Source organism: Kogia breviceps, chromosome 10, assembly GCF_026419965.1.
Source record: "Kogia breviceps isolate mKogBre1 chromosome 10, mKogBre1 haplotype 1, whole genome shotgun sequence".
NCBI lineage: Eukaryota > Metazoa > Chordata > Mammalia > Artiodactyla > Physeteridae > Kogia > Kogia breviceps.
The window spans coordinates 31,144,971-31,273,478 of NC_081319.1; the positions used below are offsets into that span (position 1 = coordinate 31,144,971).

At 47.7% G+C, this 128,508-nt stretch overlaps 2 protein-coding genes across 4 annotated transcripts; both read left to right on the top strand.

The window, feature by feature from the left end:
• Window positions 1-4,060: 4,060 nt before the first annotated feature.
• Window positions 4,061-27,015, top strand: FAM3D (FAM3 metabolism regulating signaling molecule D). The gene is made up of 9 exons (XM_059076256.2): window positions 4,061-4,109; window positions 6,283-6,378; window positions 14,241-14,364; window positions 15,743-15,801; window positions 18,800-18,850; window positions 22,515-22,599; window positions 23,340-23,466; window positions 26,564-26,645; window positions 26,954-27,015. Exons 1-9 carry the CDS (start codon window positions 4,097-4,099, stop codon window positions 27,013-27,015), a joined length of 699 nt encoding a protein of 232 aa, XP_058932239.1. The 5' UTR covers window positions 4,061-4,096.
• A 7,167-nt stretch (window positions 27,016-34,182) lies between these two features.
• Window positions 34,183-116,913, top strand: FAM107A (family with sequence similarity 107 member A). 3 transcript variants are annotated; one of them, XM_059076258.2, is made up of 5 exons: window positions 34,183-34,802; window positions 76,294-76,357; window positions 111,796-111,970; window positions 113,821-113,977; window positions 114,470-116,913. In XM_059076258.2, the coding sequence occupies exons 1-5, from the start codon at window positions 34,779-34,781 to the stop codon at window positions 114,575-114,577; spliced, it is 528 nt and encodes a 175-aa protein (XP_058932241.1). In that variant the 5' UTR covers window positions 34,183-34,778; the 3' UTR covers window positions 114,578-116,913. The 3 variants fall into 3 exon arrangements, with proteins under 3 accessions (XP_058932241.1, XP_066899886.1, XP_058932243.1); XM_067043785.1 differs by having other exon boundaries at window positions 34,369-34,529; XM_059076260.2 differs by lacking the exons at window positions 34,183-34,802; window positions 76,294-76,357 and adding an exon at window positions 96,811-96,979.
• The last annotated feature ends 11,595 nt before the right edge of the window (window positions 116,914-128,508 follow it).

Genomic DNA, 128,508 nt, shown 5'->3' on the forward strand with positions numbered 1-128,508 from the left:
CTGATTCTGAAATGCCTATTGGCCAAGCCTGGATCCCTATGATGGGCTAGGAAACAGCTTCTGAATTCTGTCTTTCCAACAACAAAGGGCTGCTGGGTAAGGACCTGAGGACTGGGACAAGGCAGGGAAGGCAGTCCAGGTAGACAGAACAACGTGTGTGAAGCTGGAAGGGGAGAGAACCTCACTCAGGGCAGTTGGGGGGTTAGAGCAGAGTGTGAAGTGGGGACAGTACCTGATGAGGTTGGCAAGGTCACCGTCATGTCAGGCCTCAGATCATTCAAGGCCATATAAGCCACGTGAAATACTTCGGCATTTATCCTGAGCTCAACAGGGACCATAGACCATTTAATCAGGGGAAATACCCACTTAGTTCTCCATCAGGTGCGTTCCTCAACCTTCCCAGCCTGGAGAGAAAGTAACCCTTTCTTCATCTATCTGTACTCTGGGACAGGTCAAGGTTGAGCTGAAAGGCTCAGGGAACAGGAAACAGGCTCCAGGAAACAGGAAGATGCTGACATCCCAGCTCCTGTAGGGTCATTAAGAAATATCACAAACAAGCTGGCAGAAAGATGCTGTGATGGGATTTTGGTTCCACAGAAACAGCAAACATCCGTAAAGGAATCCTGCCATGGGGGTACGCTAGCAGGAAGCAGCAGGGCGAATGGGGCCTGCCCACAGGGAGGAGACGGAGCGGATGCTGTCAGAGCAGCAAACTCCTTCTAGACAAGTGGCCTCCCTGCCTGGCAACTTTTTCAGGACAGGTAGATAACATCGCCCACATTTTATAAAGGAGGAAGCCAAGGCCCAGAGGCATGTGCCCAAAAACACACAACTGGTAAGTGACAAACCCAGGCCTGTCTAATCCCCAAATCTATCCTCTTTCCGGGCTTCACATGCTTTTTGCTGCCTGACTCTTTTAAGACCAAGACCCACATGCACTGTCCCTGCTGCTCAGCCCTTGCGTTTGCATCTTCCTGTGGGACTTGTCTATAACAGGAGGTGATGTGTTGCAGTGGCTCAGAAATGGACTTCAGTAGCCCCAGAATTACAGACATTGAGCTTAGCATCATCAAGGAGAAAAGCGCCTCCCTCTCCCCAGTTCCCATAGATCCATCCCAGGAAAAACTCTGATTGGCCTTGCTTGGGTCACCTGCTCCCTCCTGAACCAATCACAAGGAATCACAGTGCTCTGATTGGTCAGTCCCTTTTGACAGGTTGGGGTACCATGAAGGGTATTCTCCCATTCAAGACCACAGGTACATGTTTAATCTTGATTTGGAGGGTCAGGGAAAACTTCCCAGAGGAAGTGACTTCTACACTGAGACCTGAAGGGTGAGTAGGAGTGTTCCAGCCAAAGAGGCAGAGGAGCAGTGTTCACACAGAGGCACTAGCAATACCAAAGGCCCAGGGATACTCCACGGCACATCTTGCTCACAGCCATATCTCCGTTCCTAGAGCACGCACAGCCTGCTTTCCAACGAGTGCTCAGAGAATGCTTCAGGAATACAATCCACAATTGGTGTGTGACCTTAGACAAGTCACTTGCCCTCTCTGAACTTCAGCTTCCTTCTCTACCTGGTGGTTTCATCTTCCTAACCTTCCAGGACTACTCAGGAATCCAATTCATTCAGTCCTCAAATATCTACCAAGCACCTCCTCAGTGCTCAGCGCTGTACCAAGCCTGCAGAAGACAAGGCCTGCTGTGGAAAAGCAAAGCGTGCCTGGGGCTAATGCACAGGGCCAGACCTGAAGCCAGAAATCAGAAGTGGTCCAGGGGGAAGGACAGGAAAAATGGAGAGGCTCATGGACAGTGAGAGTGGACCATGGGCTCTTGGTCAGGTCGAAGTGGGGCAGTTTTCAGCCATTCGTGCCTTCCACTTTCTACCTCCCCACCTCCATCTCCTGCTTCCCGCCCTCCCCGCTCCCCGCTCCACCTACCTGTGACCCAGTTCTGCCCTGGGACCACCGAATCTGTGCCCGGGCCAGTCAAGCCAGCAGGGGGGGGCTGCAGGATGTTTCTTCCTGTGCCTTTGCCTCACGATTTCATAACCTGAATAACAGGTTGAAGTAACCCCAGAAACAAGGAGGAAGGAAACTGTATGGGGTTTGGGTAGCTGCAGAGAGAATTGTTGCCCCACCTGCATACCTGTCCCAGGTGCCTTTCTCCCTCCTGCCCCACCTTCAGATCCAGCTCCAGAGCCCCCGCTGGCTGCCAGGGTGAGCGGGCTGGGGACTCAGTAGCCCAGCAAGCTCTGCAAGGGCTGAGGGGGTCACCAGGACTTGGCCAGAAGGGATGTCAGGCCAGAAGAGCCCTCACCACCCCCAACCCTAAAGCCAGGAGTCCTGATTGGCCTGGGCACCATGCGAGAGGCTAGCCCCCTGCCCGGGTATGTGCCCCCATCCTGCCTCTCTCCTCCCTCTCTCTGAAGCCAGGTGTAAGCCTGTTATGAGGACTTGTTCTCTGTCCCTCTCATCCTCTGTTGCTGTCTCTCTGCTCTGTCTTCTTTCTCTCTTTCTGTCTCTGTACCTCTGCCATGTGCCTCTCCCCCTTGTCCTTGTTTTTGTCTCTCTAGTCTCTGTCTCCATGACACTCTCTCCATGAATATCCATGTCTGTCCGTTCATCTGTCACACCCTGTGCCTGTCTTTCCATCCTGTTCAGCCCCCGGGTCTCCTGGCTCGTCCTCACATGGGGGACCCCACAGGATGTCCTTTAAGCCTCATCCAGAGACCTGGGCTCCCGGACTACTGTAGGTCACATCCTGAGAACATTCAGGAGCACAGTATATTTTTGTATGTAAAAAAAGGTTGGTAATACGAATTTCAGAAATTTAAAGTTCTACAAAATCCCTGTGGGTGGGGCCAGGTGAAAGCTCAGCTTCCTCCCCTGGAAGGTCCTAGAGGGGTCAGGCCAGGGTGCATGGGAGGATTTTCATCCTTCTCAGAAGGAGACGTGGGTTTCCCTTTGCTGTTGCTGTTGTCGAAATACCAAGGACTGGCCCAGCCCGACTGCCTCGGTGCCAGGTGTTGTGCAGGTCTTTTGTCTCCTGTCTGGATCCTTGGCAGTCGGGCTTTGGACACAATGTCTGTTGAGATGGATTCTTAGCATAAAGAGGATTCTGGGGTGGAGGTTCAGGAAGAGTGGTGGAAGCAAGTCACTGCAGTCAGAGACCCTCCAGATGGCTAGGGGGTGGTCTGAGACCCGGGACAGTGACCACCAGCCCCGCCCTCCCCTCTTCTTAGACTCCAGAGACCTCCGGAGGGTTTTCAGCGCTGCCAAGTCACTAGTACCTGGGGGTGGCACAGCGGAGCAGTGGGACTGAGGCTGACCCTACCCCGGCCCAGGACTCAGGAAGGGAGGAAACTTCGGTTTCAACTCTCCTCTGAGACAAAAGACACTGGCAGTGCTTCCCTGTGGGGATTGGGCAGCCAAGACTTGCATCCAAAGTCTGCCCCTGACCCTTACAAGCTGTGGGCCTAACAATGGTGAGTCTTAGCTTACTTACCCCTAAAGTGGGGAGCTATGAGGATTAAAGGTGATAGTGCATATATGGCACCTGGCGCAAGCTCACCTGTGCTATGTGGGTCCCTATTACTCTTAATTTGGGTCCATCAGCAAAGATCACTTGATCTTCTGCTCCCTAATGGTTTCACTGGGGCTGGCCCGCTCAATGTCTCTCAGCTGGCTGGAGGACAGAACGATGGATAGATGCATGGGTGGATGGATGGATGGATGGATGGATGGATGGGATGGACGGACAAGTGGATGGATGGATAGATGAATGGATGAGTGAATAAATCAATCCTCCAGGGACAGTGGCTGGTAGACTGCATCTTCCTCTGCTTCCTAATCTCTGCATTCAAAAAAGGTATGTTGAATTTAATACAGGGGCAAAAGTGAAGAAGAGGTGGAGACAGAGAAGGAACAGATGGCAGATGATGAGGAACAAAACTGAAAGGACTGTGATCCCCTCAGTTTTAGGTACCCTTTCCTCATCTTCAGTCTTGTTCACTTTCAGACCCTAGATACCAGTTTCAATTTTATTTTCTTCTCTCCACAGGAACACTGATCCCAAGCCACTCTTCACCTGGACAGAATGAGACTGTCAGGTAGGGCCAGGCTCTGAGGATTCTAAGCCTCAAGGTTGAGGTCTGAAACTGGTTTTGGAAAACATTTTCTGCCAGCAGTGTCTGCCCATCCTGGACTCAGAGGTTACTTGGCTTTATTTGTTCTCGACTGGTCAGACCAGAATTCCAGGAGGAAACCAATATAGGGAGAGCTTGAAAGAGTATGAGGTGACTTCCTGCCTCAAGGCTGAAGGGCTACAGAAACTTCGGCACCATGGCCCCACCTGGCTGGGATCATGGAGATTCACCCTATCTTGGAAATACTTCACTGTGGTTGGCAATTACAGACAAAATATGTGCCTCAAGGAGGGCTATTCTAGAATCATCAAACCACAGGGCTGGGCACAAGGAGAGGCCTTTGCCTTCTGGTCTACACCCTCATACTGTACCCTCTTTGTACAGGTAGGGAAACTGAGGCACCAGATAGGAAACTGACACAATTCATTTATATTTTCAAACACCAGGAGAAAGATGAGAGCGAGTTTTATTTTTTTATTTTTATTGAAGTAGAGTTGATTTACAATGTTGTGTCAATTTCTGCTGTACAGCAACATGATTCAGTTATACATATATACATTCTTTTTTATATTCTTTTCCATTATGGTTTAGCACAGGATATTAAATATAGTTCCCTGAAGAGCATGAGGTGTTTTTTTTTTTAAGATGTATTTATTTGGTTGCACTGGGCCTTAGTTACAGCTTGCGGGCTCCTTAGTTGAGGCTCACCGGCTCCTTAGTTGCAGCATGCGTGTGGGATCTAGTACCCAGACCAGGGATCGAACCGGGGCCCCCTGCATTGGGAGTGTGGAGTCTTATCCACTGCACCACCAGGGAAGTCCCAAGCGCGAGTTTTAGAATCAGCTTACTTCCCCTGGTTCAGGTCCCCTCTGTCACTTACTAGCCTAGTGACCAGCTCTCCCAGCTGCAGTTTCCTCATCTGTACAAGGCGGGTAATCAATAACGTACAACACAGAGGGTTACTGCCAGGATGAACTGAAATAATGTGTGTAAATGCCGTTCGCCCAGTACCCGACACGAAATGAGTGCCATATAATGTGAGCCGATGCCCTAGAAGACGAGGACCCCACAGGCCTGACCCCACCCCATGGGATCCAGGGGGGCCTTTTCCCCCACCACAGTAGCGTGAGGCCAGCAGGAGGCCACAGCTGAATTCAGGGCTGAGGAGCAGGGTGGTGCAGAGAGGGAGGTCACACGAGATCGGGCGTGTTTAGGGTGGTATGGCCATAGATGGAGAGGGTGGTCAGGCAAGGAGCAAGGGAACTTGGCCTGATGGTTACACTTGACTCCCAAGGCTGTAGGATCACCAGAGTCCTTGAGGTGGGAGGTGTGGTGCAGCCTTCCCAGAAGAGTGAGGAAAGGGAGAGCGGCCGGGGGCGCTGGTGGTCCATCGTGTGTGGAGTTGCTCCTCCGTGATGCATGTGGGGATGGGGAGCAATATGGCCGTGGGGCAGGGGAGGCCGCATCGGCTAGGCCGGTACGCGTTCCTACAGACAGCACCGTGTGCTATTTGTAGCGGCTTTCAGGGGCAGTGGATGGAAAATACAGGAGACCAACCCCGCCCTCCAAGCCACCCTGGAGGCTGCCTAGTGGTGACAACTGTAACATCCTTCCCAACAAGCCATGGGCTCAGCAGCAAGGGCATCACCCTGTCTACTCTGTGACTGAGGAGCTCCAGCTCAGAGGTGCTGAGTCCCTGCCCGAGGTCACACAGTGGCAGGTGGCCTCCCTGAGCCTTCCTGCCTCCCATGCCGGGGCTCACCTGCCTCCTGCTCTCTTGCCGCAGTTCTCAGGCCTCCCCTCAGCGTGCTGATTCCCAGGCCTCACCCCAGAGATGCTCTCTGGAGCACTAAGTGGAGCCCAGGAAGGTGCATTTCTAACCCTCCCTCCCAGCGGCCCTACTTTGGGGAACACTGCCATGTAACCTTGCAGCATGATCTCACTGTTTGGTCATCACGTAGACTCACACTGGCCCCGCCATGCAGGCCGTGGACTGGTCCAGTGTGGGCAGGGTCCGGACCTACAGGATGTGGTCTCACTGAGGGGATTTGGGAAGGACCCACATGTAGCCTTGCTGCCTGGCCTTGCAATGTGGTCTGGTGCTGTGGTCACATGACAGCATCTCCTTGCTCTGCAGGTCTGCTTCACCTCCTGGCCCTCATTTTTGGCCTGGTCACCACATGGGTCTTCGTCCGCAGCTATATCAACTTCAACATGAAAACCATCCTCCTGGGTGAGTGGAGCTTGCTACTGGGGCAAGGCCTATGGACCAGGGCTAGGGGCCAAGGATCTAGTCCATCCCTGGGTGACCCAGAAGGTGGCCAGCCATGGCAAGGTGAGGACTGCCCTTGGGACCCGGGGGCAGTCAGGGTGGGAGAAGAGGAGCCCCCAGGCTGTCAGGAAGGCTGGGAGCCCATGGGGGCCAGAGAAGTGTCCCAAGGCCCTGGCCAGAACATGTGCCTGCATCAAGGGCCATGTTGGAAATGTGACCCAAGAAGGAAGGATAGAGGGAAGAAGAAAAGAAGGGAGGGAGAAAATTGCCCGGGCCTCGAGTGCCTTTCACCTGTACTTGCTGTTCCTCAGCCTGGAACCCTCTTCACTCAGACCTCCCTGTGGCCAGCCCCTCTCAGCCTTCAAGCCTCTGCTCAAATGTTAACACCTCAGAGAAGCCTTCCGTTACCACCCCAGCTATACTTGCACACGCTTTTCTTAGTTTAGAGTCTTTCAGGCTATTCCCTTCAGAACATCATTATCATCCATCATTAGGTTGTTTATTTATTTGTTTACTTGGTTGTTGCCTATCCCCATCCCATAGAATGTAAGCTTCCTGAAGGCCAGAATTTTGCCTTGTGTACATCCATCTCTCTAGCACCTCAGAGCACATACTCAGGAAACATTTGATAAGTGAAAGAAAGAGGGATGGATTGGTGGATGGATGGATGGATGATGGGTGGATGGATGGATGATGGGTGGATGGATGGATGATGGATGGATGGATGATGGATGGATAGATGGATGATGGATGGATAGATGGATGATGGGTGGATAGATGGATGATGGATGGATGGATGGATGATGGGTGGATGGATGGATGATGGATGGATGGATGGATGATGGATGGATAGATGGATGATGGGTGGATAGATGGATGATGGATGGATGGATGGATGATGGGTGGATGGATGGATGATGGATGGATAGATGGATGATGGATGGATGGATGGATGATGGGTGGATGGATGATGGATGGTTGATGGATGCTAGCTGCTCTACATGCATGGTCTCATTTAATCTGCACAAATGCCCTAGGGGGTGATTCATGGTATGTTTGTGGAGTGGACTCATGCATGACCTCATGTTGTGGTTTTATGTGTGGTCCGAGACGAAGAGAACCTCAGAGAAATTAAGAAACTTGCCCAAATGTCCCTTGTAGATGTCAGAACAGGAATGAGAACACAGGTCTCCCAGATCCAAATCCTTTCAAAGGAAGGAGAGAAAGGGAAGGAATTTCTACCTCTGGATTCATCCTCCTTAAAGACCAAGAACCACCTCCATTGACATAATCAAACATAATAACCTCTAGTGGTCCAGACCAGCTCATGGCTTCACAGCAGTGAGAAGCCAATCACCCTGCCTTTAACACAAACTCCCCACATGGAGTCTCAGAGGGCCCTTACCTCATGTGCTTCTTGTCGAGCATGGCCTGCACCCAGGTCAGGATGATTTATATGGATACATATCTTGGGCCCTACTTTTACAGACTAGAGATTGACTTGGCTGTGCTGCTGGACTTGGAGATGTGCCAGATAAGCACAGGAGGCTCAGAGCAGGAGGGGAGCTCAGGAGTAAACTCTAGAGAAGAGAGCCTCAGCTTGGGGTGGGAGAGGGGAGTAATTGAAAGGAGACCCCAGATATTGTTTCCTTCTCAAAACTCAACCACCTGGGGTTTGACAAATCAACACTCACCTCAACGATCATCAAGCAACTGTTCTGTGTTAGGTCCCAAAGACCCCAGAATGAGGAACACGTGGCCCCAGCTCCAGTCACGTGAGTTAGTTCACATGTCTGGCATACATTGTCACATGCAGCTTGCCCTCCATCTCCTATTGCTGATGATCCTTCAGCTCTACCATCTCCCACCTCCTCCCCCTCCTCCAGTTAGTAACTCTTCTTGCCTGTTCACTCGATGCCAGCCTCTGGATGCCAGCTGTTGTACTGTACTACCGTACTTTTCAAGGTACTGTACTGTAAGACTAAAAATGTTTTCTTTATTTTTTGTGTTTGTTTTTTATGTATTATTTGAGTGAAAAGCATTATAAACCTATTACAGTACAGTACTATATAGCCGATTGTGTTGGGTACCTGGGCTAAATTTGTTGGACGTACGAACAAATTGGACTTAGGAATGTGCTCTTGGAATGGGACTCATTCATATGTAGGGGACTTACTGTATAGAATACACAAAAATGGAAGTGCATTAACATGACCTGAGTCTTGCAAAATGCTTACAGTGGCAGGAAATGTAACCAGTGGGAAAAGCAGCCATCCAGACCCACTAGTGTGCTCAGGCACGGAAGGGGAGCCTTCATTTACTTTGAACATTCCTGACCTGGTTGCATGCACCCCACCTGATGATTTAATGCATTAATATGGAAGCACATATATTACTATAGCACAAAATTTTCTAATGTTTTTATTATTATCTTGATACATAGTTGGTTTCCTTTTTAATCCAATCTATTTTATTTTATGCATTTAATAACTTGCCGTCTGGTAGAGTAGGAAGAGCTGAGTGTCTCAAGAGAAGTGGGAATAAATTTACTCTAAGGGGAGTTCATAGGCTTTTCCAAATCACCAAAGGGGTCCATGGCACAGAAATCAGGTGATTAAGGAATTTCTGATTTACCTAATAAATTGGGCAGGGTTCTTTCAGATGGGAGTGACAAACCCAACTGTAAGAGGTTTAAACAAAATGGGATGTCTTTTGACTCAGGTCATTGGGAAGCCCATGGCATCAGACTTTAGGTGTGGCTGGATCTAGGGGCCCCGACAAAGGCCCCAGAGTCTATCTCTGTGTGCCTGGGCTCTGCTCCTTGCTATTTAACTTCATTCCATGCGCAGCTTTCTCTCCCAGGCAGGCATGGTGGCTACCAGCTCTCTGGATGTTCACCTTGCAGCTCAGCTGAAAAATGCTTCTCTCTCCCCCAGGGCCACATATCAGCCCCTAGAAGGGCTCCGTCTCCAGACAAATGTAACACTGTAAGTGGCCCAGCCTGGGACACGTGATACCCCTCGGGCCTTGAAGGCAAGGGTAGGACAGCTTCTCAAGGAACAAACGGAAAATGTGTCAGTGTGGGTGTCCCCCAAAAAGGAGAGTTCCCCCGCTCCCCGCCGGCATTTCTGTGTCCCCTGGGGGCCCTGTCCTCTAGGACCTAGCACTCAGCTGGTGGGAGACCAGTAGAACCGCAGAAATAAGCGGGACGCGGCACAGCTAAGATGTAAAGCCTGTTCAGATGTTCAGAGCTGCGGGAGTCGGGAAGGGATGCTCCGGGCCTGAAAAGTGACAGCCACACCATCCTGTCCTTCCCGGGGGCCAGGGCTCTTGACGCCTCTCACTGGCTCTTCTCCACAGCCGGCGAGAGTGGGTGTGATGGCCCCCAATGCGCAGACGAGGAAGCCGAGCCCCAGAGGAGAAAACTCACACGTGGTCACACACAGTCAGGCTCCAAGCCCAGTGGGCCTCACAACAGAGGTCTGCTTCTTTTTAACCATGAGAGAGTCCTCTGTGTGCATGTGTGTCTATGCATGTGTGTAAGTGTATGTGCATATGTCTGTGTGCATGTGTGTATGTGCGTGTGTGTGTGTGTTTGCGCATGAGAGAGAGAAGTGGTGACAGTGGCAAATTAGGGAGGACTTCCAGACCAGATGGGACTTTCAACTCATTTCAACCCCTGCCACAGGACAGGGACTGTGCATGGCCAGGCCAACACCTCTCTGAACTCCCTTCTTCCCTCTCCCCAGCCTCCACCCTGTGCAGGGGCCCAAAGCACTTTCTAACCAGATTCTGTCCTGTCTCCAATAGGTTCAGTCTACAAGGAGAACCGTGAGTGTAGACTCAGCCCCGTTTCCCTTAGGGTGAGGTGTTCTAGGGTTTCTAGTCCCAGCCCTGAAGGTTCTAGAAAAACTTTGGTTCCCAGAGTCTGCCCGGCTCATTCTTTCCATGGCCTGATGGTACCTTCCAAAGCCCCCAGCCCTGTGGCCACTTCTCAGCCATTCGGACTCATAGTGGGGGCTCAACTGTCTCCCTTCCCCAGCATCCGCTGCCTGCAGTCTGGACTGCACCCACCCTGCCCCCCTCTCTCATCCCCTGACCCGGCTGGGAGCCCCAAGGATGCAGGCTGTGCTTATTATCATCATTGCAATGACCCCAGAATTGGCTTATGTTTCCTGCTCCAAAGTACCAGGGCCATGTTGAGCACCGCAGAGGCCCCCAGAGGCAAACAGAAGGGAGTACTGATAGTCTAAGGGGGCAGAAGGGCCATATGTGCCAAGAGAGGTGGGGCGACATGCCCTGGGCTCCAGGAGGGCCACCTGCTTCCAATGGGAAGGGGTCAGGGAAAGCTTCAGGGAGTAGGCGGCTATTTAGCTGTACCTTGTGGAGGAGAGACTGGCCTGTTTAAAGGCCTAGGGGCAGGAATGCTGGGGCTCCAGTGGAGAACTTGGCTGCTGAGTCAGGGATGCAAGCGTGGGGAGTGCAGAGAGGACTGGGAGGGCAGGAGTGCTGAGACATCTAAACAGTGCAGAGAAGAGCAGAGAAGGTGGAAGGAAGGGACAATTATGGTGATGATAACAGTGACAGTGATTGAGTGCCTACTGTGTGCCAGACACTGTATTCAGAACTTTACAGGCATCTCATGCAATCCTCACCAGAACCCTATGTGGATGCTATAAGTATCCCCATTTTGTAGATGAGGAAACTGAGACTCAGAGAGTCTGAAATCTCTTGGCCAAGTGGCAGGGAGGGAGTCAACCTCCCCATCTAATCCAGAGCCCACCCTCTCAACACCTCCTTACAAGAGACAGCACCTCTGAGTCCCCCTTTCCACACCAACACAGTGATGACTGAAGGGGGATGCACCTCGGGGAGTAGGACTTTCCCTGACTGAAAAAGGCATAGAGGGGACTTCCCTGGTTGTCCAGTGGTTAAGACTCTGTGTTCCCAGTACAGGGGGCACTGGTTCAATCCCTGGTCAGGGAACTAGATCCCACATGCCACAACTAAAAAAGAGCCCACGTGCTGCAACTAAGACCCAGTGCACCCAAATAAATATTAAAAAAGAAAAGGGCATGGGAGCCCCTGTGCACTGTGGAATTACAGAGAGCAAAGACTATACACCAACACAAACCATTCACCCCACACCCTGAACCCTGTCTCACTGAAGCCTCCTGAGTCACACTGTGAAGTAGACACTGTCACACAGCATCTTGGTGCTGAACAAACACTCAGACGTCACCTGCTGGGGGGAAGGCAAATCCAAACACACGTGCTGCCTCTCATCTTCCCCGGTTCCCACAGCAGACATCACCAATCAATCCCAGCACTCTTTCCCTCCAAGCCCACAGGTAGCCTCAAGGCTTTATCATTAAGCCTTTAATAGTAGATCCGTTAACATTGAAGAGGAAACCTCTTTGACAACCGTGATCTAAACCAACTCCCTCATTTTACAGTTGGCACTTTTAAGCGAAAGGGAGTGATTTCTGGCAAGTCACACAGCAGATTATGGAAGTCGGCCTGAGCTCCCTGACTGCAACTCCCCTCCAGTGCTCAGTACCATGTCCTGAGCACTAGCTTCTCAGGTGCCCAGAGGGTTGGGCAGCTTAGGAAACCCCTGAAACCCAAACCCACAGGGCAAATCACCTGCCTCCCAGTGACTGAGACCCCTGGGCCTCCTCCCCCTCATCCGGTAGCTTGACCGTGAAGGCTGGATAGTCAGAAAATCAATTTGGGAAAAGCTTGCTAAGCCGGCCTGTTGACATGGGGTTTATCCGACTCAGCTGCTGTTGATTAGGTTCTGGACAAACTCCAGAGTGGTCCCCGAAGCCTGGCCCAGCCCCTCTGGCAAGGTGAAAACCTCTGGATTCGAAAGTAAACTGGGCTCTCTGGGGGGGCAGGGGGGTGGAGGTGGAGCCCCAAGGCTCATAGGAGAGGAGGACCCCTCCCAGCCTCACCCTCAACTAGCCACTCTGGGGGGTTTCTGTCCAGAGGGAGGGGTAGGGGCGTTGGGTCCACATCTGCAGCCATCCCTCCCCTGAGCCAGTTGGGGGTGTCTCCAGTCCCGGCCCTCACTCTCTGGTGATAGTGTCCCAATTGGAGCTCTGGTTACGCCCACCAGGCCTGTATGCTGGCACTCGGGGTGGGGAACGAGAGCCTAGGATGGGCTTTCTGCAAAGATCATCAGATCATCAGGGGAGCCCTGGTGCAGGCTGCATTCGCTCCTAAGAAGGGGCACCATCACCCACTCTGAGGCACCACAGCCTTGCCGAGCTTGGCACTAGTGGGCTGTGTCCCCCCAGAGGGACGCTTTTTCCTGATTCCCATTAAGGCTCCCTCTAGGCCCTGGAGACCCTAATCACCCTCCCAGCTTGGGCTCAGACCCGCCTAAATGCTCTAGGTGTTCATTCAGTGAAGATGTATCAAGTGCCTCCTATATGGCAGGCACGGGAGTATGGGGATGATTTAACAAGACAGTAAAGATAAAGGGCTTGCCTGGCAGGCAGCAAGGCCCTGGCGTGCGCCAGCGTCTATTGAGAAGCCTGTGGGTTTGCTCCAAGCACTCACTGGCACGGCTCAGCCAGACGCCTGGCGCAGGGGCTGAAGGAGAGGCTGCCTGATCACTGCTCTCCCTTTGCAGGTGAACTTTCTCTAATTCCCTCTTTACGCAGTCCTCCCTCCTGGCACCTTCTGAACTGTCAGGTGGTGTTAAAACAACATGCATGGGGCTTCCCTGGTGGCGCAGTGGTTGAGAGTCCACCTGCCGATGCAGGGGACAGGGGTTCGTGCCCCGGTCTGGGACGATCCCACATGCTGCGGAGCGGCTGGGCCCGTGAGCCATGGCCGCTGAGCCTGTGCATCCGGAGCCTGTGCTCCGCAACGGGAGAGGCCACAACAGTGAGAGGCCCGCGTACCGCAAAAAAAAAAAAAAAAAAAAAAAAAATGCATGAATGTAAGTTAGAAACTGCCAGGCGGAAAGTGCGGATGACATCTCAGCGGCTGTGTTTGGGGGCGCATCTGCCTCTTCCGCCTTTCACAGGCCTCCAGAGTTTGCCCTGGGAGGGCTACGTGGAGAGGATGCAGGTCTTAATAGCAGCCACAATAATCAGAGGTCCCACATATTGAGTCCTCAGTGGGTTCCAGGGACCATGCTAAGCTCCGGGAGGGAAGTTCCACAACCACCTGCCTGGTCCCTTTGAATCTCAGGGTCTGGCCCAAAGTAAGTGCTCCGGAGATGAGTAATAAGAATAGCCAATAAGCCCTGAGCATTAACCTGAGTTCATTAATCCCGCACAAGAACCCAGTGGAGAGGTACCATCATTAGCCCATTTCACAGATGAAGGAGCAGATTTGCAAGGAGGTTGAAGACTTGCTCACGGGAAACTGGCTAGTGAGAAGCGCTCCCACCCACTATGCTGGGCCCCCAGGAGCTTGTCAACGGGGGCCTCTGTGAGCTCAAAAGGCTGCCATGTCTCAAGAGAAAGTTCTCAAGAGAATCCCTTAATCACGGTGACTCAGGTCATTAACCACCACTCACTGTTCTGCACACAGTTACCGAAGGCCTGCGGGCAGCCAGCAGCTGTGCCAGGGCTGGGGCTGTGATGGGAAAGCCGGAAATGAACGCTGGGTGGCCAGACACGCAGCATCCCGTGTCTTTGATGGGGTTGTTGGAAGCACTGTGGGAGCACAGAAAGGGGCAAATCCACAGACCTAGATGGTCAGGGAAGGCATCTCTGGGAGGAGGCCCCCTGTCCTTGCCCCTCTCCTCCTCCTGGGCCCCTTCCTTAGCCGCCGCCACCAAAGCTATTCTGTTCCCTCCCCAGCTTCACACTTGGTGAAGACCAAGTGTGGCCTCAGCAAATCCTGCCCGGACAACTTCTTTGTGTTTAAAATCAGCAGCGGGGCCGCCAACGTCATGGGCCCCTCCATGTGCTTTGAAGGCCAAACGTAAGTTTCTGGCATTTCTTTTCTTTTCTTTCATTATTTCACTCATTAGCAAGTTCAGAGGCCTCGAGGGCAGGCCCTAGAGACCAGACCACACCTTCGACACGCTTCCTTTTACTCTGGGTGGGTGGGTCACACGTGATAATAATCCTAACATCTTGCAAATCTGCCAGCACCTTGCTAGACGCCTTACAGCATCGTCTCCCTCAATCCCCCAGCATTCCTGGAGGTGGGGCGATAATCCTCCCCTTTGTAAAAATGAGGAAACTGAGGCTCAGACAGTGTGACCCAGCTAACCCTTGGGAGAGCCAGGATTTGAACTCAGGTCTGTCTGGCCAAGCTGCTGGGCTTCCTATGATGGGGGATGCCTAAGGGCAGTGTTCAAGATCAAGGTCCAGGCATCAAAGCCCAGATGCAGCGGGTGCCAGGGCTTCTACCCAGGTGCAGGAGAAAGACTATATACCAGGCTCTCTAGGTAGTAAAGTCCCTGAGACAGCAAGTTCATCCTACAAAAGAAGCCAGAGACAGGTGTTTTAGTACGGATTCTGAACCTAGATCCAAATCATTTAGGCTATACAAGGAAACCTACTGGTTCACGTACCCAAAAGGCCAGAGGCAGTGGGCACCAGCAGCAGCTGAATCCAGGGGTTCAAACCAAGCCTTCAGGGCTCCCTCTCACACTACCTTCAGCTCTGCTTTCCTCTGTCATTAGATTCAGTTTTCTCTACTGAAAATGGACTTCTTCATGTGGTGAAGGAGGGAGGCCACCAGCTGGGTTGACATAATAGCCCTGTCTAGCACCCCACTGGGAAGAGCTTTCCCATCTGAATTAACCCTGCAGAAGTCCCAGGGCTGGGGCTCATTGGCTGGCCTGGGTCACATGACCACACCGGCCCAATCACTGTGACCAGGGGCACAGGATACTGGCTTGTCCAGGCCTGGGAGAGAGGTCAGTGCTGAGAACCTCCTGGCCTGAGACGGAGAAGTACATTTTTCCCAGGGATACCAGAGGACGGGGTATGGATGCTGGGCCGCAGGAACACAGCTGGACTCCACTTGGGGACCCCAGACATGGCAGGACGGGAGCAACTTTCCGGGCTCTGCCTTCCACCTAGCCTGGGGGCATGGGCTGACCCTGCCTCCAGCATCTCCAAGCTCCAGGCAGGGACCTTCCCTCTTCCCTGGGCAGAGTGTTCTGGTCCAAACGTGCCATGAGAGACTCAGAGAGTCCAGCCCACCGCTCGTTTCCAGGAGCAAACAGATGGCCCAAATAATTCCGTGTGTTTCCTGATGCTTCGGCATCACACCATGTGGGCCCTCGCAGTGTTCACTCCACACTCGGGACCAACTGTGGTATTTCGTTTTTCTTCTTGCTCTTCAGGATCATGAGTCCTGTGAAAAACAACGTGGGCAGAGGCCTGAACATCGCCCTGGTGAACGGTGAGTCGCCGATCCACCCCCTGCCGGCCCCCACCATGCTCTGAAGCCTGGCTGGCCTGTGGGAACAGGTCTAAAAGAGCTGGTCTGCCCTGCAGTCATGGCCAGGTCCCTGCCAGGTGCACCTATCTCAGGAGGATACACTGCTCCTATGAAACGTGACCCCGTCTGGGCTTAAACCAGCACACGTGAAACCATAGGGGGCAATGTGAGATTACAAACTGAGTACACGCCTTCATTCACTCATTCGGCAAAGAGCAACAGCAGCTACTGTGGGCCACGCTCCGTACGGAGTTCTGGGGGGTCAGCTGTAAACTAAGGAGGACGGACCCTGGCTTGACAAACCCCTGTGGGCGCCCATGAAGTTCACAAAAAAATCAGAAGGTGGTGAGCACACATGAAGGAAAAGGAAACACAGCTCCGGGATGGGGACACAGAGCTGGCAGCGGAGGTAGTCGGGGGAGGAGGCTTCCAGACGGAGGTGCTGGTCAGCTGAGGCCTGAGGGATGCTAGGGGTTGACCAGGAGAAAAGAGGGAGGCTCCTTCCAGGCAGCGGCAGCACTGTGCAGGGTGCACGGAAGGGAGGAGGAGAGGGGCTTGGGGGTCCACACAGGCTCTCTCTGGCTATAACACAGAAGCAGGGTGTTGAGAGGTGAGGTTGGGGAACCAGCAGGGCCAGAGGATGAGGGGCGAAGTGTCCTGCTAAGAAGTGTGGAGCTGAAGTAGAGCAGAATAGGAAGGCTTGGAAAGGCTATGAGCAGGGCCTGAGGGCCCAGCCCTGCCTTCCTGAAACCTCCTCCTAGCTTGGAATAGGGAGGCTAGAGGCAGGGAGACCCAGGGAGGCCCACAGTCTCAGTAACCCTGCATCTCCAGCAGGTGATGAACAGGAAGCCAACTGCAGGCCAAGCCAGGAACAGGGACATGTTTCAGGAGGGGGTAGGTTACAGGGGCCGAGAAGGACCAGGTGGTGTGGCCCCAGCCGAGCCCCTCCTGTCTGCCTTCAGCTCTTACATGATCTGGGGAACAGGGGCTATTTGCCTGGATCTAAGAGCTATTCCTGGGACAAAGGTCAGGGCAGATGGAAAAAGGGCAAAATGGACACTCAGGAGAAAAAGGGTTCAAGCTTGTGTGCAGTGTGACCACACTTAGGAAGTGACAGGGTACGGTTGGAACCCTGGCCCTTTGCTCCTAGAGGACCCATTTCCCGTCTGCCAAGAAAGCCTGCTGCGTCAGGGGAGAGGTCAAAGCCTGGAACAAAGGAGGAGCGTTGCCAGACAGGGGTCAGAGGACAGCCCTGGCCAACTTCCTGGGAGTCCAGGAGGGGCAGGAAGCTGAGGGGGGCCGTTCCGCCTCCAGAGTCTTGAGAAGGAGAGGGAGGCCTGATTCCGCCTGCTGCTGGCCCCTTCCAGACGGTCTCAGAGCACCCCCAGCACGCAGAGCCCAGGAAACTCTAGCAGCCTCACTTACATCAACTGTCCCACCCAGTCTCCACTCACCCCACAGTGGGGAGGGCAGGGAAGGGCTCCAGCTGCAGCCGACCTGGCTGAAACCTGCTGGGCTTCTCTTCCCCCAAATGGACCACCGTGGGAGAAAGCGCCTGAATATTCTCCCAGGAGATGGGCTCAGACGGAGGCCTCCTTCCCCCTCCCTCTCAAAGCCCAAAGATAAAAAACAACCACTGATAACACTGAGAGCTAACATTTATCAAGCACTTACTGTGTGCTAGCTATTTCAGTGATCCTCATCACGATGCTAGAAGGCAGCTGTGCTCAGTTTCCCTGTTCTCCGGGTAAAAACTGGGGGCTCAGAGAGGCTGGGCAACTTGCCCAGGTTACACAGCCAATAGAATCATGTAGATTTGAACCTGGCTCTGGCTGACTCCAGGTCTTAATCACTCAGCGAAACTACCCGCTGGACTAGAAATGTGTCCAAGCACATGCGCAGCGCCTACTGCATGCCAGCTGTGGAAAGTCTAACAAACCACTCTCAGGGCCTCAGGGTCCTCATCTACATAACGAGCCAGAACAACAAAAGGACTGCAACTTCTCAGCCTTTTAGATGGCAGGGATTCCTTTGAGAAACTGTTCAAACTACACCTCCTCCCGCCGGTTCCAGAAAAATCCGCAAAAGCACAAGATCACAAAGGTAGTTTCACCGGCTTCATAGATTCCTTCCCAAGAGCCCCAGGTGAAGTGTCTGGAGGGGCTTGGACACTAGTGGCTCCAAGAATTCAGGGGGGACTGCAATGAGAGCCTGCTCCCACCCGGCAGCAGAGCTGCCACTACCCAGGCCCCTGTCGCCACCCTCTTATCAAATCTACCAACTGAATTAGGGGGAGGGGGCAGTGAAGGTGAAACTAGAGCTGCCATCCCCTCTGCAACACCCCCATCCAGTGGCCAAAGGTAAGAATTGCAATTTTCCTCCAGAATACCTGATTCCCTGTAGGATTTGTACCCTTGGCAAAGCCCACCAGGGCAATCCAGATTTCTGGACTCAGGACACTGAGTACACTTCAGCCCACTGCAAATCCCTTTGCCTTCAAGGGTTGGAGCGCTCAAATTGCAGAGTTCCTATTTAGGTGAGAATAGTAATGATGGTTGTAGTTTTTTTAGTTACTATTTTATAGGTATGATTTCTCTCACATGCATATATTTTAAATACATCTCATTTAGTCCCCTCAGCCCATGGTACAGATGCAAAAATTGAGGTCAAATGTTAAGTCGTGCATTAGGAAGTGGCAGGGCAGAACACAAACCCAGACTGGTTGGATTCCATTCAGTTCCAGAGAGGCTGCACCGTTATGTGCTTGTACCTCTCAGATCAGCCCAATGGTTACTGGGCACCTAATTTAGTCCTGCATGCTTTCTACAGGACCTAATTTTGTTCCACTATTATTCTATCCTATTTTTAGACCTTAGACGACAGAGTAGCCACTCTCCACAAAATGAAAGACAGAATGACATGCTACGGCAAATAATAGTTCTGCTCTCTTATCCCTTAGGAACCACGGGAAAGGTGATGACACAGAAATATTTCGACATGTACTCTGGAGGTAGGCACCACTGTTGGCCCTGAAGTCAAGGGCGGGCTGAGCTCCTTCCTGTGGCAAGACGCTACCTGGGTGCCAGGGAGTTTGGCTCTTGTTTCCAGGGACCCAATCAGAAAGCAGCACAGTGGGGAGAGCCGTCCTGCTGCCTTTGAAACTCCTTTCTACTGTCTTACTGCGCACTCCCTGATGCAGATCCTGAGGCAAGGATTCAAGTGCGGTGTTTATTTGGGAGGAGGTGATCTCAGGGAATGTCAGTAGGGAGGTGGGTAGTGAGCCAGGGAAAGGAAGGCAGCCAGTGCAGAGCGTTACGGAGCCATGGATCACTGAGGGGAGCCAGTGTAGAACATGTGCCCCTGAGACACCCCGAGGGGCAAGGGAGCCGGGGTGCTCCTACCCCTAATCCTTGGCACTTCCCACGCTCCTGCCCTGCCCCAGGGTACAAAGGAGGATGTGGAGGCCGGAGAAGACCTTCAGGCAAAGAAATGCTGCTGCTGGCAATGGGAAGCCAGGCACATGTGCACTGAAATGCTGAGGTCGAGAGAATGTGGCCCAGTTTGCTCTGCTAGGTAGAAGGTAGTTTTTTAAAGCCACGGGGTCGCTATTGAGCCCAAGGACAGGACAAGGCCTCCCGAGGCCCAGAAAGGACAGCTCTGAGGCTCCAAGCTCTCTGCATCTTTCTGCAGATGTCTTTTCTTCTCTTTACATAGACATGCTTTCTGAGCTTCTCTGTACCCAGGGACACCCCTTACTCGGGAAGTCACTTCCTCCTTGTCCTTAGCACAGCCCAGCAACGGGACACCGACTCACCTGGGCTGGAGGCCAGGATACCTAAGTCCCCCCCAGCAGCCTGCTCCCCGACAGGCCACCCGGCAAAGCTGTGGAGGCGGGACTCTCACGCAGGCTTGAGACATCTTCCAAAATGTGGTGGAATCAGTCCCGGGGCCAATATGCCACTTGCTGCCCAGCTGGCAACCCAGCCCCCCACCAACCCAGGAGCCTCAGCAGGAGTGAAAAAGCAGCAGGGTGGCCCCTCGCAGACAGCAGAGGTCTGGGCCCTGCAAGGACTGGCTTCCGCCAGGATAGATGAACTGAGTTCAGCCTCCTTCTCGGCGCCCAGCTCGACCCAGTGTCCCTCTGTGTCCCCGCAATCACAGGGCCAGCTCTGGGCTCGGGCATCAAGGGCACTGAGCATGGGACCCCTCACCCCAGAAGCTCCTCGCAGAACGGAAGGGCCCTGCTGCTGCCAATCAGCTGATTTCTTCTATCCTCAATCTCCCACCTTGGCCTCCGTCTCCAGGGAAAACCTACTTCACTGCACCCACCTAAATATGTGAGCCCAGAAGGGGAGAAATCACCAAGCAGCAGAGAGCAGGAAGCCCTCTTGGCTTTACAAACAAAGGAGGGGCTGAAATGTGGGAAATGGAAGTCTGCGGCCCAGGAGTCACAGCGGGGGAAGGTGTTCAGAAGGTGACCTGCGACAGCAGCCTTAGAGGCAGGAGCCAGGACTGCGTCTTGGGCTCAGGGCTTCCCACGATGGCCGTCTTCCAGCCGAGTCCCACCTCACAGATAGGGTCTGCAGGGCCGGAGGACGTGCCCACCTGGAGCCTGCATCAGGGCCCGTGCAGACCTCTTCCAGGTGTGCCCCCCACGCTACAGACACACCCATAGGACTGAGGGGTGGCCGGGGGATGGCTGCTGCTGGAGGAGAGGGTGGCAATGACAGAGCTTGGACAGGCAGGGTGGGTGTCCGCATGCAGGCATGCAAAGCCCCTCCTGGTACAGGACAGAGCTGGAGACGGGTGAGGAGAGAGAGGGACAGGCCATGGGCCGAGGGCGGGGACCTTCATTTGTTCTCTGTCCAGGGTGGCCTGGGACCAGGTTATGGAAAAGGTCATCTCTGGAGTCAGAGATTTCAGGTTGGGTGACCTGAGGCAGGTGACATCTCTTGAACCTCAGTTTTGTCATCTATAAAATAGAGGTAGAGGTAGCCATAGGCCTCCACTTCATAAGCTGGATGTGAGAATTAAATGATATAACCTGTAATATTCAGGGGAAGGGACCCAGCCTGGTGGGGGGAGGAGCCCGGGGAAGCTTCATCTCCCTTTCCCGCTTCCCTCACTCCATCCATGTGATTCGGAAACGAGGAGGTCATCTGTCAAAATGAAAAGGGAAAAAAATAAAAAGATAAACCAAGTTTTATAACGCCTTATCATAAACTTGGATGTAACCATGGCTGATGGGGAACAAGAAACAAGCCTTTTGAGAACAAGTCGCCCCTTCCCACAGAAGAAAAGAAAAAGATGACTTTTAGAAGGGAGGAGATAGTTATCAGAAGGCACACTTCATTTTTTCCAAACATCCACTGTCCATTCCAGACAAGAGCCAGCTCTTGATATCTGCTGACGGCTCCAATGAATTAATGGTACTTTCAGAGCTCCCACCTTTTGTCTCAAGAGTTGAAGGGCTGCTGTGGTCGTTGACTGGAGGGCTCCATGTTAGAGAGCAAGTTGGTGGCTGGCCTTGCTTGGGCGACTTGATTTTTCCTCTGAATTCAAGGGATACCCACAGAATAGTAAGAATCAGGGCAGCTTCATGGACATGCAGGCTGTGAGCAGGAAAGCCATACAGGGCCCCTTGCTTAGAAGAAACTTGATTCGATGCTCTGCCTTCACCATCTTGAAATTATTAACAGTTTTTCAACAAAAGGCCCACATTTTCATTTTGCACTGGACCCTGAAAATTATGTAGCCAATCCTGCTAATAATTGTAATTCTGTTATAACGCACTTACTGCAAGCCCAGAGTCATCGTCACATTTGAGCTTTACAGAAATGCTCTGAGCAGGGCTATTAATTATTCTCCTTTGACAGATGTAGCCCCTGCTTTGCCCACCAGGCCAATCTTGCCCATACTTCGTGCACTGTTCAAGAGCCCTCTGTATAAGTTATGCCTTATCCAGAGTACTATTTGCACTGTTCGTGTGTTCCTTTAAATCAGTTCATTCACTTTTTTTTAACCTAAATAAATATATCTTAAAAGGAAATTATATCACTGCCCTAGGTAGAAAGGCATCATCTTTTTTTATGCATGCAAGGTGACCATAAAAATGAGCACAACAGAAAAAAACTCAGTGTCGTTGAGGCAAGCTGCATGCTGATGCCTCCCCAGGTGCTGTCCCCAGATCTGCTCTGTGTTCAATCCAGAGATCTCTCAAGTGCAGGCAGGCATTAGAGATGCGAACGGAGCCTTGCTCCTTGACATAAGCTGGAGAGTTGGGGAAGCCCCATGTTCTCTCTCAGTGGCTCGAGTTGCCCAGTGGGTGTTCCCCCTAAAGTCAGCACAGACAGGCTGGGTGCATCTTAAACAGTGTAGAAGGGGCAGCGGAGCTCCTGAGAGGTGACTGTGCTCGGTCCCCTTGGGGGTAGACCTCCAAGGGCCCTCACACCATGGTTCTTACCCCAGCTGCAGAGCAAAATCGCCTGGGAAACTTTCAAATTCTAGAACCACCCCCAGACCAGCTGAATGAGGATGCCCTCACTCTGTGCAGATGGAGCTCAGTGTCAGGCTGCCCGGGCATTCCTGGATCGTTAGGGCCATAGGAGAGGATGAGAATGACCAGCCGTCTTTCTCCTAAATGACCAGCATGTCGTTTTCCCTTCCTCCCACAGATGCTAACCTCCTGGTGAAATTCCTTAAAGGAATTCCAGAGGGCACGCTGGTGCTGGTGGCCTCCTACGATGACCCAGGGACCAAGTAAGTGGGAACTTCCGCCTGCCAGGCCACGGGGAGAAGCGAATCAAAGACCTCCAAACTACAAGTCCTTTTCCTACTATCCTGCTGGCTCCAGCTTCTGACACCTCCTCCTAAGGAACCAAGCAGACAAGCGCACAAAGAGATGTTCTGGGGGGTTCATCACAGCCGTGGTCACAAGAGTGAAAAACTGGACACACTCTCCCTGTCCAGTGATAGCGAACTCGTGACAAAAATCACGATATATGGCGATATAAGACGTATTATTATATATACATAAAAGAGGATATACTGCATCAAAAATGATGACGTAGAAAATATTTAAGGACACGGAGGAATGTTCACCCTTTAGTACTAAGTTAAAAAAAAAAAAAAAAGTTTACAAAAGAATTGGTATAATCCCACAGTGCACGAGGGGAAAAAGACATGAAGGAAATATACTAAAATTTTACAATGATTATGTCAAGGGGGGTGAAACTAAGTAATTTTTAGTTACTTTGTAAAGTTCCATATTTTCCAAGTGAACGTGTATTATATTTGCAAAAAGAAGCAAAACTGTTGTAACTCTTCGCCAGCCCCTCGGATTGGCTTTCGGAGAAGCAGCCTGGCCACTCTGCCCTGTTTCCCCTGAGCTCCAGAGAGGCTGCGGCCCTCGCTGGAGGAGGGGTGGGGGGTGAGCCAAGGGCCTGAGACGCTCCCCTTTCTCCCATCCCGAGCTCACCGTCCTCTCTGGTCCCCTGCAGGATGAATGATGAAATTAGGAAGCTCTTCTCCAACTTGGGCAGCACCTACGCAAAGCAGCTGGGCTTCCGGGACAGCTGGGTCTTCTTAGGAGCCAGAGACATCAACGGTAAAAGCCCCTTTGAGGAGGTGAGTTCCCGGCAGCCTCCCTGTCCCAGTGAAGGAGGGGATGGGAGTTGCGGGAGACAATGCCGGGAATGGACAGACAAGGGCTGGGGTGGCTTGGAAAGGACACATGGGGCAATGTGAGGAGGACTACCCAGCGGTCGTCCACCCCGGAGATCAGGGCGGCCCGATTGGCTAATCCCCCAGCAGGAAGCAGCCTTGACCAGGTGGGTCATATATAAATACATAGAGACATAGGTAGGTACCAAAAAGGAGAAGGAAAAGGAGGGGGAAAAAAAAAAAGGATGAAAGAAAATTAAGGCTTGGAGGAAAGGGAAAGGAATGTAGAGGTGAAGCTCGCCTGATGGGGCAGGGAGAGAGTCCAGAGCAGGGAGTGGGCCGCCCAGCTTCTGGTCCCCTCTGCAATCCCCTCCTCCCCCCCGCCTCAGTGTCCCCACCTGTAAAGGGGCAGGTTTGCGCCAGGGGAGCCCCAAGTTCCCTTCTAAGTTCCCTTGGAAAGGGTGAACTTGCACCAAGAAGGGGACACAGGAGGGCGCCCCTGAGTATGCGGAGGGAGTTAGGAGGTGTCCATGATTTGGGCTACACAGTCACCACCCAGGGGTGGCCCGAGCAGAGTGCACCCGGGAGGCATCCAGAGGTGGGGTTTGAGGAGCACTCACGGGAGGAGGGGGGAGTCAGTGACGGTTGGGGGCCCCAAGGAAATGCTGCACCTTCTCCTCCGCACCCCGTGCAGAACAATCGCCATCTGTTCATCCCCAGTTCAGAGCAATTCCAAAACCTGGGAGAACTGGCCAGGCTTCCCCAGCATGAAGTTGGCCAGTCAAGATGGGAAGCTAAGGGTCAATGATTCAGACATATATAGGACCAGTGAGGAAAGGGAACTCTGTCCTGGAGGCAATGGGGAGCCATGGTAGGCTTAAGCGGGAGAGTGACCAGATCAGATTTGTAACAAGGAAGACTAGTATTCAGCGAGTGCTTGCTCTGTGCAGGCACGGCTGAGCAAGTGACCTGCAGGATCTTATTTAAGCCACAACGAGCTAGGTACAATGAGCACCCATCCCATCTCAGAGACAAGGATCCAGGGCCTTGGAGAAGTTTTAACCAGCTTGCTCAGTGATAGGGATGCGTTTTTCATCCAGGTCTGCAGCTTCCCCAAGGATTTCCTGTCCTCATACTTTTAGAATGGCCTCCCTGCCTGTGCATGGGGATCACTGTGAAAGGGGCACAAGTCAGAAGGCAGGGAGGAAGCCAATGCAATAATCAGACAAGAGACCCAGCAGCCTGGAGGGGGAGGGGCTGTGGGAGGCAGAAAAGGGACAGTCAAGAAGCCTCGTGCTGAGCTCCAGGGAGGTGGGGGTGAGGCTAGAGTGGGCTGCAAGGGGTTTTGCCTTGTCTGGAAAATGCTGGCCTGGTTTGTATGTGTGTGTTTCCAAGAGAATATATTCAGGTAATTAGAAATTTCTTTTAAAAAGTAAGGAACAGGCCTTCCCTGGTAGCACACTGGTTGAGAATCTGCCTGCCAATGCAGGGGACACGGGTTCGAACCCTGGTCTGGGAAGATGCCACAGAGCAGCTAAGCCCGTGCACCACAACTACCGAGCCTGTACTCTAGAGCCCGCGAGCCACAACTACTGAGCCCACATGCCACAACTACTGAAGCCCACGTGCCTAGAGCCCATGCTCTGCAACAAGAGAAGTCACTGCAATAAGAAGCCCGCGCACTGCAACAAAGAGTAGCCCCCGCTCACCACAACTAGAGAAAGCCCACATGCAGCAATGAAGACCCAACGCAGCCAAAAATAAATAATTTCTTTTTAAAGCAAGGAATAGTGCAAAGTAGCTTGTGCTAAAGGAGAAAAGGAGAGGACCCTCTGTTTATACCCTGTGGGTGAAGGACACAGGGGGCAGGGGCCTGGGGCTCCAGAATGTCCCTTTGGAAGGTGTCAGGGGCAGGACTCTCTAGGAAGAGGCAGGGCGGGCGCTGTTCTTCCTTAAAGCGCAGCTTCCAGACCCAACAAAACTGGGCCAATTACAGCAGAGAGGAAGCAGGTAAGTAGAGAAGAGTCAGCACCACATTTTGCCTGACGTCTATGATCAGCTGACTGCAACCCATCACCCAAAAATGAACCAAAGACCCCGACGTGATTAAAACCATTCTGTCTTTTGTTCTCCCACATGGGAATCAGGGTTTCAGAGAAGCAGCATCTAGAATTTATTTTTCCTTCCTAAGGGTTAGCCACAATTATCCCACCTGTAGATTTTATCATTTACATTCTTTTTTCCATAAATTAAGCCTGAGCATTTTCAACACAGTTTTAACTGATTTTATTCTCCTTATACATTTATTATTAATATTACACAGTGGTTCCACGACTTACCACCTGGGTGCCATAGGCAGTTACTTTGGTTCTCTGTGCCTCTGTTTCCCCATCTGTAAGGTGAGATGATAACAGCAAGCACTTCTTAGGGCTATTGTGAGGATTAATTACAGACGATGCTTTGTGCCTGGCATAGAGCAAGCATTCATGAATTGCTAGAATGCTTCCTTTTTTTATTGAAGTACAGTTGATTTACAATGTTGTGTTAACTTCTGCTGTACAGCAAAGTGATTCAGTTATACATATACATTCTATACATTCTTTTTAAAATTATTCTTTACCATTATGGTTTATCACAGAATATTGAATATAGTTCCCTGTGCTACACAGTAGGACCTTGCTGTTTATCCATTCTACATATAATAGTTTGCAGCTAGGATGCTTCTTTTTCTTCTTCTTCTTATTATTATTATTATCATTTGGGATGTCCTAGAGGGGCTAAAGCTCTTCAAGCACCACTCCCCACATGCTTGGTACCAGCCCCCCCAGTCCAGGGCATGACAGGCGGTGACTAGGCTCTGATCTCATCTCTGAAACCTTGGGTAAGTTGCCCTCCCCAGCCTCAGTTTACCCATTTGTGAAATGGGCTGGAAATATCCAACTCTCCCATGCCCTTCATGGGGCAGTGGCGAGGATGAAGTGAAGCCATTTAGGTTTTAAAGCACAACGCACATGCAGGCGTGAGTCCTAACATCGTCAGTGTCTCTCTTCTGTCTCTCTAGTTCTTAAAGAACAACCCAGACACGAACAAATACGACGGCTGGCCGGAGCTGCTGGAGCTGGAGGGCTGTGTGCCCCAGAAGGTACATTAGGGCGGCTGTGGCTCTTTCTGGGCCAGGGCCTGAGGATGCTCCTGCCTGACTTAGGAGTCAGAGCCCAGGCTCACTGCGAGCCGGACTGGCCGGGGCTGGAGGCCAGCGGAGGAGGAGAAGGAAGAGGGAACGGAAGTGTGGAAAGCGCTGAGGGTCCTCCAGTACCCTGCACGCTTCCCCCTTTGGAAACAAAGGCCCCCTGGGTGGAGGCGTCCTACCTGGAGGTGGCCAGCCTCAGAGGGTCCTTCCGGAGCCGGCTGTCTGTGGAGAGAACAGGTGTGCTTTGCTTCGGGGACTTCTGACTGTCGACTGTCACTCCCAAGGAAGGACAGGACGGACTGCCTGCACCTGAGCACAATTAAATTTTATTTTTGGTGATTTTGAGCAAACTTTCCCACCCCTTGATGTGCAGCATTTCCCCTAGGGTGGAAGTGGTCTACAGACTGAGTCTGTCGGCCACAAGTTCCAGCAGGTTGGTGACGGCTTCAAGCACCTGGTTAAGCAGCTAGAAAGGAGGTCGGCTTCATAGGGATTACTTTGAGGTGTGAAAGAATCCTTGGTTCCCAGTGTGAGGTGTAAGATCCACAGGAACAGAGACAGCCAGAGGACCAGACGCAGAGAACACTGTCTTCACCTGCTGTTTGAATGAGGGCTGGAGAAAAGCCAGATCTGGAGAGGGGGAGGAAGCAAGGAGATCTGAGAAAGGCTGGAAGGAAGAGCCAGACTGAAAGACTTCGGGGAAAACATCCTGGCTGTCTCTGTGTGGGTTCCCTTGGGAGCAGCCCCAAGATAAGGATTCGAGTGCGGGTTGTTTATTTGGGAAGTGACTCTAGAAAACACCCATAGCAGATGGGAAAGTAAGACAGGAAAGAGGAGGCAGCCAAGAAGGGGTGTGTTGTCGACTCAACTACTGCTGTGGGTGAGTGGAACTTAATCCCACGGGGAACCCCTAGAAATGGGTGTAGGACACACACCTGAGGGATCTCAGTCAGAGGTGAGGGAGCTGGGGTACTTATACACCAACTCCCATTGGCCATCGTTGGAGGGCTGCTGGTGTTGGGACTGATGTGAATTCCTGGGCCCTTCTGGTCTGACCTATGTGGGAAAGAGCGGCCTTCTTGCCTTTGCAGAGAGTCCTTGGCCGAGAGATATCAATACCAGCAGCTGGAGGCCACTGAAGTGGTGAGGCCCAAGGGATATGGTGGTAAGACACAGCCTGGGGTCTCTGAGAACGGTGGGGGGCAGGGGGCAGACCAAATCCTGGGTGGGGGCGTGGGAGCAGAAAACACTGGTACTCGGGCTCCTGGAGTGTGTACCAGGGAGACTGCAAGGCTCGTGGAGGAGATGCCCAGGCCCCAAGTGCAAACGCAGAAGCTGAAGTCCTGTGCACTCCGCCGGCATGGGGCTCACAGTTATCACGCTCTGGGGACAGGCAGGGCTTCAAATGGGCCAAGAGGGCCTGGGGTAGAGAAGGACAGAGTGTGGGAACCTGTGACAGGGGCCATGGCAGGCTGGGACAGGGGCTGCAGTCGCCTGGGGTCAAGATCCATGATCAGGGCCGGCTAAGAGGGCTTTGAGCAGGCTTGACTGCGGAAGTCAGCAGAAGGCGGCCAGCCAGCCACCCTGCCGGTTCCATAACCCCCTCCTCCCCCAAGCACAGTAGCTCGCTCTCAGGGGAGAGCTTGCTAGCAGCCCCCCCGACCACTTACACAGACACCCACATCCATGTAACGCTTGACAGTGCTAGGAGCAAATGGATGTGCTCCGTTCCTCCCTTTTTGTTCCAAGTGGCAGGACCCTCCTCCCACACCTGACGTGTTGACAAAAGGGCTGACCCTGAACCCCAGTGCCCTTCCTTCCTGACCCCCAAGACCAATTGGTCAATCCTGGGGCGGGGGGAGGGTGCTTCTGAAGGCCCTGGACCCTGAGCAAGCCCCTCAGTTTCTCTTAGCTGACTCACTTCCATTCTAATGGGTAGTTACACGTCACAGGCAGCATGGCTGGACAGAAAGGCTGGCCCGGTTCTGAGCACTGGCCCTGCTACCCGCTAGCTGGATGCGAGCAGGTCACGTCACCTCTCTGAGCCACAGTTCTCCTTTGAGAAATGGGGGGAGGGTATCAGTCTCTCAGGGGCTTGTGGACATTAAATAAGATAAAATAGCCACATCACCAGAAGTCAAAGAAGAAAATACATATATAAGATGTTTGGGAAAACATCTGGCCAGGTACCCTCTCTGGGGATGAAGGTGCAGGCAGTTTCCATGACTAACATACACGTCTGTATTTTGGATTTTTTTTCTTGAAAACAAGCAAAAATACCTTATAAAATTAAAAGAGAACCAAAAAGACTGCTAAAGTGAGCTCATAGCCAGGAACAGGGCTACGCAGAGCTCTCAGCAGGGGCCACTCTTTAAAAAGGACCACCTGGTTGTGGTACTTTTTTAGAAGCTGCATTGCACAACACTTCAAAGAAGGAAGAAAATGTCAGTGGCGGGGGAGGGAGCGTCTTCCTTGGTGGCGCAGGGGTTAAGACTCTGCACTCCCAAAGCAGGGGACCCAGGTTCGATCCCTGGTCAGGGAACTAAATCCCACCTGCATGCCACAACTAAGAGTTCGCATGCCACAACTAAGAAGCCAGCGAGTTGCAACTGAGAGTCCTCATGCAGCAACTAAAAAAGATCCAGCGTGCCGCAACTGAGGAACCCACGTGCCACAACTAAGGAGCCCACCAGCCGCAACTAAGATGCAAGCAACCAATAAATAAATAAAATAAATATTAAAAGAAAAGAAAACGTCAACAGGATGAATCAGGGAATTGGGGAAGGGTCTCCTGGAGATGGGGAGCTCAGAAGGGCAGCACAGCGAGAAGGTTGGTGCCCCACCCATGTCCTCTCTCCCAGCTTGTGCTGAGACTGGTCAGTCTGTGCTCTTCTTGGGAGAACTGCCCTTGGGCTCCTTGAAACTTCTTTGCTCCCAGGTGCAAAGAAGAGAGGCCAGGGGGCTTCCCTGGCGGCACAGTGGTTGAGAATCCACCTGCCAATGCAGGGCACATGGGCTCGATCCCTGGTCCGGGAAGATCCCACATGCCGTGGAGTAACTAAGCCCATGCTCCTCAACTACTGAGCCTGTGCTCTAGAGCCTGTGAGCCACAACTACTGAGTCCGCGTGCCACAACAACTGAAGCCCACACGCCTAGAGCCTGTGTTCCGCAACAAGAGAAGCCACCACAATGAGAAGCTCGCCCACTGCAACGAAGAGTAGCCCCTGCTCGCCACAACTAGAGAAAAGCTTGCAGCAAGGAAGACCAACACAGCCAAAAATAAATCAATTAATTTAAAAAAAAAAAAAAAAAAAGAAGAAGAAGAAGAGAGGCTAGGAAGTGCCAGAGTTCACATCAGCCCGGGATGGTCCATAGCTAATGACTGCCTGGCTGGGAATGTGAAAGCCCAGCTTCTGGTCTAGGGGCAGGACAACGATGAGGCATAATTCATTCTCCAGAGTTCCCCGTGGACTCAAATTGAAGCTGGGACTTTGTCTGGAAGCGTCCCTTTGCTCAGTTGCTTCCACTTCCCCATCCTGCTCCCCCACTCCCTTACCTGTGTCCCCCCAGGGTCAGTCCTTAATAAATCACCTGCATGAGATCCTCATCCCAAAGTCAGCTTCTGGGGGACCCATCCTAGGAGAGGCAGTGGGCATGGCCAGCTGGATGGGACTGAGCACAGGCCTGGACTGAGAGGCAAGACCACCCTCCCTGCAGGAAATGTCCTTAAACGTCACTTCTCGAGGCCACCCTGGGCCTCGCTGGGGTGGGCATCACAAAGTGGCAAACACCCATCAGACTCTCAACGTCATCTTCAGGGCACTGTGGCCACTGTAGGGACCCCCAGGTCAGTTTGAGATTGGGGCAGGACAGAGAGTCCAAAAAAAAACAGCTGTAGAGAGTTGAGTCTGTAATGCTGAGTCTATTACCCACTCAGAGTCAGCTTCCTCGCTCAGCAAAAAGTTATTGCTCACCTGCTATGTGTCAGAAACTGGGTACTTACTGGGGATACCTTGGTGAAGAAAACCAGGCACAGCTCCTGCTCGTAGCCTAGGAGGCACACAGATCAAGAGGCAATGTGGCTTGATAAGGACTATGTTGGGGGGAAGATTGCAGGAGCAGGGAAGGCACCCTGGAGGAGGCAGCAACCACGGTGAGGCTTGGGGTGTGTCAGAGTTCACCAGGCAGGGGGGAGGGAGGGGTGTGCCAGGTGAAGCAAGAGCATGAACCAGGCCTGCAAGGGGCAGAGAGTGGGACCCAAGGGCTGAGCGGCAGGGCTGAGAGCCCAAAGGGCCCGTGGGCTTGGCCAAAGGGTCTCAGACTTTGCCCAGGAGCCCTGGGGACACAGTGAGAGATTTAAGCTGGGGTCGACATGATCAGATTTGCAGTGTTTAAGAAATTCCTCCTGGCTGATGTATGGAGAAGGGAGTGGAGGCAGGAAGGCCAGTGAGGAAGCTGCTGCATCCTCCAGGGAGAGAGGGTGGTGGCTTGGCCAGGAGACAGGATGGAAAAAGGGGACCAGTCTCAGAGATATTCTGGAAGTAAAAGGGACAAGACTTGGGGACTGACTTTCTCATCATCGGGGTGGACAAGCCTTCAGGAATCTCTGCAAGGTACTCATGACCTGGGAATCTGGGTCTTATATTTCCATACACCGTGCCCACCAACACGCCACTGCTCTCCCGCCGGAGTGAGGATGGGGCCGTGAGGAGAGGGGGTGTATCTGTTCCCTAAGCCACAGAGAGGTCTTTCCAGTAGCTGTAATTCTGATCCCCGCCAGTAGGTGGCAGCCCAAGATAGAAAGGGAAGGGTGGTACGGTTTCCCTGCGGTCACCCAGTTTCTGGGAAAGGTGTGCTTCGTGGACTGGTTACCTGGGACTTACCAATGGGCAGTGGACTTAACACCACTATCATTAGCAGCGTCATAATAGTAGTACCTGACTTCTATGGAGAATTGCTGTTGTCCAAATAATGCTCTGCACAGAACTTTACATGAATTATCTCATTTCATCCTCACAGCCCCTTGGGGTGGGGATCCTTGTTATTCCTTCTACACATGAGGAAAATGAGGCTCAGAGAGGTCAAGTGACTTGTCCAAAGTCACACAGCCAAGGAGCCTCAGAATAAAGATTGGAATTCCAGTCTATCTCTATCACTATAGGAAACAGACTCCACTTCAGAAACACTTGCCCTAAAACTACTCTGAGGTAAACAGTGTTTCCTGTCCCCCTGTACCCTTCCCCCTTTTACTCTCCCTCCTCTTCCTCCTCCTCCTGCATGCCTCTGAAGATATTTGAAAACTGCTCAGAACGTCTGAGTTAAGGGTCTCACCGTCTACCATCATTCTTTGGGAATGATGGAGAGGGGTGGGTTTGAGAGATGTGGAACTCCTCTTTTCAAAACGCTCCCACATTTTGCAGTTCTTGCTTGTCTCCACAAGGTTGTGCGTCAGGAAGGAGCAGAACTTTATCCCCGTTTTGCAGATGAAGAAAGAGAAGCTAAGAGCTGTGCGCAGGCCACACAGTGAGACCAGGCAAAGCTGGATCTGGAACAGCTAGTCTTGACCCTTCACCACCAACCGTCATTCCATAAATCATGTGTGTCTGTATTCCAAGCATCTCCCCGGTGTCAGGCTCTGAGCTGGGCTCTGGGGCCACAACCCTCATTCCTCCTACTCATGGCACAGGGTCCAAAGGTTGCATTTCAGACCCACATCCTTCCAGGAGCCAGGCTTCAGACCTTCAGCCAATCAAGGCCTCCAGTCAGGCAGGCTTTCAGTGTGGCTCGTAAGCCGTATTTCAGCAGGACTCCAAGCAGATGGGGAAAAATTAATAAATGTATAAAATTCTTTTTCCCTCTTCCCATCCCACCAAGAACCAAGCCAGTAGATAATTATGGGATGGCTGACAAAGGAGTTTGATCTTCAGGGTTGACTTATGGCATTTTTACTGCTTTGGCTGACTGCTAATTTAGTCACTGCTCTTTCCAGTTTTGTGGATACTCTCCTTACTGCAGAATATCAGAAACTGTACCCAGCCATAATTGGAATAGGGACAAAAGGAACGGGGAGCAACTGAGGCAGGGGTTAGACCAGGAGAAGCAGGGGAGGAAGAAACCACGTTTTTGCTTGGCTGGAGGGGGCAAAGCTGTTGGGGGAGATACAGCAACAACAATAACAGTATTGATAATTGCCATACAGGGAGCACTTGTGGTGAGTCAGGGCTGTGTTAAGCATTCTACATACTTAGACTATTTCATCTAATCCTCCATCATTTATTTATCTGCTCCACCAGTATTTACTGAGTGACTGCAACATGCCAAGCTCTATTCTAGACCCAGGGGGTAAACTGATGAACAAGACAGACCAGGTCCCAGCCTTTGTGGAGCTGCCATTCAGGTAGGGAAAACAAACAATAAACACAGAAATAGGATCATTTCAGTTTCTGACAAGTGCTATAATAAATAATAAACAGAGAGCCCAGGAATTTACTTTGTAATAGGGAATCAGGGAAGGCTTCTCGGAGGAGGTGATAATTGAGCCTGAAGGATAAAAGAGGAAAGAATCATGCAAAGATCAAAAAGTGGAATCAGGGAGAGAGATGGGAAGTATTTCAGGCAGAAAGAGCAGCAAGTGCAAATGTCCTGAGGTGAAGGGGAAAGTGGTAAGACCAGGAACTGTCAGGGAGATAGGGGTGTGGGAAATGAAGTCCAAGAAGCAAGCAACACTTGATAAATCAGACCTCATGGACCAGGGGGGATTCCATTCTCTGGGCAAAGTTGGATCTAGAATACCTAATCCTTGACTCTTCACCACCAACTGCCATTTCATAAATCATCTGTGTCATAAATCATCACTGCACCAGGCACTGTGCTGGAGGAAAGGGAATGGTGCCAGGGTTTCCTCACCTACCCAGCTCCTGGGAAAGGGTTTTGTGCTTAATCAGACTGGTTACCCGGGACTTGGCGGTGGGCAGTGGGTTAATCACTGGAATTATTAACAGCATAATAACAGCAGCATCTAAAGTCTATGGAGAATTGTTGTCGTTTGAATCCTCTGCTCAGAGCTTTACGTGAATTACCTCATTTCACCCTCACAGCCCCACCGGGTGGGACCACTGTCATTCCGCTTTGGTCAAGAGGAAGATTTATAAAGCAGGGAATGACGGGATCTGATTTAAGCTGTAACAAGACGATGGCTTCAGCTGCACCCACCTTCCCTTTTAGCTCTCAGAGCAGCCCTGTATGCTGTGGTTATCTGACCCCACGCACGCAGGTGAACCTGTGGCTCAGAGGTCAAATCACGTGAGGAACAGAGCTGCGACTCCAGGCCAAGGTGACTCCAGCCTGAATCTTGCTCCAGGCTGGCAACAAGCAGAGGGAAAAGGCGGGGAAGTGAGGAGGAGGGTGACTGCGGGGGGACGCTGAGAGCTTGGCTCCCAGCCCGGAAGCCGGCCTCCAGATATTTTCCTGGCCCGAGCCCAGACCAGCCGCCCTGCCTGGACGGCCGTGCCGGTGAATGAAGTGTTCTGCTCGCGGCGTCTCTGCTCGGGGAGAACCCCGGCCCCGAGTGTCTTCTGAGATCTATTGTTAATGGCGCTGAGCAGCCTGAAGGTCACATCCCCACACAAGCCCTCCCGATCCCCCGCCCCGACCGCCCCAGGCAGCCTACACCGTCTGGGCCTGTCTGCTGGCGAGAAGGTCAAGGCCTGCCCGCCAGGCCGCCAGAGGTCACCCGCCGGGCCGAGCTGCCGGCTACAGAGGGCAGAGGACCGCTCAGCTTCTCCCCAACCCCGGCTGCCTCAGTGTCCGCTCCTGAGAGGGGCAGGGGTGCAGGAGGTGAGAAGTCACAGGGACCCCAGGAGGGCATGTGGCCGCCCGGGGACACCGGGCCCCTCGGTCAGGATCAATCACCCTAAGCCTGTCTGAGGAGCTGCCGGCTTAGGAGCAGCTGTGAAAGCCGCCTTTGTGCCTGAGGAGAATGAGCCGCCGGAGGACGGGGGGCGCTGGCCCAGGGAACCCCTCGGGCCCTGGCTCCTGAGACAGCACCGCAGGGAGGACCCCCAGGCCTGGCGCCCACTTCATGCCATGGGAGCTGCCCAGGGGAAGAAGGTAGGAGCCCCTGAGGGTCCTGCTGGGGCCCTGGACACGGGAAGGGGGGCTGCATCAGCCAGGTGGGAGCCCTCACCCACCGCCCGCCGGCTCCCTGGAGCCTCAGCCGGGCACTGCCCGCCGGCCTCCCTCCCTGAGCTCACAGCTAAGATTTGCATCTAGAAACCGGGCTGAGGCTCAGGGCAAGGCTGGAGTCTGATCTCTCCATCTCTGAAACAGACCTGGGCTGCCCAGCCTCTCAGGCTCCCTGGTCTTCTACGCACACGCCTCTTTACTGCCCTGCATACAGGCTCCCTGACACCCCCTCCCCGAGCGCCAGGGGAGCCTGGCCCAGGTGGGTGCAGGAGCAAGAGGAAACATAATGATCATTGTAATTAAGTTGGCTAACCAATTGCTACCAGATGTAGGGCCTTAGGCAAGTTATTGACGATTTCTGTAACTCAGCTCCTCATCTGTGAAGTGAGGACAATAGTAGTCACGACCTCAGAGGCTTGTCGTGAGAATTAAAAGAATCATGTAAGGTGTTTGAAAGAGTGCCTAGCACATAGTGGGCTATATACAAGCTCTAATCTGTTGTTAATAGAATTCTCTTCATATTATTATCCATCACCTTCTAAGTCTGGGATCTCCATTGGGAAGGGGGTGGTTATAGATAGCACAGCCAGTGCGGCATTTCTGAAAATAAGGTCTGTAGACCTCCTGCCTCAGCGTTAAAGATGGGGTGGGGGGGGGGGGGGCTTGTTTACCAGTCATCTTCTCAGGGCACACCCAGACCTCCCAGGTCCGAGCCTGTGGGGAGGGAGTGGGAATCTGTGTTTATACACCAGCTCCCGGGGGATTCTGGTACACGCTCACAGCCTACACTGGCCGGGACTGCGATCCCAGATCCCAGCTCCTCCTTCTACTTACTGCAGTGAGGACCTAAGCCCCTCTGGATCCCAGCTTCTCACCTGTAAAGTGGGGCTGGTACCCATCTCATGGGAGGTTCCATGAGATAATGCCAGTAAAGTACTTATCATGCTGCCTGATACCCAGACGGCCCGATACACAGAGGCTCTAATCCTCAGCCAAACTGTGATGACCTATTACATTAAACGCAGGGAACTAAGGCTCAGAGGCAAGATGTGATTTCTTAGCCAGGGTCATGCAGCTAGTGGGGAAAAGGGCAGGATTTTAATTCCCTTCTGCTTGACTCCAAACTTTCTGCCAAGCCAGCCCATCCCACATTTTTTAAATTTGAAGAAAAACACATCATGGACGTCATGGAGAAAGTACTCTGGACCTCAGTTTCTCCATTTGCAAAATGGGAGTGTTGGGCTAGATAACCCCTAGGGACCTCCTAGTGCTGGCCTCTGCTTCCCACCTCCCTTTGTTTCACATGCAGAGTCGGGCCTGGAATCTCTTGGCTTCCCTCAGCATTCCCAACAGCCTTACCCTAAAAGCTTGATATTCTGGGGCCTTCGCTCCCCCCTGCAATGCTCACTCCTGCCTGCAGCAGTCACTGTGGGTCACCTGCCTTCAGGGCGGGTCGATGATCTGACACAGCCATTGGGAGTCCCAGAGCTGCCTTCCCAGCCAAGCCTTGAGCCCTGGCCCCAACCAATCCCCTCTTTCAGGAACACTCTTCCTCTCCCAGAGGAGAATGAGCTCAGCCTCTAGATCCTATCTGTGCTGAATATGAAGGCAGGGAGTCATCTTGGAAGCCAGCTTCCCAGGCCTAGGAAAGACCCTAACAAGGTCTAGCCCAGGAATGGAAAAGTATAGCTCATGTACTACTCCCTATTTCTTCATCCGTGGCAGACATCACAATCAATCCCTGCACACTTTCCCACTAAGTCTAGACAGCTTCAGAGTCCTTCTCAACACAGCATCCCACTCCCATACCGGTCAGTCAGAACTCGTCCCAGGTGGAAAGCCAAACCTATTCCTGGGTCAAGCCCTTCTCCTGCCCAGGGAAAGCCCTCCCAGGGAGAAGGCAGCAGGGTACAGTGACTGGGAACATGATCTGTAGAGTCAGACACGCCTGAGTCAGTCCCCCCACATCCTCTGTAACCTTGAACAAGTCACCACACCTCTCTGAGTCTCAGATTCTTCCTTAGTAAACAGAAGATAATAATCCTCCTCAGATTATCATAAAACCTAAATGATGTCATGCCTGGGACAAAACAGGCACTCAGTCCATGTTGTGTCTCCCTGAATTGGATCCTCTCATACCTGCGTCCTCTTCTGAGCCTCACAACCCTTCCTTTGAGCCAATGAGGGCATCAATATCACACTCAATGGCAGATGTAAAAGCTGAAACCCAGCAAACGTGCTTCCCCCAGCTAGTCATTGGTGAGCCAGCCTGGAGCAAAGGCTGTGAGCAAACCCAGGCCAGGCCCCCTCTGGAGAGTAATCCATCTGTGGACCAACCCCACCCAACCCCCAACGTGCACACCTCTCTCTCCCTTTCTGGAGGCAATAGCCCCACTGGTCTTTGTGTGATGTGTAACAGACCTGCTATGTGGAATATAATCCTCATCACCCATGCATTTATTCTCCCACTGGCTTGTCCCATAAAGTTCACCCTAGTATCCTCAGGAGATCCCCAGACGCCCTCCCATAGTTATGGCTTAATCATAGTCATAAAATAACAGCTCTGGAAAACTCTTGGTGATGTGGCCCAATCCCCTCCCCATTGAACAGCTGGGAAGACTGAGGCCAGAGAGAGGAAGGACTTGCACAGGGCCATGCAGCCAGGACCAGGGCATTTCTGCAATGCCTGGCAGCTCCAGGCATACAGAGAGCCATGGAGCTCCTTCCCCAGCACCCTGAAGAGGGGACGGAGCTGCACCTTGGAGATGACTCCTACCCACTAAATGCACTCTCTCCTGGTACCTAACTCCATCCACTGCATCTTCATTTTCTCCAGCCCCAGCCTTCCCGCAGTAGACTATTAAGTGGGTACCTGCTGCCCTGTGCTGGGAACTGAGCCAGGGATGGAAAGGGATGGTCCCTGCTCTCACAGCCTTCTCTGTTAGTTGGGGAGACTGACAGACAGGCAAATAATGATAGGTGGGAACAGCCCATGTGACAGTAGAGATGGGGCTGACTGGTCAGGACCATCTCTAGTTACAGCATGGGAACTAGATGTGAGGACTCCAGGTTGGAGATGGCTGCTGAAATCCCCGTAACTTGGATTTCACTTACAATGCTGTCTGCTGCAAGGAGTGGAAAACCCAACCCCACCTGGTCAAAACAATAAGGAAATGTATTGGATTCCCTAAGTGGAAATCCAATGGCTCAGGAATGTCTCCAGGACTTTTTCTAGAAACCCACAGCCAAGGTTTTCTTGAATTTCATTGGCTCAAATTGTCACATGCCCATTCCTAAAGCAGCCCTTTTCCCCTGGGGAATGCCAAGGGCATTGGCTTCACCTGGAATCCTAAACCTGCTGCTGGCAAAGGATGGAAGTGGGACCATATGATTGGTTGAGGCCAACCAGAGACCCCTTGGGGCTGGAGATCAATCCCCCAATGTCATCCCCCCAAAACTCAATGGGAGAGGGGAAGATGGATGCTGGGCATTTGATCATAATGCCCCACCCAGAGGGAGAGGTGATGGTGGTGTCTCTGACCATGGTGTAAACAGAGAGAATGGGAAGAAATTGAGAAGTTTGAGGGTGAGGCAGAAAGAGTGCTGGACCAAGAGTCAAAACACAGACGTTGCTGCTTCTATTCATCCTGGGCAAGTTATGAACTTCCCTTGAACTCAGCATTTTTTTAATCTACAAAGTAGGTACCCAAGCCACACTCAGGATTTTTGCAAGGATCAAATGAAGGCATTTTCAATACATGGAAGCCATGTATCTAAGTGTTTGGAACATTCCAGAAGCTGCAAACATTGGCCAATTGGGCATGCGTTGATTCTAGAGAGATGAGTGCAGGCAACGTGTCCTGGATGGAGCCTTGTTTTAAGTCCTTGAGACAGTGAGATGGCAGCTCCTTGGGCAGCAAGGGGTCCAGGAAAAGCAACTCCCACAGGCCTCAGACACCCCTTGAGGGCTTGGACACTTAGCACTCTCTGAAATATTTCTCCAAACTCAGCACCACCCAGGCTTTTCACTTCCCTGAATGACTCTGTTGATGTTTGCCAAGATGCTCAGTGCTTTGCATTCATCTTCATTAGAAGAAAGCTTCCTTGGCTGAAACAAAAGCGAAAAAATATGGGAGAGATGGCTAAATTTGATAAATGGCCCGGAAGGGAGTGTTCTTTCTTATAGAGCCCAAAAGGCACACATCTGGCAGGGCTCCACTGGCTCCCCAAACAATTATCCCCACCAGTGATGGAGGGATCCCCCCAGCCCTGGCCCCAGGGAGGGTTCCTGCTCACCAGCCCCCAGCTGAGCAGGGCAGGAGGACCGTGTTAGGAGGTCCTTGCCATCCACACTAACCCATCGCCCCCTCTCTGCCCACCGCCTCACACTGCTTCTCTGAGTGGGAAGGAGGCCAAGCGCCCCACCCCTCGGCACCATGGGGAGTTAATTCTCGTCTGCCCCTGGCTTCCCCAAGCTGGGTTCAAGAATTGCCTGAACAGATGCACAGGTTGGGCACTGCACAAAAGCAATGAGTGTATGTGTTCGTAGGGATGGAAATCCAACTCCCCCTCTGCCAGTGGAGGCTTGTGCACAGGCCCTGGTTAGGTCTGCCTAGAGGCAGGAGTGTTGTAATTATACAGTGCCATCACTTAAAGCCCTTCAATCACCTTTTCCAAGACTGACACTTTCCCTGTGTATCTTTACGGCTGGAAGTACAGCTTGGGAGGGGAAGACATTGAAGGAGAAAGAAAGAAAGATGCCAGCTCAGGTGACACTTCTTCTAGGAAACCTTCCCTGCATGGACCTCAAATGTGCACACAGGACAAGGGGCTCAGATAAGCAGGGAAAGGGGCAAGCTTGTCTCAGAGCTGCGTTTGTATAACTAGGTCCGCATGTTTTACTAAACCTGGAGGATTAGCAGGGGCAGCTGGGAAGGGGCCAGGGAGATCAGAAGAGAATAAAGCTCCTGCGAGGACCCCATTGTACCACCGCTCTCCTATAGTCTAGGACAAACCTTTAGGCTCTCAAAGCTCTCTCTACTGTGCTGACCACTGTTGCAATTTCATACTTAGTTCTATGATTTATTCCTGAGGGAAGGGAGATTGAGTGTAATGTTTGACTCCCCACTGTGTCCCCAGTACCTAGCACATAGTAGATGCTCAACAAACTGAGGAAGAAAGGGCAGGAGAGAGGGAGTCTGGGTCCTCATGGAAGTGACTTGAGGGTGGGATTGAGGGCCAAGCTCACGGAGGATCCACAGAGAACCTCGGGCTAGTGGGAAGGACATGGCCTGGGGCCCTCCACTCTTCCCACACGTCCCCTCCTTTCCTTCCAATGGTTTTAAGGCTCTGACCCAAATTCCCGGATTCCCCACCCCACTTCCACCTCCCCACACATACACACACACACGCACGCACACAGAGACTTTCCACCTGCACAGTTTCCTGGCCAAATGCAAAATCCCTTGTTGGTTGTTCATCATTCACTCAACAAATGTTAACTGGGCACCTACTGGGTCCCAGGGTCCCAGTCACCAGAGACAGACCAGTGAACAGGACTCAGGCCCTGCCCTAGGGGTGCACAACCCAGCAGGAGAGAAATGAGTCACCAGCAATGACAGGGCCAGTGCTGGGTGCTCTGATGAGGGGAACACAGAGGACCCAGGGCACAGGAGGGGGGCCACAGAGAGAGGGGAGCAGTCAGGGAAGCGCCTGGCTGGCCTTTAGATTCCTCCCACATGCACCAAAGCTAAGGGCTTGCGAAAACTTCACACAGCACAGCTGGACCTTGGTCTACGCCTGCAAGAGGGACTGAACCCACCCCAAATGGTTCAGAAGCCTAAGGAGTCCCAATTCATCTCAGGCCTCCAAACTTCTCATCTGTAAAATAGGCACTTCCTGGAGAAAAATAAGAAATCTTTCCAATAACTGAACTCCCACAGAATCCTCACAACAGAGGTATGGATGCCCTTATTTCACCAAGGCAAAAATCCAGATACACAGAGGGTGAATTCACTGCTCAAGTTCACACAGCCAGCAAGCTCCAGAGCTGGGACTTGAACCCAGATCCTCTGGCTCTTCGGCCCGCGTTTTCACTGACTTGTTTTTTTGCGCGTCAGGGTGAAACCGCACCTCCAACCAGAATAAATCCTCACCCTGCGGGTAGAGTTACTAGCCGGTCGTGGCTCCAGTCCCACTGGGAGCGCGACAGAAGGGCCTTAAAGTTCAGAAGAGTTTAATTTCCATCGTGAAAGGGCTCGGAGGTGGGGCAGGAGGGACCAAATCAAAAGGCAGCTTTTGAGAAGGCAGAAGCCCCTAAGCAGCTCCCTCGCTGGGGCCCAGGGATCTGCTTTCAGAACACTGTGTCTCCTAAGCTGACATGAACGAGGGGCTTTGTTTAAGCGAGAGATCAGATCTCAGGCCTGGGACAGAGGGAAAGGGCAAGGAGCTGGAGCTTTTCTTCTTCATCTAAAATCCGAGGGGAGCCAAAAACAATCAGCGAGGCTGCCCCAGGGAAGCCAAGAGAGGCTGGCTTGGTCTTGGTGACATCCTGCTCCCAAGGAAACTCAGGACGGGGCTGGGGGCATCCCACAAGGGATGTCATACCCAGAACCTGTGGACCTCAGCCAGAAACCAGGAGGTGACTGCTGTTTTGCGGGATCACCCCTCAGGTTTTCCTTATGCTCTTGAGCTCTCGGGAACACTTTAGGGGCGTTTTGGGGTGTACAATGGGGCAAACGTTCATGGGGAGTCCTGCCATCAGGTCAGCATTTGTGAGGGTCCCATGGAGACTCTAACCACAACCAGGCACTGGGAAGTGACATACTGGTTTCCTAGGGCTGAGTGGCTGAAAACAACAGAAATGTATTCTCTCACAGTCCTGGAGGCTGGAAGCCTGAAATCAAGGTGTCGGCAGAGCCGTGCTTCCTCTGAAGGCTCTGGAGGAGACTGTTCTCTGCCTTTTGGCCTCGGGTGTGGCCGGCAATACCTGTCATTCCTTGGCTTGTAGATGCATCACTCCAGAGTCTGCTGCCGTTGTCACATGGCGTTCTCCTTGTGTGTCTGTCTGTGTCTCTTCTCCTCTTCCTGAAAGGACACTAGTTGTATCAGCTCAGGGCCCACCCTCATTTTAACTTGATTACATTTTCAAAGACCCTGTTTCCAAATAAGATGACATGCACAGGTACAGGAGCTAGGGTTTCAACATATCTTTTGGGGGGGACACAATTCAACCCATAACTGTGACCCTCACCTCACTGGACCCCTGGACCTCTTCTTAGCCACCTGAAGTTACCATGTCACTCTAGCTGGAGCCTGTTCTCTCTCTCCAGGCTGCTCTTCCAGGGACTGCAGTTCATTTTAGAACCCATTCATTGCAGTGGCTTCCCACGTGGGAGACCCAGAGCCATCTATTTTGATTCAGAATCTGATCCTCTGTTCTCCTGAGCAAAACTCTTCAAGAGCAGTTACAAGGAAACCCACAACCACTGGCCCTCTGTGGCCTCACTCCGGCCTGGCCTCCTGAGACGCTCTCACTCACTCCGCTTCAGCCACACTACACTGCACGTCTCTCCAACCATCCAAGCTCTTCCCCACCTCAGAGCCTCTGTCTCTGCTGTTCCCTCCACCTCCTTCAGGTTTCATCTCACAGAGGCTGTCCCTGACCCCTCCAACTAAACTACCCCTATCGTGGTCCCCAGTCCTACACTTGCTTCACAGAACTTACTTGGCTATTTCTTTAACTGTTTCATATCAGGCTTTCCCAAGCAGCATGTCAGCTCCATGAGGGCAGGAACCTTCCGTCACTCCTTCTGGATGCCAGGTGACATACACTAGGCATGAGTGAATGAATGAATGAATCCATAGCTACCATCCAGGGAACTCACGAGTATTTCCTGAGTATCTACTCTGAGCTAGAGGCTGCCTCAGGCCCGGGGTATGGAGGAGAACCCAGCCCAATCCCAGGGCCACGGTCGGCCCAGGGAGACAGAGAATACAGGCCGCACTGAATGGTTGACCCACAAGAATTAGAAAAAAGGAGCCCTTCACACAGGCCTTCACCATCCACTGCCAGAAAATCGAAAATTCAAATTGTACCGTCTACCATACTACGGTTGGATGTCAACATGGAGATGGCCCCAGGGACCACTGCCTCCTCCTGATGTCTTAGCACCCCTCTCCCACCACCATAAGCCTTCTACCTCTAAGAGTCCTGGAGCAGAGGGAGAAAGAGCAGGACCTCAAAACGGTGGAGATGTAGTTGCTGCCACCCAGCGGGTTTGGGACTTGCATGGGTGCTCAGACTCCATGAGAGGATCAAGAAGAAACTCTCAGGCTTGCAGGGAGGAGTGTCCTGGGAGCGGGAGCTCCCAGGAACATCGCTGACAAGAGCAAGTCTGGCACATGGCCTTGCTCATCTCAGCGCCTCACATCAGTTGGCCCGGCCAGGCCTGACCTGGGAGCCGCAGCCTTCCTCTGTTTAGAATCCCGTTTGGGGACCCATACCCATATACTGTAAATCCTTAGGCCTGGGAGTTCTTTCAAGCAGGACCTTCCCGAGAACACCCAGCCTCAGCCCTTGCCCTCAGGAGTCCCCACGTGAGGTCACACCTGAGGTTAGTTCTTTTCTTTCTTCCAGAATCCCTCTTGGGTCCTTTTATATAACTGGATTCGGTCTTTCCCGGGAAGGTAGTATGGAATGAACTGGTCCTTGCATAATATCTGTAACATTCTTCCTCAAAGATGATTTTTGGATAGGTAAACAAATTTTTAAATTATAATTGTTAAGTTTTTTAAATTATTTTGATTAAATATTAAGTAACAGCAAAAGATTATTTGGGAAACGTGCATATATGAGGTATAACAAAGTATGACCCACAAACACTCGTGTATCTAACCACTAGATAAAGAAAAAAGCGGCCAGCCATTACCTGGGAAGACCCTGGACCTCTGCCCATGTTTCCCCCACTTTCCCCTCTCAGAGGACACCTCTTTCCCTCCCAGACATCATCACAGAATCCCTAAGTTCTAGACTGTTGAGATTCCAGCTTTGCGTAAATGGGATGGGCGTATTTGTCTGTAATCTGTTTTTTTCATTTACTGTATGTTCCTGAGATTGATGCACTTTGCTGTGTGCATCTGTAAGGTATTTGCCAGGTTGCATAGTGTGCCATTGTTTAAATATGCCGCAATCATCTATCCACACTGCTGTTGGTGGACACTTGGCTTGTTCCCAGAACATCTGCCATTACAAAAAATGTTCCTGTGAACTTTCTTGCAGATCTCAGTGTGCCCATATGTCTCTCAGGTGTGGATCTAGAAGTAGGGCCACTGAATCTGAGGGCACATACATTCTCACCTGCCAAAATTTTACCTCTACGCTTAGGGTCTCTGCTGGGCCTGAGAATTAAATCAACCCAAAAAATAATAACAGGACAAAAGTGTAAGAATTTTACACGTACATGGGAGTACCCATAGGAAAATGAAAACTCCAGAAGTGGATAGGTCCAAGTGCTTATACACCTGGCTGAACAAAGAATAGCAATTGTGGAAAAGTAACTGAAATAAATGGGGGAGGGGTGGCACTAAAGGAAAATAAGAGTTATTTTAACAAGATCTGCTTGTACAGATTTCTCTTGCCCTCAATTCCCTGTCTCTGGTGATAAGAATGTTTCTTTCCTCCTGGTATAAGAAAGGCATCTTTCACAAGGGAGTTTTATCTCCTGCTTTCGGGAAGAAAAGGAGAGGTCAGAGGGCCCTTCTCACATCTGCTGTTTTTCAAGTGTCTTTAGCTCAAAATAATCCTTATGCCAAGGTAGCATATTTTGGGGGCATATTCTGCTATGCTTCGCATGTTTACAAAATAAAGCCAAGCTGGTTATAGCAAATTACACTCCTACCAGCAGTATATAAGTGTTTAGTTACCCCCCAATATTTTCTATTTTTCAAGCTTTTAATTTTTTTTTTTTTTTTTTGTGGTACGCGGGCCTCTCACTGTTGTGGCCTCTCCCGTTGCGGAGCACAGGCTCCAGATGCGCAGGCTCAGCGGCCATGGCTCACGGGCCCAGCCGCTCCACAGCACATGGTATCCTCCCGGACCGGGGCACGAACCTGTGCCCCCCGCATCAGCAGGTGGACCCTCAACCACTGCGCCACCAGGGAAGCCCTCAAGCTTTTTAATTTTTGTGAACCTGGTGGGTGTATACTGGTATCTCATGATTGCTTTATTTTTAAAAAACAGCAAGTTTGATTTAAAAGATATATTTAGAAAGCTATAAATTTTTTTCAAGCACTCATGAGCATTTACAAACATTGACCACATTCTAGATTACCAAAAATATCCAGATACCAAAGAATCATACACATCAGAATATACATCTACAACATCTTTAGACCTGAACAATAATGAAAATACTATATATCAAAATGTGTGGGATGCAGGTAAAATAGAATTGAAGGAGAAGTTTATAGTTTTAAGTGCAGACAGAAAAGAAGCCTGATACTTAATGAGCTAAATGTCAAAGTTAAGAAGTTGGTAAAATAACAACAGAACCAATCCAGAGAACATAGAAGTAATGAGAAAATAAAAATAAGAGCAGAAACTAAAGAAGTGGAAAACAAATATATGATAATGAAGATCAATACGGCTAAAAGCTGGTTCTTTAAAAAAGACAGTAAAGAATGATATGGCTGATTTATGCCCGTACATTTTTAAACTTTCTAGAAACATCTAAAAAATATTGTTGAACAAAATTGGCTTAAGGAGAAATAAAAAACCTGAATAGTTAATTACACTTAAAGAAATTAAATCATGAGTTAATCTTCCACAAAGACACCATCAGCCCATCAGTTTTATAGGGGAGTTCTATTAAACTTTAAAGCTATTCATCAGTTTGGTTTTATACAAAGTTATCTAGACAATAGCAAATCAGGGAGGGAGATGGTGGCCATGGCCTGCCCACCTGCCGAACACGGTGGGGCATCGCTCCAGGGCCTTTTGCTTGAGACGTGTAAGATCCCCTACCCAAGAAGCCTTTGCTATCTCTGTCACTGTCTCTGGGCTGTTTCTTCGGTCTCAAGGCTGGGCAACTACAAGGCAATTGAAGGCCTGAGAGGTGCAGTCCAAAAATTGGTGAGCCAGCCAGGGAGCCGAGGCAATTCCCGTGAGCACCCGAGATGTGGGGAAATAAAGACAGGGTACGGGAAGTTGCGGGGGGTGATCCCGAGGAGGCTGTCCACTAGCCTGTAGGGCCCTGTGGCAGCCGACCACCATGGGAGATGTCTTTCTCTTCCATCATAGTGATGATCTATTAACCTCAGAGTGTCTTTCCAGTTTAAAAGTAGCAGCCCCATACTCGTGGCTCATCTGTCTGCACGAGGGATGGCTGGTGCATACAGACAAACCCAAGGACCTGGATTATCTATCAGATATTTGGGTGTTATTTGTCTGGGTAAGACAAGCACACTCCCAACCCACCACCCCTAAACAACTACAGTCACAAGCTTTAGGGATATTAACTCAGGGATAGGCTTGTGAATTGGACGTGGCCAGTTACCCTGAAGGGGTTGGTTGGGGCTTGTGACAATGGCAAAATAATAAGAGTACCGTTGGGCTCCTGGTCCAAGCTGTGGAAGGGGGCAGAGCAATGATACAGGATAATGGAACAACAGCTATACGCCGTCTGTGATGTGTTACGACAGGTGGAAGACGTTACGAAAGGTCTACCCAAGTGGTTGAGCGATGCCAGAAACCACCATTGGGGGTCTAGGACAGCTGTGCTCAATATAAAGGACCCCCATGGATATTGATAGTGACCAAGAAACCCTCTTTACCATCCATGAAGTTCAGGCACGGGCCAATAAAAGTGACATACGCTGGCATTTCCACCTACCCTACAGCCCCACTGCTGCTGGGCTAATTGAAAGGATGAATGGACTGCTTAAACAACAGCTGAGATGGGAAACCCACTCTCTCCACATGTGGACACATCCCAGGAGCAATCGTCCTAGTACCTGCCCTTGCTGCAGGATCTACCCCCAGGAGAATACATAAAATGGCCCTGGGATGGGCAGGTAAACCCCTGATGGTTTGGGTTTGCTGCCCCATGGGGAGTAAGATTAGAAAGGGACTTACAGGTTTCACCTGTCTTCTACCCTGGCCACACCTAAGACTACTAAGGTAATTCATCTGCCCCCTACGGGAGAAAGGCACCATTATATTAACCCCGTGGTCAGTCGTTTTACCACCGATTCGGTATCTGGCACCGGCTATGGGACCTGAGGGTGGAAAGGCGATAATGGAACTGTAGGCCAGGACAAAACCACTGGCAGGGTTCGTATTATCTCAGAATGCTGCTACTGCTTGTATTTTGCTTAATGGTCTTGATCTTCGCTGTCTTGTGCCTCTTAAACATCTTACATTTTGTCCCTAGTCTGAGCAACTGGGTGACAATGGTGGCCTCACTGCTATGATTGCTGGGTCTACAGAGAGAGGCTGCTGTCATCCTCCTTTGGACTTGCATGAAAAATTGACTCAGTAAGCGCTTGGCTCCAAAGTCTGCCCACCCCTTGGACTCTGTATTGCATTTGTTTTGTATTTGTATTGTATTTGGCCGCACTGCACCTCTACATACCCGACCCCAGGGATTGTAGGAGGAAGGCCAAGGTGGTAAGGGTCGTGCAGGGTATGTAGGGGTGGAGTGTACGGTCAGACCACTCAAGATGGCTGTTCTCTTGCTCTGTGCATCCCCTGCTCGACCAGTCCCGGCTTCACCTACACCTGCTCACGTGAACGTGCTTGCCCCCGCCTTAACTCGTGATTGATCTCATCCTCAGGCCAGAACGGCTCCTCCTGCTAGCTTATTAAAGAGAAACATATGCGCCCGTGATGCTCGTTAACCCGAGGGGCTGTGCGGGATATGTCCCAGCTGCTGGTTTCCCTGGTAACTGATGAACTAACCTGACCGTCAATTCCCCTATAAATGTGAGCCGCCTTCTTCCCTGAATAACAAAGATGGTTGCCGCGGCCTGCCTGCGTGCATTACAGGCTGCAGTGTCGCTCCAGGACCTTTTGCTTCAGACATGTAAGACCCCCTACACAATAAGCCTTTGATGTCTCTGTCACTGTCTCCAGGCTCTTTCTTTGCTCTCGAGGCTGGCCAACTACAAGGCTTGCAGGCCTGCAGGGTGTAGCCCAGCGTCCCCCCTCCTTCCCTCTCCCCGCTGGTAATCACTAGTTGGTTTTCTGCATCTGTGAGTCTGTTTCTGTTTTGCTGTATACATTTATTTTTTGGATTCCACATATAAGTGACATTATCGTGTTTGTCTTTTAAAAAAAATTTTTTTTTGGCTGTGTTGGGTCTTCATTGCTGAACGCGGGCTTTTCTCTGGTTGTGGAGAGCTGGGGCTACTCTTCGTTGTGGTGCGCAGGCTTCTCATTGCGGTGGCTTCTCTTGTTGCGGAGCACGGGCTCTAGGCACACGGGCTTCAGTAGTTGTGGCTCGCGGGCTCTAGAGCGCAGGCTCAATAGTCGTGGTGCACGGGCTTAGTTGCTCCAGCGGCATGTGGGATCTTCCCGGACCAGGGTTTGAACCCATGTCTCTTGCACTGGCAGGAGGATTCTTAACGTCTGCGCCACCAGGGAAGCCCAAAGTGTTTGTCTTTTTTCGTCTGACTTATTTCACTAAGCATGGTGCTCTCCAGGTCCATCCACGTTGCTGCAAATAGCTGAATTTCATTCTTTTTTACAGCTGAGAAATATTCCATTGTGTATATATACCCCACACCGTAATCCATGTGTCTGTTAATGAGCACTTGGGTTGCTCCCATCTACTGGCTATTGTAAATGGTGCTGCTATGAACATTGGGGTGCATTTACCTTTTCAAATTAGTGTCTTCATTTTTTCCAGATATACACCCAGGAGCGGGGTTGCTCAGTCGTACAGTAGTTATATTTTTAGTTTTGAGGAACCTCCATACTGTCTTCCATAATGGCTGAACCAATTTACATTTCTACCAACAGTGTATGAGGGTTCGCTTTTTTCCACATCCTTGCCAACATTTGTTACTTGTTGACTTTTTGATGATGGCCATTCTGGCAGGTGTGGGGTGTTATCTCATTGTGGTTTTGATTTGCATTTCTCTGATGATTAGTGATGTTGAGAGTCTCTTCATGTGCCCATTGGCCAGCTGTATATTGTCTCTGGAAAAAAATGTTGAGGTCTTCTGTTCATTTTTTGACTGGGCTGTTTGCTTTTTTGTTGTTGGGTTGTATGAACTGTTGTACGTTTTAGATGCTGACCCCTTGTTGGTCATGTCGTTTGTGGGTATTTTCTCCCATTCAGTGGGTTGTGTTCGTTTTGTTGATGATTTCCTTTGCTGTGCAGGGGCTTTTGAGTTTGACTCGGTGTAACTGGTTTGTTTTTGCTTTTGTCTCTTTTGCCTTGGGAGACCAGGGGAATATTGCTGTGGTCGTGTCAGGTGGTGGTCTACCTGTGTTCTCTTCTGGGAGTTTTGTGGTTTAAGGTCTTGCTTTTGGGTCTCTAGTTCATTTTGAGTTTATTTGTGTTTGTGGTATGAGGGAATATTCTGGTCTCATTGTTCTGCATGTGGCTGTCCAGTTTTCCCAGCACTGCTTAGTAAGGCGGCTGTCTTGCTCGTGTCCATTGTATATTCTTGCCTCCTTCAGTTTTTCTTCTTTAAAAATACGTCTTTGATAAATAATGATCGTTTCAAAATCTACAACGTTTTCCTTGTCTGAAAAGCCTTTAAGTATGTTTGAGCTTTTGAAATGTCTTATAGTGTAAAAAAACCAAGAAAAAAACCACGAGGGAACACACCACACTTCGTTTTACGGTAAAATAATTTTGATATCAAAGTTCAATAAGGACAGTAAAAGAAAAGTAAATCGCAGGCCAATCCACTCATACATTGATGCAAAAAAAAAATCCTAAGCAGGGCTCCAAAATGCCACAGCTAGGGCCTGGTGACACTGGAATTATTTTGAGCCCATGTGCTACAGACATCTCCTCTCTGTGGGTCTAGTCTGGGCCCGATCATATAAGGGACTCGGGCCTGAAATGACCACGGGCTCCCTCTCTGAATCCTGCCGTTCCAGAGCCAGGCCGGAGTCAGTGGAAAGTTCCAGTGGCAGTTTTTCCAGAGATGCCTCACCCAGGTGAACATTGGAGAGAGAGAGAGAAATGTCTCAGGGTGACCTTGCTGGCCCAGCCCTGCCCGCTGGCACTGTGGCCTTCGGGCACTCCTCTGCCCCTGGCCCACTCTGCACACAGCCAGGAGCCTCCCGGCTGCAGAGCCCAGGCCTGCATCCCAGGGGCAGCAGACACCTGCAGGAGCTGAGCCAGAAGGCTGTCTGGGTCAGATGTGACATACAGACCTTGGACTGGCCATAAGGGCTGAAGCTTCCTGCCTTCTGCCCTGCAAAGGCTCCACCGTCCCAGGGCAAGGACGTGGCAGCCATGGGAGGCCAAGCTCCTTGGGAGGGCAGTGTAAGCACAGTCTCCTGCAGAGAGCAGGGCTCCTCCAAGTTCACCCCCTCACAGGGAGGGAATGGCCTGAGGGTACCCAACCCTGGGGGTTGGGGCAAGGGCATCAGGGAAGGCTTCCCAGAGAAGGTGCTATCTAAACAGAGCCCTGGAGGAGTGAGCCGGGCCAAGGGGAGGGTGACAAGGTTCCAGGTGAAGAGACAGAGGCAGAAGCTGGGTAGGGCCAGGGCAGGGGGTGAGTGCTGTAAGAGCGAGGATGGTGGAGGCCACGGGGAGACAGGCCAAGGAGCTGGGCGTGGAAGTCTGAGGTTAGCCTGGTGGAGACAGTATTAGCGCCGCATTAGGGGCCTGGGCCATGGAGTCGGGAGAACCTCGGCTGATTCCTGGCTGCCCTGCTCACTAGCTCTGTGATCCTGGCTACCTCCATGACCTCAGCTCTCCCACATGTGAAACGGGTTCATGACAGAACCCGTGGAACACAGCACTTGGCTTACTGTAAAGGCTCAACAAAGGGCTACTATTTCTGTTTTGTTATTTTATCTGATCAGAGTTGGTCGGCTCCCCCGGGGTTGGCGATGTAGAGCCGCCACCATCAGCAGTATGTGTCCTCCGAAGAGATGATAACTGAAGCCCAGGGGTGGAGGCGGTGATGGGGGGAGGGGGGAGAGCAACAGAAACGGACCCCTGTGCTCCACGGATGGCCGAGGAGTCAGAGGAGGGTCAAGCAGATGTGCTTCCTATGGGGGAACAGACAGCACACAGCCGCTAGTGCACTCAGGTAAACCTGACTCCCAGCAGTGCATAAAGATGGATGATAGTAAGCATGAAGAGAAGGAAATGCTTGAATTGGGGTTTTTATTCCTCTTTATGTTCCAAACTTTCCACAACACTCCATCTTTATCACTTTAAAAAGTGGACTTTGCTCCTCTAATTTAAATTTTTTCTTATTTATTACTCAAATACTGTATTACAGAAAAACCATAAAGTACAGAAAAGACAAAGAAATAAAATCACCCATTATTCTTCTGTCCAGTATACCTACTGCTGACACGTGGTGCGGATCCTTTCAGACTCTGCAGCCCACGCTGTCACCTGTGCTATAAAAGCAAGATCTGTTAGGACTTGCCGTCCACACTGCATGATAGATCACGCCTGTCCTTTCCCGTCAGTTCCTTTCTCATGGGTTCATCGTGTTCTGCTAATAGCGACCTGCCGCAATGTGCCTGACCAATCCTTGATTTGGGGGTGTTTAGTTTATTTTTTGTACTACCACATCCTATTAGATGTATTTTGGTGTACACCGTTTGTCCTTTCCTTGGGATAAATTCCACTTTTAGGCTCATGGGTGGGTTTCTGTGAAGTAGGGTACAAAATGCTATGTGTACATGAGGATGTGCAGACTCTCTAAGAAGAGGGAGCGTGGCCATGTCAGGTCCTTAAGGGAGCGCATTTCCCAGAGACAAGAATCTCAGCTGCAGAAAATATAATCTGCAGAATGTGACTTGTCTCATTCTTCATTCTCATACAGAGCAGTTTGGCAACTGAGACCCATAGGGCTTTAGACAACTTCATGGAAATAATATCCCAGTTAATTAGTAATTATTATGTGCCAGGTACCATCTCATAACAGCCCCGTGAAATCAGCATTACTGTTATCCCCATTTTACAGATGGGAAACTGAGCTCAGAGAGGTTAGGTGCCCGGCTCAAGGACACACAGCAGGTCAGCAGTGAACCCAGGAATCAGACCCGGGCAGGTGGCCGTCTCAAAGCCTACTCTCTGAGCCATGGACTTGCCCCAGCATCACTGCCCAGTGTGGCGATGCTTCCCAGAGCCAGGAAGTAAGCCCTGAAGCAGCAGTTCCCTCGCTTCTCTAGATCAACCTGTCATGGCTCTCTGGGCTGAGTTTCTACCAGGTACCCACCCATAAAGAGAGGTTGCAGAAAGTTAAGATCTGCCTGGTTGAAGAGTATCTGCCTGATCCAGGTGGGTAAATGTCATCATGGCCTGGCTGGTCTTGTTGAAACCACACTAGCTACTCCTCTACCTGCTCAGAACAGCACCCTCTTTGGGAGTACAAGGTTGGCTGTCAAAATTCTGCTGATCTCAGACCAGGAGGGGGCAGTAGAGTGGATGGAGCAGATGTTGGGGGTCTTTGGGCAGAACCACATGCTGTTCAGCCACCTCTTTTCACGTTGGGGCTCATGTATGCAGCAGCCCAGACTGAGGACAGCATTATCTGGCACAAAGCAGCCAACCCCAAATGCTGGGCAAGGGCCCAAGTTTCCTTGAGCTAAACGAGCCACAGTTCTGCCTGCCACTCAGGGGCCCTTGGAATTTCAGTAAGTTCTCTGGGAACAATATCAGTGATAACTTATTAGCAGTTGGATTTACTGAGCACTTACTATGCCCCACACCTAAACGGGTGACAGAGCTTGGAGATGTCAGAGTAGGGATTTACACAAAGGCAGCCTAAATCCAGAGCCCACAGCTTTCTCCCCCGAACCCTCAGCAAACTCAAGGAACTTGAAAGTTCCAAACTGGGGCTTCTGCCACCAGGTGGGGAGCTCCCGGGGGCAGGGACCAGGCCCTCCTCACCCCAACAGACTGAGCCTCCTGGATGAGGGATCCTGCATTGGACAAAGCTGGGATAAAGTCCCTGTTTGCCACCTGCCAGCTGTGTGGCCTTGGGAGAGTTACTTAACACCTCTGAGCCTTAGTCTCCTCATCTGTGAATGGGGACTAGAGATAACCATTTAGTGTGGTGTCTGTAGGCAGCAAGTGAGATGATTCCGCAGAGCATCAGGCCTCCAGTGCTGTGCCCGATAAAAGGAGGTGGCTGTCATTAGTGCTGTCGTGACTTCCATCCTGCAAGTAATTCAGCTGCTGTTTCCTCAAGTTCAGTACAAATCAGTCTCCACAAGGGAATAGCCTCAGGCTGTCTAGCTCCCAACTAGGAATCATAACGATGTAATAGTCATAGAGGCAGCTAAGATATATTGACCACCCACTGCGTGTCAGGTGCCATTTCTCAGCGCTTCACATATTAACTAGTCAAGACACAGCCCCGGGAGAGGGCAGCAGCTTCCCACACTGACCCTCCAGGGAGGAGAGTCAGGGGTCAACGAGCCAGGCCCAGGCCAGCCTGTCTGTGCATCAGGCTTGGGGGATGTCCTGCCAGGAGACTCCAGGCCTCACATCTGTGTCTGAGTCCTGCAAAATGGCTTTCCCTCCCACCAGCCCCTCAGGTGGCTCGGGGTTGGGGGTTGTCTGCAGAGGGCTGGAGAACAGAACGTCGGTGGGTGTTGAGGTAACCTGCTTCTGAGCCACCCCATGGCCTGGGGCAGTGCTCGATAAATACTGGTTGACTAATATTTGTTGACTGCAAGTGAGGGTTCCATTTCTAGAGCACAGGGGCTCAGGTATTGGGCTCTACCTGTCATTTTTTTAACATATGCATAGAAAGGAAGACTGGAAGGATGTATACCAAATGTTAACCCTGATTATCTTAATTAGGGGTGATGGGGGGATATAATGGTCATTGTGTGTGGTGGTTTGTTTTGGGGTTTTTTTTTTTTGGCACTTTCTACATTGTTGACAATGAGCAAGTGTTAATTTTATGCTCAGAAGAAAGTAAAACATTTCTGTAAGTTTAGGACTCACCCCATCTAACAGAAGAAATGAAGTCCCAGAGGGGCTAAGCCATTTGCCCAAGGTCACACAGCAAGAAGCAAGAAGGACATGGTGGTCTCTCCTTTTCCCATGACCGTGCCCTGAAAACACCCCAGTCCTGCCAGTTCCCCCAGCTCAGCAGAGAGTCCCCTGAGAGAGCTAGGGAACCCTGCAGAGCTCAGGAACGTGGACAGTGGAAAAAATGCATGTAAACCCCCATTCCAGCTCCACAGACTCGCTGCTTATTCATAAATAAAAGAAAGCCCAGGCTATTCTGGGCACCTGTAATTTTCTACTTGAATAACCAGGGAAGTGGCTGCCTGCCCGCTTCTCTGCCCTGCTCATGGCGCCAGATCGGGGGAAACGCGATCTCCCCTGGCGTAATGGGATCTGGGGCCAGGCTTTGCTGCTGATTTCCTTGTCCTTGCCCCGTTCCAGAAAGCCCCGTTGTCCCCCCAGACCCCCCCATGGGGGTCTGGGGAGAATCCAAGCCAGGTTTGGATGCCGTGGACTGGGTGGTTCCTTGCAGGTGTGGGAGGCAAATCCCAGCTCTGCCACTTGGCAGCTGTGGGACGTTGGGCAAGTGACTCAACCTCTCTGAGCCCTAGTTTCTTCATCTGTAAAATGGGGATAATGACAACACCTTGCACGTTTGGTACAGGTGAGGTGCCTGGCTCTTCGGGTAGTTGTTGTTGGGCTGCTGCTGTTGTTACTCCAGGTATGAGGAAGGGGATGTTTGGGAAAGAGACCCGCATGGGATTCTTGGGTGGTCATCTTGCTCTACTGTTGACCAGCTCTGGGTTCTTAGATAAGTAAATCCCCTTAATTATTTGAAGCAAAATTATCTTTTCTACATTTCAAAGTAATCATGATAAGTACTAAAAGTTTAGAAAAATGAATGAAGAAAATTAAGCATAACTTTTAACTGCTATTTATTGAGCATCTACTCTGTTCCAGGCCGGCCCCGTGCTGGGTGCTTTGCATGCATTAGCTCTAATTCTCCCAAGTCTGCACCTGTTCATAAAGGAAAAAGCTAGGGGCTTGGAGCAGTGATGTGACTCATGTTAAGGTCACACTGCTGGCAAGTGAGGCAGAAATAAAACTCGGATCTCTCTCCAAATTCCATTGTACTGATTTTCTATTGTCGTGTAACAAATTACCACAAAATCAGCAGCTTCAGACAGCACACATTTATCACAGTTTCCACGGGCTGGAGTCGTGGCCTCCCGTAGCTCCATCCTCTGCTCAGAGACTCACAAGGGGTTGGTCAGGCTGGGCTTTCATCTGGAGGCTTGAATGGGGAAGGATCTGCTTCTGAGCTCATTCAGGTTGTTAGCAGAATTCATTTCCTGTGGTTGTAGCGCAGAGGGCCCCAGAGGTTTGCTGGTTGTTGATTGGAGGCTCTCCTCAGGTCCTTGAGGCCACCCACAGTTCTAGGGGCTGCCAGCAGTTCTGGCCACGTGGGCATCTCAACATGTCTGCTCATGAGTCAGCAAGGAGAACCTCTTTGTCAGTGCATGCTAGCAAGACACACACACACACATACAGAGTACCATAATTATGAGAATGACACGCCATCACCTTTGCCACCATCTATTGTTAGAATCAAGTCACAGGTCCCACCCACGCTTGGAGGGAGGGGATTACACCAAGATGTGAACACAGGAGGTGGGATATCTCATGTTTGAATTTTCCCCACCCATTTCCTCAACCCCACCCTCCAGGAGAAAACTCAGAGCTGGCAACTGTGAAGTTACTTTCACACTGCCAACATCTAGTCATATGCTGGACCAAGAAAAGTGGCCTTTGTGGGACAATGGCTCATGACGTTTAAGAAACATCTGAACCCCAACCCTTAGTACCAGGGTCCCGAGGCAGAGCAGAAACGGACAGGACGTAGTGCTCAATCTCGGAAAACTTATCAGACGGTTGGAAAAATATACCAGCCAAGTGCTCTTTTGCTTGCAGGAGCCCTGCGTTAAGAGGGAAGAAGAGAGAATTTATCAGCTCTTATAGCAGAAAGTCCAGGAGTAATGGCTTCAGGCAAGGCTGGATCCAGGGTTTTAAATTAAGTCTTCAAAACCTAGTTCCTCTTTCCATTCTCCTTTGGTTGATCCCATTTCGGGGCCAGTCCCCCCTCATAGAAAGTCGGAGCTGCAGGCTTATATCATTCTTATAACTAGAAGGGATACACAGGTATGGGGGAGAGCGTGGCTTGTGACAAGAAGTTGTGGGAAATGAAATTGAGAGAAGAGGTTGAAATGTAGAAGGACGGAAAGGCAGACAGAAAGACTAGCCTTGACTCTGTGTGGTCCAACATTCTCCAGCGTGTTCCACAAGATTTTAGTAGGGATTCGATGAGCTAAGGGTTCGAGGGCCAGCACCCTGGGTTAAGTCTGGTTAAACAAGTTTCTTTCCTGCAGTGCCCCGACATGTTCACACTTCCAGCTGTGGATCTTCAAGAGCAGAGCTGTGGGCTACAGCATTCCCTAAGGTGCAGTTCTTAATCCTGCATTTTGAGAAGTGCCACTGTGGGTCACAGGGAGCCACTGAAGGCAGTAGAGCAAGAAAGTAAGTCAGCAAAAGTGTTCTGGGAAGGAAACAGTGGAAGCCCCCTTGGAGATGGCTGTAATCATGCATGTGAAGGATGATGATCACCCAGACCAGGGGGTCAGTGGCAGAGACAGGAATAAGGTACACGGTGAGAAATGGGACATAGGAAAATATATAAATGGGCTCAGAAAACGCTGTTCTTGTGATGGTGACAGGAAATTTAGTGTTTTTTTGTTTTTTGAAATTTAGTTTTGACTTTAGCTTTCCCACTGAAAGCGGGGGTAGTACTGGGACAAAACATGGGCTGTGAAGTCCAGAAAACTAGTTTTTGGCTCTACCGCTCTGCCATTTGGGAAAGTTACTGCACGCATCTGAACCGTGGTTTCCTCACTTGTTAAATGAGGATGTCAAGTCCTTTTTCTCAGGGTCCTTATGAGCATTCCAAGATAAATATAGGGAGACAGTGTTCAGCTGTGAGTTGGACTTCTACTTCTGGTCGTGACGGAGAACCTGGTACCAGACCAACACAAAGTATTGTAACACTTGACAAAATAAAAGGCAACTGTTCTCAGGCAGTGGACCGTAGGCACTGTGCTTCTGAGGGAAGGGAAACTCAAAGGGGAGTCCCTCATCCCATGGACTTTCATTCTGGGGCAGCTTCCCAAGCATGGCACAGCGCAAGGGAACCCACACAGAGCACAGCTGTCCCTCTGAGCGCAGGAGGCATTGATCAGAGTTTGGGGCCACTGGGGCAACAAAAGAAGGAATGTGCAGGACAAGACACTGGAGAGGAGGGAGCTGCATAGCCAGGGGACCCCAGAAGTCTTTAAGGGTCTCCCAGGACCCACAAGTCCTTGCCCAAAGGCTGGGCTATGCGTGCATGGAGTGGGACTATCCAGGGCTTACCAGAGGGCAGCTGGTAGGGGGTTGAGACCACACTGAGATACTACAGGTCAAGCAGTGCTGGGGGACATTGGACAGACCTTAATCCCAGGCATCAAGCTGAGACATGAGAAAGGCCAAGCCCTAGAAGTAAGGATCATACTCTAGTATAAAAGCTGCTCTAAACCAGCCCGAACAGAGCCTAAAGCCAAATCTTTCAAGATCCTCAGAGGAGGGAGTTTGGAGGCAAGTCCCTTCAAGTTAGGGAGGCTTGGGAAATAGCTCGGGCTTTGCTCCTCCCTAACAGTGTAAAACCACACCCACGGGACTTCAAAAGGTTCAACCAGTGATTGAGCTGCCTGCTAAAACAAATTTTAGCACTCTTCAGAAGAAGAAAACAAAACCCAGAGTCCCTACAACACATCACACATGCATGTACACAACGTCCAGTAAGTGATCAAAGTTTTCTAGACATGCAAAAGAAAAAACAACCTGTAGACACTGATCCTAAGATAGTCCGGAAGTCAGATTTAGCAGATGAAGACCCTGAAGCACCTATTCCAGGGTTTGGCACATAGCAGATGCCCAGCAAATGCAGCTGCTCTTCTCCACTTGAGCAAAGTAATCATTTGGCCCCCAGAAGGCTTTGAAACCCAAGGGTTAATAAAGGGAAATGTACCAAGTCTTCATATACTGAGTTCCCTCTGTATCACCATACAGGGCTTGGGGTGGGAGGGCTGCCTCATGCAGTAATGAGAGAGATGAGTTGTGACCCTGCCACGAACTCATTGTGTGAGTCCCTCAATGCTCTGTGCCTCGGTTTCCCCATTCGTATAATGGGCAGGGCAGGCAGGTCATCTCAAAGGGCCCTTTCTCTCCAGGATTCTGAGTTGTCTGGCACAGGAACTGTTTTCAGTCAGGATACACTCTGAGCTAGGACCTGGAAGAACTCGGTGGAGAAGGAACTGGATATATTCCTAATACCTTGGGGGAAACACGTGCTGGGATATCTCTCCCAGGTGCAATAACTTGGGGCTGTGGGCAGAGCCTGGGCACATTTTCCAAAGACATTTCTTGAGAAACATCTCCTAGCAAACAGCTCCACTGATACTACACAATCTTCAGGGACCTCAGCAGGAACACAAAAGCTTTTTGTGGCTCCCTTATTCAAAAGCCCAGGTTAGGACTGCTTATCGGCCAAGATACTAATGTGAAGCACAGGGAATCGATGGTGGGGGCACTTGGTGGGGCAGGGGATATGGGGAGGGTACCCACCCACAGCCTCAATCCCCTTTCTCTCTATGAAATTACCAGCAGTCTAGTTTTAAGGCTCAGAGCTAGGACTTCAGATCTGAGTTCAAAACCTGCTTTCATCTCTTACTAGCTGGGTAACCTTGAACAAGTTACTTAACCTCTCTGAGCCACAGTTTCCCCATCTGTAAAATGGGGATGATAATAATAATATGTAGGAGGTTAGTGATCACCCACATCCCCTTTACTGGCCCAGCATACCCATCCCCCAGCTGCTGTGAACATTGGCTGCTGACAGCTGCACTCTTCTCAAAACAGTTGCCCTTGGCTGATGGGAGGTGCCTCACCCAGAGATACTTGGGAGGTTGACCCCATCTCCCTGGTTATCCTTGCCCATCGGCCTCAGCCAATGACAAACTGATATGGGGGGATAAGAGCCCAGTGTCCTTGTCTCAAAGTGGGACAATGCTGTGGTATCATGTATAGTCCAGAACTCTCCATGGGATCAGGCTGAGACTAGACTTGAGCTGAACCAACATATTTGCTTAACTTCTCCTGCCCCATCCTACTTCCCTCCCTTATTCTTTTACAGACTTCTCATGAGAGCTCTCCCTCAACAAATCACTTACACAAAGTCCCCATTTCAGGCTCTCCTGGGAAATCCAAAGACATGAGAGTACCTATGTCTTAGGCCACTGTGAGGATCCAGTGAGAGAATGTGTGTGAAGTACCAGCCAGTGTCTGGCATGCAGTATGTGCTCAATAAATGGACATCATCATTCTCCTCCTCTTATGTTTATTATTGTAATTAAAGACAGTCCTGGGATCATTGGGGGTTTCTAATGTGGACAAGAGCTGGGGACCATCTTGGTATGAGGGGATAATTGCATTTAGATCGGCTAATACACTTAGAGCAGAGTTATTAGCTTTCTTTGTTTCCTAAGTTAATATTAACAATTTATTTGTTCTATTATAAAAACAACACAAGTTGATAGCAGAAACGAACAAAACCCTCAAGGAAGCACAGAGAATTACAAAAACAAATTAATGAGTAAATAAAATTCCCTACCAGTTGAGTTTAATCACTGAGGACATATTCATTCATATCCTTCCAAACATTTTCCACATAAATTCACATAATATACATATATAGATACACACATACAAATATCTAAACATGCAAACATATACTGATATGTGCATACATATATAACACTAAACCTATAACATAACAGTGCATATGTAATAATATACACTTAACCAATTTTGTTATTAAAAAATGGTAATCACAAATACTATTCTACAACCTGGTTTTTTTCCACTTGATTTTCACATACAGGTAGTGGGTATCTTCCATGTTAGTAAACACAGATCTACAGCATCATTTTTAGCCACAGATTGTTACATTTTATGGGGATAACACAGCTTATTTAACCAGTCCCCTATCTAGACATTTACCTTATTGCCAATTTTTATTTTTTTACTGGTACAAACAGTGCTGGTAAATGCAAATCCTTGACTGTGTTTCTTTGCACATGTGTTCAGTTATTTTAAAAATTCCTAGGAATGGAATGGTATAGCTGTTAGGAAGCACGTGTCTCCCTGCAGAAGTGTACCAGCACGGCCATCTCCCCACGTTAGGTATCCAGCACTCTCCAACGCTAGGTATCATTTTGTTTTAATTTTTGCCAATCTGATAGGTGAAAAACAATACTCCATTGTTGCTTGAGTGTGCATTTCTTGGGTTTCTGGAGAGGCCAAGTATCTTTTCTTACGTCTGTGGGCCATTTGGATTTCACTGGCTGACATGTGCCATTGTCCAGTCCTTGGTGAGGCCCTTGTGGGTGTCTCCTCTCTCTCCCCTTCCCCACCCTGAGCCACAGGCTCAGTGGCTCCCCTGGAGTGTGATTTCGTAAGCAGCAAAGCCCTGCTTCCTACAGGACTGGCCTCCCAGGGAAGTTGAGCCCTCATCCTCAGATCCCCCAGCCAGCCAGAGCTGGGATTAGTGGGGTCCAGTTCCTTGAGCTCCAGGTGCCCCCTCACAAAGTCCCCTCTCTTGGCCCTGTCCACATCCCTGTGCCAAGGAGATTTTAGAAACCAGATCTGCTTAAAGAAAAAATCTTTTCTCAAATTCCAAACCCACCCAGCAAATACATTCCAGGGGTGATTATTAGCATGACTTGAGGAGTCTTTTCAGAACATTCCTTTAGAGTCCAGTGCTCCTGGGAGGTTTAAAATGAGATTGCACATGTGCCAAGATCTATCACCATTGAAAATACCCCAACTGTTGACCTAGGGATTCTGCTGGTAAAAATGCTCACATGTGTAAAATGCTCACAACAGCAAAATAAGCGGTAACATCCTAAATGTGCACCAGTAAGGACCTGCAAAAAGAGTTACAAATGACATTTACCAGGAAACATCGTGCAAACAGTAAAATAATGCAGTGAAACTGAATGTGCTTGTGTGGAAAGATGCCCTCAAGACGTGGTAAAGTGAGAAAAGCAAGTTACGGAAGAGTGTGTTTCATGTTTGCATTTTTTGAAAGGAGAGATCAGAATTGTTGTAGATGTTTATGGAAGTGGAGACGATTCCTGGGTGGGTGGGTAGGAAACTACTTACAACAGTTTCCATTTGGGAGGGAGATTTGGTATTAAAATATTTGGAGATTTTTAGGTCACACTTTATACCCATCTGCACTGTTTAAATTATTAGCATGCATATGCTTTACCTTTCTATAATGAAAAAACTTAAGTTTAAAAGTGAGCCTATGATCAATAATAATAGTTGTGACAATAGTACGACTGTTAAATAGCTTATTGAACGCCAGTTATGTGCCAGGTACTGTGTATTCTCTCATTCACTCTTAAAACCCATCTTATATTATTTTTTTGTGGTACGCGGGCCTCTCACTGTTGTGAGGCCACAATGGCCTCTCCCATTGTGGAACACAGGCTCCGGACGCTCAGACTCAGTGGCCATGGCTCACGGGCCCAGCCGATCCGTGGCACGTGGGATCTTCCCGGACCGGGGCACGAACCCGTGTCCCCTGCATCGGCACGTGGACTCCCAACCACTGCACCACCAGGGAAGCCCCCAAACCAGCCCTATTTTGATACCCATTTTATACATGAGGAAACTGAGTCCTAGGTTAAGAGGCTTGTTAAGGCTACATCTGATTACAAAGCCCTGGCTCTTTCCTCAGGGTGTGGTTCTTGTGCCCTCACCCAGACCTCGTTGTGTGTGGGCTTCGTCAGGACCTCTGCAAGTGGGTCCCTCCTGGTGGGCTGGATGGTTTCCCATAGGGGTAGCTGCCCTGTCATCTATGCCTGTGCTCTGCAGCTCTTCTCCTTCCCCCACCTCACTCCTAGAGTCGGACTGTCTAATGTAGGGTACCTAAATTAATGAAAATAAGACTAAAACTTCATTTCCACAATGGCACTAGTCACATTTCACGTGGTGAACAGCCACGTTTAACTAGTGGCTACCATACTATCAGCACAGATATGGAACATTTCCATCACTGTACAAGATTGTACTGGATAGCACTGTCTTATCACAGGTTTAGAGCCAGGTAGACCTGGGCTCAGCCCTGCTCCTCCAATTACTAACAGAGTAAGCTGAGCAAGTTATTTAACCTTTCTGAGCCTCAGTGTTCTCATCTGTAAAATCGGATAGCAATACAGCTACCTCACTGGGCTGTTGCAGGGATTGAGCTCATGCCTGTTGCATGGTTAGCCCAAGCCCTGTCACATGAGCAGCTTAAAGGTATTGAGGGAGGCAGAACTCTGCTGTCAGACAATTTCATGACCTTGGGCAGATCACCTTGCTGCTCTGAGCCCCTGCCTCCTTGCCTATAAAACAGGGTGGATGGCACCTATCCTGAAAGGCTGTTGTGAGCATTAGGACATATAGTCAGTGCCCAGGGAAAGTCAAGGCCCTTCTCCCCTTTCTGAAAAGGGGTTTCTTCTGTCAGGTAAAGCATTCTCATGAGACCTGGAAATAAAATATTCCAGAAGAAGGAATCCAGAAGGCCAATGTACCAACAAAGGAAGGTTCAACCTTCAAAATAAAATGATCATGGGATGTTGTTTTGTCACCTATCAGATTAGGGAAGGGAGGAAATAGTTTGAACTTTTTATTGAAAAATACATAGAGAAACTGCACTATCATAAGTATACCACTCAATGAACTTTGAGAAACTGAAAATATCTGTGTAACCACTACTCAGATCAAGAAACAGAATGTCAACAGCACCCCAAAAGCCCCCTCGTGCCCCTCCCAACCACTGTCACCTCCCGTAAAGGTAACCAGGATCCTAACTTCTAATACCATAGGTTAGTTTTCAGTACACAAACTTAGAGTCGTAACACCTAGAGTTAGTGTGGGTGAGACCATCCAGTAATCTCAGACACTGATGACGGGCGTTTGAAATGGTACAGACATTCTGGAGGTGGTACCAAACCAACATTTGGGTCCACTTGCCAGCTCGCGCAGTAAAGCCAATCTACTGACACTGGGTTGTGGTAAAGGAAAGTGCAGTGTTTATTGTAAGGTGCCATACGAGGAATCTGGAACAGCTGACACTCAGAAAGCCCAAACCCTCTGATGGGTTTCACTGAAGGATCTTTAAAGGCAAAGTGGGGCGGGGGGTGGGGTGGGGGCGGTCCCAGAGTATGTGATCAGCTTGTGCCCAATTCTCTGACTGCTTGATGATGAGGTAACAAGGAGGTGTCACAGGAGTCAACATTACCAATCCTTCGGCTCTGTAGGTCTGGGGGCTATGTGCTCATTGTCATTAGCTAGTTAATTTCTTTGATTTGGTGGGGGGTTTTAGCATCCGTAAACAACTCAGGAAATGTGCATCAGAGACCATCATCTAGGAACTTCGGAGAGGAGCTAAAGCTGAGGATATGGGGGGGTGGGGAGTCTATCTCAGGAAGGCCCCACAGGGGCTTGCTTGATTACAATTCCCCCCTTTTCTTTGATACTCCTCAATCCTGAGGAGGGGAATGGGGTGATGACTGCTATGTCTACTTCCTGCTGAACAGGGGTGAAGTCAATTTTTCAGGATTAGAGAAGAGAAAGTCATTGACTTCCATTTCAACGCATTCTAGAGTCCCAAGCTTAGCATCAATATTTTATTTTGAAAACATTATCTCTGTTTTTGATGGTTTTGTCATAGCACCCAGACATTTGAAAATTAGTAGACATATCACAATTAGGGTAATGATCAAAATGCACCCTTGTAGTATTTCCCAAAGGAGTCTTTGTGTTCCATATGGCAACCAGGACAATAAGTTATGGAGTGCATCCTCTCTACAAATATCTTGTAACCAAGCAGGCTTTTGAATTATTCTGTTTATTTGGGTTTCAGTTTTTCCAGGGGTATTAATATATACCTAAAGAATCTAGTGCCTTCTGCTGGGAATCTATAGCTTGAGCTCTCTTGTCACTACTATGCTCAAAGTTAAGGGAAAAGTTTCATGGTTATATGAGGAGACCTTCAGACAATAAGGTTGCAGTTGGCAGCAGCGAGCAGATACTGTTCTGAGAATGACTGGTGGTGTCCTTAAATCCCATACAGTTTAGAAAATTCAAGTTCTCAGCAATACACAAACATGTCTGAAATCACGTCCACAATGACCACCTAGCTTTATCTTGGATGTCGGAACCAAAGTTATTCTATTTTGACTTTTAAATGCATTCTCCTCCTCAATGGCCAAACCAGATGTACAATGTATGTTTAATAAGCCACAAAATAGGCTACTCCAGTCAGTAAAGTTTAAGTTAAACCATGTATAAGCAAGAATGACATCCCCATACCTCAATATGTGAAGATTTTTCCATCATTTCCCCTTTTGATTGCAAATCTTTTTTTTCTTTTTTTAAATTTGAAGCAAGTTTTATTTATTTTTTAAAATTAATTTTTATTGGAATATAGTTGCTTGACAATGTTCTGTTAGTTTCTAATGCACAGCAAAGTGAATCAGCTATATGTATACATATATCCCCTCTTTTTTGGATTTCCTTCCCATTTAGGTCACCACACAGCATTGAGTAGAGTTCCCTGAGCTATACAGTAGGTTCTCATTAGTTATCTATTTTATACATAGTATCAATAGTGTATATATGTCAATCCCAATCTCCCAATTCATCCCACCACCACCCCTTCCCCCTTGGTATCCATACGTTTGTTCTCTACGTCTGTGTCTCTGTTTCTGCTTTGCAAATAAGATCATCTATACCATTTTTCTAGATTCCACATATATGTGTTAATATATATTTGTTTTTCTCTTTCTGACTTCATTCTGTATGACACTCTTCTCTTTCTGACTTACTTCGCTCTGTATGACAGTCTCTAGATCCATCTGTGTATCTACAAATGACCCAATTTCGTTCCTTTTTATGGCTGAGTAATATTCCATTGTATATACATACCACATCTTCTTTATCCATTCCTCTGTTGATGGACATTTAGGTTGCTTCCATGTCCTGGCTATTGTAAGTAGTGCTGCAATGAACACTGGGGTGCATGTGTGTTTTTGAATTATGTTTTTCTCTGGGTATATGTTCAGGAGTGGGATTGCTAGATCATATGGTAGTTCTATTTTTAGTTTTTTAAGGAACCTCCATACTGTCCTTCATAGTGGCTGTATCAATTCCCACTAACAGTGCAAGAGGGTTCCCTTTTCTCCACACCCTCTCCAGCATTTATTGTTTGTAAATTTTTTGAGGAACGCCATTCTGATCGGTGTGAGGTGGTACCTCATTGTAGTTTTGATTTGCATTTCTCTAATAATTAGCGATGTTCAGCATCTTTTCATGAGTTTGTTGGCCATTGGACTGCAAATCTTTTGATAGACCAAAGTATTTGGCCCCTGATGCCATGGTGGCCCACACCTGCCCTGGGTCCATCATGTCCCTCAGTGCTAGGACTTGCTAGGCCTACTTTTTGTTTACATATATTTGCCCAGTTATCCACGTTGGGGGGGAAACTAATCAGACATAGTAAATAGCTCAGAGGTATGTTAACAGGGAAATATACAGGCTATACATTTTATCAATCATACCCAATTGTCACACAAGCATTGTACGTGTGCTTTAAGCAATAGACTTAAAGCAAGCAGTGTTACACATCATGAGTAGTTATACTCTGTGACAACTCTACTTCCCATCATAAACACTGAGGACAACAGTGTGGTTAAAAGTAAAACAATAACTTTCAGTGTTGATAGGGAGACAAACATTTGGTAAACAGTTCAATTAGATTAGTATGATTGGTCTTACAGGCCTGGTCCAGACTCCTGGGTCTGCTGCTCACCACTGCTGTCGTCTTCTCATCCTGGTGTGGATATCTTTTGGGGTCAACAATCCCCTTGGCAGACCAGTGCAATGCAGAGGCCCTTCTCAAGTGGGAAAATATGAGTCCAAGAGTCAATTCCATTTAGCTTCACTGCACATGAGCTAGTTAAAAATACCTGACAAGGGTCCTTTTATCTAGTTTGGAGAGAGTCCTTTATGATTCCCCTTCCAGCATGCACAGTCCCCTAGCTGCAAGTCATGGGGCATCCAGTACTCATCCAAAGATAGACTGCTGTGATGAGCTTCAGGAACAAACTTAGAATATCCTCTTAGTAACTCAACCAAACTCTACAATAATAAAGCAACAAAGAGCCATCTGGGAAGTGAGTCTTAGGTAGTACATACTGACTTCAATTAATAAAACTAGAATATAATGTCCATTGAAACATAATCTTTTTCTAAAAGTACCCTCATTTTTATCAATATGGCAAAGTTAAGAATACTTTGTTTACAAAGTAGGTCTGGTTAATTGATCATATAGGCTCTTTTAAATTGGCTGTGCTGGAACTTTTCATAAGGAATTTCAGATTAAACTTTTAAAAGGCCAGGAAAGCCACACCAAGGGCTTGTCACATATTTCACCTTACAGATTTGGGTGAATTCCTCCCTTTCCAAGGTCCCCAAAACACTTTGAGATTCTTGCACCTGTTAGGAGGTGGCCTTCCTTATTTACCTGATAAAGCTTCTGGGAACCTAAAGAGTTTTCCAATTTCTGGAGGAATAAGGTAGAGAGAAAGGATAAATGTTTCAATTCTACTTACAAAGGTATAATTGACCAAGTTGCTACAAATCATAATTAGCTTAAGGGGAAAGGTCTCCTACATTTGGAAAACATGTTAAAAGCCAGTAATATTTCAGACAAAACCAAAAAATTATAACCACATTCTTGAGTTTACCCAATCCCATGTAACTAATCCTTTTTGCTAGGTTTTATGAAATCAGAGTTTCCATTAGACTTTTTAAGTTTCTTACCCAAGTTCAGCAGTATGATCTGTAAGTTATCAGAAACGTGTACTCATCAGAAAGTCTTTTCTATGAATCTTCTTGAAGATGAAGCATTTTTGCAAAGCATCAGCTTAACTGTCTGTGAATAACAATACTTTAAAAGACAGGGTTAAAGATCTGATAACAATGTTATTCACAAAAGAAGCATAAACAAGTTGCTGTGACATATCATATTTTAAGGTAACTAGGTTTATGACTGCTAACATTATACCAGGACATATCCAAATTTCATAAACTTTATATGATTTCTAGAATGTCTATATTAATAACATTTACCTATAAAGTATAATATGAGGAGGTTTATCAGTCACTTGACAATGCTTCCTGTGTAATTTAACATACCAAAGAATCCTAGTTAGTTCAATATTTCTCTCTGAGATGACTTAGGGGCCTTCTGAAGCATCCCAAAGTTAGCTGAGGTCCAAAGAACTTTAATTAGAATTTGATAGGAAGTTTGTCAAAAACATCAAGAAGTTTCAAAACACTTGGTCAAATAGGATCAAAGGTCACTGTGAATATTTATTCACTTAACCAAAGTGACAAAAGATTTCAAAAGCAAGTACAGATCACTTAAAGGCAAGGAAATTCATACAATCTGTTACCAAAAGTGGCATTCTAAGAAAACTTTGTTCTCTTAACTGGGAGAAACCAAATCTAGTCCTGCACCAGCCTACTTTTAATAACAAAATCCATTTACCTAATTAAATTTAATCTAATCCCAGTCTGACCAAGCACAAAACTCCTTTTTCAGGGCTCCCTTTCTACAAACCTTCCATAATTTTCTGTACCCATATTAGCTTGTCCCTTATTTTTACATCCAGAAACAACCAACTCTAAAATAAAATTACCTTTTTTGCCCCTTTGACAAAAATGTATTTTCATTTTTCATACCTTCTTTAACTGAAAGTATACATCCTACCTTCCTGGAATACTGAAATATTTCCTTTATTATTTTAGTAGCTTTAATTACATTTATTATAATTTAAAATCTTAATCTCTAGCAAACATCAAGAAGCAAGCAATTTTTAAAATGTTATTTCCAGTGTACTTTTAAAATTAATTAATTAATTTTTGGCTGTATTGGGTCTTCATTGTTGTGCGTGGGCTTTATCTAGTTGCGGTCAGTGGGGGCTACTCCATTGCAGTGCGTGGGCTTCTTATTGCGGTGGCTTCTCTTGTTGCGGTGGCTTCTCTTGTTGCGGAGCACGGGCTCTAGGTGCGTGGACTTCAGTAGTAGTGGCGTGTGGGCTCAGTAATTGTGGCTCGCGGGCTCTAGAGCACAGGCTCAGTCGTTGTGGTGCACGGGCTTAGTTGCTCTGTGGCATATGGTGTCTTCCCAGACCAGGGCTCTAACCCATCCCCTGCGTTGGCAGGCAGATTCTTAACCACTGTGCCACCAAGAAGCAAACAATTTTGAACTTGTCATACCAGCACTTCCTGATTGGAACTTATGAACATATTCCATAACCTCTATTTGAAATGACCTAGATGTTGAATGAATTAACGAACAATGACTGTTCGTTATTTAACTTAACTTAGCAAAACTTAGGTTACTGAAAGGCTGGAGAAAGTATTTTAGATAGACATACCTACAACATAATTATTCCTTAAAAAAAAAAAAGTTCACTTGAAAACTCTTCACTCATTTATCTTTATTTTATAACTTATGAAACTCATAGCAAGTTAATTTTCTGACAAACTCTTTAACAAAAATAACATGAACTTATTGGCCATTAGTAAACCTAGGAACAATAAAAGTAAGACATGTCTGTATTGATTAAATTAACAAGTTTAAGCTAGGTTTAATATCAGATACTAATTTCATATTGAATATTTCCTAAATCATGTGAAACTGAAACTTTTTCTGTCCAGTTTCTGTTATAGTTAGAAGTATTTACTTTGTAAGAGCTTACTTTTAAGTCAATTAAATGAGCTCATTTACAAGTTAATTTTTACAGAAAGACAGAACCAGAGGTCTCACAGTTTTTCCGCTTCAGATTAAAAATACCTCTCTTTTTTCCCTTGAGTCTCAGGGACTACAGAAGATCAGATAAATTCCTAAGAGTCCAGGCAGAACATTTACATTTTAAAGGCTTGGGGAGAGAAATGCAAGTTCCTCTTAGAAAACAAGCTTCCCCTAACTGCATATGCAAAAACCAGTCATTATGGCCATTTTCAGGGATCTTTTTCCCTCCGTTTCCAAATACCCAGTTCAGTTTAAACAGAGAACAGTAATCGACAATAATACATATTATTCACTCACATGCACATGCCTCACTTTCAGAGGAATATGAATCAGCATTCAAGTTACTAGACTCTTTAATAAAGGTCAAAACCAGGAAGAGAAAACAGGATTTGCAGGTACCAAAATACTCATGCACACACACCCAAGATAAAAGCCAAAGGAATTCCAAAAGGCTCACTTTCATGTAATAGCAGAGCCATTAGGGGCTATTGTTCTCTAGATCTCAGGGAGTATGGAGGCCAAACAGAGTTACAATTTTAAAAAATCATTTTCTTTCATTTATGGGAGCATAGCTGAACGTCTTCCAGTTTTGCAAAATACACGCTACGGGCACTATGAAATAAAATAGTTATGATTATCCATACTTAATTATTCATGGCAGGTGTTATCAACTCCCAAGCAGACCAACCAGAGCAATGCAAAATGGTCTCTCATGATCACAGTTCTTCAGCCCCAGAAACGGAGATTCCCAACCGATGCTCCGTCAGTCAGAGACAAAGCCAAATGACTGTGCTCGAGTCCGAAGGGGAGAACCCCAGCCAATGCCCCATTAGAGATGAAGCCAAAATGACCAAGCCTTAGTCCAGAAGGGAAAATCCCAACAAATGCTCTGCCATACGCAGAACCAATGCAATAGGGAAGGACACTCTGGTGTTGTCATACGCGAGCCCCATTACTTACCAAAGATGTCTCAAGCCACCAGTGTGAGTGCCTTGTTTCCTTCACCACACAAATCAAAAGTGCCATGGGCCAACTCCAGTTGGCGACAAGCGCTCAGGTCTGTCCCTGAGACACAGGTGTTCAGGCAGCTGCTGGACAGGACCCAGGAGCCACCTGTCAGGGCACGATGTGTCACAGGGGAGACATCCACTCAGGACTATGGCCCCACGTTGGGTGCCACAATTGTTACTGAACCAAAACTTGGCTCTGCTCACCAGCTCGGAGTAAAGCCAATCTACTGATACCAGGCTGTGGTGAGGGAAAGTGCAATGTTTCTTGTAAGGTGCGGTATAAGGAGTCCAGGACAGCTAATGCTCAAAAAGCCAGAACTCTGATGAGTTTCACCAAAACATTTTTAAAAGCAAGGTGAAAAGAAAGAAACAGGACAAATTTAAAAAAAAAAAAAAAAAAAAAAAAAAAAAAAAAAAAAAAAAAAAAATAAAAGCAAGGTGAAGGGGCTTCCCTGGTGGCGCAGTGGTTGAGAATCCGCCTGCCGATGCAGGGGACGAGGGTTCGTGCCCCGGTCCGGGAAGATCCCACGTGCCGCGGAGCGGCCGGGCCCGTGAGCCATGGCTGCTGAGCCTGCGCGTCCGGAACCTGTGCTCCGCAACGGGAGAGGCCACAACAGTGAGAGGCCCGCGTACCACACACACACACACACACACACACACAAAAAGCAAGGTGAGGGAGGGGAGTCCCAGGGTACGTGATTAGCTCATGTACAGTTCTCTGACTGGTTGATGGTGAGGTATCAGGGCAGTGTCACAGGAGTTAACATTATCAATCCTTAGGCAACAGTGGGTCTGGGGGCTACAAGCTCATGGTCATCAAGTAGTTAATTCCTTCCATTTGGTGGGGGGTTTTAGCGTCTGTAAAACAACTCAGGAAATGTGCAGCAGATACTATTATCTAGGTACTTCAGAGAGGAGCTAAAGCAGAGGATGGGGGGAGGGGGAGGGAATCTGTTCCAGGAAGTCCCCATAGGGTCCTGCTCGGTACAGGGGTAATTTGGTAGCATCTGCTAAAATTTAAAATATATGTACTCTTTGGCCCAGCATTTCTACCTCACAGTGTCTGCCCTAGGGAAACACATCCATGCACATAGAGGCAAGCACAAGGATGTTTGGAGCAGAATTATTTGCAATAGGGACAAACTGGAAACAACCTAAATGTTCAACTAAAGGGGATTTGTTTTTTAAAAAAAAATTACGGCATCATGTTATATTGTATGCTGCAGTAGATAAAAGAGGAAAGTGGATCTACATATATTAAAATAGAAATATCTACAAGACATATTGTAGAGCTTAAAAAGCAAGCTGCAGGGCTTCCCTGGTGGCGCAGTGGTTGAGAATCCGCCTGCCGATGCAGGAGACACGGGTTCGTGCCCTGGTCCGGGAAGATCCCACATGCCGCGGAGCGACTGAGCCCGTGAGCCATGGCCGCTAGGCCTGCGTGTCCGGAGCCTGTGCTCCGCAACGGGAGAGGCCACAACAGTGAGAGGCCCGCATACCGCAAAAAAAAAAAAAAAAAAAAAAAAAAAAAAGCAAGCTGCAGAAAAATGACCAAAACACACATACAGCATCAAAAACAGTGATAACTGGGGACGGGGTGACATTGAGGCTGAGAGGGGATAGAAAGGAGAAATATTTTAAATTTATATGCATTGGGTTGTTCCAAATGTTTAAAGCAGCCATGGATTTATATATTGCGGGAACTATTTTACAAGCTTTTAAGGCAAATTAAACGGCCCACCTGCCAAGTGCAGGTGAGGAGAGGAAGGTACTGGCCCAGTACCTCAGCCTGGTTCCAAGAGGGCAGCGCTCTGGGTCTCTGAGGCCTGAGGGGCTGGAATGAATGGACAGAGAGGAGACCCTGGAGGCTGCCTTTGATGGAACCCAACACCAGTGTGATGTAAATGGACCCCTGGAAAGGAACAGGTCTCAGGGTTTCACACCTTCTCCAAACAGTGCCCAGCACTTTAAAGGATGGATGGCTGGCTTTGATTCTCCCTGTCCCTGGGGATGGAAGCGAGAAGCAGCAGGTGTCGCCTCACACAGCTCGGTGGCTTTTTGAGGTGAGGCACTGAGGCAGAGGCTCGCGGGGTGTGGGGCACACCGTGAGCCCTGTGTTTATGGGCTCAGGAATGGGGAACGGGAGGAGCGTGTGTAGGAGCCAAGGGTCACGTTAAAAATACTCCACCTTTAAGAATCAGATTGGTGGGGAGGCTGGTCCAGCTGAATCTACACAGAAGGGTTCCTTAACCTCCCTGAGCCTCAGTTTCCTTTTCTGTAAAGTGGGGTGCAGGCTCTTGCCCATACACACACACCCCCGATTTGTGAATGTGGCTAAGGCCGCAGGCTCCCGAGTCAGACTGCGTCCAGTCTAATTGCAATGCTGCCACCGCCAGCTCTGTATCTTAACCTGTCCAAGGCCGCAGCTTCCTTCCTCATCCACAAAACAGGACCCCAAACTCTTCCCTAATCTCAAAGGACTGTGCATTATGAGCTTTAAGTGAGACCACATCCGTAAAGTCTTAACACAGTGCTCAGCTCTAGGATGTGCTCAGTAAACATTTGCCACAATCATTAAGGTGGTTTTTCTTTACTAAGCACCTATGGGCCAGGAAATGTGCTGGGCGTTGAAGATACATGCCTGAATAAGTCACAGTCCCTGTTCTCATGGTGTTTACAGTTTAATGGGGCTAAATAAAGACATGCAGAGACATAACTCACTGTGACTCACTTCAGGCTACAAGGACAAATACTCTGAGGTCCTACCCTCATCTCTCCTCAAGTCAGAATTCAGGCCCTTCTATGTTTATGTAAGATGCCATTTTGGCAGTTTCCCCCCTCCTCTCCCTCACCAGGCCAAAGGCAATACATCAGCAAGGATCCAGGCGGCTTTGCCTTGGCAAGTGGAGCGTTTTCTTGATCACCCAACTCCAGTCACTTCAGGGAGAGGACTCTTCCGGGGTCACTGAGTTTTCCTGAACACAAGTTGGCCTGACTTCCAACAAATCTTTCATGCAAGGGGGGTTGGCGGCCGTGCAAGGGACAATTCTTTGAACTCCAAGTCCAGGGAGCTGCTCCTTAGGAAAGTCTGGCTTTGTAATGCTAACGTTGCCCTTGGGGCCCAGCCTCACTTCCCTGGTGTGTGTGGGGAGATGTGAGAAGAAGCTCAGATCCCCCTCCAGGCCTCTGGAGCATGTCCTTTTTCTTTGTCCCAGAATTTTCTTCTACAGATGAGGTTACTTGTCCTCTTACTCTTTTTGTTTAAACCATGAAAGAGGCTTGGCCAAATCCCAGACACCCTCCCTTTTCTATGACCTCCTTGGTGGCAGAGCTCAAAATTGGAGCACCCGGGGTGGGGGGGGGGAATAATCAGGACCCCAGGCCCTTCTGTCCACCCCAAGTAATCCTTGGGCAGGCAGCAGGGGGGTCTCCCTCATTCTAGCCCTGATTAACTCACTGTGGAATCACCCACTTTCCTCATAGAGCCCGGGGTTCCCAGCGTGGGAACATTCATTCATCCACTCATCCACTTCATTCGTTCTTTTAATAAATCATTATTGGGCATCCAATCCAAGCCCAGCTTTGGATCTGGCCTTGGGGAGACAGCTGTGAACAGGTTCCAGCTCCCCCTCAAGGCGAGTACCGTCTGGTAGAGGAGATGGGGCTCAAACAATCATACCTGAGTGGTGACTGTTAATATAAGGGCAATCTGGGGTGCCGTGGGATCATGTGATCAAGGGGGACCTCCTTGAGGAAGTCGCATTTCAGCAGAGGCTTAAAGGATAAAAAGGAATAGCCAGGCAGAGTTGGGGAGTGCCCCCTGGGTAGAGGGGCAGCTTCTGAAAAAGTGGGGAAGTTAGAGACAGCATGGCGTTCGGGGAGCCCAAGTGGCTCCCGGTGGCTGGAGTGTGGGGTGTGAGGAAGGCGGCCCCGTTTCCTCGCTGACCTTCCCTCATATGATGGCCCCTGCCACCCCTCCACTCCAGCCACTCTGGCCACCTTGCTGCTCCCTGAACTTCTGGCACACTCCAGCCTCAGGACTCTTGCTCTAGCTGTTTCCTCTGTCTGCGATCTGCTTCCCCAAGATACCTGTGTGGCTAACTCCCCGGCTTCCTACAAGTCTGTGCTCGCATCTCGCCTTCTCAGTGAGGCCCCCCAGCAGTCATTTATTACCGCCGCGCACGGCCCCCATTTACCACTTCCCACTCCTCTCCAACTCTAACTTTCCTTCCTTCCATGTCCCTATCCCCTTTTAACACACTATCTACTTATTCATTATGCTCATCGTCTATCTCCCTCGCTAGAATGTCAGCTCCACAAGGTCTATTTTCACCGAGGCATCCCAAGTCCTTGAACAGGCGGAGGAGCAAACAATGGGATTTGAGAGGCTGGCAGGGAGGGGACAGGTTGCAGAGGCCTTGAAGGTCAGGGGGAAGGCAGATGTGTTTGATTCCAAGTGCAAAGGGAAGGACCAAAGTGTGGTTTGAGTAGGGCCGGATCAGAGTCTGTGTTACATTTTAAAAGCTTGCTCTGGAATCTGCGAGGAGAATGGTTTGAAGGAGGGCAATCTACTGCAGACATTCAGGCACGGGGTAGGGGAGGCACGTGGGCTAGGGTGGGGGCATTGGAAGAAGTGGATGGATTGAAGAGATCCCAGGAGGTAGACTTGGTGAGCTGAGGACTATGGTGTTGCAGGAAGACAGGGCAAGGCAAACCCCAGGCTCCTGCCTGAGCCGCAGGGCTGGAATGGAGCCACTTGCTAAGATGGGAGGACAGAGGGGGAACAGGTTGGGGGCTGGAGTGGTCAAGAATTCCATTGGGGCTATGGTGAGTTGGGCCTACTAGACTTTCAAGTGGAGATGTCAAGTAGCCTGTTGGACAAAGTTTAAGCTCAGAGTGAACGTCTGAATTAGAAATAAACATTTGGCAATCATCGGCTTGGAGTTGTTTTTAAAGTCCTGACAGAGTAGAGGGAGAAGAAAAGGTGCCTAAGAAATGACACTGAGGACCAAACCCTGAAATTGCTCTTGAAGGATGAGGAGTTTGCCAGGAAGGCAGGGAAAAGGCAATCCAGGTAGAAGAAACAGTGTGGATGAGACCTCACATACCAGAACGTGGCTCTCAGTACTCTTCAAAACTGTCAAGTTCATCAAAAACAAAGTCTGAGAAACTGTCACAGCCAAGAGGAGCCTAAGGAAATAAGATAACTAAATGTAATGTGGTATCTTGGATGAGATCCTAGAACAGAAAAAGAATATTAGGTAAAAACTGAGGACATCTGAATAAGGTCTGGACTTTAGTTAATAATAATGTTATAAGCAATATCATATGATATCGCTTGTATGTGGAATCTATAAAAAGGGGGTACAAATGAACTTATCTACAAAACAGAAATAGAGTTACAGATGTAGAAAACAAACTTTTGGTTACCAGGAGGTAAGCAGGGGTGGAATAAATTGGGAGATTGGGATTGACATATACACACTACTATATATAAAAATAGATAACTAATAAGGACCTTCTGTATAGCACAGGGAACTCTACTCAATATTCTGTAATTGGGAAAAGAATCTAAAAAAGAGTGGATATATGTATATGTGTAACTGACTCACTTTGCAGTACACCTGAAACTAACACAAGATTGTAAATCAGCTCTACTCCAACAAAAATTAAAAAAAAAAAAAAATAAGAATAGGCAACCTCACACCCAGTCAGACCCAATTAAGTGATTTCCATCATGAATTGGGGGGGATTCAAAAAAATAATAACGTTATTAGTTAACAATTAGTTAACAGTTTAATTATTAATTAGAACAGATGTGCCATACTATGTACATGTCCATCTACATATATGTAGGATTTTTAAAAGAGAGAAATAATAGAGAAGTTGGATGCAGAGTATAAGGAACTCTCTCTACTATCTTCTCGATTTTTCTCTAAATCTAAAACTGTTCTAAAAAATAGTCATTTAAAAAAAAGAGCATGAGCCTCATAAATGATGCCCAAACACACACACACACACACACACACACACACACTCACACTCACACTCCAAGGACTATAGTACTTTGTTTCTCTGGAGAGGACTTTGACCCTGGCCAGTCCCTTCTGTGGTCAGGAGATCCAGGGACACTCTGAATATCTCTTCACTCCTCCCCCTGGCAAGGAACAGAGGGTCCTCACCTCCACCTACTTTCTTTCTGTTCACAGAAAGCATACTCTCCTGGGGCCATATTTCATAATGAAAATGAGAAGCAGAGACTAAATGGATCAGGTAAGTCAGACCCGCCTAGAATTCCTTGGGGATGCAACCAGAGTTAATCTTTTCGGTAATGCTCTGTCAAAGCACATTCCTTAGTCATAATTTTCCTGAACCCGCATCTTGTTCAATAGCTGGCTTGGTTTTCCTCCTGCAGTAAAAGCTTTGGCACCATCTGGGTTCAAATTCCTTCCCGACCACTAACTAGTTATGTGATCTTGGGCAAGTCACTTGAGCCTTATTTTCCTCATCTCTAGAAGGGGCATAGCCATGCTTGATCAAAGAGTGGGTTAAATGAGATGAATGGTACATTAGATATAATTTCATCCTTTGAAGAATGGATATGAGATAGTGAATGCCCAACGTCTGGCATGGTGCCTGGCACTCGTGGTGGCTGGTTGTTGATAAGAAACATGATCAGTCTGGCCAATGACTGAGGTATCCAAAGATCAAAGTGTGTCACTTTGGTCCTTGGGATTCTGTTGATGACAGGGACCTCTGGGTCAGAGCAGAAGCTGGGCCTGGGCAGTGGTCAAGGGAGAGACAGAGGCAACTTGGTTGGCGGCTGGCCTAAGTGGCACCAAGGCTGGAGAGGACACAGAGGCAGAGGGAGGTGGAACTGTGTGGCCAAGGCCCCGGCAGCCAGCTGAAGACTCTGATGCACAGACACAGCCTTAAACAGAGGCCATGCAGTACCCTGGACAGCTCCGGGGGGTGGGTGCGGGGGGGGGGGGTGTGGAGAGCAGTCTATAGATTTCAGGGGCATTGGTTTTGTGGGTGGAGAACTGAACTGGGTGTTGACTCCTGCAACTAGCTCTTGGGGCATGAGCAAGCCACCCCACCTCCCTGAGTCTCAATTACATCTTCTCTAAGGTAGTACCTTGGATGGGATTCCTACATTCATGTTAACATACTTACCTTTCAGTGCCTTTGCAAAGAGTAAATAAGATAACGGAGAGGCAACAGAGTGGCCCATTTCTGAGGTCAGACCATCTGAGTTTGTATGACAGCTCCACACTGTGTGACCTCAGATAAACTGCTTAACCTCTCTGAGCCTGTTTCCTCTCTAATGTAAATTGGAAGGCTAATAGACCCTAATTCATAGGATTGTGAAGATGAAACAAAATAGGACATAAAGCACATGAACATTCGTTTTTGTTTTAGAAGAAACTTAGCACAGCACCAGACACAGGCTAGATAATCAAAGTTGTTGTTTTCTTATATTTTCCAAACTATCTGGTTGACTTTGCCCCTCCACCTTTAGACTCTTGGTTGGTCCTCCCATTTCTGCATGTTAAAGGAATTTCACAAAGCCAGAGAAATCAGTCTTGTGGAATCCCACGGGCTTCCCATCACAACTTTCTTCCCCCAGCAAAGCCCCCGCTGCTCAGTGTCACCCACCACAGGATGCCTTGGAACACTTTTCAAAAAAATACCAATATATAGTGTTTGTTCTGTGCTAGCCACTGTGCTTAGAGACAGAGATAATGTGTTGGTTACCATCATAACCCTGAGAGATGAGTACCATGGTTATCCCCATTTTACAGATGAGAAAACTGAGGCTCTGTGCGACTAGATAACTAAATCGTAGGGTCACACAGCTATTAATTAGTGGTGCTGGACCTGATCCCAGGGGTGGCACTTCAGAACCCCACACCCGCTTGTAGCATTCAACAAGGCCAGCGGCCAGGGAAATAGAGAAGGGTAGGTAGGAGACCGAGGCTGGAAATCAGGACACCCGGTTCTCACCTTGGCCCTGGAACCCTGAAGCCAGGAGTCCTCACGCCAGACGCTTACCCTTGCCCAGTCTGCTGCCTGGGCAGGGATACCTACCTGGCCCCTGCCCCCTGTCCCTCCCCCGCGGGCGCCTCTGGGCCTGGCCCTCTGGCAGCCACTGTAACCTGATCCGCGGCGGGGTTTGGTTCTCGGGCAGCGTCACCGTCTCGGAGGCGCTCCGACCCAGGACTGCGCTCCGATCCGGGACTGCACTCTGCGGTGCGCTCCCAGCCTGCAGTGCCGGCTCCGCAGACCCGTGCACCGGCGCATGGCGCAGAGGCTGGGCGAGCGGGTCCGGGGGCCCACCGAGGCCACCGGGCTCTACCGGGCCGTGCTGCTCAGGTCCGGTAAGTGGGGGCAAGTCTACCCGGCCCCCCGCCTCCGGGAGAGCGCGAGGAGGGCACGGCGGGAGCACTGCCCTCAGCCCCTGGCTAGCAGGGCGCCTCGGTCCTTCTTCACTGGTCTGCTTTCCTCCTTTCCTTTCCTTCTATCCTCCGTTCTTTCATTCTTTTTAATTACTTTGTTTCTTCTTTCCTTACTTTCATTCCTTCTTTCCTTCCTACATTCGTCCTTTTGGGGATCTACCCTTATTAGATATATTGCTTTATTCCTCTATATGCACTTGCGGTGCGCGCGCACATACGCACATTCAGTGTTCCCTGACTACAAAAGTCCCGCAAGCTTCCACCTCCTGGCCAGCCCCTCAAGCAGAGACTCGCACAAGTGGGGGAAGGAGGCATTGGTAGGCGTGGGAGAACGGACATGGGTAAGACTGGCAGCGCGCGGTGGGGCGTAAAGAAACACAAGCCCACTGGTGAAGGACTTCCAATGTCCAGTGAGGGGAAAGGGTGAGGGGGGAAACAAGTTACAGGAAGGTGAGGAACGGGTTTTCTATAGGTATGCATTTAAGGAGAAAACGATTTGGAAAGAAACACCCGGTGGTTGTTTTCGAGGATGCGAGTTGGATAAGTGTTTTTTTTAATCTGCCTTTTTACTCATTTGCAGTAAGCACATACTACTCTTCTACTCTGGACAATAGTTTGTTTATTTAGGAAAATGAAACACATGTAATATAGGGCCAGTGTGAAAATAATTCGGAACGTACAGGGATGTAGAAAGAAGAAAAATCATGCCCCCAGTAAGCATTTGGGGTGTTTCCTTCCGGACTCTGTGCTTGGAGAGAGACGTTCAGAGGGGGTGAAAATCGGTCTCCTGCCGGCTCCCTGCCAGCTGGGGGTATGTGATTAGAAAACGTCAAGGGACTTGGGCTCACGAGGCGAGCTACCCTCTGCCTTGGGCAAGGAACCTACCCCAGCCGGCAGTCCTGCCCACTGACTCCTGCAGCCGAAAGCGCTAGGCGAGCCGGAGCCGCTGGCCGCGGGCCTGCAGGAGCAGCGCTTGCCCGCCGCCCGCACGTACTCTGCCCTGGGACCGATTGGCGTTTCTTCCTTAGATTGGCCCCGCCCCGGGGAGATCCCGCCGCGGAGTTACCGCTTGGGAGCTTTGAAACAACGGTTCTCTAAGTCCAAAAGCACGGTCTAGGCAAGACTTCAGGACTGGCGGCGCCTTCCTGGGGCGGAGGATCTTAAATCTGGCTGAGCCAGGGCAGGCAGAAAGCGAGGAGCTCTATAATTCGAAGCGGCTGATTTCAAACCTCATCTCCAGAAACTTCCCTACGAAACACTCTTCCTGGGTGTCCCTATCCAGTTCCTTTCTTCTCACTAAGATGAGAATAGGGTATCTCTAACCTGAAGATCCTGTGTTCCCTCTCAACTGGAACTGCAGCTGTGAGGCTCACTCAAACAGTCACTTGTTCCACTCGCAACACATCCAGAATAGCAGACATACCAGAGTCGTTCCAGGGGCCACATGCTTGTCCGGCAACTGTACCACACACAGCTGTAAGTCGGGAAGGCAGCAGAGGCTGGTTACTGGGGCCTCGGGGAGGGAGCACTTGCACTGTGCTACTGACTCAGTCTTCACAGTCCTTCAAAGTCACTGCTAATTGTCACCCCCATTTAATAGATGAGGCCACTGAGGCTCAGAGAGCTTAAGCAGTATGCCCATGGTCCTGCTACAGGAACTTTTCCATCCCACTAACATGTAGAAAGCACATGCAAACCTTGGTCCATCTATGCGAAGTCTGCCCATCTTCTGAGAATAGTAATAATGGCAAATGATCGCTGGTCACTAGCTGTTGCCACTCTCTCTGACAAATACTGTAGATCTGTCTTCTCATCAACTTCATTTATTCATTTAACCAATATTTACCGACCACTATTATGCACCAAGCCCTGTGCGAGGCACAGGGATATGCTGATAAATTAAATGCATAAGTCCCTTCTCTCAGGGAGGTAAGTACTATTAACCTCTATTTTAAAACATGAGGAAACTGAGCCTCAGAAGGTAACTTGACTTGTCTAAGGTCACACAGCCAGTCAAGGGTGGAGCTGAGATTCAAACCCAGGGCCATGTGCCTCTGGAGCCACTACTCTGGCTGTCTCACACAAGGAAGAGCAAGAAGTAAGAGTGGGGGTGAGGAGCCAGCTGGGCCATTTATTGAAAGAGGCAAGAGCCCCCTCCTTTTAGAAGCCCCCAAGGATGGGGTTATAGAATCAAACCCAAGATGGCAGCCATGTTCGTTTACGGTAGCCTGGAATCATGCACCAAGTAATATAATCCTTCAAGAAAATTTTTCATTCCAAGTTATTTTAAAATAATTTCTTAGTATTAAAGTAATACAGGTTCATAATGAATATTTTGGAAAATGGAGAATGAAGAGGGGGAAGGCTTACCCGTAATCCCACTAACCATAAGCAGCCACTGGTAATATTAGGGGATGTCTCCTTCCAGTTTTGCTGTGCAAGATTTGTGTGGGGTTGTGTGTTTCACATTGCTGAGATTGTACTGACTCTAGTTTTTAATCCCATTTTTTTCCACTTGGATAAAAATCTTACTGTTTTTAAGTGGGTTACTGAGATAACAGCTACCACTTTGGAACACTGATGCTGTGGCAGGCACTGTGTCAAGGGCTTCTCATGTCATACCTCCTTTATTCCTTGAAAGAATGCCCCATTTTAGAGATGAGGAAACAGAAAGTTGGAGGTCACCTAGCTACCCAACAGTGGAGCCAGGATCAGTATCTGGGTTGACACCAGGGCCCATGTTCTTAACCACTAAGCTGGAAGGGTCACCTCTGGGGTATAACTCATGCTTGGCCATGCCTGGTAAGCTATGCAGTGCTGTAGTAAAGGTCCACCTGAGGTTCGATTCCTACCTGGAGCTCAGCCCAGGTTCCTGCTAGAGAGGGAAGCATCTCTCTGCAGCATGGACCGAGGGACACCTCCCCAGGTGCCTGTGGGTATCAGCAACTGTGCTTCTCTGCACCCAGAAGGGTGGTCATAGCTTCCATTGCTGCCTGCCAAGTAGGGTTGCCAGATAAAATAGTTAAATTTGAATCTCAGGTACACAATGAATATTATTTTAGTGTGTATCTCAAATATTATATGGGTATGCTTATGCTAAAAAACTATTTGTTGCTTATCTGAAATTCAAATTTAACTGGACATGCTGATTTTTTTTCTTTTTTTACCCATATATACACTCTTTTATATTCTTTTCCATTATGGTTTATCCCAGGAGATTGGATATAGTTCCCTGTACTCTACAGTAGGACCTTGTTGTTTATCCATTCTAAATGTAATAGTTTGCATCTACTAACCCCAAACTACCAGTCCATCCCTCTCTCGCCACCCCTCCCACTTGGCAACCACAAGTGTGTTCTCTATGTCTGTGAGTCTGTTTCTGTTTTGTAGATAGGTTCATTTCTGCTATATTTTAGATTCCACATAGAAGTGATATCATATGGTATTTGTCTTTCTCTCTGACTTACTTCACTTAGTATGATCATCTCTAGTTGCATCTGTGTTGCTGCAAATGGCATTATTTTGTTCTTTTTTATGGCTAAGTAGTATTCCATTGTATATATGTACCACATCTTCTTTATCCATTCATCTGTTGATGGACATTTAGGTTGTTTCCAGGTCCTGGCTATTGTGAATAGTGCTGCTATGAACATAGGGGGTACATGTATCTTTGAATTAGTTTTGTTTGAATATATGCCCAGGAGTGGGATTGCTGAATCATATGGTATTCTATTTTTAGTTTTCTGAGGAACCTCCATACTGTTTTCCATAGTAGCTGAACCAACTTACATTCCCACCAACAGTGTAGGAGTGTATCCTTTTCTCCACACCCTCTCCAGCATTTGTTATTTGTAGGCTTTTTGATGATGGCCATTCTGGCCGGTGTGAGGTGATACCTCATTGTAGTTGTAGATTTGATTTGCATTTCTCTAATAATTAGTGATGTTGTACATCTTTTCATGTGCCTACTGGCCATCTGTATGTCTTCTTTGGAGAAATGTCTTAGATCTTCTGCCCATTTTTCAATTGGGTTGTTTATTTTTTTGCTGAGTTTTATGAGCTGTTTGTATATTTTGGAGATTAAGCCTTTGACAGCTGCATCACTGGCAAATATTTTCTCCCATTCTGTAGGTTGTGTTTCCCTTTTTCTATGGTTTCCTTTGCTGTGCAAAAGCTTTTAAGTTTAATTAGGTCCCTCATTTGTTTAGTTTTGTCTTTATTGCTTTGCGAGACTGACCTAAGAAAACATTGGTATGATTTATGACAGAGAATGTTTTGTATATGCTCTCTTCTAGGAGTTTTATGGTGTCATGTCTTACGTTTAAGTCTTGAAGCCATTTTGAGTTTATATTTGTGCATGGTGTGAGAGTGTGTTCTAACTTCATTGATTTACATGCATGGACATGCTGCATTTTTGTTAGCTACATCTGGCAACCCCACTGCCAGGCATTATGGAAGTTTGCTTGGCTTGACAAGCCATGGTCTGCCCAGGTTCCCCTCTACACACACCCACTCATATACTCACATCCCTTTCCCCGTGCCTCTATCTACTGTCCATATTTTGTCTAGCTACAAGTGAATTAAAATATGCTGGTGGTCGGGGGCACCCCAGGGTCCTTCTGCAGCTAAGAGAGCAGATTAACCATGCCTAAGTGCAGCTGCGTTGAGAGCCAGCTTTCTGAAATAAGACTCTTGGTTCTTCCCCACTCCCTTGCACTTTCCTGTTTTCATGCTTGAAATCCCTCCACTGGGTAAATTCTTCCTGGTTCAAACTCGTTGTAAAGGCAACGCTCATTCCTTTTATAATCTCTTCACGGATCCCATGACAAGTTTTCTTGCCAGTACAGCTTCTCCTGCCATGTCCTTTGAACAGAGCATGCTAGGGGTGGGGGAAGGTTGGATCCTAAGGCTATTTTGTGGGTGGCTTCTCAGAAACCTCATTGAGGCCTTGAAAAGGGGCCTTGGAGATTTAGACTGAATTCAGGGCTGAGGAGGAAGTTTGGAGTTGCCATGGAAACTTCTTGTCTGATGTTGTAGGCCCAGATAAGCTGCTGCAGGTGCCTGTCAGCTTGGAGAAAGGGGGGCAAAAATTAAAGGAAAAGAGGTTTTTGGAGTTTTTTAATGCAAGCTGCAGCCCTAGCCCACTATAGCTGCAGGAAAATTCCTCAGCTTCCATGCATGCATGCCTCTCCTGGTCTTCACTACCCCCTTCTTTTTAGCTCCTCGAGCTCCCAAGAAAACAAACTTCAGAGGGACAGGAGGGGAGTGTGGGACAGGTGTGCTCAGCCTCCAGGATCCCCTTTCATTCCTCCAAGGGACTGGGCAAAAATTCTGATCCACAGGCCCCTGTAGTCCAGAGTCCTACCTTATGGGAGAATGGGAGGGCCTCGGTCAAAAGCCACACACACCAAGGCAGGAGGCAGGAACTGGGGTTGAATTTGGCCATTACCTGGAGTAAACTCTTAAAAGCCTCATTTGACCAAAAGGCCTCTATTTTCCAATATGCAAAATGTACATGACAGAACCAGATGTGACTTTTAACTATGGTTGGTTGGAAAAGGTTGCTCTTTCCCATATTTTTCACCTTTATTGTTTTTTTCTGATAACAAAAGAAATATACGCTTTTTTTTTTTTTTTTTTTAAGCTACAAATGTTACAGAAATATTGGGACAAAGTATAAGGGCCTGTAATTTTCTGCTGCAAAATAGTGTGGTGCTCAGACTCCTAAATATCAGCAGATCCCCTGGGAACATGTTAAAATTCCAGACTCCTAGGCCCCTCCCTCATAGATTCTAATACAGTGATCCAGAATCATGACCCAGTAATTCCATTTTAACACTCATTCCGACTGAAGGCTAGTAATGACATTTGAGATACATTGGTCTAGAACTGACTTCCATGAACAGTTCAGTGTATACACCTCCAGATTGGTTCTCTATGCATATACTAACTTTTTTATCTTGGAGAAAAAGGGCAGAGGAATCAGACTATATATGATTTTGCTCTTTGATTTTTCACCAAACATGCAGAAGACATCTTTTTAGGGTAATAAACAGATGTGCTATTGATGGCATCCCATTATGGGCCATAGCATGATTTCTTACTGATGGGGTATGGCTTGAGAAATGGTGGCTATTGACCTCATATACAGTTACACACACACACGTGCTCACACACACACACACACACACGTGCTCACACACGTGCACAGACACAGCAAGATGGTGCTGTCACAAGCTCAGGGACATCAACATCTTTGGTGTCTGCAAGTCAATACTAGTTATTGAACACCTTGCTACTGGGACAGGAATACTAAGAGGAATAAGGTGAGGCCCTGGCCCTCAGGCTGGCGGTCTGGTGGGTAAGGCTGGTGGGTTTGTGCACAGGTTGGACCATGAGAAGAGCTTTAGTGGAAGAAGTACAGTGAGTCCCAGCTGCCTGGGGAAAATGGCACCCAACCTTGGGGCATTCCTGCCCAACCCTCCTTGGCTCTCAATTGCTCTGGGGCTGCCGTCAGAATCGTCCAAGAAAGGGAACACAAAGTGGGGATGGAGGACGTGGCTGGCATGGGGGCTGAGGGTCCGCTTCTCTGGAGCGAGAGGGGCTGTGGGGTCTGTTGGCCTCAGGCGGTGAGCAGAGTCCTCCCGCCCAAGGATCCGTCTTGTTCCTCCACCTGTCAGAGGACGCTGGGATTGGTTCAGACAAGCCACTGTGGGCCCTGGGACATGCCCCAAGTACTAGTCATTTGCACAGCAGGACAACATGTGGGTGGGGACCAGTGGCAGTGAAGAGTGCTTGACGAGAATTTGGTTGTGGTCTTCCACCGTCAGAATTTAGTGAAGTTAAGCCACAGCAGGATGCGCAGCTGCAGGAGGCACCATTCAAAGCGCGTTGAGAGAAACAGTTAGGAAGGAGAAACAACTCGAGAATTTGCGACCCTGCAAATTGAAGTGGCTCCAGAATGGGGGGCTCGGCCACAGCTCCCAGGTCATGCAGACCTGCCTGCCCCTTCTCCCTGCTGTCTACCTCATACCCCGCACTCCACTCCACTGGCCTCCTTCCATCGTGCGCAGCTCCTTCCCACGCTGGGGCCTTTCCACTAGCCCTTCCCACTCTCTGGAATGCTCTCCTCCTCACCATTCCGGCCTCCCTAAAATGTCACCTCCCCACTGTCCACCCCACCTAAGTTCCCAGTCCCTCCCTTGCACCTTGCCCAGTCTTGCTTTCATCACAGCGTTCATTGCAGCTCTGCATTTTCTCGTTTGTCTCCTTATTTTTTTTGTCTGAACCCCACCTTGAAAGTAGGTTACCTGAGCACAGGGATACTGTCTCATTTACACTGGGAACAGTGCCAGCAACACAGCAGGTACTCAATAAATGTTGGTTAAATGAATAACATAGGCCAAAGAGGATCGAAACTGCATTTTTAGAGTTTATTTACAATACTGTGTTAGTTTTAGGTGTACAGCAAAGTGATTCAGTTATATATATAATATGGCTGAATATATGTACACATACATATATAAAAATCTATTTTTCAGATTTTTTTCCATTATAAGTTATTATAAGATATTGAATGTAGTTCCCAGTAAGGATAAATCCTTACTGTTTATCCATTTTAAATATAGTAGTGTGTATCTTTTAATCCCATACTAATTTCCCCCCCACCTCATTCTTTGGTAACCATAATTTTCTTTTCTGTGTCTGTGAGTCTGTTTCTGTTATGTAAATGAGTCCATTTGTATTACTTTTTAGATTCCACATTTAACCCAACAATACTGGGTTGCCCAAAAAGCTCATTCGGGTTTTCTGTAACATCATAGGAAAAACCCAAACGAACTTTTTGGCCAACCCAAATATAATATTGGTCTTTCCCTGTGTGACTTACTTCACTTAGTATGATAATCTCTAGGACCATCCATGTGGCTGCAAATGGCAACATTTCATTCTTTTCTTTTTTTAAAAATTTTTATTGGAGTACAGATGATTTGCAATGTTGTGTCACTTTCGGGTGTACAGCAAAGTGAATCAGTTATACGTATACCTATATCCACTCTTTTTTTCTTTAGATTGTTTTCCCATATAGGCCATCACTGACTATTGAGAAGAGTTCCCTGTGCTATACAGCAGGTTCTTATTAATTATCTATTTTATGTGTAGTAGTGTGTATATGTCAATCCCAATCTCCCAGTTTATCCCTCCCACTCCCATTCCCTGGTAACCATAAGTTTTTTTTTCTACATTTGTGACTCTACTTCTGTTTTGTAAATAAGTTTGTACCCATTTTCTTAGATTCCACATATAAGTGGTATCATGTATTTGTCTTTCTGTGTCTGACTTACTTCACTCAGTTTGACAATCTCTGGGTCCATCCATGTTCCTGCAAATGGCATTATTTCGTTCTTTTTTATGGCTGAGTAGTATTTCATTGTCTATATGTACCACATCTTCTTTATCCATTTCTCCGTCAATGGACATTTAGGTTGTTTCCATGTCTTGGCTGCTGTAAATAGTGCTGCAGTGAACACCGGCGTGCATGTATCTTTTTGAATTATGGTTTTCTACAGATGTACGCCCAGGAGTGGGATTGCTAGATCATATGGTAGTTCTATTTTTAGTTTTTTAAGGAACCTCCATACTGTTCTCCATAGTGGTTGTACCAATTTACATTCCTCCCAACAGTGTAGGAGGGTTCCCTTTTCTCCACACCCTCTCCAGCATTTATTGTTTGTAGACTTTTTGATGGTGGCCACTCTGACCAGTGTGAAGTGATAGCTCATTGTAGTTTTGATTTGCATTTCTCTAAAAATTAGTGATGTTGAGCATCTTTTCATGTGCTTTTTGGCCATCGGTATATCTTTTTTGGAGAAATGTCTACTGAGATCTTCTGCCCATTTTATGATTGGGTTGTTTTTTTGACACAGAGCTGCATGAACTGTTTGTATATTTTGGAGATTAATACCTTGTTGGTTGCTTTGTTTGCAAATATTTTCTCGCATTCTGTGGGTTGTCTTTTCATTTTGTTTATGGTTTCCTATGCTGTGCAGAAGCTTTTAAGTTTAATTAGGTCCCATTTGTTTATTTTTGTTTTTATTGTCATTACTCTAGGAGGTGGATCAAAAATGATATTGCTGTGATTTCTGGCAAAGAGTGTTCTGCCTATGTTTTCCTCTAAGAGTTTTATAGTATCCACCCTTACATTTAGGTCTTTGATCCATTTTGAGTTTATTTTTGTGTATGGTGTTATGTTCTAATTTCATTCTTTTCATGTAGCTGTCCAGTTTTCCCAGCACCACTTGTTGAAGAGACTGTCTTTTCTCCACTGTATATTCTTGCCTCTTTTGAAGTAGATTGACCATAGGTGCGTGGGGCTTATTTCTGGGCTTTCTGTCCTGTTCCACTGATCTACATTTCTGGTTTTTTTGACAGTACCATACTATTTGATAATTATAGCTTTGTGGTATAGTCTGAAGTCAGGGAGTCTGATTCCTCCAGCTTCATTTTTCTTTCTCAGGATTGCTTAGGCTATTCATGATCTTTTGTGTTTCCATATAAATTAAAAAATTTTTTGTTTTAGTTCTGTGCAAAATGCCATTGGTAATTTGATAGGGATTGTACCAAATCTGTAGATTGCCTTGGGTAGTATAGTCATTTTGACAATACTGAGTTTCCAATCCAAAAACACAGGATATCCTTCCATCTGTTTGTGTCATCTTTGATTTCTTTCATCAATGTCAAATAGTTTTCAGAATACAGGTCTTTTGTCTCCTTAGGTAGCTTTATTCCTAGGTATTTTATTATTTTTGATGTGATTGTAAATGGGATTGTTTCCTTAATTTCTGTTTCTGATCTTTTGTTGTTACTGTATAGGAATGCAAGAGATTTCTATGTGTTAATTTTGTACCCTGCAACTTTACCAAATTCATTGATAAGCTCGAGTACTTTTCTGGTAGCATCTTTAGGATTTTCTAAATAGTAAATAGTATCATGTCATCTGCAAACAGTGGCAGTTTTATTTCTTCTTTTCCAATTTGGATTCCTTTTGTTTCTTTTTCTTCTCTGATTGCCACGGCTATGACTTTCAAAACTATGTTGAATAAAAGTGGTGACAGTGGACATCCTTGCCTTGTTCCTGACCTTAGAGGAAATGCTTTCAGCTTTCCATCAATGAGAATGATGTTAGCTGTGGGTTTTCCATATATGGCCTTTATTATGTTGAGGTATCTTCCCTCTGTTCCAACTTTATTTTTATCATTAATGGGTGTTGAATTTTGTCAAAAGCTTTTTCTGCATCTATTGAGATGATCATATGGTTTTTATTCTTCAGTTTGTTAATGTGTTGTACCACACTGATTGATTTGCAGATATTGAAGAATCCTTGCAACCCTGGGATAAATCCCACTTGAACATGGTGTATGATCCTTTTAATGTGTTGTTGGATTCAGTTTGCTAATATTTTGTTGAGGACTCTTGAGTCTATGTTCATCAGTGATATCTTTGTCTGGTTTTGCTATCAGGGTGATGGTGGCCTCATGGAATGAGTTTGGGAGTGTTCCTCTGCAATTTTTTTGGAAGAGTTTTAGAAGGATAGGTGTTAACTATTCTCTAAATGTTTGATAGAATTCGCCTGTGAAGCCGGTGTTAACTATTCTCTAAATGTTTGATAGAATTCACCTGTGAAGCCATCTGGTCCTGGATTTTGTTTGTTGGAAGTTTTTAAGTCACTGTTTCAAGTTCGGTATTTGTGATTGGTCTGTTCATATTTTCTATTTCTTCCTGGTTCAGTTTTGGAAGGTTGTATCTTTCTAAGAATTTGTCCATTTCTTCTAGGTTGTCCATTTTATTGGCATATGGTTGCTTGTAGTAGTCCCTTGTGATCCTTTGTATTTCTGTGGTATCAGTTGTAACTTCTCCTTATTGATTTCTAATTTTATTGATTTGAGTCTTCTCCCTATTTTTCTTGATGGATCTGGGTGAAAGTTTATAAATTTTCTTTATCTTCTCAAAGAACCAGCTTTTGGTTTCATTGATCTTTTCTATTGTTTTCTTCATCTCTATTTCATTCATTTCTGCTCTGATGTTTATGATTTCTTTCCTTCTACTAACTTTGGGTTTTGTTTGTTCTTCTTTCTTTAGTTGCTTTAGGTGTAAGGTTAGGTTGTTTGAGATTTTTCTTATTTCCTGAGGTAAGATTGTATTGATATAAACTTCCCTCTTAGAACTGATTTTGTTGCATCCCATAGGTTTTGGATCATCATGCTTTCATTTTCATTTGTCTCTAGGTATTTTTTTATTTCCTCTTTATTTCTTCAGTGATCCATTGGTTATTTAGTAGCATGTTGTTTTGCCTCCATGTGTTTGTATTTTTTAGTTTTTCTTCCTGTAGTTGATTTCTAATCTCAAAGCATTGTGGCTGGAAAAGATGCTTGATATGAGTTCAATTTTCTTAAATTTACTGAGGCTTGCCTTGTGGCCCAGCATGTGAACAATCCTGGAGATTGTTCCATGTGCACTTGAGAAGAATGTGTATTCTTCTCCTTTTGGATGGAATGTTCTGTAAATATCAATTATGTCCATCTGGTCTAATGTGTCATTTAAGGCCTATGTGTCCTTATTGATTGTCTGGATGATCTGTTCATTGATGTAAGTGGGTTATTAAAGTCCCCCACTATTATTGTGTTACTGTCAACTTCTCCTTTTATGGCTGTTAGCATTTGCCTTATATATTGAGGTGTTCCTGTGTTGGGTGCATATATGTTTACAATTGTTATATCTTCTTCTTGGAGTGATCCCTTTATCATTATGTAGGATCCTTCCTTGTCTCATGTAACAGTGTTTATTTTAAAGTCTGTTTTGTCTGATATGAGTATTGCTACTCCAGCTCTCTTTTGATTTCCATTTTCATGGAATACCTTTTTCCATCCCCTCACTTTTAGTCTGTATGTGTCCCTAGATATGAAGTGGGTCTGTTGTAGACAGCATATACACAGGTTTTGGTATTGTATCCATTCTGCCAGTCTACGTCTTTTGGTTGGAGTATTTAATCCCTTTACATTTAAGGTAATTATCAACATGTATGTTCTTATAGCCACATGTATGTTCTTATAGCCATTTTGTTAATTGTTCTGGATTTATTTTTGTAGGTCTTTTTTCTCCCCTTCCTCTTTTGTTCTCTTGTGATTTGATGACTATCTTTAGTGTTGTGTTTGGATTGCTTTTTCTTTTTGTGTGTGTGTATCTCTTGTAGATTTTTGGTTTGTGCTTACCATGAGCTTTTGATATAGCAGTCTGTCTCTCTCTCTCCCTCTCTCTCTACACACACACACACACACACACACACACACACACACACACACACACACACACACAAGATCGTTTTAAGTTGCTGGTCTCCTAATTTCAAACGCATTTTCAATATCCTGCATTTGTATTCTCCTCTTCTCATGATTGCTGGTTTTGGTATATTTGTTTGTGGATGACTTCCTACCTTTAACGGATGTTTGCTATTAGCAGTGAGCTTTACCATTCGTAATTTTCTTATTTCGTCTGTGGCCTTTTCTTTTCCACCTAGAGAAGTTCCTTTAGCATTTGTTGTAGAGCTGGTTTGGTGGTGCTGCATTCTCTTAGCTTTTGCTTGTCTGTAAAGCTTTTGATTTCTCCATCAAATCTGAATGAGAGCCTTGGTGGGTAGAGTATTCTTGGTTGTAGGTTCTTCCCTTTCATAGCTTTAAATATATCATGCAACTTGCTTCTGGCCTGCAGAGTTTCTGCTGAAAACTCAGCTGATAACCTATGGGATTTCCCTTGTATGTTATTTGTTGCTTTTCCCTTGTTGCTCTTAATATTTTTTCTTTGTCTTTAATTTTTGTGAGTTTGATTAATCTGTGACTTGGTGTGTTCCTCCTTTATTTATTTTATTCTGTATGGGACTCTCTGTGTTTCCTGTACTTGAGTGAGTGTTTCCTTTCCCATGTTAGGGGAGTATTCTGCTATAATCTCTTCAAATATTTTCTCAGGCCCTTTCTCTCTCTCTTCTCCTTCTTGGACCCTTACAGGAGAATGATGGTGTGTTTAATATTGTCCCAGAGGTCTCTAAGACTGTCCTCATTTCTGTTCATTCTTTCTTGTCTATTCTTTTCTGCTGCAGTGATTTCCACCACCCTGTCTTCCAGCTCACTTATTCATTCTTCTGCCTCACTTATTCTGCTATTGATTCTTTCTAGTGTATTTTTCATTTCAGTTATTGTATTGTTCATCTACTTGTTTGCTCTTTAAATCTTCTAGCTCTTTGTTAAACATTTCTTGTGTCTTCTTGGTCTGTGCCTCCAGTCTTTTCCCAAGATCTTGGATCATCTTTACTGTTATTACTCTGAATTCTTTTTCAGGTAGATTGCCTATCTCCACTTCACTTAGTTGTTTTTCTAGGTTTTTATCTTGTTCCTTCACCTGGAACACATTTCTCTGCTGTCTCATTTTGTCAAACTTTGTGTTTGTGGTCTCCTTTCCACAGGCTGCAGGATCGTAGTTCCTCTTGCTGCTGGGGTCTGGCCCCTGGTGTGTGAGGTTGGCACAGGGGCTTCCTGCAGGCTTCCTGGTGGGAGGGACTGGTGCCTGCCCACTGGTGGGTGGAGCTGGGTCTTGTCCCTCTTGTGGGCAGGACTGTGTCAAAGGGTATGTTTAGCAGTGCCTGTGAGCTCAGTACAACTTTAAGCAGCCTGTCTACTGATGGGTGGGGCTGTGTTACCCCCCTGCTGGTGGTTTGGCCTGAGGCATCCCAACACTGGAGCCTGCAGGCTGTTGGGTGAGGCCAGGTCTCAGTGCCAAAATGGCAACTTCTGGGAGAGCTCATGCCGATTAATATTCCCTTGGCCTCTGCCACCAGTGTCCTTGCCCCCACAGTGAGCCACAGCCAACCCGCACCTCCCCAAGAGACACTCCAAGACCCACAGGTAGGTCTAGCCCAGGGGCCAATGAAGTCACTGCTTTGTGCTGGGTCCCAGTGCACATAAAATCTTGTGTGCGCCCTCCGAGAATGGAGTCTCTGTTTTCCCCAGTCCTGTGGAGCTCCTGCACTCAAGTCCTGTTGGCTGTCAAAGCCAAATGCTCTGGGGGCTCCTCCTCCCAATGCCAGACCCTCAGGCTGGGGAGCCTGACATGGGGCTCAGAACTCTCACTCCTGTGGGTGAACCTCTGAAATATAATTATTTTTCAGTTAGTGGGTCACCCACCTGATGGGCATGGGATTTCATTATATCACCAAAGTGCCCCTTCTACTGTCTTATTGTGGCTTCTTCTTTGTCCTTGGATGTAACATATCTGTTTTGGTAGGTTCCAGTCTTTTTTCTCAATGGTTGTTCAGCAGTTTTTTGTGATTTTGGTGTTTTCATGAGAGGAGGTAAGCTCAAGTTCTTCTACTCCACCATCTTGTCTGGAATCGAGGGGCTGCTTTTAGTTTGGATGCTTGCTGCCTCTTTCCTCAGTGCGTGCTGGCTGTTATCCCCTTGATATGGGGGTGTGTAGGTGCAGCAGCCCCATGCACACTCCCGGTACAGTGGAGGCGGTGATTGGCACCTGTGCGCAGGTCTCCCAGTGGTGTCAGTGGCCCGCATGCCCCTGGGACAGTAAGGGCAGCAGCTAGCACCCACTCCCATGTCTCCCAGCAGTAGTGATGGCCCACACACTCCTGAGACAGCAGGGGCAGTGGTTGACGCCTGTTTGCCACCCATGCACACTCCCCAGACGGCAAGGACAGTGACTAGTGCCTGCTTCTGGGTCTCCTAGCAGTGGTGGTGGCCCACGCACTCCAGGACAGCAGGGACAGCAACTGGCACCTGTTCACTGCCCATGAGCACTCCCTGGACAGTGGGGACAGTGACTAGCACCTGCTCCAGCTCTTCTAGCAGCAGTGGCAGCAGCCCATGCCCTCCCCAGACAGCAGGAGCAGTGACCAGAGCCCACTCACAGGTCTCTTAGCAGTGGCCATGGCCATGCCCACCTCTGAAGCCCACCACACGGGTGGTAGTGGCTTGCACCTGCCTCCAGAGCTCAGGTAGGTGGTGTTCTGTTGCCTGAGAGAGTGTTCACAGGGAAAGAAGCTCCTATGGCAGTCCTGCCCCTGTTCTCACATGCCCTCCATCATGATGCTTTGCCTCTCTGGAGGGCCCAGGCTTCTTCCAAGTGCACCCTCAGTTTCCACACTCCAGCCTCTTCAGGCTGTCTCCATGCAGCCAACCCCAGTCCTCTCCCTGAGTCTGACCTCCAAAGCCCAAGCTTCAGCACCCAAACCCTGCCCACACCGGCAGACAAGTGTCTCAGGCTGCAGGGTGCAGGGCAGTGATACTGACTATCTGTGCAGGTCACTCTCCATCTTGCCTTGCACAAGCTCTCCTCCGAGGCTCCCCCTCCATCCAGGTTGATCTCCCTGCTGGTGAGGGGACTTCCCAGGGTGCGGGAACCTTTCCTCCTTTACAGCTCCCTCCCTGGGGCACAGATCCCATCCTGATTCCTTTCTCTTTTTTTCTTTCTTTTTTCTTTTGTCCTACCTGGTTACATAGAGGTTTTCTTGCCCTTTGGAAGGCAGAGATCTTCTGCCAGCATTCAGTAGATGTTCTTTGTGAAGCATTTCACTTGTAGATGTATTTTTGATGTATCTGTGGGAATACATGAGCTCCACGTCCTACTCCTCCGCCATCTTGATTCTGCTTTTCTTTCTTTTGCCTCAGGAGACTAATCTAAGAAAATATTGCTACAATTTATGTCAGAGAACATTTTGTCTATGTTTTTTTCTGTGAGTTTTTTGGTGTTTTATGGTGTCATGTCTTGTGTTTAAGTCTTTAAGCTTGAGTTTATTTTTGTGCATGGTGCGAGGGAGTGTTCTAACTTCATTGCTTTACATGCAGCTGTCCAGCTATCCCAACACCACTTGCTGAAGAAACTGTCATCTCCCCATTGTATATTCTTGCCTCCTCTTTAGAAGATTGTCCATAGGTGTGTGGGTTTATTGCTGGGCTCTCTATTCTGTTCCATTGATCCATATGTCTGTTTTTGTGCCAAACCATGCTGTTTTGATTACTGTAGCTTTGTAGTATTGGGAGAGGTATGCCTCCAGGTTTGTTCTTTTTCTTCAGGAGTGCTCTGGCAATTCTGGGTCTTTTGCTATTCCATATAAATTTTATTCTTGTTCTGTGAAAAATGTCGTGGGTAATTTGATATGGATCACATCAAATCTGTAGACTGCTGGACTTCCCTGGTGGTCCAGTGGTTAAGACTCTGCACTTCCACTGCAGGGGGCATGGGGTCAATCCCTGATCAGGGAACTAAGATCCCTCATGTCATGCAGTGCAGCTAAAAAATAGAAAAATAAATCTGTAGATCGCTTTGGGTAGTATGGCCATTTTAACAATATTAATTCTACTAATCCAAGAGCATGGGATATATTTCCATTTCTTTGAATCATCTTGATTCCCTTTAATCAATGTCTTATAGGTCTAAGCCTATAAGTCTTTCACCTCCTTGGTTAGGTTTGTTCCCAGGTCTCTCTTTTTTTTTTTTTCAATGTGATTTTAAATTAGATTTTTAAATCTTTCCCTTTCTGATATTTCATTGTTAGTGTAAAGAAATTCAACAGGTTTCTGTATGTTAATCTTGTATCCTGTTACCTTGATGAATTCATTTATCAGTTCTAATAGTTTTTGTGTGGAGTATTTAGGGTTTTCTATATAGAGTATCATGTCATCTGCATATAATGACAATTTTATCTCTTCCCTTCTGATTTGAATACCTTTTATTTCTTTTTCTCATCAGAGTGTCAGGGCTAGAACTTCCAATACTGTGTTGAATAGAAGTGGTGAGAGTGGGCATCCTTCTCTTGTTCCAGAATTTAATGGGAAAGCTTTCAGCTTTTCACTGTTGAGTATTATATTGGCTGTGGGTTTGTCAGAAATGGCTTTTATTATTGAGATATGTTCCCTCTATACCCACTTCGGCAAGAGTTTTTACCATGAATGAATGTTCAATTTTATCAAATGCTTTTTCTGCATCTATTGAAATGATCATATGGTTTTTGTCTTTTGCTGATATGGTGTACTACACTGATTGATTTGTGTATGTTGAACCGTCCTTGTGACCCTGGAATGAATCCAGCTTGATAATGGTGTATGGTCCTTTTTATGTGTTGTTGAATTCAGTTTGCTAATATATTTATAGAAGCAAAATTGCATTTTTAACGCCTGCATTCATACTTGATGTATGTCCTGGGCCTAATCACTTCCCAGCCAACCAAGACTCTTCACAAGACAGTAAAGGTGGGAAGAGGGCCAAGTTTAACTGGTAGATGCCAGCTTCCTTGCTAGAGGATTAAGAACGACAGCAAAAGCCAGAAGACACTTCCACATTTTCAGGTGAACACTGATTCCGAAATTTGGAGAATGCCTTTGTTATATGTAAGCACCCATGTTGGCCTTCAGCATCTACACACGTTCTTTACTTTCAGACTCACACATTGACTCACTGAGCCAAGATCTATGGAACGCAGATTCTGCCAGGCACAGTGCTGCATGCTGGGGCCCTGCCCTCTGATCACATTGAGTCCAGCTCTCTCTGTAGGAAGAGTCCTACTTGCTGAGCACTGACTATATGCTTTCACTAATGTCATATCATCTGTGTTTTCTCTCAATAACCCTTTTCTCCACATTTGACAAACACAGAAACCAAGGCTCAGGGGTGTTAACTGGCTGCCAAAGGGACTGGTGCCCAAGCCGAGCAGGGAATTACACAAGGACCAGGCTGGCCCAGAGCCGGTCAGCTTCTACTGCCCCACTCTCTCCTGTGCAACATCCTGTTGGCTCCTGTCTGATGTGCAGATGAAGTTCAGGGTAACGTGTAAATAACATGGATGGAGTTTCTGGCCCATAAGTCGATGACCTGGAACTGACCCAACATAGTTTCCCCTCCTTTTGCACTGAGAGCCATTTTCTCCTGAAGAGTTGAACACTGCAGCAGGAAGCTTGGCTCCCTTTCCATCAGGGAAATACCAGAATGCATTCTTGCTGACTCTCCCAGTAGAAACAAGGGAAATGCCTCTACATGAGCTAGGTCGCTCAGAACAAAGCTTGGCGTGTTCTTACTCCTCAACAGTCTGACAAAATCGGTATTTATTTGTGCCTCCCCGGCATGTGGCCTGGACACGGTGTTCCACATCGGGGAAGTAGCCAAGTACCAAGTGCAATACCCGTTACTATAGTAACAGTTCCTTTTTATTGATACCAGAATAAATAGGAATGTGGAGCTGCCTCCCTTGGTGGCACGTTTCATCCCCAGGGCTTTAGGAACCGCCCTTGGAGGCGGCCCTCCTTGCTAGTCTGCAACTCTGGTGGAGTGAGGACCCAGCAACACTGCGCCCGAGTTCCCGTCCCAATGGCACAGGCACAGCTGAGAAGTAAGACTGTTTCTTTTCTTTTTCACCTGCTGCTGAGCTGGGTGCAGTGCGGGGAGGAGGTGTGGGGAACGGAGGGCAGCCTCGGAGCACCAGGTGGGCTGTCAGGGAAGCAGAGCTCTTTGAGCCCAGGTAGCTGTGCTATGTCCTCTCTCTGTAAAATGACTTGGTGGTGCCCCCTGGCACCCTGGGTTTGGGAAAAGGAGAGGAGATGAAGTGCAGGGAGTGCCCAGATTCAGCCCACCATTCTGGTTGATCTCTTTCTTCTAAATGCTCAGATGACTCTGAATTCATGTATGATGTGACCTCACCTAAGTCCATTTTCACATAGTATAGTAGTTGTAATTCTCTTAAGAACTGATAGATAAAATGCCAGAGTGTTGTGGGTGGCACAGTGGAGAGAACACTGGTCAGACAGCTTGGCTCAGACTCTGGAGCCTTCATTTGCTGGCTGTGGGATCTGGAAAAATTAGATGACCCCTTGGAACCTCAGCTTCTTCATCTGTAAAAAGGGGTCTCAAGAGTACCCATCTCCTCAGTCTATTGTAAGGATTTCATGAGATATGGCTGCAGTGCTGAGCACAGTACATGGCACAAGGTGAGTGCATGGCAACGTGTTACCTGCTTGCCTTTCTGGTGGATTTGGCTTTAGCACTTTGCAGTATGAGGCAAGGCTGGTATTGGGCCAAAAATCAGAGATTATAGGATTGGGTGTGTCACTTTTTTGAACTGCTACCAAACCCAGTGGTTTCCCAGTTGTGAGCCAGCCCCAGTACCTGTGTCTCTGGTCAGCTTGGATCCTGAGTGGCTCTTAGCTCTGTTGGTGCTAAGTCCTGCCGGGATCTCCCCCTGGAGGCATTTGCCAGGTGGAGTAGCTGGCATCATGCCACTGGTGGGCCAGCAAGAATATCTGATCTGCCGACACTGTTCCCTGGCTAGCTGCACAATACTCCCCACCAGCCTCGCTAGCGACCTTCCATGTCCAGCCCGGGACTCTGCTATGGAATTGACTTGAAAATACCCACCCAGACCTTCTCACAAACTAGCAGGTCACAGTGGACCCAAGGCAACATGTTCAGGAAGTTTGTCTCGAGTCAGTTTCTCATGGTGTGGGGAGGTTGCATCCCAGTGAACAGCTCTGACAGGGGCTTGTAGGCATTGGCCACAGGCAGCTGGAGATGTGGAGGAGGTTCCCAGATACCCTGTTCTTTGGTTGCTGGCCAGTGAAATACGAATGGGTACTTTCCCCACTGGGAGGAAAAAATCAAGAAGGGTTAGGAAATCCTGTGGCCACGCTTGTCACTTTTACTGAATGTCTCTTTTCCTTTGTCAGCAGTTATTTTAAAAGGATCTCTTCTCCTCTGCCCCTCCACCCCATGAAATGTTGAACCAAGATCCCTGGTTGTGTTCTAAACACAGCAGCTTGAACAGTAATAAGGAACAAGGGCAGGAGGAGGGAGGGCAGAGGAGTGAAGACTTTGACCAACACCCTCAGGAGGAAACACCATCAGCTCGTGCCCTCCTAACAAAAACCAGCCATGGGCAGGCAGGCCTGTGGATTCTGGCTTAAACCCAAAGCAGCTGGGGCCCGGCTGGGGCTCCCCAGTGAGAGGGTGAGGAGTACTCCAGTTACCGCCCTCCATTTTCTCATCTATATTAAGGGCTCACACTGCCTCTTTATTGGGGTTTCTAAAGTGTCCAGAGAGAGAAAAGGGATGTAAACCTGCTTTGTTGACTGAAAGATGCATTGCACCTAGAAGACAGTGGAGTGGTAGAAAGAGCACTGAATCTGGGGTCTAAAGGTTCCGGCTTTGCCATTTATTTTGTGTTATCTTTGGACAAGTATCTTGGCCTCTCTGAGCCTCAGTTTTCTCATTTAGAAAAAGGGAATAATAAAATAGTACCACTGGCTGCCTCCTGGGGTGATTGTGAGATCCAGATGTAGGTGAGTGAGCCTTCATCAAACGTCAAGTGCTCAACACAGGTCCCCTCAGGACAGGAGGCGTATCACTGCCAGGCACTGGGCTAACCATATCATGCACATTATATCATTTCACCCTCCATACAGCCCCGTGAATAGATTCTACCATTATTCCCACTGTAAAGGGGCTCAGAGAGGTTAAGCTATTTGCCCAATGTCACATAGCTAGGAAGGGGGTACCATGATGATTCAAACACGGTCTGGTGCCTCCAAAACATCTGCCTAAACCACTTTGCTTTACTGCCTCATGTGTCATTTGTTATAATTGATGTCATCAAAGACAAAACCAGAACCACCAGGGCAGGGGAAAGGCAGATGAAGGGGACATTAAGCCTTAGCTTAGGGTCCCATAGCCATCCTCAGGATGAACTGGGACCTGACTCTCCATCAGCACCACTTCCCTTCTATCTCTCCTTATTGCTCTCCTGTGGCCAGTGGGGGCGCCAGTGTTTGGTTTCAAAGTTGCCACCCTAGCATCAGCCACATCAGCCCCAGTGGCCTGAGGAACTCACCCTGGGAAAAGTTAGTGATCCTAGCTGAGCCCTGTCTGGCACTGGGCTGACATGTGTGGAACCTCTGGGGAGGAGCTGTAGGACCTCCAGGGTCATCAGCAGAGCCAGGGAAGAACCAAGCAGGACAGCAGAGCCAGGGAAGAACCAAGCAGGAAGCTCCCAGTCTCTCCTCTGAGCTATTATTACCCAGCCTCCTCCTCTAAAGGTCAGTCCCACAGTCTGCATATGAAGTGAGAATTATTTGCCCATCTCATAGTCATGCAAGACACTCAATTTACCTCTACCCCACGTGCATCACTTTAGCTTGTCCAATCTTCACAGCACCTTGATTTTACAGAAGAGAAGGGTCCAGGAAGTTAAATACCCATCCAAGGTCACAAAGCTGCTAAGCACTGTGACCTTAATCAGACCCACCACAACAGCCAGGCCAACCAGTCAGCTGAAATTACTCAGGCCAAAGCAAAAAAGCTTGATTTTTTTTTTTTTTTCTTTAACTCTAGGCTTTACAAAGTTGGTTTACTACTGGAATCACTTGGGGAGCTTTTTATTTTTATGTTATATTGGAGCATACTTGATTTACAATGTTGTGTTAGTTTCAGGTGTACAGCAAAGTGATTCAGTTTATACATATGCATATGCCCATTCTCCTTCAAATTCTTTTCGCATTTAGGTTATTACAGAATATTGAGCAGAGTTCACTGTGCTATACATTAGGTCCTTATTAGTTATCTATTTTGAATGTACTAGTGTGTATATGTCAGTCCCAAACTCCCAATTTATCCCTCCCCTGCCCTTTCCCCCTCAGGTAACCATAAGTTTGTTTTCTAAGTCTGTGAATCTGTTTCTGTTTTGTAAACAAGTTCATTTGTACCATTATTTTTTTTAGATTCCACATATCATATGATATTTGTCTTTCTCTGCCTGACTTACTTTGCTTAGGATGATAATCTCCAGGTCCATCCATGTTGCTGCAAATGGCACTATTTCATTCTTCTATGGTTCAGTAATATTCCATTGTATATATTTACCACATCTTCTTTGTCCATTCCTCTGTTAATGGACATTTAGGTTGCTTCCATGTCTTGGCTACTGTGAATAGTGCTGCTATGAACACTGGAGTGCATGTATCTTTATGGATTATGGTTTCCACCAGATATATGCCCAGGAGTGGGATTGCTGGATCATATGGTATTTCTATTTTTTGTTTTTTGCAGAACCTCCATACTGTTTTCCATAGTGGCTGAACCAATTTACATTCCCACCCACAGTGTAAGAGGGTTCCCTTTTCTCCACACCCTCTCCAGCATTTATTGTTTGTAGACTTTTTGATGATGGCCATTCTGACCAGTGTGAGGGGACACCTCATTGTAGTTTTGATTTGCATTTCTCAAATAATTAGCAATATCAAGCATGTTTTCCAGTGCCTGTTGGCCATCTGTATGTTTTCTTTGGAGAAATGTCTATTTATGTCTTCTGCCCATTTTTTGATTGGCTTGTTTGTTTTTTTGATATTGAGCTGCATAGGCTGTTTGTAAATTCTGGAGATTAATCCCTTGTCAGCTGCATCGTTTGCAAATGTTTTCTCCCATTCTGTGGGTTGTCTTCATTTTGTTTATGGTTTGCTTTGTTGTGCAAAAGCTTTTAACTTTAATTAGGTCCCATTTGTTCATTTTTGTTTTATGGTCATTACTCTAAAAGACGGATTGAAAAAGATATTGCTATGATTTATGTCAAAGAGTGTTCTGCCTATGTTTTCCTGTAAGAGTTATAATATCTGGTCTTACCTTTAGGTCTTTAATGCATTTTGAGTTTATTTTTGTGTATGGTATTAGGGAGTATTCTAATTTCATTCTTTTACATGTAGCTGTCCAGTTTTCTCAGCACTATTTATTAATGTCTTTTCACCATTGTAAATTCTTGCCTCCTTTGTTGTCGATTAGTTGACCATATGTGTGTGGGTTTATTTCTGGGCTTTCTATCTTGTTCCATTGATCTATATTTCTGTTTTTGTGCCAGTACCATGCTGTTTTAATTATTGTAGGCTTGTAGTATAGTCTGATCACGGAGTCTGATTCCTCCAGCTCGACTTTTCTTTCTCAGGATTTCTTAGGCTGTTTGGGGTCTTTTGTGTTTCGATACAAATTTTAGAACTTTTTTCAGTTTTGTGAAAAATGCTATTGGTAATTTGATAGGGATTGCACTGAATCTGTAGATTGCCACGGGTGGGAATGTTAATTTCTTTCTGATCTTTTGTTGTTAGTGTACAGATGCCAGAGATTTCTGTGCATTAATTTTGTATCCTGAAACTTTACTGAATTCATTGATGACCTCTAGTAGTTTTCTGGTAGCATCTTTAGGACTGTCTATGTAGAGTCTCATGTCATCTTGCAAACAGTAACAGTTTTACTTCTTCCTTTCCAATTTGGATTCCTTTTATTTCTTTTTCTTCTCTGATTGCCACAGCTAGGACTTCCAAAACTATGTTAACTGAAAGTGGTGAGAGTGGATGTCCTTGTCTTGCTCCTGATCTTAGAGGAAATGCTTTCAGTTTTTCACCATTGAGAATGATGCTTGCTGTGGGTTTGTCATATATGGCCTTTATTATGTTCAGGGAGGTTCCCTCTATGCCCACTTTCTAGAGAGTTTTTTTTATCATAAGTGGGTGTTGAATTTTGTCAAAAGCTTTTTCTGCATCTATTGAGATGATCATATGGTTTTTATTCTTCAGTTTGTTAATGTTGGTGTATCACACTGATTCATTTGCAGATACTGAAGAATACTTGCCTCCCTGGGTTAAGTCCCACTTGATCATGGTGTATGATACTTTTAATGTGTTGTTGGATTCAGTTTGCTAGTATTTTGTTGAGGATTTTTGTGTCTATGTTCATCAGTGATATTGGCCTGTAATTTTCTTTTTTTGTGAGATCTCTGGTTTTGGCATCAGGGTGATGGTGGCCTTGCAGAATGAGCTTGCGAGTGTTCCTTCCTCTGCATTTTTTGGGACGAGTTTGAGAAGGATAGGTGTTAGCTCTTCTCTAAATGTTTGATAGAATTTACCTGTGAAGCCATCTGGTCCTAAACTTTTGTTTGTTGGAAGACTCTTAATCACAGTTTCAATTTCAGTACTTGTGATTGGTCTGTTTGTATTTTCTATTTCTTCCTGGTTCAGTCTTGGAAGGTTGTACCTTTCTAAGAATTTGTCCATTTCTTCTAAGTTGTCCATTTTGTTGGCATATAGTTGCTTGTAGTAGTCCCTTATGATCCTTTGTATTTCTGTGGTGTCAGTTGTAACTTCTTATTGATTTCTAATTTTATTGATTTGAGTCTTCTCCCTTTTCTTCTTGATGAGTCTGGCTAAAGGTTTGCAAATTTTGTTAATCTTCTCAAAGAACCAGCTTTTAGTTTCATTGATGTTTTCTATTGTTTTCTTCATCTCTATTTCATTCATTTCTGCTCTGATGTTTATGATTTCTTTCCTTCTACTAACTTTGGGTTTTATTTGTTCTTCTTTCTTTAGTTGCTTTAAGTGTAAGGTTAGGTTGTTTGAGATGTTTCCTGAGGTAGGATTGTATTTCTATAAACTTCCCTCTTAGAACTGCTTTTGCTGCATCCCATAGGTTTTGGATCGTTGTGTTTTCACTGTCATTTGTCTCTAGGTATTTTTTAATTTCATCTTTAATTCCTTCAGTGATCAATTGATTATTTAGTAACATATTGTTTAGTCTCCATGTGTTTGTTTTTTACAGTTTTTTCCCTGTAATTGATTTCTAATACAATAATTAGATTTCTAATTTATTACAATGAATTCTAATTTATTACAATGAATTCTAATTTACTAGAATGACTTCTAATTTATTAGAACGATTTCTAATTTCATAGCATTGCAGTTGGAAAACATGCTTGATATAATTTCATTTTCTTAAAATACCAAGGATTAATCTGTGATCCAAGATGTGATCTATCCCAGAGAATGTTCTGTGTGCACTTGAGAAGAAAGTGTATTCTGCTGCTTTCAGATGGAAAGCCCTATATATGTCAATTAAGTCTATCTGACCTAATGTGTCATTTAAGGCCTGTATGTCCTTATTAATTTTCTGTCTGGATGATACATCCATTCGTTTAAGTGGGGGTGTTAAAGCCCCCTGCTATTATTGTATTACTGTTGATGTCCCCATTTATGGCTGTTAGCATTTGCCTTATATATTGAGGTGCTCCTAAATTGGGTGCATATATATTTACAATTGTTATATCTTCTTCTTGGAGTGATCCCTTGATCATTATGTAGTGTCCTTCCTTGTCTCTTGTAACACTCTTTATTTTAAAGTCTATTTTTTCTGATAAGAGTATTGCTACTCCAGCTTTCTTTTGATTTCCATTTACATGGAATATCTTTTTCCATCCCCTCACTTTCATTCTGTATGTGTCCCTAGATCTGAAGTGGGTCTCTTGTAGACAGCATATATACGGGTCTTGTTTTTGTATCTATTCAGCCAGTCTATATCTTTTGGTTGGAGCATTTAATCCATTTACATTTAAGGTAATTATCGATATGTATGTTCCTATTACCGTTTTCTTAATTGTTTTCGGTTTGTTTTTGTAGGTCTTTTTTCTTCCCTTCTTTTGTTCTCTTGTGGTTTGATGACCATCTTTAGTGTTGTGTTTGGGTTGCTTTTTCTTTTTTGTGTGTGTATCTATTATAGTTTTTTGGTTTGCCTTTCCCATGAGGTTTTGATAAAGCAGTCTCTCTCTCTCTCTCTCTCTCTCTCTCTCTATATATATATATATATATATATATATATGTATGTATATATATGTATATATATACATATATATACATACATACACACACACACACACACATACACACAGAAGGTTGTTTTAAGTTGCTGGTCTCTTAATTTCAAATGTAATTCCCATTTCCTGCATTTGTACTCTCTTCTCACAGTTACTGGTTTTGATATCATACTTGTATATAGATGATTTCCTGCTTTTACTGTATTTTTGCCTTTACCATTGAGCTTTCCTATCTGTGATTTTCTTTTTTTAGTGTGGCCTCTCTCCCCTACCCCCAGAGAAGTTCCTTTAGCATTTGTTGTAATGCTGGTTTGGTGGTGCTGAATTTTCTTAACTTGTCTGTAAAGCTTTTGACTTCTCCATCAAATCTGAATGAGAGCCTTGCTGGGTAGAGTTTTCTTGGTTGTGGGCTCTTCCCTCTCATTACTTTAAATACATCCTGCCACTCCCTTCTGGTCTGCAGAGTTTATCAGTATCAACTGATAACATTATGGGAATTCCTTTGTGTGGCATTTGTTGCTTTTCCCTTGTTGCTTTTAATATTTTTTCTCTGTATTTATTTTTTGTTAGTTTGATTAATATGTGTCTTGGCATGTTCCTCCTTGGGTTTATCCTGTGTGGGAACTCTATGCTCTTCCTAGACTTGGGTGACTATTTCGTTTCCCATGTTAGAGAAGTTTTTGACTATAATCTCTTCCAATATTTCCTCAGTCCCTTTCTCTTTTTCTTCTTCTTCTGGGACCCCTATAATTTGAATGTTGTTGCATTTAATGCTGTCCCAGAGGCCTCTGAGACTTTCCTCATTTCATTTCATTCTTTTTTCTTTATTCTGTTCTGTGGCAGTGATTTCCTCCATTCTGTCTTGCAGCTCATTTATCTGGTCTTCTGCCTCAGTTATTCTGCTATTGATTCCTTCTAGTGTATTTTTCATTTCACTTATTATGTTGTTCATCATTGATTGTTCTTTAGTTCTTCTAGGTCTTTTTTAAACATTTCTTGTATCTTCTTGATCCGTGCCTCCATTCTTTTTCCAAGATCTTGGATCATCTTTACTGTCATTACTCTGAATTCTTTTTCAGGTAGATTGCCTATCTCCTCTTCATTTTGTTCTTATAGGTTTTTATCTTGCACCTTCATCTGCAACATATTTCTTTATCGTCTCATTTTGTCTAACTTACTGCGTTTGTGGTCTCCTTTTCGCAGGCTGCAGGATCATAGTTCCTCTTGCTTCTGGTGTCTGCCCCCTGGTGGGTGAGGTTGGTCCTGAGGCTTGTGCCATTATCCCCTTGATAGGGGGTTTGACTGGTGTTCTGGTGACCAGAGCCTGCCCTGGCTATTGCGTGAGGCCTCCCCTTTGCTCTGTGGTTGTCACTGCCCTGTCAGGGGCAGAGTCCACTCCCTAATTGTTGGAGTAGAGGCTCCTAAATCTGTTTCTTAGCTGTGTCTCTGATCTGTGGTGTGAGGTGAGTGGGACTGGAGAACTCCCACTAGGAGAGAAGCCACTGTGTAGTCCTCTGGAGCTGTGAACGTGCTCTGTTGTGTCCCCTTTCGCCTGTTGTGCGGGCTCACAAAGTACACTGTTGTTGGCATTGCTCTCGGTCCCACCTTAACTGCGGGTATGCCAGCAATCGGCCTTGTTGACTCTCAGGCGTTGTTTTCACCAGGCCACTGGTGCAGGTCCACTGAGGTCAGGCCCCAGGACTACAATAGTCGTGCACCTGGACCCGCGGTGGGAGCTGTGGAGGCAGCTCAGACTCTGGCCTGGCCCAGACCCCAAGTGTACGTGCCTACAGAGCCCACAGCTGCTAAAGCCAGACCCATCCCTGCTGCAGGAGCACTTGCTGTCCTTTCTGATGTTTAGCAGGTGCTAAATTTAGGAAGTCGTCAGTGGACGTGTATCTGCATGGTTCACTCAGCCACGAGGAGAGATTTCAGCTCTTCTTCCTTAGTCACAGGGCCCCTGGCCCCTTAGTCCCACTGTGCTCGGCTGTGGTTTCAGCCCCACCTCTGCGTGTGTCCCCCCAACCAGAGTCTGCTCCAGAGTGTGCCGGAGCACACGAGCCCATCAGGCAGGAAGCAGCCAAGGCAGCACTCAGGGAAAGCAGGCCGCCCAGGGCAGGAGCTCCTCAGTCCTGTCCCCTCAGGCTGTCTTCTCATGGCCAACAGCAGTCCCCTCCCCAGGTCTGCTCTCCAAACCCCACGTTCCAGCCCCCAGCCCCCGTGCGCACCCATCTCAGGCCGGGGCATGCAGGGCTGTGGCACGGACCATCTGTGTAGGTCTCTCTCTGTCCTGACCGCCACAGACTGGTTGCTGGGCTCTCCTCCGAGCCCCCGAGGCTCCCCTTCTGCCCCAGCTGATCTCCCCACTGGTGAGGGGCCTTCCCCAGATGCAGCAACCTCTCCTCACCTTCAGCTCCCCACCAGGGGCACAGGTCCCATCCTGCTTCCTCTCCTCTTCCTTTTCCCTTCTTCTTCCATTTGTCCTACCTGGTTATGTGGGGATCTTTCTTATCCTTTTAGGTGTCTGGGGGGTCCTCTGCTAGTGTTCAGCAGGTGCTCTGTGAGACTTGTTCCATTTGTAGATGTATTCTTGATGTGTCTGTGGGGAGAGATGAACTCCATGTCCTCCTCCTCCTCTGCCATCTTGGAAAGTCCTCTCCCATGACGTGATGCGACATCTGGCAGCTCCAAATCTCTGGGTCTCCGTCACCACCCAGGATGCTGGTACAGTCACCCAGCATTCTTTTGTTGACGGTTGTTCAGCAGTTAGTTGTTGTTCAGCAGTTAGTTGTGACTTTGGTGTTGGTGTTTCCATGAGAGGAGGTGAGTTCATGTCCTTCTACTCTGCCATCTTGTCTCCACCCCCTTGGGGAGTTTTTAAAAATCCCAAAGGCCAGGCTGTCTCCCAGGCCAATTAAATCAGAATCCCAGGGTAGGACTCAGACATTGTTATTTTTTAAACTCCCTCTGATGATGTCAGTATGCAGCCAGGGTTAAAATCCACCGATTTAACTAGTACAGTTTTTAAGGAGAATGCTCAATCCAAGAGTAGAAGTTGGGTGTTTTAATAGTGCTTATTAATAACAGCTAACAAGGTGGCCCCACTCATAGTTTCATCTATAGGAGTGAGGCCCTGGAGTTGTTCAGTGCACAACCTGCCTCGCTGTATGTGGCAGCTCTAGTAGCCAGCACTTATTGAGTCCTCCACTCAGTGCTAGGCACTTACTTGCCAAGCACCATGCAAGTATCACCTCCTTCGTTTTGTAACAACCTCATGAAGAAGTGTGCTGATCAAGAGCAGCTGTCACACCTACTCAACGCTGCTGTTCTAGAGGAAGCAGCTGCACACAATAAGTAATGAGTGGGTATGGCTTTGTTCCAAAGGGGATGGATTTGACCCAAAGGCTATAGTTTTGGGACTCCTGCTGCAGAGGGTAGGTACACTTACCCATGGCTAGGAACGGGCTGAGCCAACATTCAATCCAGGTTCTAACGGCTCCAACATTATTCTGCCTTTCTTTGACAACCACTGAAGGACATTCATTAGCTACTCAACTTTCTCCTCTTCCCTGCCAGCTCTTCCTTGGGGCATTCACCTTTTTCTTTACAGAGATGACCTTACGCTCACCTTACCTCACGTCTTTGCCCCATCACGGCCACTTCCCCAAAAGTCTCAGATCGCTGAGGACACCCCAGCAGCCTGAGAGACCTGGCCAGAGCAGCCCTGAGAATGGACCCCTCCTCTGCTCAGGGGGCCCAGCTGACCCTCAGGAGAGCCTGATTTTCCTGGCCTAGATCCTGTGCTTTGTTGAGCAGCCTCTTTTATTCCAACACCTATGTGAGGCTCTTCTACATGGAGGCCTCTTTTAATTAAATTAAAGGCAGGAAGGTTGGCTCAGCAGCTGTCTGAACCCTGGGGGCCACACACACACACATCCATGGATCTCACACGTGTTTGCTGGAGTTTAGAACACTAACTGGCAAGGGAAGCAGTTTTCCCACCTTGCAGCTCTGAGCTGAAGAACCAGCCACTTCCTTCAGGATTCCTGCCTCAATGACCACACCACCCTAGTCTCAGCAAAACATCATCTGCTACACCTCACCAATTTTTTTTTTTTTTTTTAATATGCCTAGAGCAGGTCCTTGAACCAGAGCCGGTCATTGATTGGACCTGGGGTGCAGGACTGGCTACATAGTTTGCAGGGCACAGTGCAAAATGAAACCGCACGACCCCCTTGTAAGCACGATCCTGTGTGGTCCCTGCTGGGCTGAGGACTGGCCCCGGGGCGGCCAACTCATTGGCTCATGGATGACCTTTGAAGTGAAGGTCCTCAGCCTGGCCAATCAGATGTTTTTCCTCTGGAATTTAATGGGAAAGACAAAGGCTGCCCATTGGAAGTAAAAGAAACCAAAGTCCTATCAAAAATTCCCAAAACCTGCTCCCAGTTTTTCCCCTACACAGCAGTGAGAATGACCTTCTTAAAATCAAACCAGAGGCCATCTTTCCCCACCTTGAAACCACCCATCCGCCCTCACTCCATGCTCCCCCGCTGTCACTCCCTCACGCCACTGCAGACACACTATGCCTTTCTGTTTCCTGCACAGACTAAGCTTGTTCAAGGTACATGAGTCACACATGCTGTTCCCTATGCCCCACACAGGCTCCCTCTTCCTTCTCAACCGTCAGATCTTAAAGGTCACCTCCCAGAGAGGCCCTCTTGCTGCACCTGGCTGAAGGAGGGCCCTCCTGTTAGTCTCTATCCTAGCGCCGCCCACCCCCCAACCCCAATTCCCTGAGCAGGCTCCTCGCGATTTGCAATCATTTATTTTTGTTGGTTTGTGTACATGTTTGCTGTCTGCCTCCCTAGCAGGATGTCAGCTCTGTGGGAGTGGGAGCCTTGCCTGTTTAGTTCATCTCTGTCTACCACCATACCTGGCAGATTATAGAAACTCTAACATATGGTAGGATGAATGAGTAACTGTATGATTGTGTACTTTCTCAATGGCCATTCCTGTTAGGCAGGAGCTCTTGGTTTTGTGGACTTGTTTTGTTATCTGGCCACACCTGAATTTTCTCATTAGTTCCAAAAGCTTTTCTGTTAATCCATTTGGGAATTCTGGGTACATATAGTGATATCTTATGCAAATATTAATTCTGCCCTCTCCTAAAGTTATATAATTTCTGTTTCCTGCCTCATTGCTTTGGCAACATACAGTTAGTTGTTTTAAAGATGGTGTGACTGATGAAAATTATGAAGGTTTGGGGCACACAGGAACTAAGGGCAGGACCACTAGCCAAGGAGCTGAAGCAGTTCGTGTGGTGTGATAATGACCTGGGTAACATGAGAGCTGAGCACATAGGAAGAAAAGAATATAGCTAAGAATTACTCAGATAAAGGATTGGTGAGACTTGGTAATGGGAAAAGACAGTGGAAGGGGGAAAAATTCCCCAAACTCCAGTCTGAATCAAGATATTCTAACGCACTGGCTCCCAGACAACTTAATCTCAGACTAAGAAAATATCCACATTTTTAAAGGAGGAGGGAGTTGATATAGCCAACTGTTTGTTTTGTCAAGTGCCCATTTTTAACTAACTACTAAAACCTACCACAATCACTTTTTAAGGACCAAAAAATTAAGAAAGATATAACCTGAAAAACAAATAGCCTTATGAAGAAAGAAGAGAAAATTAATTAGAATTCTCATTTTAGAAGTAGTTTTGAGATTGGGAATTCAAAAAAGAAAATTAGCAACCATGTCTCTAGGCTCTGACACTTAATTATTATAGGATATTTTGGATGTAGCAAGATTAACACTTTTCTCAGTTTACACAGCATCTTTACAAATGGGGTCTCAATCCTCCTCAAAGCACCCCACAGTAGGTAATAATAGAAACGCCAAACCTGTGTCTGGAGTGCTACCATGTGCAAAGCATCATCTCCCCTTTGATGCCCACATTCCCTAACATGTCACCTTGCAATCTGCACTCCATCAAACCCCCTCCTCCTGTGTTTTCCAACCCCACTGACCTATTATCCACTTCCAGGTTCTTGTACAGACCACCATCCCTGTCTAGTTTACTTGGAGAACTCCTGTTCATCAAGCAGAAAATGGCTTTCATCCTCTTCCCAGCAGGAGGGAAGAAGTGAGGGTCTGTCCACAGGCAACACGGTGGTTGGTGGTTTTTAAGAGGGGGACTAGAGCCTGACGTATGCAGCGGGGACACAGCCCCTCAGTTGCATCATGGAAACCACATGCCTTAAAGCACTGGTTCCCCAAGACCAACCTCCCTGAGCATCAGTTTTCTCATCTGTACAACCTCAAAGCTTTATTATCAATTGCCAACAAATATTTATTGAGTGCCTACTATATAACAGACCAGACACTGTCAATGCCTAGCATATAGTAGAGGCTCAACCTCAGAAAAGCGGGACTCATAAAGGGAGCAGAGCCAATGCCTAAATTTTCACTCTAAATACTACATGCAGCTAATGGCCAGGCTGTGTCACCCTCTTGAGACTTTTTCTTAAAAATCCCCAGCCCCACTTGCACTCTCACCCTCACCCTTGTACTTGCTTTGGGGCATTTCAAGGATATGGAGCCAACTTGGAGAGTAGTGGGCCCTTCTGCCTGAATTTCAAGTGCATTGACAAATTTCAAGCTACTGTGGAGGAAATGAGGCCATCAGGAAGTCAGATATCTGCATTAAAGATGACAACCGGGCTTCCCTGGTGGCGCAGTGGTTGAGAGTCCGCCTGCAGATGTGGGAGACGCGGGTTCGTGCCCTGGTCCGGGAGGATCCCACATGCCGCGGAGCGGCTGGGCCCGTGAGCCATGGCCGCTGGGCCTGTGCGTCCGGAGCCTGTGCTCCGCGGCGGGGGAGGCCACAGCAGTGAGAGGCCCGCATACCGCAAAAAAAAAAAAAAAAAAAAGATGACAACCATCCCTTTGTAATTAGACATGGCAGTCCTGGGATTTCATACCCTCCTCTTTGGTCTGGAGAAAGTGAAAAGCTGGACATGTCCATGAGGAAATTTGGAACTACAGATAGGGAAGTTGGACGATAAGGGGTGATATTTTCTTTTGATCACTGCTTTTATCCAAATTATCCCTAACAAGTACATATTGCTCTTGTTAAATATCTTTTCTTTTTCTGATACAAGCTCAATGAGAAACAGAATTCCTTTTTTATAGGAGGGAAAATTTTTTTTTTTTCAAAGTCAGGCCAAAAACATTTGTACGTGTCAACCCATACACTTTGTGACCCCACTTTCAGGGGTCAAGAAAAGTAGCACTTTTCTATACCCCACTTTACAGCCATCATCTCCAGTCCTTACAGCCCTGTGCACAGGCTCAATTATTTCCATCTCACGAATGAGGAAACCAAGGCTCGGAAAGGCAAGTAGCTTGCCCAGGGCCGCACAGTAAGCTGAGATACAGCTAACACCAAAACCCTTGCCCTTCAGCTGTGCCCAGGAGAACGGGTGAGACTGCGGGCCCGGCTCTGACCAACTCCCCTGTCACTTCTACAGCCTCCATGTACTCGGAGATCCAGAGGGAGCGGGCGGACATCGGAGGCCTGATGGCCCGGCCGGAATACAGAGACTGGAACCCGGAGCTCATCAAGCCCAAGAAGCTGCTGAACCCCGTGAAGGCCTCCCGGAGCCACCAGGAGCTGCACCGAGAGCTGCTCATGAACCACAGAAGGTGGGAGTGGAGCTCGGCTGCCTCAGTCTGGCAAGCACCGCCTCAGGCCTGCTCAGGCGCGGGGAGGTGCCCCTCATGAAAGGCAGGCCTTGTAGTCATCCTGGGGCTCCTAGAGGCTGAGGAGGTCAAAGGGTGCCCCACATGGTCACCAGCAGACACTGGGGAGGTCCAAAAGCCCTGTTCCCCCACCCAGCTACCTACCTGTGGCTGCCCTCCAGGTGCATTTACCATGTGCGAGGCACTGTGCCCAGACTTGGGGCTACAAGAAGGAATGGGACCCAGGTCCTGCCCTCACAGAGGAGATGAATGCATAACCAGGTGGTAGGATGGGTGCTTGGATTGGGGCATAAATGGGCCTGTGACCCCAGAGGAACCGCCAGGCAGGGTTCCAAGACAGCATCACTTCCTCCATGAGGTCAAGGCCCAAAGGGTGGGCACAAGTCAGCCAGCTTAGGAGGGCGACATTGGCCGGTAGAAGCAAGTATGTTCCCAGCAGATGGGTAAGCATGTGCGAATGGACAGGAGACAGGAGTAGCTCAGAGTGGCTGGAGCAAAGATTGTAAGGTGGGCCAGAAGAGACATGTGGACCTGCAAAGGGTCTCAAGCAGGGGTGTCACAGTCGTGGAGGGGGTATGAGGGGAGCAGGGAGGCCAGGAGCATGCAGTGAGCAAGGCAGGCTTGGGGCATCAGGGCTGGGGCTGGATTATTGAGAGGGATTGTGGGGGAAGGGGAGAGGGAGGCTGAGCTTTCCGCCCCTCCGAGGCCGGAGCACCAGGATGAAGGCCGCAGTGCCTTTGAAGCTCCCTCTACTGGCCGTTTTTGGTATTGGCGCTGGCTGTGATGTTCATTCTTGTTTTCAGTTGTGTGCAACATCCCTTCCCCAGATCTCACTTTGCATCCTCCGTGTTGTGCCCACCCCCTCCTCTTAGTCACAGTAGTCTCTCTGTATCCACAGGGGGTTGGTTCCAGAACCCCCCACAGAACCCCAAATCCACAGACGCTCCAGTCCCTTAGGTATTTAAAATGGCATAGTACAGGCAGCCCTCGGTATCCCCGGATTCAGCCAACCACCGATTTGATCCGCGGAAACAAAGCGCTGACTGTGTATTATGAGTATTTTCTCAGGTTGCCTTTTAGAGTCATCCCGTTTAAAATCACCACAATTAAACAAAAGCCTAAAGACAAATCAGGGGAAATATTTGCAATATAAATGATAAAAATATATACGTATCTCTTATAAATTCATACGGAAAAAATGAACAAAAGATAGGGGTATGGTTAGGTCACAAAAGAAGAAATGCAAGTAGCTGGCAAACATCTCCAAGGCTGGTCCATGTGACTAGCAATCAAAGAAACAATGGAAAACCAGATATTTTTTGCCTACCAGATTCTCAAATACAAAAAGATGGAGTAGTGACAATAGGGAGAAACAGATGCTCTTGCATACCGTTGACGGAAGTATAAAGTGGATAATCTTTTCTAAGGAACAAGACGGGAATATGTATCCAAAATCTTTTAAAAGAGCCTGACCCAGCAACTCTACCTCTAGAAACTTTTCCTGAGAAAATAACCAGTAATATCATAAAACCTGGCCTCTGAACTTAGACAGGAGTAGGTGCAAATCCTCATCCAGTCCCTTCATAGCTGTGACTTGGACTGGTGTCTTAAATCCTAGGAGCCTCGCTTCCCTTCCCTGTATAATGGGACAGTAATGGTTTCACCTCCCCGGGCTAGCACGACGATTGCACGTTGAACGATGTAATGGTATAGGTTGATGTCTGTGCAGGGTGTAGCCCTGGGTGGGGAGAAGTTGGGGGTCTCCTAACAAACACCTCCTCCGGCCACCGCAGGGGCCTGGGCGTGGACAGCAAGCCGGAGCTGCAGCGTGTCCTGGAGCACCGCCGGCGGAACCAGCTCATCAAGAAGAAGAAGGAGGAACTGGAGGCCAAGCGCTTGCAGTGCCCCTTTGAGCAGGAGCTCCTGAAACGGCAGCAGAGGCTGAACCAGGTGTGTGGGGGCCCCCAGACCCGGCCCACACCTCCTCCAAGACTGTCTCCTGGTCCAGGGAGGAGCTCTGCATGCAGCCACAGCTGACCACGAGGTTGAGCAAAATGGGGACTGCACCAGGAGTCCACCCCTGGCCTGAGTCCTCACTCTGCTACTTCCTTTGCTGTGTGACTTTGGGCCAGTGGCTTCCTCTCTCTGAACCTCAGTTTCCTCATGCGCCCACTCTATTGCATGCTGATTCTGATTGCCTTCTCTCGACTGCCCCGTGAGGTCGGTGGAGTTCCCATTTTAGAAACGAGGTTAGCCATTTGAACCAGGCTTCACGGGGAGAAAACAGTCTCATGCTCTGTTCCCCCCAGCTACCAGGCTGGGGGCAAAACTGATCGCAGTTCTGCTTCCCCAGAGAGGACCCTCGGTCCAAACCCAGTGGCTTTTGAGAATGGGAATTCCCCTAGCCCACCCACTTCACATCTCTGTTTCTCTCTCCTTCAGCTGGAAAAACCACCAGAAAAGGAAGAGGACCATGCCCCCGAATTTATTAAAGTCAGGGAAAACCTGCGGAGAATCACCACCCTGACCCGTGAAGAGAGAGCGCTTTAGAGCCGGCTGCTGGAGCTCCAGCGCCCCCTGCAGCCCGCCCCTGGTCCGCACACCTTCCTGCAGCCCTGCTGTAGCTGGCAGCCCTGGGCCCCTGGTCTTGACACATCTGTGATGTTCAAACTCGCTTCTGTAAAATGCGTTGTCGCAGAGGGCCGCCCTCCCCCCAGCCCCCTGAAGATGGGGGCTCCTGAGCTCCCAGCCTTTTCGTTCTGAGTACTCATCCCTCCTGCTCCAAGAAGAAGCCACTGCTGGGAAAACTTTCACCAGGCACCTCTCCCTGAGGGGGCTTCTGAGCTCTGCCAAGATTTTTCTGGCAGAGTTGAGAAGGCACAGGGGCCTCTCTGGCTGGACAAGCCATCCGTTCTGCCCCGGCCCCATGGGGCCCTGCTTCTCTGGGCAGCCCAGCTCCCAGGTCTCCGAGAACTTCCCTGCCTGGGGTGGTCTCTGCAGACCGGTGTGGGGCAGCTCCGCGGAGTATCTGTACTCTGCAAGCCACCTGAGGGGAGGACGGGTCTAACGACGACAGCTTCTTTCTCAGACTCTGCCAGCCTTTCCCCAACCCCATGCCTTTATCTTCTCCTCTCCACAGCCCTCCCCTCTCCAGGCCCTGTAACCACACCTAGCCAGGGCTGCAGCCCTTCCACTCCTGGACGGCTAGAACAGTGCTTCTCAAACTTCACGGTGCCTATAAATTACTGGGGATCTTGCTAAAAGACCGGCTTTGGGGTCAGTAGATTTGGGGTGAGGGATGAGATTCTCATTGCTAAGAAGCTCCTAGACTGCTGGGCTGAGGCCCACACTGTACCCGGCAAGGCTGGAGCGTCCAGGGGTGGCCAATATTGGAAGCGTCATCCCTGAGGCCATCTCTGCCCCACAGCGCCCATGGCCCTCTGCCCTGGAGATTCCCACCTGCCGCCACAGCCCCCAAGGGCTCCTTATTTTCTACCCACCCCAGGGACCTCAGGCCTGGGAAGGCTCTTGCCTAGCAAATTGTGTTGGTTATGTGACCAGAAATGTATGTAATCGCCAATCTGCATTTCTTACCACACTGATGCAATTCTAGCCAAAGACTCCCACAAAACTTTTCTTTTAAACCTTTTCCCGAAGCCTATGAAAAGCAAATTATAAAGTGATTTCCAATAGGCTTCTGAAAATATAAAAAATGGTTTGAAAACCCTACAGCCACCCTTCCAAACTGGTCCCGTTGAGTCCCCGTTTCCAACCTCTGCACCTGGGACCCACCCCTTATTTGGTTTCCATCACCTGGGCCAGCTCCAGTGAATTCACCCATTCTTCCTCAAAGCGCCCTTCCCAACGCGAGACCAAATGTTTCAGTCTTTTGCTCCAATGCCATACTTAAAGATTTAGAGGCTAAACCAGGCCTGTTTCTTTTTCCCCTGAAATTCCTGCCTCTGGCTTTGTAAACCCATCATTCAAGGTAGCAGGGCAGTGCTAGAAAAGCATCTCCTTCCACGCCCCAAGACTGCCAGAAAGAACTACCGCTGGGATGCCCTTTGATACTTGGACCAAAGGTGGGAGGAAAGGGACCATACCGGTCTTACATCTAACTGGGTGGCTGGAGAGTGACCAAAAACATCCTTTTTCCTATGGGGGGCGGTGGCTCTTAAAGTCTCTCAAAGGTGACAGTCTTAAGTGAGAAGATTGTAATACTGTTTTAAATGTCTGCCAGGTGAGAGAAATGCTAAAAATGCACAGTCCCTAAATAAAGACCGCCCCTTCCCTAAAGAAGTTGTCCCCTGTGTGTTGTTCAGACAGGAGAAGCAAGACTGAGTATCTAGGATGAAGTAGGCCCCTCCAAGGGAATGCTTGGGATTTCACTGTGTGGGCCCCATAGGTGCTCCACGGAGACAAAGCCCCAGAAATAGAAGGAACCTCAAGTACCATGTCGTCCGTGGAGCCATGGCAGACACCCTTGTTCACTCCCCAGTGGTCAGCCCCAACTCCTTCTCTCCAGCCATCTCCCATGGTAGAGGCTGTAAATACAGAGTCTCACTGTTACAGCCTCCTTTACAGCTTGGGGTGACCATGTGACCAGGTATGGCCTGTGAAATTTAAGACAAATTCTACAGGGGCTCCTAGGAAAGCTTATGTTTTTCTGATAAAAGAGACAGACTGGGTGACAACTCCCTGCTCCTCCCTCCTTCCTACCTTGATGATGGGATGCCTGGAGCCACAGCAGCCATCTTGCTACAATGAGAAAATGGCCAAGAGAATTTCAGAAACACTGACCTGTCATCACTTGACCAAGCCAATGCCAGCAGCCATCCTCCTCCAGAATTCTTGTAAATAAAAATAAAACCCTCTTGTTTAAGCCATTGCTGGTTGGTCTCTGTTCCCTGCAGCCAAAAGCATTCCTAACTGACACAGAAGGCCAACCCTCCTGCCCAGAATTACCTGCAGACTGTGCTGAAAAGCCAAATTCCTCTTTGCCATCAGAAACCTACTGGATCAGGATCCCCAGCAGCCGTGCCCGGGATCTGTTGGTCTACACTTCTTCCATATAGCCTACATGGCACCAGTCTGAGAACTGGTATTTGGGCATCGCTAATGCACACATCCTTCAGTAAGTGTTTGTTGAGTGTCTGCTCTACGCCAGGAAACATGCCACGTGCTGGGGGCACAGTGGGAAATAAAACATCTGGATTATTGCAGTGGGCTCCTCCTACTGTTCTCCCTGCTTCTGCCCCTGCCTCCTACAGCCTATTCTCAACAGAGCAGTCAAAATGTTAAGATGTTAAAAATCCTGTTAAAATCTAAGGCAGATCTGTCACTCGTCTGGCTCCCAATAGAGTCATTCCTGTGACCTAGAAGGTCCTACGCGTCCAGCTCTCTTCACCTCGGCCCTACTTCCCACTGTTCTCCTCTTCCTCACGCAGCTCCAGCCAGCCCAGCCTCACACCCACCAGGCATGTGCCCCCCACCCCTTGGCCTTTTCACCTGCTGTTTCCTGGCCGGGAGCGTTCTTCCCTCACAGAGCCGCACAGTTCACTCCCTCGCTTTCTTCAGGTCTTTTTTCATGCTCTTTCTAAACCAGGTCCCCTTGGTCACCCCTCCTAAAATCTCAACATCACCTACACTCCTCCTATCCCTTCTTTCCCTGCCTTATTTTTCCTCCTTACCACTTATCACCATCTAGCATATATTTTACTTATTTATCTTGTGTGTCTCTCCTAACAATAATGTCGGCTCCATGAGGGCAGAGATTTTTGTCTGTCTTGTTTACGGCTGAATCCCAAACGGCCTTCCTCCTTCCTCCTTCCCTGCCAGCAAGTAGCCTAGCCTGTGCCATGCTGGCAGCTAGGCCCCAGGTGTCAATTTGGTCCAGAAGCTTTCCTTTGGCCTCTTGGGCTTTTGTCAGTATTCCTGGGCCCTACTAGCACTTGTGTCTTCAGAACTCATATTGGAGCTGCATGGCCCCTACACACCCCCTTCCAGGCATCCAGAGAGTTAGCTCATCCCTGAAGGCAGAGGTCAGACCATCACCCAGTCCTGGAGACCGTGGAGGAGGACAAGGCTGCAGCAGTAGCTCTGATGGCAGACCCTGCCCTAAATGGAGAGCCAACAGCAGCAAGCCCTGTTCTCACTGAGGCCACACTCTCTCACACCTTCCCGACCACAAGTCCTGGTCTGGGTTTGGAGACACCCTCTTCAAAGGCAAACCAGCACTAAATACAAAACCTGGGAGAGAGACAGAAGAACTCAGGAGAAGAAGGGACACTCCCTCCCTGGTTCTGCAGTGTGTGCTCCAAGGGAGCTTTTGCAGGCCAACCTCACCACACTTGAGATTATCCAAATTCCAAGCCTCATGAAAAGAGGGACCCCTACTGACTCTGCTGACCTTTACCACTCCCAGCCAGGACTCTGCACACAGTAGGTGTTCAAAAAAGTTGTGAATGGGTATCAGTAATGATCACTGCATTTATGGAGAGCCAGCAATGTCACCACTCATAACAATTTGCTATCATCCTCCCCATTTTGCAGATGAAGAAACCAAGGCTCAGGTAAACTAAAGGACTTGCCAGAAGTCACTAAACAATTCCTGGGGAGAGATGAGATTCACACAGAGCCGTCTGTCTGCAAAGCCTACATTTTTTCCACCAGAGCCAGGCTGTGCTCTTAGAAAGGGCTCCTAGGAGGTCCCTATGCCATCCTAACGTTTTGACACAAGATTCAGGAACCTATCTCACCTTCCTTTTGTCCATCTGAACTTGAGGGATTTGGCTTCCACCCATAAACAGAGATGCAGGCCATCATAGACTGACGTGAGTCCTGGGGTGAGGAATATCTACACACTATAGACATGGCCCCATCCCCAATGTCACACCCCCACCCCCAAAGCCAACCAGTCTCTGGGGCCAACCAATGGGTTAAAATCTACCATCACGGGGACTTCCCTGGTGGCACAGTGGTTAAGAATCCGCCTTCCAATGCAGGGGACACGGGTTCGAGCCCTGGTCCAGGAAAATCCCACATGCCGCAGAGCAACTAAGCCCATGCGCCACAACTACTGAGCCTGCGCTCTAGAGCCCACAAGCCACAACTACAGAGCCCGCATGCCACAACTACTGAAGCCTACGTGCCTAGAGCCCGTGCTCCACAACAAAGAGAAGCCCCTGCAATGAGAAGCCCGCGCACCACAGCGAAGAGTAGACCCCGCTCGCCGCAACTAGAGAAAGCCCGCACGCAGCACCGAAGACCCAACGCAACCAAAAATAAATTAATTAATTTTTAAAAACTACCATCACAGCGGGACTCCTGCCCGCCTGCAGAACTGTACCTGCGGCTGAGCAGTGGCCTAAACCATTTGATGTTCCATTGCTCCCAAAGACCCATCAAACCCAACCACCCTGCTCCCACCAGGGCCCTGTTTTATGGTGCCCCCTTTTGCTGGGCCTCATGAGAACAGAGCCCTTACAACCCAGTGGTTGCTGTCCTCATCTCAGCCCATCACAGTTATTTGCGTTGATGATCGGCTGGCACTTGCCCAGAGAGGACACGGGGCTGGGCTTGTTTTCCGAATCGGGCCCTCTCATTAAGTGTGCCCATCCACTTCCCAGAAAGGACCTGCAAAAAGAGATGAGCAGGACTGCCCAGGGAGGGACCCTGGCAACTCTCCTGGGCTGCCTGGCAACAGCTAAGCTAGCCGGGGTTCCCCCCTCCAAGGAAGGGCTCTCCATGGGACCAAGGCAGCTAGCTCACCCTTTTGTGTGCCTGAACTAAACGGTTCATTTTCCCCTGCAAGGTCAGTACCAGGCTTGCCCTGTAAAGAGTTAATTCTGTGCCTGGATCTGGATTCAAGCCCCACCTCTGCCAATCACTCCTTGTCACAAGCCTGGGCAACTTGCTGGACGACATTTTCCACATCCGTGACATAGGTAATGATGTCTGTTCTCACTGAACATTCAGCGTCTGTGCCAGGGACTGGCCTAAACACTTCGTATGAATTCTCTCGTTTCAGCCCCCAGGACCGTCATGACCTCCATTTTACAGATGGAGAATCCAAGGTTTAAAGAGGCAAAGCTACTGCTCAAAAGCACACAGTCAGCAGGTGGCAAAAGCGAGAGGTGAACTCACAGCCACCTGGCTGGAGCCTGCACGTTTATATTGGCATATCAGCATTTGCTGATGGAGGCTCAGGAGAATGTTTTGCAAAGCACCCACATTCAAGCCTTCCCATCTGTTGCCGGAAATATTCTGCAAGCCTGCTGAGGCCAAATGGCCATCCACCTTCCTCCTTCCTCCTTCTCTGCCAGCAGGTGGCCCGGCCCAAACCAATCTGGTAAGGCAGAGTGGGCCCCAGGGACATTCACGGCTTTGAGAGAAGCCAGAGGCCAAATGGGACACAGGAGTCCCCATGCCTGCGCTTGGCCCAGGAAGCTCAGGGAAGGAGCAGGAAGGAGAGAAACACGCATTAAGCACCTACTATATGCCTGGTAGGTCCTGGAACATGAGAGAACAGACACAGAGCACCTAGCCCAGGGCCTGGCACATTTCAAGGGATGAAAGTTCCTTCTCCCCACCTCTCTCTCCCCTTGTTAGGACATTGTGACAGGTAGCACAGCATGGCTGTTGAGAGCCCAGGCCACAAAGTCAGGCAGACTTTAGACTTGGGGGTGGGGTAGGGGATCTGGCGCTGCCATTCACCAGATGGGTGACCTTGGAAAAGTTACTTAACATCTCTGAGTTTCTCATCTGTTAAATGAAGCTTCCAATAGTACCAGCCTTACAGACTGTTAAGAGGACTGCATTAACAAATATAAAATATTTGTCAAGCACAGGCACATGGCCAGCACTCAGTAAAAGTTAATTATTGTCTTCCCTTTCCTTGGTAGTTTCATTCTGGCTGTCATAACTGTCACTGACCGGACCCCTCCAAGTTCTATTTCAACTCATTGATTTATCTTAGTCCCTAAGCTTGTCTGGCATCCACCCCTCCCTCATGGCTGGCCACCCCAACACCCTCTGCCCTTCTCCCAGTTCCTTTTTTGGGGGAGGTGTCACCCATACCTTCTCACACCCCAATCTAAATTGACGGACATTCTTAAAAAAACACCTCACCAGTACTCCTCAAAGTATCAAGGTCATAAAGACAAAGAAAGACTGAGGAACTGTACCAATTGGAGGAGACAGGACAATTAAATGCAGTGTGGGATCCTGGAATGGATCCTGAACCAGGAAAAAGATAGTGGGAAAACTGGCAAAGCTCAATGTGCAGTAAATGACTAACTCAGCAGGATTTCAAACCCTGCACGTTCCAAAGAAAGCACTGGCCCTTGATAGTTCCTGGGAGCTAACCTCTAAACTCTTAGAATATCCTGCCTGAAAAGAGTACCTCTGTCCACCTGAGCCCTTGGGCCACGCCAGGCAGTTTACACTAACAATGTGATGTACGTGGGGTCACGGGTCATGCTGTATCAGTGTGGCTTCTGGAGCAGCTGGAGACTGAGTAACTAAGATCAGCCACACCAGCATCCCATGACTCATGCCCTATAACCCTGGACGCCAAGGCTGGGGTGGGTGAGGGTGAGCTTCCCTGGTTATAGGTACAGTGTGCGTGTTGCCACACAGGGAGAATTAAATGCTGTCCATACAACTCCACTGGGAGAGGACGGACAACTGGAAGGTCGTGCCTGGTCTCTCCTGGACTCCACCTTATATGTCTTTTCCTTTGCAGATTCTAATCTGTATCCTTTTGCAGTGATAAACCGTGATCATGAGTATATTAGCTTTTCTGAGTTCTGTGAGTACTTCAGGCAAGTCGTTGAACCTGAAGTTCATCTTGGGGACCTTCCAACACACTCAAATAAGTTCTGAAGATTAGTTAATAGTAGTATGTCATGATAATTTCTTGCTTTCACTAACCGCACCACAGTTATGTAAGATGTCAACACTGGAGGTGGCTGGGTGAAAGGTGTACAGAAACTACTATTTTTTGCAACCTTCTAAAAGTCTAAAGTTATTTTGAAATAGAAAGTCAAAAACAAAGAACAGGAAGACATGAGATGATAAGTGTTAAAGCTGAGTGTTAGGTACTTGTGGAATCATTATATTGCTCTCCACATCTGGTCAGGTTTTCAATTTTTCATAATAAAAAAAAATTAAACTAGAGGATTCAATAGTTTGGTACAACAAACTGAAATGGTCACGTCCAAAAACATGTAAAGCAGAGTCACCACCAAAGTTGATAAAGAAATTATTTAAACACAGAATTTACCAAACACTGAAGGAACCTGCACCCTGCCCTCCCCATGCAGCAGTGGCTTGAGCACCCCAAGCCCAGCCTACACTGTGCAGCTGCCAAGCCACAACCTGGCCAGGCGAGTGTACAGTGTCCTGCCCTGCCCACCCCACATAGCAGCTCCAGCCCTGCCACATGAGGGACACCCTCTTGAGTGGCTGGTACTGGTGGCCAGAGGGACTGTACATCTGGGCCCCACGAATCATCTCCTACACAAGAACACTCCTTCAAGACTGGGAGAGGTAGCTGTTTTGCCTAATACATATAGACAAACACATATAGTCAGGCAAAATGAGAAGACAAAGGAACATGTTCCAAACCAAAGAACAAGATAAAGCCCCCCCAAAACGATCTTAATAAAATGGAGGTAAACAAACTATCTGATAAACAGTTTAAAGTAATAATCATAAAGATGCTCACTGGGACTTCCCTGGTGGCGCAATGGTTAAGAATCCGCCTGCCAGTTCAGGGGACACAGGTTTGATCCCTGGTCTGGGAAGATCCCACATGCCACAGAGAAACTAAGCCCGTGCACCACAACTACTGAGCCCACGAGCCACAACTACTGAGCCCGTGTGCCACAACTACTGAAGCCTGCGCGCCCTAGAGCCCGCACGCTGAAACTACTGAACCCACGTGCTGCAACTACTGAAGCCCACATGCCTAGAGCCTGTGCTCTGCAACAAGAGAAGCCACCGCAATGAGAAGCCCGCACACCACCACGAAGAATAGCCCCCGGTCGCCTCAACTAGAGAAAGCTCATGCACAGCAACGAAGACACAACGCCGCCAAAAAAGAAAAAAAAAGATGTTCACCAATCTCAGGACAAAAATGGAGGAACACAATAAGAACTTCAACAAAGAGAAAATATAACAAAGTACCAAAGAGAAGCTATAAATGAACTGGGAAAAATACACTTGAGGGGTTCAACAACAGACTGGATGAAGTAGAAGAATGAATCAGTGAGCTGGAAGCAAAGAAAATGAAAACTGAATTTTAAAAAGTGAAGATACCTTAAGGGACTTCTAGTACAACATCAAGTAGAATAAAATTTGCATTACAGAGGTTCCAGAAAAAATATTTGAAGAAATAATGGCTGAAAACGTCCCTAATCTGAGGAAGGAAACAGACATCCAAGCCCAGTAAGCCCAGAGAATTCCAAATAAGAGGAACCCAAAGAGAACTTATACCAAGACACAACACAATTAAAATGGTAAAAGTTAAGGATAAAGAAAGAATAAAAGCAGCGAGAGAAAAACTTATTATGTACAAGGGAAACCCCTTTTAGAAGGCTTTTAGAAGATGTTTCAGCAGAAAATTTACAAGCCAGAATGGACTGGCATGACATATTTCAAGGGCTGAATGAAAAAAATTTCAAACCAAGAATTCTCTACCTGGCAAGGTTATAAAATTCAGAACTGAAGGAGAGAGTAAAAGTTCTCCAGATAAGTAATAACTAAAGGAGTTCATCACCACTAAACCAGCCTTATAAGAAATGTTAAAAGGACTTCTTTAGGCTGAAAAGAAAAGTCACTAATTAATAATAAGAAAACATATGAAAGCAACATTCTCACTGGAAAAGGTAAACATATAATAAAGGTCGTGGATAAATCATTTATAAAGCAACAAGCTAACAGAAAGAGAAATTAAGAAAATAATCCCATTTACAATTGCATCAAAAAGAATAAAACATCTAGGAATAAATTTAACCAAGGAGGTAAAAGATCTGTACATTGAAAACTATAAGACACTGATGACAGACATTGAAGAAGACACAAATAAATGAAAAAATATTCCATGCTCATAGGTTGGAATAATTATTGATAATATTGTTAAAATGTCCATACTACCCAAAGCAATCTACAGATTCAATGCAACCTCTATCAAAATTCCAATGGCATATTTCACAGAACTAGAACAAATAATTCTAAAATGTGTATGAAACCAAAAAAGATCCCAAATAGTCAAAACAATCTTGAGAAAGAAGAACAAAGCTGGAGGTATCACACTTTCTGACTTCAAACTATACTACAAAGCTATAGTAATCAAAACAGCATGGTACTGGCATGAAAACATACACACAGGTCAATGCAACAGAATTGAAAGCCCAGAAATAAACTCACACATATATGGACAATTAATTTACAACAAAGGAGCAAAGAACACACAATGGAGAAAGGACTGTCTCCTCATTATGGTGTTGGGAAAACTGGACAGCCATATTCAAGAGAATGAAACAAGACCACTATCTTACATACAAAAAAATTAACTCAAAGTGGATTAAAGAATTGAATGTGAGATCTGAAACCATAAAATTCCTATAAGGAAACATAGGTGGTAAGCTTCTTAATATCAGTCTTAGCGATGTTTTTGTGGAACTGACTCCAAAGGCAAGGGAAACAAAAGCAAAAATAAACAAATGGGACTTCATCAAACTGAAAACCTTCTGCACAGTGAAGAAAACTAACAACAAAAAGAAAACGCCATCTAACTGAATGGGAGAAGATATTTGCAAATCATATATTCAACAAAGAGTTATATGCAAAATAGATAAAGGACTCATAAAACTCAACAACAACAAAACAAACAACCTCATTTTAAAATGGGCAAACGACTTGAATAGACACTTTTCCAAAGAAGACATACAGATGGCCAACAGGCATGAAAAGATGGTTAACATCAGTAATTATTAGGGAAATGCAAATAAAAGCCACAATGAGATATCACCTCATACCTGTTAGAATGGCCATTATCAAAAAGTCAAGAAATAACAAGTACTGGAGAGGGTGTGGAAAAAAGGGAACCTTCACACACTGTTGGTCGTATTGTAAATTGGTACAGCCATTACGGAAAACAGTATGGAGATTCCTCAAAAAATTAAGGATAGAACTACCACATGATCTAGCTATTGCACTTCTGGGTATTCATCTGAAGAACACAAAAACACTAATTTGAAAAGATATATGCACCACTATGTTCACTGCAGCATTATTTACAATAGCTAAGATATGGGAGACAACCTAGATGTCCATCAATGGATGAATGGATAATGAAAATGTGGTATATCTATATACAATAAAATACTACTCAGCCATAAAAAAGAAGGAAATCCTGCCATTTGTGGAAACATGGATAGACCTTGAGGGTATATACTAAGTGAAATAAGTCAGAAGGACAAAGACAAATACCATATGATTTCACTCATAAGTGGAATCTAAAACAAAACATGAAACAAACAAACCTACAGATTCAGAGAACAGATCAGTGGTTACCAGAAGGGTAGGGGACTGTGGGGGTGAGCAAAGGGTAAAGGGGGTTAATTGTATAGTGACTGATGGTAACTAGACTTTTGGGGGTGGTCACTTTGTAGTGTACACAGGTGTCAAATTATAATGTCGTATACTTGAAACATATAATAAAATACACATTTTTAAAAATCAAGAGCTTTATCTCAAGACAATCAGTATGTGGAAACTATGGCAGAGAGAAATTAAGTACTTTCCCATAGTCAGTAATAGCATAAATCCTTGGCAGAGCCAGGTTGGAACCCAGAACTTTCCCCTCCAAACAGCAGGGTCAAGGCCACCTTCCCTGAAGCCACCACCTTGTGTATGGCCATTGCCAACAGCAGCAGGAGACCCAAGGGTCCAGGCCCCCAGGCCCAGCAGGACCTGCTAGGTGATGTCTCGGAGTTTAGATCCTGCCTCTTCCTCAGGACACAAGCTGGGCACTACCTTGGGGATATGGTGGACAGCTGTGAGGCCCCTCAGTGAGCAGACACTCCACATTACTGACGGGGAAGCAGAGACCCAATAGTGCAGGGTGCCTGCCCAGAGTCAGCACATCTCAGAAGTCCTGCCAGGACAGGAGGCCTGCATCTCCAGACTTCTTTTCCAACCTTGCACAAATGGGTTAAGAGACAGTCTTTACCATCAAAAGACCTGGTTCAAATTCCAGCTCTGTAATCTACTTATTGTGCAAACCTGGGCAAGTGACAACACCTCTCCGAACTTGTCTCGTCCCCTGAAAAATGGGGAGCTGCATCCTACTTTCCAGGGCTGTTATGCAAGGGGAGTGAGGGAACCTATAAACACCACCCCACTCACCGAGGCCAAGTTCCCCTCTGGGTCCCACTCACAGCAGTGCCCAATCCACTGCAGATACTCCAAAAATATCTGTCCAGGGAATGACGGATAGGGGTGTACAAATACTAATGCTAAGCATGAATAAGACAAGCCAAATTTTAGAGCAGAAACACGGGGAGAGAGGAAAATCGTTCACATTACAAAGCAATTATTTCACTGAAGGAACACGTGAGGGGAGCCTTCTAAGCTGCTGGGATATTAACAACTTGAGTTCCTGAAGGGCACAGGATGGCAGGAGCCATCAGGAAGGACCAGGAGAGGCCGCAGAAAGGCCAGGATCACTTTGGAAACGTAGCTGGGTATACAGCTTTTTTAGTCCCAGAGGAATCCAGCTTTGAGTTTAGAGGACTGGGTCTCAGGTCGGGGCATGCAAGTACGTACAAATAGGGTGGACACGTACATGTGCACACACACACATACACACCAACCCTCACCTTTTAAAAAAGTGCCATAAACAAATAGGACCTAATTAAACTTAAAGCTTTTGCACAGCAAAGGAAACCATAAACAAAACTGAAAGACAACCTATGGAATGGGAGAAAATATTTGCAAACAATGCAACCAACAAGGGATTAATTTCCAAAATAAACAAACAGCTCATACAACTCAATATCGAAAAAGCAAACAACCCAATCAAAATGTGGGCAGAAGACCTAAATACACATTTCCCCAAAGAAGACATACAGATGGCCAACAGGCACTGGAAAACATGCTTGATATTGCTAATTATTAAGGAAATGCAAACCAAAACTTCAATGAGGTACCACCTCATGCTAGTCAGAATGGCCATCATCAAAAAGTCTACAAATAATAAACGCTGGAGAGGGTGTGGAGAAAAAGGAACCTTCCTACATTGTTGGTGGGAATGTAAACTGGTACAGCCACATGGGGAACAGTCTGGAGGTTCCTTAAAAAGCTAAAAATAGAGTTACCATACGATCCAGCAATCCCACTCCTGGGCATATATCTGGAGAAAACTGTAATTTGAAAAGATACATGCACCCCAGTGTTCATAGCAGCACTATTTACAATAGCCAAGACATGGAAGCAACCTAAATGTCCATTGACAGATGAGTGGATAAAGAGGGTGTGGTACATATATACAATGGAATATTACTCAGCCTTAAAAAGTAATGAAATAATGCTATTTGCAGCAACATGGATGGACCTAGAGATTATCATACTAAGTGAATTAAGTCAGAAAGAGCAAGACAAATATCATATGATATCACTTATATGTGGAAACTAAAAAATGATACAAATGAACTTATTTACAAAACAGAAATAGACTCCCAGACATAGAAGACAAACTTATGGTTACCAAAGGGGAAAGAGGGGGAGGGATAAATTAGGAGTATGGGATTAACATAAACACACTACTATATATGAAATAGATAACCAACAAGTGTTTACTGTATAGCACAGGGAACTATATTCAATATTTTTAATAATCTATAATGGAAAAGAATCTGAAAAAGAATAGATTTATATATATATATATAAATATACACACACACACATACATATATACATATATATGTATAACTGAATCACTTTGCTGTAACCTGAAACTAACACAACATTGTAAATCAACTATACTTCAATTAAAACAGTAAATAAAGGAAAAAAATTCAAGCAGAAAAGAGTCAATATCAAATTTAAAAAAAAAAAAAAATGCCAAAATTCCAGAGTCCTTCCCCAAGCATGGCCATGCCCTTGGGATAGAGAATCCTGATGTTTCCTGCCAACCTTTGTTTATTCATTCATCCACCAAATACTTGCTGAGCGCCTACCCCGGGCCAGGCCCTAGGCTGGGGCTGGGGCTGGGGCTGGGGCTGGGACTGCATTGGTGACCAAGAACAACACAGTTCTTGCTTTCACCGGTGATTTAGACAGAAACCAATAATTAAAGAAAAAAATAGCCACCACTGTTGTGGGCATACCAAGGGTGTGTTGTCTCTTTCTACCACCACTTGTGACACCAAATGTGTAGTCTTCCCAATCCAACAACAAGCAATTCTCTGATT

Excerpts from the sequence above, each read along its gene's own strand:
- FAM3D (XM_059076256.2), top strand. Across the intron at positions 6,379-14,240 it reads CATGAAAACCATCCTCCTGG|CTTCACACTTGGTGAAGACC; the intron begins GTGAGTGGAGCT and ends TTCCCTCCCCAG. Across the intron at positions 14,365-15,742 it reads ATGTGCTTTGAAGGCCAAAC|GATCATGAGTCCTGTGAAAA; the intron begins GTAAGTTTCTGG and ends CTTGCTCTTCAG.
- FAM107A (XM_059076258.2), top strand. The coding sequence starts at position 34,779 with ATGGGAGCTGCCCAGGGGAAGAAG. Across the intron at positions 34,803-76,293 it reads GAGCTGCCCAGGGGAAGAAG|AAAGCATACTCTCCTGGGGC; the intron begins GTAGGAGCCCCT and ends TTCTGTTCACAG. Across the intron at positions 111,971-113,820 it reads CTGCTCATGAACCACAGAAG|GGGCCTGGGCGTGGACAGCA; the intron begins GTGGGAGTGGAG and ends CGGCCACCGCAG.